The sequence below is a fragment of the Camelus ferus genome, chromosome 8 (assembly GCF_009834535.1).
Source record: "Camelus ferus isolate YT-003-E chromosome 8, BCGSAC_Cfer_1.0, whole genome shotgun sequence".
NCBI classification, from domain to species: domain Eukaryota; kingdom Metazoa; phylum Chordata; class Mammalia; order Artiodactyla; family Camelidae; genus Camelus; species Camelus ferus.
This window is the reverse complement of record NC_045703.1, coordinates 61,106,111-61,212,001: the sequence shown is the minus strand read 5'-3', so window position 1 is coordinate 61,212,001 and position 105,891 is coordinate 61,106,111. Positions and strand designations below refer to the sequence as shown.

The window sequence follows — 105,891 nt, the reverse complement described above, 5'->3', positions numbered from 1 at the left end:
GGAAGAGGAAATTTGGACACAGACACTCAGGGAAGATGATACAAGACTCAGGGAAGCCAAGGAGAGAGGCCTCAGTGGAGATTAAATTTGTTGACGAAGTGGTCTGGAACTACTAGCCTCCAAAATTGTGAGAAAAATTAATTTCTGTTGTTTAAGCCACCCAGTCTGTGATATTAGTCACAGCAGCCCTAGTAAACTAGAATATAAGACCCAAGTATATTGAATAATTTAGTATATGGTGAAGATGGTATTTCAACTCAGTGGGGAAAAGGTCAATTCAATAAATTATTTTGGAATGATATATTTGGAAAAATGAATTATTTTGAGTTAATCACTTGTATCTAACTATAAAGTTTAAACCAAAAAAACCCAGGTTGGTCTTAATTTTTAATGAAAAAAATTATTCTAGCAATAGAAGAAAAATAAGTATAACCTTGAAGGATGGGAGAGCTCTTCTAAGCAGAATCCATGTAAGAAAATATTGATAAGTTTGATCTATCATACCACCTCTCTCATATACCAAACTCCAGTTCACGTATGGGTCTGTTTATTGGTTTTCTAATTTGTTAAATTCTAGATAGCAAAGATACAGTAAGTACCCTAAACATAAAAGTATAAATGAAGGAAAATAATCACTACATATATAGTAGACAAAGAGTTTTTTAAATACAAAAATTTCTTGCTAATCAACGAGAAACAAATATCACAGTCAAAAAATTAATCATCAATTGACAAAAGAAGAAATAAAAGTGGCCAAAGGAAGTGAAAAAAAGATTCAATTTCACAGTACTAACAAAACTACAACTTAATGAATGAGATATAATTTGTACTCATCAAACTAGCAAAGACTTTTTAAAAATAACGAGAATCTTTCCTTTTCTATTTAGCACTTAAAAAAAAAAAAAGATATTGTCCCCTACCCAAAGTTCAATATACAGTCACCAAATTTTCTGCAAAAAAAATTAAAGTTTGATTTTGACATTTAAGTCCTTGCGATATCTGGCGTTGAATTTTGTATATGGTATGATGCAGGAATCTAGTTTGCAATTTCATCTTTCCCCATTATATTTTACCATTTTTATCCAGTAAAATAATCCCTCCTTGCCCCAATAATCTAGCATGTCACTTTGATTATTTGCCAAACTTCAGCTTATAGGCTCTCAAACACATTCTGCTGGTCAATTTGTTTATTTCTATGTCAAGACCACACTGCCTTTTTATGATAGGTTCAAAATAAGTCCTAATGTCTGATAGAGCAGGACCCTCTCTTTACTTTTCTTCTTTAAAACATTCTAGCCACTCTTAGCTCTTAACTTTTCCACAAAAAATTTAGTAATTAATTTATTAAGTATCATGAAAAAACGTGTTTGGATTCTTATTGGACTTTCATTGAAATAATAGGTCAATTTGAGAATTGACATCCTCAAAATACTGGCTTCTAATGGTTGAATACGATATAACTCTACTTCCTTAAATCTTCTTTAATATCTCTTGATAATGTTTTATGATTCTTCCTCCAAGAAGCCTTTCAACATTTTATACTAGTCTCAGGTTCTCGATATCTCTAACGTTAGAACCGTTTTTTCTGTAATTTTTGCTAGCACATAGAAGTGATACTGACTTTTGTATATAATTTTATATCTAGCCATCTTGCTGACCTCTCCTATTATTTTTAATAATTTTTCTGAAGGTTAAGATTTTCTATGTAAATAAGAATATAATTTGAAAATGATAGATTTATTTCTTTTTTCCAATCCTTATGCCTGAATTTAGTTCTCACAATGTTTGCTTCATGTATTTCTAGGCAGTTTAATTGGGTGTACACATATTTAGAATTTACTGTATTGTCTTGGTGAGTTCTAATTTTATGTATTCTTTCTCTATTACTGATAATGATTTACCTAAAAGCAAGTTTTATCTGATGTTAATACAGCTATAGCAGCTTTCCTTTGGTTAATATTTGACTTACTCCATCCTTTTATTTTCTGGTTTTTGTGTCTTTATGCTTCAGGTATGGTCATAGGAAAAACTAAGTCTGGATATTTATAATCTAACTTGATAGCTCCTTTGAGTGGCAAATTTAATCCATTTGTAGTTATTGCAACTAGTGATAAATTTGTATACCTATCATATTATTTTACTTTCAGTCTGATTCTGCTTTCTGTTTCTTTTAAATTCTTTCTTATTCCCCCCCCCCAACAATTTAAGAATTGAGCATAATCTCACATCCCTTATCTTTCTCCTACATCCTCAACAACTCCCTTAAGCCTGGATAATTATGAATAAAGTTTCCCTTTTTGTATTCTTTGGTATTGGTTATATCTTTAAGTCAACCAACCTTACCAAGGTGTTTGATAGTCTTTATCTCACACATCTCTTGTCTGTGTGAAGGTGAAGATTCTTGGGTACCAGAAAATAACAATCATTTCTTGCCCCACCAAACACCCCCTCATGTCAGTGTTTTATCCTCAGCCCCCTACAGACAGGCAGCAATAAGACAAGGCACTCCTTAGATTACAGCCCACCACCTCCTCTTTCCCTTGACTGCTCCCTCACAGCCTGGACTTTACTTCTGAGGATATACACCCCAGGAGGCTGAGCCACAGCCGTGGAGCAGGCACTGAATGTTCCAGACAAAAGCAGAACTCTGAAATCTCATCTTTTATTTTCTCATCCCACAGCCACACCTGTCTCAGCCACCTCCTCTAACAAACACACACATGCACACACACCAGTTCAAATCAATCCTCACAGTTTTTTTTCCTGAATCCTAATGTTTTCCTTTTATAATTTCTCCAGATGCAAAAGATGAGAACCAGTGGTCTCTGCTAATTCAGCATCTTATACGAATTCAAATTTTAGAAAATTTTATGTGCAGAAATGTCCACCACAGGATCTTTATAACATTGAAACAGGTTTTTTTTAATCCATAGTAAAGTTTTAAATAAATAGATTTGATGTATCCATAAGGTAGAACACAATGTAGCCATTAAATTATTTTGTAGAAAAAACATCATGTGGGAAAACAATCTTAATAGCTGATAAATGAAAAAAATTCATTTATAAAACAAGCTTGCAATGTGATTTGATGTCTCTTTTTACAAACACACACACACACACATATTCACATACAAATAGATATTGTAGAGTGCATGTAAATACTGGCAAACCAGAAAAGATCTGTAGTTCAGTTGATAGGATTTTACCAATGTCAATTTCCTTATTTTAATAATGGTTATATGAGATGTTATCGTTGGGGAAAACTAGGTGAAGTTTACATGAGGACGCTCTGTATTTCTGTAACTTCTAGTGAGTCTAAACTTATTTTAAAATTGAAAGTTTTTTAAAGCATGCACGGTAACAGACCGGGGGTTGGGAGGGGGAGCAGGGTTCCTGCTTAGCAGCCATTTCTCCTTCCTGAGAGCACTTGATTTTCCTTTAGAAAATAAAAGTGTAAATATTCCCCCACTGTGCACAGTCTTGATGGAGTTTAATCCAAGAGGCTTTCAAATTGCCAAGCCAAATGCCTCCCCAGGATCCATCACAGATGACTTCAGCAAGAAAATTCCTCTCGTAGCCAAGGCCTAGAGACACAGTCTGAGCTGGTCTGATCAGACTCTCACTCCAGAGATTTTTCATCTTGACCAGAGTGATGCAACAGAGGAAAGTGTTTGGAGGTTCTTCGTTCCCAAGTGCCCAAATAGCTCTTGCTGCCCTGGTCTTCCAAGGGCTTGTTGCTCTCTGATCTACGTGGCACCCATCCAATATAATCTCTTTTTGTTTGAGTTTACTGAAGCCAGTAAACAAAGAGCTATAACTAAGTAAATGGTGTCTTATCTATGCCCATTTTAAATAGAGTTAAGTGAACTTGTCCTCCTGTGAACTCCCTTCAAATTAGGGACAATTGGTCACAGATTCTCATTTCTTCAAATAAAAGCTCTAATTAAAATCTTTCCCAGCTTTGCCAAAATTTAATAGCAGATCCTCCCCGTTTGTGTCTCTCAGGTCTCCAGATTGATATTTTCACTGAGCACTTTTGTCTACCAGATCAATTTTTTGGCCAGACAGTCTTAAGATCATTGGCTTCACCTCAGGAAAATTCTATGTTGAAACTAAAAGACTTGTGCTCACAATCCTCTGGAATATTGTTTAGAGAAGGGAAATCAATAAATTCATCACAGGTAAGACTAGAGACTTTGGAATCAAATCAAGCTGACTGAAAGGAAGCTTGCCTTCCCTGTGTGCTGGTGTTCTCGGCTTGTACAGCCCACATGACCTCTTTGAACTTCTATTTTTCTCCTTTGAAATTGAAAGATAATATCATTATTCTGCGGATTATTCGGAGTATTAAGTAAGAGTTTCTGAAATGTGCCCAAAAGTGTATCAGACTGGAAGCAGACACTCATTAAACTTTTGGCTGCTCATCAAACAACTCAAGAAAGAAGAAGAAAAAGAACAAGAGAAAAAGGAAAAGGAAGAATGAAAAGGGGAGGAAATGGTGCTCCTTCCTCGTCCATGAAGACAAAAGACTTTAGAATGCTTGACTTAAGTTTTCATATGACTTTATACATCTTCTCTTTGTATCTTCACAACAGACTCATGAAGAAGACTCAGCAGACGACTTTCCTGCTGAGGAAGAAATACAACGGAGCAAGACAACCTTGGCCTTTTAGAAATTCGTTTTTTACAGTATCTGCCAAGGAGAAAGAGGCATTGTGCTGAGTTAAGGGCAGAGCCAGGCCCACAACCAATGTTCTGACCCAGCCTCTATGATTTCCTCTGCTTGGTCCACATTTCCTAGAACATTTACAGGTGACGCCTACAACTCTCTTGTTCAGAAATATTTCGCTCCCATGCCAAAAATCAAGATATGACTATCACTGGTATTATAACCTGAACCATGTCTTTGGCTACGTGCGCAAAAGGAAAAGTTTTATATGTGCCTAAAAGTAATAGATCTGACATTTTTCCCTAGACGAATCATAATATTAAGACAGCTCTCTGCAAAACAGCTCAGATTGTGTTACTTAATGGACCGCAGTGTTGTTCAACAGACACTTGATTGTGGGACAGTGTCGGGCCAGGACAAAACAGTGTGCATACTGTGTGATGTATCCTCACGCGCTGCACCAGCGACCGAATCAACACAGGCTTTTAACAGTACGGCAGTATCGGATCAGGACCAAAATCTGACTTCTTAGTTCCCTGTTAGAAAAGAGATGGCCTCATAAAAGCTTCTCTCTCCGTGTTTTGTATTTTGTGATTTCAATAATATCCCACTTAGAAAAAAAAAATAATAATAATATCCCACTTAGGGCAGAGAAAGCAAAAACTTCTGGCAAATGCATCATCGCAATAAATTATAACAGTGAAAGGAGAGGTTTACATTCTACCATGGAATAAAAGCTGGCTCTCATCGCAATTTCAATCATACAATTAAGAGCCTGCAGTGAACTTATCAAAATGCTTAATTTGTAGATGGAAGTACAGTTCAAGGTAGATCCATAAAATGTTGGGCTTGAAAAAAACGTTAGAAATTATTACCTCAACCACCAGCCTCTTCCTCCATTTTTAGATCATGAATCTGAAGATCAGAGAGGTTAAGTAACTTTCCACACTACCAAAGACACACCAAGTAAGACGGTGGAAAGATGTCAAGATTTGGAATCTGGAATATGAATTGTGTGTCTCCACATCAGGCCACTTCTAACACCTTCCTTGTGTCATTCAATAATCTATATATAAGCTGGAATCATTAATATTTTGGTACTTTGGGGGAAAACAGTCCAACTGTTTTCTCATAGTAAAGTGATATAATGATAAAAATAACAAAAATAATACCTATATCTTAGGTTGTAATAAGAATTAGCCAAAATGCCATTTGTATTAAAAAGCATTTTGTGAACAGTGCAAATGGAATGAAGGTAAGCATACCAGTGACCACAGAATACATTAGAAAAGTTAGTCAAAGTCTTTCTCCCATGAAAAGCACTGGATCCAAATTTTTTACAGGCAAATTTTATAAAACTCTCAAGGAACAGATCTATAAATATAAACAGGCATCTCCTAGACCAGAAGTCAGGATACTACAGCACAGTTTTCTCTGTCACCTGCTTTTGTAAATAAAGTTTTATTAAAACAGACACCCAATCATTAGCACATAGGCGCTGGTTGCTTTACAGCTGCAAAGGCAGAGTTGTGGAGTTGTGAGAGGTCTGAAATACTTACTCTGTGACCCTTTACAAGAAAATTTTCCTACAGGAAGGAAATCCAAACAGCCAATGAGCATATGTGGTGGCCATAAAAATGCACCCCTCAGATCTTCTGGGGAGCATAACTGACAGGCTTCCTGGCTGCTGTGTTCACACCAAGGCCGTGATCCCCACAGGCTGCCACAAGGCAGGGACCAAGCAGGGCAGGGCTGCTTGGCACAGGACTCCTGCAAGGCACAGGCAGAGGACTCCTGTGACAGGTGACTTTGGCTCAAGGGCTCCACAGAGGCCAGGGGGAGGCGTCCTTAGAACCACACTGTGGTCTGAGTCTGCCTCCCCGGCCCTTCTCCTCCCCTGCTCTCCTCTGGACCTGCATGGTGCTCTGACAGCTTCCACCACCCTCTCTGCTCTCTACCCTTTTCCCTTCACAGGCATCTTCCCTCATAAACCTCTTGCACATCTAATCTAGTCTTGGTTTCTGCCTCTCAGAGGACAGAAACTGGCCTAATGTAAAAACTGCTACCTTCCTTCTTATGGGTGAGTTGTATTTTATTACATACAAATGCTGCATCTCTTTATCCATTCATCTATTGATGTGCACTTACGATGCTTCCATATCTTGGCGATTGTAAGTAATATTGCTGATAATAGCGGGGTGTGTGTGTATCTTTTTTAATTAATTCTTATTTTGTGGTTGGTTTTATTCCTTTGATAACTATGTAAGTTTAAAAAGCTAAAGCTCTAAACATTCTTAGAAACAATGAACAGTACATATACGTGAAGTTTAAAAATATGTGCAGTATATTGTGTATATGTATTTACATGCAACACATTGATATGTGCAGTCAAACTGTAACAATTCTACCTAATAAAACTGAAAAATGAAAAAAAAATTTAGAAATTGCTACCTTGCCTATTCTTGCATTAGGGATATGCAAAATAAAATGACCACATATCATTTTCACTCAATCAGTTTCTAAATTTGACACTATCAGTTGTTGGTGACTAAGGAGAAACTGATTTTCTCATAATCTACTGAAAGTAAACTGGTTCAGCCATGTACAAAGGCAATTTGGGAAGAAAGTGCACATTTTAACCCAGCAATACTGCATCCTCCATAATCATCCTAGAGAAATATGTGAAATATGTCCAATGACACGTCTATAGGTGTTTCATTGCAACACTGTTCATAATTGTGAAAAACTGAGACTCTCCAACAGTACGATTAAATTAAGTTATGGAGTATCTATGTTCTGAAATCTCATGCAGGATATCATGGGTGAGAGATAGATCCGTATGTATTGAAAGATCTCTAACACATCCTGTTAGTGCTAAAAGCAAGATATAAAGTAATAGATACCATGTAACACCATTTATATTTAAAACACATCCCCAAACCTCTCTCTCCATCTCTCTCTCCCCATCCCCCATTCACATACATATATTTATAAATTGAGCATCTGTGATTGGGTAGAGGAATGAAATTAGGAGTGGCGAAGGAAATTTTAGCTTCACCTGATTTTTTGTTAATATTCACAAGGAGAACCTAATCATATATTATTTTCATAGGAAAAATATATACATATTTTAAACTCAAGTCATAACAATTCTTCTTCTTTTCTTTCTCCCTATAGGCTGCCAGACAAAATCTGAGGCCCTTTAAATTCCGCACATAACAGCATGTATTACATAGGTAGGATCTAGAAACTTCTCCAAAGGTCAAGGTTGCAAAGAAATCACATTATCTGAGGGTTCTGTTTCAACAGAAAAGCACTGCATGGTTATCAGGGAAGAATCCACAAAACACTACTTCCAGTGAACTTTCTAATAGATAAGAGAGAACTCACAATAGATGGATAGATTGATAGGTAGACGGATGGACAGACAAGAAGAAAGACACACACACACTCAATAATTATCTAGATGTATCAAAATACACATCATACTATTGCTTGTAATTTGCAGCCAATGTGACCCAGACTAAGCACCAGAAAGAAAAAGCTGCTGCGTTTTCGGAGCTGGTTTTACAAAGGGAGCTGACAGGTCACAAAGAGCCGTAAGATCCAAGCTGTCTTCCATGAATGTGGTAAATACTTCTCTCCTCGAGACTCCTAACTAGATAAAGCATTCTGCGAAGACCAAGCCTGGACCCAGAGAACCTCACCCAGGCCAAATGCCAGTTCTTTTTCCACTCAAACAGCCTGACTTTCATAGGACTCATTTACCGAAAATGAGATAATTTATTTATCTGCCCATTGTTATCCATCTGCTCTTAACATCTCTCCAGTGAAACCTTTTAATGCTCCATGAGCTGGACATCAACTCCTAATCGCAGCCAGAGAGCCAGAGCGCAGCTTTTGGCTTCCTCTTTGAAAACAACAATAACTCTTAATAGCTAAGTTCTTGTCACCCTTCTTCCATATTAGACCATGGAGAAAACGGTGGAGCGGGCTTTAGTAATCATGTAAACAACAGTGTTTTCTTAGCACTTAGGGTCTTATGGCTGTCGATAGCAAACTAAGAGACCACTGGTTGTTATAACTGATTCCAGGAGTTGGGGACTTGGGGTTCTGTAGGAGCCTTGTGGAGGGTCTCTAAGGACCAGCGGGTTACTGGCCATCTAGAAGTGAAGCTGGCCCACCGTCTTGTCCCTTTACCCACTCCTGCCCTGTCTACAGTCAGAAAATGGCTGCATGGATCCTTAAGTGTAAGTGTCCTTGGCCTAAGGCCAATCACAATATAGAGAAAGAACACCAGCAGGAAGACATTATAGCCCAGGCCTGGCACCTCATACCAAAGCAAGGCTCACACCTGCCTCCAGCACCATAGGCTTAATCTAACTGTGCCTCTGGATTCCAGGGGTTCACCTGTCTCTACCAGCAGGACTTGGCATCCCTCCCTTTGCTGTGCAGACACAATCTTCTTTGCGCATCACTTTGTTTATTTAACATAATAATGACTAACATCTCCTGAGTCCCTATTCTATGCCAGGCTCTTTCCACCCCTGTTCTTATTTAATCCTCACAATCACCCCATGAGACAGGCATTACTTTTTGTCCCGTTTTACTGCTGAGGACAAGAGTGATACCTTGCCCAAGGTCATACCGCTTAGCAGTGGTGAATCAGGACTCAGGGCCGGATCTCTCTGGTTGCAAAGCCCAAGCTCTCGGTCACTAAGTAGTGAGGTCCCCAATGTCTTAGTGCCACAAGCTGGTCATCAAATGACATTTAAGACTGTTTTTAACAAGCCCAATTACACGGAAACCTAAGCATATTTTTAAGTCAGTTTATGTTCGTTCATACATTTATTCATCCAAGAAACATTTACTAAAGTTCTGCTATGTCTCATCTCAGCTGCAACAAAGATTCAAGTATCAGGAAGATACTGTATCTCAGGAGCTCGTAGTCTAGCAGAGGAGACAAACAAACAAATAACCAAAATACAGAGAGATAGAAGCAAAACAATGGAAAAACACCAACAATTCCCCTCTTCCCTACAAAATTTCCCGATTTCTCACCCTTAATTAGATTACCTATTCTTTGATAATTTTCAGAACTACATATTTGCAGCACACAAAGAATTTTTAATTATAATATCTCCTTCACATAAAATTATCAGATTTGTTAAAGAACCAACAACTTACCAATTCTTTGCCCAAAATGTGATTCTGATAGCTAATGTGTTTCTATTTGTTCTTAATTTTTTATAATTTTTGTTTACACAATACTAGTATGAATTTAGATCTCCCAAAGAGTATTATTACCTTCAAAAATTGTTACAGAAAAAATATTTGCAAAAGACATATCTGATAAAGTACTGTTATACAAAGAACTCTTAAAAAATCAATAATAAGACAACAAAGAAACCAATTAAAAATGGGCAAAAGGTCTGAACAAACACCTCACCAAAGAAGGTATACAGATGGCCAATAAGCATATAAAAAGATGCTCAACATCATATGTCATTAGGAGATTGTAAATTCAGACAACAGCGAGACACCACTACATACTTATTAGAATGGCCAAAATCTGGAACACTGATACCACCAAATGCTGACAAGGATTTGGAGCAACAAGAAATCTCATTCATTGCTGATGGGAATGCAAAATGATACGACCCCTTTGGAAGACAGTTTGGCAGTTTCTTACAAAACTGAACATAATTTCACCGTATGATCTGACAATCATGCTTCTTGGTATTTAGCCAGATGAGTTGAAAACATATGTCCACACAAAAACTTAGACATGGATGTTGACAGTATAACTGCCAAAACTTGGAAGCCACTAAGATGTCCTACAAGTAGGCGAATCGATAAATAAACTGTGGTACATCCAGACAATGGCATCCAGAACTAAAAAGAAATGAGCTGTCAAGCCACCAAAAGACATGGAAGAAACTTAAATGCATATTACTAAGTGAAAGAAGCCAATCTGAAAAGGCTGCATACTGTATGGTTCCCACCATATGACATTCTGGAAAAAGCAAAACTATGGAGACAGTAAAAATTATCAGTGGTTTTCAGATGTTGAGGAGAGGAAGGGGAGGGATAAATAAGCTGACATAGAGGATTTTTAGGGCAGTGAAACTACCCTGTATGATCCTATAATGATGGATTAATGTTATTACACATTTGTCAAAACCCGTAAGATGGACAACGCCAAGAGTTGTAAAGCTATGGACTCTGGGTGGTGCGTAAATGCTGGTTCATCAGTTGTAACAAATGTACCTCTCTGGTGTAGGATTTTGATAGCAGTGAGCCATGGATGTGGCGAGGAGAGGGTACGTGGGAAATCTCTGTTACCTTTCACTTAGGTTTGCTATAAACCTAAAACTGCTCTTAAAAATAAATTATTTTTTTTAATGTTCATTCAAAATTGATTTTATTTTATTTATTCCATTCCTAGTCATGGATTAAATATATCTTCCCCGAAGATTTATAATCCTCTCCAATGTCCAGATCACTCAAATCATTTCCTCTAAATGCAATGCATAAAAAGGGGGTCGGGAAGGGAAACTGAGTCACTGAGACACAGCAGGGTTCAGGACACGTACCGAAAGTGGCCATGTAGAAAGAGTAAGTCACACGTCACATCTACTCGGCAGCCACAGTGCAGACAGGCTCTCACCCATTCAAACACAATAACAGTCAATACTGTTAGTCAACTTCTTAGAGGTCTCTTAAAATAACCCGAGTCCTTCCTCTACTCTTCTTACTAACCACATGTTTTGGAAAAACACCATTAGGGTGCAACTGGCACTGACATTTTCCAAATAAAACATTTATTTCTGAAAATATAAATTGTCTTATTTTTCTGTTGTAAACATTGGTTTTGTTGGCAAATGGAAATGTGAGTAGCAATTATTGTGGTGAGGCAGTTGGAGTGCCTGTGGGGCTTTTTTCGTATTTTCAGAGGCCCAAGGCCACAGTGATGGCTTTCCCATCAGGCCGGAGTCCTGGCAACTCCCTGGGTGCCTTCTGATGGACTTCTTGGCAACAGGACATGAGCCCATGATGCAGATGTGCTGCTTTGAGCTCTCTGAAAACTCTTCTCCTTCCCTACAACTGTCCATTTGCCACTGGGATTATAAAATCAGTGCCATGTATTTATAACGACAGGTTTCTTATAAGGTTATGTTTCACAGTATTATGCAGACATTACAGGGGATGTTTCAATCATCTATTGCTGCAGAGCAAACCACCTCCCAAAAATATTACAACAGTGGCTTAAGTGGCTTAAAACCATACTAATTTATTATTTCTCATGATCCTGTGGGTTCTGTTCACAACTGGAGTCCCCCAGTTGGTCGCATTTGGCTGAAAAACTGGCTCAGGGTTAAGTTTAACCAAAACACTTGGTTGGCTGGGCCTCTCCATGTGGTCTTAGGATCTTCCTCCAAGACTAGCTGGGTCTGGTCTTTCTTGCAGGGAATCTGGGTTCCAAGAGGGCAAGCCCCAATATGCAAGTGCTTATCGAACCTCTGCTTACATCACACCTGCTAACGTCTCATTGTTCAAAGCAAGTCACACAGCCAAGCCCAGAGGCATTGTGGACTGTGGAATGATTGCTCAGGGCATCAATACTAGGAGGCGTGATTCATTGGAGGCCATCCATGTACCAGTCTGCCCAGAGGGAGGGAAAAACATCAGTCTTTGATTATAGTGATTTAATCTAGGAGCAAAGGCATTAAATATGAAAATTGGGCATAGTAAAGGTTTAATATTAATAATAATATAACTAATATGTATGTTGACAGTTATGATAAATTAGGCATTGGACTAAGCATTTCATGTCTACTACTTAATTTTACCCTCCTAGCAACTGTAGAAGATTGGCACCATTGTGAATCCTAATTTTATAGAGGAGAGAACCAATGCCCAGGTGTGGAAGCCAAGAGTGAAAGGCAGGGTTCAGATGAGAGTCCAGTGAGTAACAACTCCAAAGTCCATGCTCTTAATCCCTATGCTATCAGACGTCTAAACAAACGGTATAGAGGTCCCCACTACAGCAACAGTAGCATGGCTTTAAAAATTAACCTTTAACATTAAATCGAAGTCAACCATCTTAATTTTCCTAACCAGTGAGTCGGAGTGAGCTCCTGCCGACACAAAGATCTCTGCTGAGCAGACATCTTTCTTCCTTGTCCACTCACCTAGACTTCAAGTCACTGGCTAATTCGTAAGGGCAGATAAAATTGCCACTCTCACTTAGGACAGGGTACAGTCTGGCCAGGCACCCACCTTCAGGGCCTGGCAATGGGTTCGTCCGTGGAGGAGACAGAAAAGTACCAGAGGAACCGCACTGGTCAGACCACCCAGTGCCTGTTGGCGTGATCTGACTCTAATCACGTAACCTCCCTTAGCTTGTTTCTTCAGCTTTAAAGTGAAGCTAATATCGGTGCCTGCCTCAGATAGTTTAGGGGAAGATTGAATTAGATAAAGCTTACAAAGAGTTTAACTGCGGTCTCTGGTACATAAATAAAAGGTAACTGTTATTAGTAAGATTAAGTGTGTTTCAGAACTTCTTTGGAAGCTGCTCTTTCCTTGCAACACATCACATATTCTGAGAGAGACATCCGAGGGGCTTTATTATCTCTGGGAAGGACCTTCTATGGACTATCAGCAGCACCATGCAGATTATACGTTAGCTTGCTTATAAGAAATTATCAAAGAAAAGTTTTAAATAAGCTACTTGACTAAGCTGGGAGAAAAAAAAAGCAACGTGATTCTCAATAGTATGTGAATCATGTCCCCCGAAGTCATATGTTACATAGCCTGCTGGTTTAGATGTCAGCTCAACCTCTGTCCTGAGAGTAATAAAAATCACATTGCATGGGTGAAGAATCACATTGAAATATGCTCTTTTTAATCTAATATTTTACTTAATTTTATGAATTTTTTGCTAAAAGAGGAAAAATTCAAAAACAAATACTGGATTAAAGAGTTAAATGTTTAAAGAGGCATAAACACTTTTTTCACGTTTCAGAAGCTTAGCATCCCTCACACTGATACAACCACAGACAACCCAAGTCCCATATATGTGACCAGCTGTTGTGTTAAGTTTACAAAATGGAGGTGCCTAGGGAAGTCTTTTATGTTACATAGCATCGCTTCCACTTAGTTCCTTTAAACAGTGCCACAAGCAAAAGGAAACCAGGAACGCTACAGATATGACATTACAATAATGCCTTGCAAATAATCTTCACAATTCCCAATTGCTTGCAGATATCAACACCCTGTAAAGAGCAAAGTGTGTCCCAGAAAGCCTTCGGATGAAATGGGCAGTTTAAGTGCCCATTAGAACGTCTCTTTCTAAAAGATGAAAATTTCAGCCTTCCAAATAACGTCTGTTTTGAGTACTTTTTCACTTAGACTCACCTTGAACAAATGAAAGCAACAGAGACATTCTGGCACAGTAAGAGAAGCAAGAGCTATAAGTTGGCCAGAACTGAATGCAAATTCCCCATTCGTCCACTGGCTGCTTTAAGGACCTTTAAGGGCGAACCCCTCTGAATCACTTTAACCCTTTCTCCCTCATCTGTAAAAAAAAGAGAATCATATTCCTCCTTCAAGGATTGTTGTGAGGATTATAAGAATTACTGTAGATGAAAATGCTTGCCACACTATTTGGCACAGAAAAGGCGTTTATTAAGTGTTTATTTGTTCTGTCTTCTCAATAGGCTTTTTTTTTTAACCAGTGACCTTCAAACCTACACTGCATTAGAAAAAAAGTCCTTATTGAAAGCCTCAGTCATTGGCAAATGTAAGCTTTTACCTAAAAGCTCTACATTAAGGGATTAAATTCTTTACAAATCTTAACAGTGAAATTAGCAATCACCTTCCAAACATGGGGCAGGTGCACTAATCATACACTTCACCTTCAATACATATCATAATGCTCTCAGAATGAATCATTAGGTTCTACACCTACGTGCATAACCAGGAACTTAATTAAAACCAACTACTATTTTTTAGGAGTACAACAGTTGATCCACAAGTGCATTTGCCATCAAGACTGCCTTGTGAGATTAATCCATCCTCCACCAAAAATTACAATCACTCTCTTTCTCCTTTTTTTTCAGGTAAGTGTCGACTGGGTCATTAGTACACAGAGCTATCGCAATACACTCATTTACAAAAGGAAAATTGTTGCCTAAGGACTAGAACCCGCTCCCCTGAATCTCTATCCACTGGACACTGTGTCGTATTAGTAAGTCCCTCCTGTGAGCAGCCTTAAATCCTTTTTGTGACTTCAGGAACACGGGTGAGAAAGGTATAGAGTAGATATTGTGGATTGGCACATGACACCCATTTTCCCCTTCCCGTAGTGTGGTTTTTTTTTTAAACTGTCAGTTGCCATCCATTAGTTGGTCATGAAATCAACTTAGTGGGTCAAGACCAGCATCTCTTAGTAGAGTAGAATAGCTTAGACTAGCTTAGAATTGCACAGCCTAGAATAGACGCCTTCAGGGGTCACCATGCTGCCACGTGAATCTTTCATTTCACTTAGACAGGAGTCTGACAGCGTGTATGTGTGAGTCAAATGAATTTTATCATAGATTATGTCCAAAAGTTTGTAAAACACTGTTCTGGTATGCCTTTCTATTCCTCTGACATTGGGAAGCTCAGTACTCTGTTTTCTGGAATCTCTCCAGAAAAGATTCCAGGTATGATTTGGGTTTGGCTAGTCAGATGCCCCAGTGCAAGATTTGGAAGATGGCAGTGGTCACACCTCTACTGCCACAGCTATTTCTGCTAGCAAGCATGTCACGGACACTTTGGGTCTCCTGTGGCATCATTAGCAGCGACCCCAGCATGCAGTCACATCACCTAAGGCTCAAGGCATCCACTTCCTGGCCCAAATGGCAGCAGCGGACATGAGGTTCTGAGTTAGCAGCAGCAGCGGAGGCACCCTGAAAGGGTGGCTTCCAGAGCTTGGTCGTATCGAAGAGATTCTGAAACCACTGGCTTTCGGGCTGTAGCAGTAGCAGCAGCCTTCTTGGTGGCTTAGTTCTGTGATGGGCCTTTGGGAATTGCCACGGAAATTTCAACCTCAAGTCTATTATTTCTTCAGCCTTCGCATGATTCTGTAAGCCACTCACTACCTTACAACAAATCCCTTCTTGCTTCAGCTACTTGGAATCACATCTCTTCTGTACCCTGTTGAAACTGACAGGAAATGGAAAAAATTAATATATTTTTTTTTAATATTCAACATTATAGTGGAATCTAGTTGTGAATCCCCATAGAGGATCCTGGAAAGAAGGAGAAAATCAAGGGTCCTCTATTACCAAGTGATCAATACACCAAGAGTGAGTGATTGATAAAAATCACGATAGAAATACCAAAACGGCTTGGTATCTTTGTAACTAATTGCAAAGAGAATGAATACATCTGTCTTAGGTCAGGTTTGCTAGAAAGACCCTGAGATGGGAATTGGGAATTGCACATTTAGAACAAAACCTGTAAGAAAGGAAGAAAGCAGGACTGGGCAGAGGAAGCAGTCGCTTTATGACACAGTTGCAACAAAGACCTTAGCTGATCTTGCTGGGAGGGCAGGGGGTAGTTCAAATCTGTGATGACCCTACATAACAGTCCTGCCTGAGGGAAGAAGACGAGTGCAGTCCCACACTGACCAGTCACTGGATTCAAGCTGCCCTTGGAAAGGGTCTGTGACCCAGGATGGAGTAGCTCCCTTCAGCCAAGGGCAAGTCCTGGCAAGGGACTCAGTTGTAGGTTGTCAGGAGCCAATAGTTCTGGGCAACTGGAGAATGCCTGCTTCAGTCCTGAAGATGGGACCTGGGTGGTGAACCCCAGCATCTGCTCAGAACCCAGGAAATTTTAGCATGTCCTGCAGTTTCCCAAATGTCTTGTGAAGACATTCAGCCCAGTCCATACAGAAAAACAGGAAAGGTGGGTTCTCGGTATATAAATGACTTTCAGCATGACTGTAACAATAAAAATCTATTTTTCTCTTAGCAATACATCCAGCTAAGCATGTTTTACAAATAGAACTTTGTGAGCCAGAGAGCACGAGTGTAAGCTTTGTCCCCTACCTTCTGTTTCCAGAACCAATGGTGGATACCATTGCTCCACTTTTATTTATAGGCCATGCCACCTTGAGTAGTAGCATTTTTAATGCCATCCTCTACCCTGCTTTCTGCTAGGTCAAGAAGTAACCACAAGGCAGTTTTATGAAAAGGAAAACTCATGGGACCAGGACTCGGGAAACGTAAGGCCTAGTCCCATCGCTCTCTCCCTCCCATTTCCATAAGTTTGCTTTCTATGTCCATGAGTCTATAAGCTCTTAACATTATTAGTCATCTGCCTGCTTTAAAATTACTCATACAAATCATCATGCATTGGGAACCCATCCAATCTGCATACAGTTTATGTTTGGGTGCATAAAGAGAGGAAGAGCCAGCCCACTTCAATATTCAAACTCTATTCCATTAGCTGATTCACTCAGACGTTTAACGAATGTTCACTGAGCATCAGCTATGGGCCAAACACCAGGCACACAACAAACAAGCCTGCAGGAGGCCGCACGGCTGAAAGTGAATACAGTGGACTTGGAAGTAAGAACAGCCTCGCTTCCAATTCCAGCTTAGGTGGCTGTAACCTTCATTTCGTTGAGTCTTGTGTTTCTTTGTCCATAAAAGGAGATATAACCACAAGGGATTGTAATAAATAAGTGCTGGTAGAGTTACGCACAAGACACCAGGGAAACCCATAGGTGGGTGGCCAACCCAGCCTCCGGATATCGGGGAGAACTCTCTGGTGGGGGTAACATCCAAACATCTCGAGACCCTAAGAATAAGCAGGAATCAGTCAAGCAAGGGAAGAAAAGACAGTCCAAAAAGTCAGCAGTTGCAAAGCCCTGGAGGAGAGAGAGAACTGGAGAAACTGCAAACATTGTTTTCTAGACAGTCTGGTGTTCATAGAGACAAAGGGGAGGAAGAGAGCCTGTGTGCCACGCCAGCAAGGCTGGCCTCTAGCCACAGAGCAGTGGGAAGCATTGACGGCCCAAGGCACAGAGTCATGGGATCGTATTTGTATTTTTAAGGGATCACTTTGACTACAATGGAGAAGGGAGGGGTCAATCTCTAGTACCAGGAACACTAAAGCAGAGACTGAGGGAGTTAGAGATAATGGGGTGTAAATGACTGCGGGGATAATGAGGAAGGAGAGACTGGGAGAGGTGAGGGAGGAGGTGGGGGGTGGAACAGACAGGACATAACCGCATTCACTGAGCTCTTATGACACCCGTATTCCAAGCTATGCCCCTTATACACGTCAGCTCATTGAATCGTTGCAAGGACTCTATGAGGAAAATACTCTTGTTATTCCTATTACAGTCTTGAAGCACTTTAGGGTTCCAAGAAGTTAATCAAGCAGCCCAAGCCACTCAGGAGAGCCTGTATTTGAAGCCCAGCCTATTCTGTTCAAATCCTATGTGTGTCCACACCACACCCTACTGCATACATTGGTGTGGAGATCAGGACAAAGTTCCTATGTAGAGAGATGAAAGCTGGCATCATCATCACACAGAAGACACCTAAAGCCATGAGACTAGGTGGAACTGGTTAGCGATATTTACAAAAATGATATTAACTAACATGCATTGAGTATCCCCTCTGTCCCAGGATATTTTCTAACACCTTTCCATTGTTTAATCCTTACAGCAATTTTCAGGCAGTGTTACTAGTTCCCTAGGGCTGCACTAACAAAGTTCCACAAACTGAGTGGCTGAAACAAGAGAAATTCACCGTCTCACAGTTCTGGAGGCCAGAAGTGTGAAATCAAGGTGTTGGCAGGGTTGGTTCCTTCTGAGGGTTGGGAGGAAGAACCTGTTCCATGCCTCCCTCCTAGCTTCTGGTGTTTTGCTGGCAATCTTTGGCATTCCTCAGCTTGCAGCTACATCACCCAATCTTTGCCTTCATCTTCACATGGTGTTCTCCTTGTATGTGTCTTTCTCTGTGTCCAGATTTACCCATTTTATAAGCACACCAGTCCTGTTGGAATAAGGCCCACCCTGATAACTTCCTCATAACTTGATCCACTGCAAAGACTCTATTTCCAGATGAGATCACATTCACAGCTACTGAGAGTTAGGACTTTAACATCTTTGGTGGGGGGAGAGGGGGCACAAGTCAACCCATAACAGGTAGATATTTTACAGATGAGGAAACTGAGGCACAGAGAGATAAGTAACTTGTCTAAGGTCAAAGGCTAATGCACTGGAGAGTGGATAAAGTGTGGGAAAAGGAGACTAGGGCAGACCCCAATGGAACACTTACAGCCAAGAGACAGACACGAGACCTCACTTCTATGACCCCAGCAGACGACCAGAAAAGGGAGCCTGATCCAAGGGAAGCCAATGCGCAGGCTTGTCACTGGCCTACAGTGTGCAAAAGTGCTGCCCCAAGGGGCACCTCGCACTGAAGACCGACTGACTGAATCAATCAAGTTCTCCCTCCGCAAGGGAAACACAGAGCGAGAGCAGTTCATGGTGGGAGCAGAAATGAAGAGATGTACAGAAAACACAGACAAAGGGAAGCCCAGAATAAGCAGAAGTAGCTGCTAAAGGTGGAGAGAAGAGTGGAGGAATGATGACCGTCTTGGCAGAAGCAGAAACAGAGGCAGGGAGCTGAGTCATCATGCCGTCAAAGGACACCAGCATCCGTGAGACAGGCAGGAGGACCCAGCCATGACAGCCACGTGGTGCTCTGAAGTTGGCACTCCAGTTCTTGGACTCTCAACTTGTTCCAATTTATGGGATATGTGGCTGTTCTTCATTGAGTTCCAACTGTGAGGTCAAGACTCCCACCCACACTTATCCTAACATAATCTTTTCGTTTCAATTTTCTTTCTTATAACCTTAAAACAATCTAACTCAACCACCCAGAGAGGCAGGAGAAAAAGGAGTAGAATGTCACAGGATGGGAGTTAATGCAAGAGGACATTTCGAGAAGGAAGTGGTCAATTGTATTAAATGTTACAGAAAGATCAAGTAAGACAAGGACTTTAAAAGGAACAGAGATTTGCTAACAAAGATATGAGAGCTGGGTGAGTGGAGACAGAAGCCATGTTGCCATGGATGATGGCATGGATGGGACATAAGACCAGAAAGACAGCAATGTAAGCCACACTTTCTAGTGGTTCAACTGTGACAAAAGAGAGAGAAATAAGGCTGTAAGTTGTGGAGCAGAAGGAGTGATATTTTTTAAGATGAAAGAGATTTGGACATATTTAAATGTTGATGGAAATAAGCCATGAATGAAGGTGAAGTTGAAAACATATGAGAGAGGAAAACAACTAATAGGACTAAGTTGCTGTGGATGCCAGTGGCAAGGCAGAGGGAATAACCTGAGACAGGAGGAGGGAAGGAGGGAAGGAAGGGTGTGCACACACATCGGGCTATGTCAGGATCTGATATTAAAGGTGTTTCCTGTAATGGCTTCTATTTTCTGGGTGAAATAGGAGACGAGATTATCTGCTGACAGTGAAGAAGGAAGAGACGAGGCAAAAGCCTTGAGGGAAAGAATAATATCTGCAACCATCATTTCAGAAAATGGCAACGAGCTCTAACCAGGAAGATGGCATGGGATTACCAGTTAGTAAAAGAGCTCAAGTGAGATCAAAGGCCATGGATTTGGCGTACCACTTAGCTGTGCTTTTATGTGATTTCCTCCAGTCTCATTCAGTGGGGCAGGAAAAACAGCAAAAACACTGGTAGTTGAGATAAATTCCAAGTCGAGGACAGAAGGGCAAGGGAACAAGGAGTTCAAGGTATTTGGAAAAGAATGATTGAGGAAATGCACCATAATATCTAGGCTGGCTCCACATAGAGTGAAGACTGGCAAGTCTAGGAGGGAGGAAATATGAGGACCAAGGGATCTCAAAGAACAGCTATTTGGGAGCAAGAGATAGAGTTCTGGGATGGTAAGAGGGTATGGAGAATTTAAGATTTCAGAGATGGAGAAGTTCTAGGTGATTCTGGTCCTGCGTTTGACCATATGTAATAGATGTATGTTGTGTCTGTCCAACTTCTCTTTCTTTGGGGAACTTTTCCTCTGTTGTTACATGTGGTTCTGGTTGAACAGATTATCCTGGAGCTTCACCCTACTCCATCCTCACTGCAGGGGTTGGCATGGGATGCAAGCCACTGAATTCGTCCTTCTGGCTACAGCGATTGGCCCAGGGTGGGTATATGACCAAGAAGAGATGATCAGATTCTTCTCTGAGATTTCTTCCATGGATGTCAGAGGCAGAGAATCTCTCTTTTTCTCATCTCAGTCTCTCAGCTGTGAAGACCTTGTATCTGCGTGTGACTGTCTTTCTTGGCAGCACAGAAAAACCCTCCTCCAAAAGCAGAAAGTGAGTCCAACAGACAAAGACAGCAAATCAAGCAGAGACAAAAGCTAGGTAAAAGCGAACAGAATCCAGATGACAATGCTGACTCCCTGCATCCAGCCATGCTGTGAAGTTAAGTCTCCCCCTGAATCGTTCAACTGAGCTGCCCCAAATCTCTTTGCTTAAGGCAGTCTATACTGGATTACTGGAAATTTCAATCTAGGGTGTGAGTGGCCAAAACAAAGAGAGGTAAAGGTATGAGAGCTGAAAAGGCCAAGAAACTAAAGATAAAATGTTGCACGGGTTTGCTTTACGGGCATTAAAGTCATGTAAGATAAAGGCAGTACTTGATGGGAGTGGAGAAGACATCTTTGAGCCATTTCAACAGTCTTAAGTAGGAAGAATAGACAGGATGTTAGCAGGTAACTGCAATGAGGACCAGAAGAAAGTTATGTATCAGTTAGCAGGAGCCTCAAAAGAACGATGGCTTTTACACAAAGGCGAAGCAACAACAGTATGGAGGCTGCAGAGGGGAAAGAGAAGCACACAGACCCCACTTGATGAGAAGACGCTAAGTGGGGTGCGCAATAATACAGATAAGACCGCTCCTGCATAAACTGGGCAGAGCCTTCCCCATCAAAGGTTTTGTGACCATGCAGTGCTTCCCCAGTGAAAATGACAACTTCAGCCCACGACACTTGACCTTGAATCACTCACTGTTCATCTGTAAGACAGACTATAATGTAAGATAGACTATAAGGTAAGACAGACTATAAGGTAAAACTGGAAATTTAGATGGATCAGGTTTCGATTTGTTTTCCTAACTGAGACACTTTAGGCATACATTTAAGTATCTCGGACAATGACCAGAATAATAACCTCAGTAGCAATGATCACTCAAGTGATTTGGTAGAAGAGTTTATGTTAAATATTTTAGAACTCTATCTAGAAAAATCACATTAAGTGAATGCATTTTATTGGTCAACATAAAATATACATGGATACAATAGAACAAAATCTCACACAAAAATGTGAAGCTGGCCTGCCAACTCTGGAAGGAAGGCCACAGAAGGGAAACTGACAGCCAACCGGCACTTCAACAAGGAGGGAAATGGCTTTATGAAGGGATTTTCAATTTGTCCAAATGACTAATGGTTAATGAGCACAGGGACACATACACATAGACAGAATTTATTTTTCATATCCCAATCTTTCCACCAGAAACTCCTAAAGATTATATTCAAACATTTTAAATATTTCAACATGTATTAAAGATGGTTGTATACATGCTTGAGTCATAGATTAGAAACATTATATAAATATATATTTGGATAAGTGGAATGTAATTTTGTATAATAAAGAGAAAGTACAGGACTAATCACTATGGACCATTTTAATCTCTTACATGAGTCTGGAAATATTCATGATAAGTCAAAATGGAAAAATAATATGACAGTTTATGTTTTTAAAGTGATGCTGTCATTAAGTACCTTTGAAGAGTGTCGAAAATAAATTCACAGAGAAAATTAAGTGAAATTCATCAAAGATTGTATTTGGAAAATGAAAACAGAGAGTGTATCCAAAATCAATCTGCCCCACCCCTGGGCCCGCCCTCCCATCAATGACTGCTTTCTGTGGCCTGGGGGGAGCAGTCACTCAGCAACTCTATCCCCCAGAGACCCAAACAATGATGTCGCCTCCCTCACTCCAGGTGAACATAGGTCCAGAGCAGCAGCCACTGCATCTTTGGAGCACGTGGAGGGATCTCCAGAGACCACCGACCTTCCCTTGGGAGAACACACGGCTGCCTCCCCTGCCTGTTGCAGATCCAGTTCACGTCTTCAGTCAGGCCTGTGCAGTAGCAAAATGTTCCTTCGCATCAACCCTGCGCGTGATGGAGAAAGCCAGGCAGAGATGACCACCCCCAGCAGAGAGGCTTGGTCACATTTCTTCCGTGTTGTCTGCCATTCAAACTGTAAATGTCAAACTCACTTCCATTCTTCTAGAGTTTTCTTTTTCTCTTAATGTAATCTATTTTTCCTTCTCCTTTAATCAGACACTGCTGCTTTTTTAAGGGGCTATAAGAAATTTTCATATGGTAGAAATAAGACAATCACCCAAAAGAGAAACATGTTTTTCTTGGGAATTTAAGAATATGGTTTCCTGAAAAATATTTGTGAAATAGAAATTTAAAAGGAAGGAAGAAAATGATAGAAATTCATTATAAAATCACGATCCTGAAAAGATATCCCTGCTGTCAGTACATTTGACATATTGGTGAAAAAACGGTAGGATTTCTTCATCTTATGGGCATTTCACATGAAAGTTACATTTTTAAAGTACTGAGCTCAGCTCTGTGCACACATTGAAGATCACCACCAAATACGATCTGGTAACAACATTTAAAACGGGTACTTTTTTTTTCAACAGGACCTCAGACCTATGTATGTTTCATCCAGATAATTAGGTGTATTGCTTTCTAACGTCATGCAGGTCACGCTCATGAATCTCAGTCACTTTTGACTTCAGTTCTTGCTTGTACAGATGTTTTCCTTCCTTTGTGATGCAGGCAATTTCCACCAGAATCACTGGACTTCAGGAGAGAAGGGAGGTCTGTGAAGGAGCAGAGAAGGCCTAGCCTTTGATACAGAGCCAACGTGCTGTTCACTCTGGTTCTGTCACTAACTGACTGCAATTGTAGGCAGGGAACCAAGACCACCTCTCTGAGCCCCAGGGAGACTGCAAGATGAAACCATTCAAGTTTCTCCACACTGTTATTGTGAGAATTAAACTGGGTAGTCGAGCCCCTGACTCATAATGGATACCCCACAATGTTAATTCCCTACCATCATTTCCCATTCTGGGTATGCAATCTGGTGGAATTCACCTGGGTCCCAAAGTGCTAGCAAATAAAATAATTGGTGTTTTTAATGCCAAACATTTACCTAAGTTTGGCATCTCTGAGATCCTTACTCTGTCATCAAAGTATACAATATTCACACACTGATGAGATTTCAAAGGTTTGGGGAATTTATGAAATTGAGGATTGTGTCCTATCTCATAGCTCCATCTCCCTCAAGAGACACGGTGTTCAATGAAGAAGTTGTAAGTGGCCTTGTGGGTGCCTGTCTTGCCTTGAAGTCACATCTTTGAGGCAGGCACAGGAGACAAAGTGATGCTGATGTGAGTGGATCAGTCTTTCAAGACATTTGATGACTTCATAGTCAGGAAGAGCGAGACCCGTCATGTTCAAGCCCAGCATCTGAGAAACCACCTCCCTGAAGTCCATCAGCTGCAAGATCAAACAGAACCACAGTAACTGAGACAACAAATGTTCCAGTGCCGCTAGACCAGACACAACCTCAAAGCCTGTGGAAAACAGGTTTGCCTGAACTAGGCAAGTTACTTACTTTCATTACTCTCGGATTAATTCCCTCATTTATTTAAAAAAAAAAAAGACGGCTATAAAAGAGAATGAAATAATGCCATTTGCAGCAACAGGAATGAACCTAGAGATTATCATACTAAGTGAAGTAAGCCAGAAAGAGAAAGACAAACACCATATGATATCACTTATATGTGGAATCCAAAAAAAAGACACAAAAGAACTTATTTATAAAACAAACAAACTCAGACATGGAAAACAAACTTACAGTTACCAAAGGGGAAAGGGGTCGGGAGAGGGATAAATTTAGGAGTTTGGGATTAAAGATACAAACCACTATATACAAAATAGATAAACCACAACATCCTACTGTATAGTACAGGCAACTATATTAAATAGGTTGTTATCACCTATAATGAAAAAGAATATATATACATACATATATATATAAAACTGAATCACTATGCTGTATACCAGAAACTAATACAACACTAAATCTTCAATAAAAAATAAAATAAATAACATGTATTTGAAAATAAAAAAAGGTTAGCCTACTAAATTACCTCTAAAATCCTTGCAGACACCAACCGTCATTAATTCCATAACCACTTTTCTGATAAGCCAGTTAATGTGGTATCAGCTACGGAGTCAAGAAGCCCAGTTAAGCAACTATGAATGAGACTCCGACCTTGGTAAGACTCCATTTTCTCACTTCCAGGGTGAATAACTGACCACATACCTACCTCCCAGGGCTGTTCTGAAATTTGGATCAAATGAAACGGTGACCATGTGTGTTCCGCATACTAGGAAATGCTTTACAAACCGTGTGGTTGTGTCTGTTGGGCGACAGTGCTTACGCGCTGGAATGTTAACTGGTCAATTAACCTCTCAAACTAAAGGAAGAACAGATGGCAGAAAAGTATGAGCCAATGAAAACGGAGGACTTCTAAATGATCAAATCACATCACACAGACTGCCACCTCACAACCCGTAACACTGGACGCTCTGGGACAATTATTTGTCCATAACAAAGGGGAAAGTGGGAATTCTGGGGCTCAAGAAAATGGTTGAAATGTGCCTTGCTCCCCTTCAGATTCTTCTAGAGTTGCTGTGATTCTAAACAAAAGCAGAAGCTGATCAATGAGAGACAGCTGGGCAACCCCTGCTAGAGGTACCTTCCATTTTAGAAAAGGTGTGATCCAATCCGAAGACAGAGGTTTCATCCATTCCAAACATTCCCACCATGTGCTGATTCACTCCCTGACCTCCTTCCTAGGCTGAGTCCAATTCAGGAAACACAACACTCTCTGAAGCCCAGCCTCCCTGATGAAAAAGCTTTCCTCAAACTTTTCCACCCTTTTGAATGTGGGCAAAGCTCTTAACTGCTGAGAGGTTCCCTCTGAGACCACTCACTCTGAGAGCTTGGCCTTCCTCAGCTCTGCCTGACACATGAGCCAAAGCAGAGGCAGCCAAAGAGAAAAAAATATCCTAGGATCAGAGTCCACTCTATGCCCTCGTGAGCTTCAGAAAGAGAAGGAGATGAAAGCCAAAAGCAGAGGTCAGGCTGCCCAGCACATGTTTCTTTCTGCCTGACCTCCTGATGGGCTCACCAGATAAAACTCCTCCTTGCAACCAGCGGGCGCATGAGGACTGTTTTATGGTTTACATCTGGGCTTGGTTGGCCATCAGGTCTGGGTGCCACTGTTTAGGCTCTGGGACTGTTTCCTGCAACTGATCTCTGCTAGAGATAAAATCTACCCCCTGAGGCTGAAGCCCTGGACAATGTTAGAAGATCTGGGATAACACAAACTTCAGAGGCCATCGGCGAACGTAATAAAAAACCTCTCCACAACCAGAACCTGGCTTCTCACAGACTTTCTGTGGCTTTGACAAGAAAGTGTTTTTCTTTGCTATAGTTGGTGCCATGAAAATGTGAATTTTTTTCTTAGTAGAGTAAATCATAACGGTTCTTTTAATGCCAAAAAGATGCTAGAGGGCAGAGACATGCTGAATTGATACGGAAAGCTTTATAAAATACTTATGAAGAAATGTATGGATAATTCTCAAGTTTTGAATCATCCTCTTTTCTAAATAGAAAGGTTTCACCACCAGATTTCTACCCACCTGCTTTTCTCTCTTTTCTGCTTCTTCCAGAGACTTTTTTAGTGTCTTCATTTCACTGGTTACCACTTCCAGCATGTTCCTGGACCTCTCGTTACTCTCCTTAGCCTCATGCTCTGTCGTATCCAATTCCGATTGGACAGTTAGAAGCTTCTTCTCAGCTTTCTCCTTCATCTTTTCCAGTTTGTCTCTGGACTTACTTAGGTCTTCAATGGCTTTGGTCTGTTCCAAAGTTTTAATCTAACAAGTCAAAGAGAAGGCTGATAATTTCTTCTGCACGTGTTGAGGAAAGTTGTATAAACAAGACAAATCAGAAGTCAGTGAGATTCATTTAACAACTTTTCTATGAATAAAGAATGGAGTCCAACCCAGTTATACAGACTCTGCAAAGGATATATGCTGGATGAACCTGTCTGAAGACAGTTATAGTTTATAAACGACATATGAGAGTACCATTGTTTGGAAAATCAATGAGATGAAACGGTAGATAGCGTGATTCAGGGGTAAAATATTAAAATAAAGTCCCCTGCTACTCACACACAGACTCTTAATGAGTGCCATAGGTCAAGCAATTTGTACTTTTTACCCCTGCCAAGGGGTCATTCCTGGTACTAGAAACATTAGAAAGAGCAAAACATCTCCCCTTTTGGTGATTTACCACAGGGAAGCCCCACCTAAAATCTCCTCAGCAAGTCATCACTGCTGTGCGAGAAATCAGCAACTTTTCAGAAGAAACATCTTCTGCCTTTAACACTGAGTATGGGAGGTGGGAGGTGGCCACAGCATTCACTGCAGACAAGAGAGAAGGGTGGTAGCTATATCTAAGAAGCTGCCCCAGGATCTTAAGGCCAAAACAGCATCCTGAAGTATGAGGCACATTTTTTTTGTTAGCTTAATATTTTAAATTGCACCAGATCCACTTACAAAAAGCATTTGAGTAAAAGGAATGAAATTTTGATACTATAACACAGATGCACCTTGACGACATCATAAGTGAATAGGCCAGACAAGAGGACAAATATTGTATAATTCCATTTATGTGAGGTATCTATTGGCTAATTCACAGAGAGAGAATACAGAGCAGAGGGTACCAGGCACTGAGGGGTGGGGAGTTCTTGTTTAATGGGCACAGAGTCTCAGTTTAGGATGATGAAAAAGTTCTGGAAATGGATAGTGATAATGGTTGCACACCACTGTGAATGTACTCAATGCTGCTGAATTGCACACTTAAAAGTGGCTAAAATGGTAAAAATTTTATGTTGTCTATATTAGCCACAATTAAAAACAAAGAATTTGAGGTCATTTTGCATAATTAGACACAAAATTTTTAAACTGACCATTAAAAGTAAACGTGAATGAGCTACCACTTAACCACTGGGATGTCTAGAACCAAAAAGACAGGTGATAACAAGTCTTGGTGAGGATGTGGAGAAATTGGACCCCTCAAATACTGCTGGTGAGAATGAAAAATGGAGTAACTGCTGTGAAAAACAATTTTCCGGTTTTCAAATTGTTTAACACAGAGTTAACATACGATCCAGCAATTCCACTCCTAGGCACATACAGCCAAGAAGACTAAAAACTTACGCCCACACAAAACCTACACACACATGTACACAGCAGAACTATTCATAATCATCAAAAGGTGAAAACAACCTATGTATCCATCAACTGATGAGGAGATAAACTAAATGTGGTACATCCATTCAATGGAGTATTATTCAGCAACAAAAAGGAATGAAGTACTGATACATGTTACAACATGGATGCACCTTGAAAACATTATGCTAAGGAAAAGAGGTCAGTCACAAAAGATCACTTATTGCCTAATTCCATTTATAAGAAAGGTCCAGAAAAGGCCACAGGCTGATGGGACCAAAGAGTGGGAAGTAACTGCTAAGGGGTACAGGGTTTCTTTTTCAGGTGATGAAAATGTTCTGGAATTAGATAGTGGTAATGTTCATACAACTCTGTGAATATACTATAAAACCACTGAACTGTACATTTTTAAAAGGGTGAGTTTTATGGGGTGTGAATTTTATCTTGCTAAAGCTGTTCTTGGAAAGTACATTTACAAAGAAGACTTTAAAATGCATCCAAAGAAATTACTTTGAAATAAATAAAGAAGTACACATGGGATGTACAAAGAACAAAGACCAGAAGAGTTCTGAATTTAGTTCTGAGCGTCCTAACGGTTCAGACAAGCCCACAGGCATATTCTCAAAGAGAAAGCATAATTCTGTGTTTTAATTTTGTTGAAAATCACTTAAAGGTCACATATGAAAGTAATAAAAATAAAAGATGCCAAATAATAATGAGTGTTTGCTATCTTCTCCCTTCCCCTTTCATCACATCCCCTCTTTCCTAAGAAGGAAGGATTCTTTCTTGCTGCATCTACTCCCATCCTGTGGTCCCCAGGACAGAATCTGGGTGATGGGGAGAGTGTTGGGAAGAAGCCTGATAGACTAAATTGACCTACAGGATACAGAGCTGAGAGAGAAGTGGGAAGAAAGAATGTAGGTTAACTAGGCTGCAGGAAATACTTTTCCAAGAAACTTGGGATGGTGAAAGAAGGACTAGTGAGGAGATATAGGTTTCCTGTAGTAAGGAAATAAGAGAGAAAGAGAAATGGAAAAAGATGTCTTAAAATATTGCCACTCCTGATGAATGAAATCCTCCTTTTTTTTTTCCTTCTTTCTTTCTTTCTTTCTTTCTTGAGTAACAATAATAAACCAACAATTATCATTTAGTTGCTAGGCTGCTGATTATTTATTGATGAAGGATTTTGAGATTGTTGTGATTTACCTAGACTACATTTGGAGGCTACCGTCAGAGATTAAAATCTTGACCGCATCTCAGGGTTAGAGTGCATCTTCACAGAGCCAGACTTCCAGAATTATGGTGCAAGGAGCACAAGCTGACCTGACCTAAACTCTAAAGGACCCTCCAACACTGCCGGAAAGTCAGAGGAATGCTAGGAACTATTCTAAGACTGGAATTATGACATGACGTGGAGGAAAAGGGGACTGCTGGGGATATGGACGTCCAGCTGGAAAATCAGATTTATGCTGTCTGTGTGACTTCACTCAACCGGGGAAGCTTGAGTCAAGTACTACCAAAACTAGAAACATGTTTTTACCTACTATCACCCACACAGCTTCTTAACAAACGAAATTCCTGTCCAGGCAGAGAGGAAGTTGATGGCAGACACACTGGGACAAGTTCAAAACTTCTGAACTGGTTCCACTCAGGAGAGAGGAAATCCCTTGGGGAACTGACAGCTGCTGTGGGACATGCAATCGAGAAGATGTAAGAACAACTGCTGTAACTTAGGAAACGGGCAGGAAGTAAAACGCCAGCAACAGCTGGGGGAAGGGGCTCTTAGTCAGCTTTTCAGTCAATGAACTGAACATCTACTGCACTAGCAGAACACTAGAGACAAGGAAGTGGGACCCACGAAGAACAGGTCTGCCGGGGCTGACCTTGGAGATCATTCACGGATTCCAAGTTATCATAACCCATATTTGAATATGGACTGTATACTACACACCAGTATGTTAGAGTATTCTCTCAACGTTGGTTCCTGAGTGTAACAACTGTACTGTGGTCACACAGAATTCTCTTGTTCTTAAGAGATAACTGGTAAGTGTTTAGGGGTGGAGTGTCATGATATGTGCAACTTACTCTCAAACAGTTCCTCCCTCTGTCTCTCTTCTCTCTCTCATTAGGCAAAATATAGCAGTCAGTAAAATGTTCACAATCTACATGAAAAATAAAAGGATGCCTGTTACACTATTCTTGCAACTGTCCTATAGATTTGAAATTTTTCAACATAAGAAGTTGGGAAGGGGGCTTTCCCATGCATGATCAATATATGTATAATGTATCCTATCAGTAAAAAAAAATGTGGACTATATATGTACATCCATTTGTAAATTATATGGACAACAGCTCCAAACAATATATTCTGTAGATTATCAAACATTCTACAAATAGGGGACATTAAATGGGCAAAATCAGTATCAACTTTAAAACAAAGTTGCCTCCCTTTAAAACATAAAGATCCACATGCCAACCACCTCAGTGCTGCAGAGAAAATATGGGGCAAAGTGAGAAGCTTCTGGGATTGCTATGTTGAATTAAAAACCTCATTAACAGAAGAGAAGATACAACCAGACTTTCTGCTCAGATTGGAAAAACACTTACAGTGGGCCATCTACCAAAGGAGATGGAACACAGCTTGGAGAGTTAGAAGCACATAAATCAAGTTCTAATGAGAGGAATTTACAGCCAAGAATTTCTGAAAAATATGAGACTTTATCACAATCCTGAGGGCTGCCCGAATTCTTGCTGTCAGGGAAGAAGTGATCGACTCCAAGCCAAGCCACCAGAAGAGAACTGGGAGCCAGCAGTGGGAAGAAGGGCTCAGCCTCTAAGTCAAACACAGAAAGCAAGATGATTGGGGCAGGCGGTGGGGAGAAGGGGGGTGGGTAGGACTAATCTGTTTGTTCATCCAACTAAGGGAGCTTCTCAAATCAAGCCCAGAGTTCACCAGAGAACTATGCCCCTGATTTTTTTCCAGTGGGACAGAGATGGTCATAAACAAGACCAATGTGCCGCCCAGACCCCAGTAAGGACACATAAGGTTCCGCGTGTACTTTATTTCTGGTGAACACCGTATCTAGCGTCCTTGAGGGAAAGAATTTCAAATCTTGTGAACAGTTCTCTCTCTGGTTATAAAGACCAAAGGCCCTGAAAGAGAAGATAATTAAATTTAAAATCTGATGTGTTGAATCCACCAGAGGATCGAAACTCTCCAGCTGGAGGGTTTTCAGGAGACTGCATTGAAAATACGACCCTGCAGGAGCCAGGCACTGGCTCTCAAAAGTGGGTGGGACAGCAGAGAGGGAGAGTGACCCAATGGCCCGCAAAGATGCTACACCCCTCCTCAAGGAGCCACAAAGATTGAACCAGAGGAAACCGCAGCAGAAATCAAAGGAAGATGTTCAGCTCTGCAGTCTGAGCACACCTCCGCCACTCCACACCCCAGGAGCTTCTTTCCTACAGGTTCTGCTTGATGCTTACATTCAGCGTAGGGAGACTTCAGGGCAATTCAAGGTCAATGGATCTACATAGTCAGAGCTGAGTTCAAGATGGTAGATTGGGAGAAAAAATATAAAGAAGGGCTGCACTGGCTGGATTGGAGAAAGTTCTGGAGTGTGGGAGGAGCACGGGCAGCAGCTATCTTGTGTGGGAGATCAAGAGAATTAGAAAGCAAAAGAGATCTTTGCTGCTGGCTAAAGAATGCTACCTCCTTTTGGTGTTTCCTTGAGAGACTACAATGAAGATAACCATGGCTTCCTACTAGTTTTTGGTGGTCTGGCTACTGATTTTTGACCACAGCTCCCTACTTAGATTGGGCCATGTGGTGCAGGATGAAAGCTCTCCACCAAATATCTATTATTCCTTTCTTTATCATGTCCCAGAATAAAGACCTATTTCTCAGGCTGACTTCATCTAAGTGAGATCCAGGGACTAAGTTCCGGCCAACGGAGACATAAGAAGTGTTGTATTGTTCCTGGAAAGTGACATACAGGGTGTCCTTCCACCTTGCCTCCTGCCTGGCGGCTGGAATGAATCCAGAGCCCCAGCAGCTAGCGTGCACCAAGAGGCGGCTCTGAGGAGGAAAGTTAGTGCTAGGACGGGAAAGCAGAAGGACAGAACGAGCCAGGATCGGTGATGACCTGGAGCCATCCTGCTAAACACGGAACATCTACTTCCATGCTTCTTTACAGTGAGAAAGAAAGAAACATCTCTCCTGACCAAGCCACTGTTATCACGGTGTGTTTCAATCCATTTAGCAGCAACTCATCATAACCAATGCTGGCTATGAAGCAACACAAAGAACTGGAATTCTGCCACCATGATTTCAGTGCCTGCATTTGCATTTGTGCATAAGGCTATGGTTGTGCCAATTAGTAGTATGATTTTAATGATCTTAGGTTAATGAGGAAAGAGCAAAGGTAGAGTTAATACATAATGTGTTCATGCCAAGTGGAGGCCAAATTATGTCACGGTGTACGTACTAAGTATCTGGAATAGCAAAATAAAGCGCATGGTAGAATAATTGCTCTGTCCTTGGACAACATAAACTGTAGGCATGCCAAACTCAAAAGGACATGTACCATGAGGGATCAGTACTGCACATTCTTATTAATGGTGGTTTTAGTAAAATAGCAAAATCTTGCATATTGAATTAATATTGCTAATTTTTTAATTCTATTTTTATACTTTGTTTTGAGTTCTAAATTGGTATGGATTTTATAATGGTAAAGATATAGTGAGATCAAGAAATTTCTATACAGTGTTAAGTTTGTACATATATATAAGCAATATTATAATAAAATAATTTTGACTCAACAGAGGGAAGGGAAATCTATGAAAGAATATTTTTCTTTCAGAAAGAAAAATGCCATATGACATCATTTATATGAAGAACCTAAAAGATAATAACAATAAGGACACAAATGAACTAATTGTTATTTTGATTTCTTGAATATGTGTAAGCACATTTGACTGTTCTTTATGATTGGATTACCACATTCTGCTGATTCTTATTTTGTAGTTGACTTTATTCCTTTGATAACTATGTAAGTTTAAAAGTTAAAGATCTAATCTGTTCTTAGAAACAATAATCAGTACACATATGAGTATACTGTGTATATGTATTTACATGCCATATAATGTGTATGTGCAGTCAAACTACAATTCTACATAATAAAACTGGAAAAACAAAAAACAAAAAAGAAAGGAATGGAGTTATCGTCATCTTAAAAACCATTTTAAGATGCATTCTTCCCATTATGCCATGGATAAGAGGTAATCAATAAACATTTATAAAGGGAAAAAAAAGAATATTTTTCTTTCAAAAAGGGATTTCCACAGTACTTATGTTTGCCTGCCAAATTAAAATTTAATAGTTCATCTGGATCTATTTTTCCCTGGTTTAGAATTCAGGGGAAATTTACTACATGGATCTTAAAGAGGAAGACGTGTATAACCTGGTAGTCCAGTTCTTCAGCCACATTTTGCAACAAACATAAAAATGCACACAAAAACTCACACACAAATGTTCATAACAGCCTTATTCACCATAGACAAAAAAGCATAAACAATCCAAATGCCCATTAAATATTGAATAGATAAATGAAATGTGGTATATCCATACAATGAAATATTATTCAACCATTAAAAAAGAACTGTGTTGGTTTACTTTATGTGTCAACTTGGCTGGGCCACAGTGCCCAGATATTTGGTCAAACATGATTATGAATTTTCTGCAAGGGCATTGGCAAGAGATTAACATTTAAATTAGTGGATTTTGAGTAAAGCAGACTGCCCTTCTATCATGTGGGTGGGCTTAAGCCAATCAGTTGAAGACTTGAATAGAACAAAAGAATGACATCCCCTGAGCTGGAGAGAACTCTGCCGGCAGACAGCCTCTGGACCTGAATGGCAACATTGGCTCTTTCTGGGTCTCCAGCCTGCTGATCCATCCTGCAGGTTTTGAACTTGCCAGCTTCCATAATTATGTGGGTCAAGTCCTTAAAAGTGTGTATGTGTGTATTCACATCCAATTAGTTCTGTTTCTCTGGAGGACTCTAACTAATATAGGAATGAAGTACTGATCACAAAATGAGTGGATCTTGAAAACACAGTAACTGAAAAGAAGCCAGAGGCAAAAGACCACATATGGTATGATTCCATTTATATGAAATGTCCAAAATGGGCAAATCCATCAAGACAGGAAGTAGGTGAGTGGTTTACAGAGGTTGGGGAAAGAATTAATATGGAAAATTTGGGGGGGAGGGTGGGTAGAAATAATGGACATGTTCTAGAATTCAGGAATGGGGATAGCCATCCAACCTTGTCAATATACTAAAAACTATTGAGCTGTGTATTTTAAAATTATTTTATGGCATGTGAATTGTTAATTTTTTAATTAAATTTTTTAATTAAAAAACATAGAAATGTAGTCCAGATTATTATTTTGTATTGACCCTCTATAAATGGTGAAATTAATTCTTAACTTAGTAGACGAAGGAGGTTGAACTATGCCCCTGCCCTTAAAAAATATGCCCACCCAGAACCTCAGAATGTGATCTTATTTGGAGTAAGAGCCTTTGCAGGTATAATTAAGGTAAGAATCTTAAGATGTGATCAACATGGATTAGGGTGGACCCTAGATCCAATGATGGGCATTTGGATAAGACACAGAAAAAGAGAGATATACAGAAGGGGAAGTCCCATCAAAATGGATACAGAGATCAGAATTATGCAGCTGCAAACCAAGGAGTGCAGGCAGAAACCGAAGCCAGGAAGAAGCATGGAATGGTTCTCCCTCAGATACTCCAGAAAGAACCAGCCCTATCAACACCTTGATTTCAGACTTCCAGCTTCCAGAATTGTGAGAGAATAGATTTCTGCTGTAGTAAGCCACTTCATTTGTGGTAATTAGTTACAGCAGCCCTAGGAAACTAATACAAGAAGGCCATTTCTGCTAATGTTCAGAAATGTTGCTTTATGAATAGCAAAATTAATTCAGGGACAAGCATAGGTAGTGTACAAAGATGGAGAGCTGATACCATCAGTCTGCCTCGTACATTAATATCCTATACCTCAAATAAAGCAAGACAAAGATATTTTGGAGGTAAAATCTTAATAAATCCATGAAGTGAGCATTTACTGTATTAGTAAGTTAGAGAGCTCTCTATTCCCTACCAGAAGGCAGACTTCGCATTCTATTTAAATGTTTAGAGGCCTGGGGGGGAGGGTATAGCTCAGTGGCAGAGCACTGTGCTTAGCATGCACAAGGTCCTGGGTCCAATTCCTGGTACCTCCTTTAAGAAATAAATAAGTAAACCTAATTACCTCCTCTCACCCCACCCAAAAAAAAAACTTTTTTTAGTATATTTAGCACCCTGTATAATCCCTGATTCGTCAAATCCAGTCTCTTCTATACCTTGGCTGTGAAGTGTGTGGATCTCTTTATGCAAAATAAAACAACAAAGTAAACACACAAGCTAACATCATTCACTTTCCTGTCTCCCCTCTCCTTTCCGTCTAGCCATCCCAGAGGAGCAGGACACCAGCTTTGTTTCCACTTCTCGTTCACTCCTCAGCCTACGGAAACTTGGCTTTCTCTCCGAGCCCTCACTCACTACCACCATGATCTGTGCATGCTTGAGCCCAGATGTCCCAAAGCCAAACGCAGCCATAGTCCTTCGGTCTCTGTCTCACTGCTGTCCTTGATACTGCCGCTCAGAGCCTCATTCTTTTCAGTCTCTCTCCTGACAATGTCACTTATCTTTTTGAAATTCTCTAGTGGCTCCCCAGGACCCAGAGGATAAGTCCAAGCATCTCAGCACGCCCCACGAGGCCCTGCGTGATCTGGCCCCGTCCTCTGCCCAGCTCCCTCTCCCACGGCTGACTCCCAGAAATCATCACAGGGTCAGCAGCAGCCACCCAGAGCTTCCATTCACCTGCTTGTTGCATTTAGTCACCACTCACGCTCCTTCTGCTCTCCGCCTCGTCTGTATTTCAGCAATTCCTGTTCCACCTCCACAATGTTTACATATCCAGATATCACCTACATGAACCACTTCCTTCTTTAACTCAACCAGCTTTTTAACATAAAGAAATTTCATTAATTTAAAGGGCACTTTACAGGATTTCAATAGAATGTGACATGAAGGGGAAATAACAATAAAACAAACACCGTGTAATGAAAACAAAACAGCACTAGCGGGTACTATCGCTGGTACCCGGCAATGAGCTCAAGACTTACTCTTTGTTTAAAACGTAGACCAGCAAGTGTCCTAGAGGTCTAAGGACGTAATGACCTCCAATTCAGATTTTCTCCTCAATGGTGAAAGAATTCAAAGAAAAATTAAAGGCAACCCACTTTTCACTTTAGGACTGAACATTATATATAATACCTTGTCGCACACCGCCTAGAAACATCGTGTGTACACCAGGGGCACGTGTCCCACACTTGAAAACGCTGCTCCACACCACTGATGCTGGAATCGGAGACTCGTAAGCCAGCCTCTAGGACTAGAACCACGCGTTGCATAATCACATCACCCAAAGAGCAAAACTTGACTATGAGAATCAGGCTTGCTTGTGAAAAGGTAAAATGGAAAGACCACTTGTAAATAATTAAAACTAAAATTAATTTGGGCAAAAAATGACGCAGACCTAAGTCATGGAGACCAAACGGGAACAGACACCACAGACACAGGACGTGACTTCCACCAGCTGCGGCCCGGCCTCTGCTTTCTGCTGCGGGTCCCTCTCACCCCAGCACCGCTTCTGGCCCACAGGGTTGCCTACGGCTGCTGTCATTACACTTAGCCTGGGTCCCGGCTTAGGTGATCTGCCCCACAGCCTCTGATGGAGGGTCACTGTGTCCCTCACTTGAGGGGGCCACCCCCACCTGCTCCCACGACATCTCCAGCACGCATCTTTAGCTACTTTCTGTATCCCCCGTGGGCACCAGTGGAACTTCAGGCCTCAGGGAGTGAGATGGAGGCCTCAGCACCTTCTACAGCTCCTCCCAGTCGGGATGGGAGCTGTGGGCTAATGGCAGGGACTCCCCACCACCACTGCCCACCACACGCACACCCCAAAAGTCAGTCTCAAGGCGTGAGGGGGTGTCAAGGATACCTATCTAGGATATTTTCTCCCCAGCCACAGCACCCCATCAAATGCTTTCCTTAGCTTCCCCTTTGCCTTGTATTCAAATATGCCCTCTCCCCGCGGCCACGTCTGCCCTCCCCTTCTCTTAGGGAAATAAGCATCAATTTAGTGGCCTCGTCCTGATGCCAGAAGGGCTTCGGGGGCAAAAGAACCAATGACCAGGAAGGGAAAATCAAGTGGGAAATGTGCCCAGAATATTGTCCTGCTGCACAGATTCAAGTGCTGGTGGCTTCGTTCCAGATTCCTTTTCCCAACTTGTCTGTTTCCAGATGTGGAGACATTCCAGAAGTCCACCTCAGAGCGCAAAGACATCACTGCCCTCAGGGTTCATGACGTGCGGGTCTGCCAGGGATGACATGTGCCTGTGAAGTTACATGCTGCTGCCAGTGGCATTTAAATATTTTTATTACATCCCCAGTTTTAATGTCATTGTTTTTTGCATTCACTAGAGAATCACCTAGAATCCAGGACCACATCGCCCCAGCCTGCCTGCTCTCTTCGCTACTTCGTGTAACACACCCCACAGCCCAACACACACCCTGTCGCCACCTGACTTCTCAGCGAACCCTTGTTCATTTTCTCTAAGCAAATTCCCACGTGACAATCCCTACCTGATCCCTAATATCACGGTCACCCACACTTTGAAGAAATGTTTTTATTTTCTGTACGTCACATCACCCTGTTTGGCTGACTTCTCACCCAGCAATTACGGCTTCACTTCACATATTGAAGAGACACGAAATGGATCTACTCTGCCAATTTGGGTAATCTTTGCATTTTTCTCACAACTCTAGAAAACCAGAGGAAGTTTTCAGCTTTTTTTTTTTTTCATAAGGCTGTCATTCTTTTGCATAAACTTTTCCAGAAACTCGCAAACCACAACAAGGAAATAGAGCTGAGCGCTTGCCTTAAGCTCATTGGTGTCGGCCAGTTTGGCTTTGAGCTCAGTATTCAATCCTCGACACACACTCAGCTCCTGCTGCATCCTCTCCACCTTCTTCTGCAACTTCCTGATGGTGAGATTGGCCTCGTCCCTCTCCACGGCCAAGGCCGAACGCCCCTGCTTCTCCTCCTCCAGCTGGGCTATTTTCTGCCGGAGGAGGTTCATGTGCAGCTCTTTGCTCTCCAGTCTTTCTTTCTGAGTCTTTAGCTGGTTTGATACAAACAGGGATTTTTTTTTAATAGTAATAATAATTGAACAGTTAGTAAATATAAATGAATTGCGCAGATAATGTTGATCTTTATCTCCACTTCAATCTCTAAACCATCAAATGAGGTTACTGGGTTCCTTTTCCTGATTGCATTTTTTCATCCCTCTTTTTCCAAGAATTAACTTGGTAGCTGCAAAGTATGAGACAAAAGAGCCACAGAAAATGTGCAAAGGCTTTCAACATCTGATTTCTTCCAACATTATGTTCATCAGAGTAAGAATGCAAAATTACTTTTAAAACTATTAAATGGGCTTATCGAGAGCAGAACATAATCCTCTTCAACAGCCCATGACAACTATACTTGCACTGGTCTTTTCAGAGAGAAGATAAAGTGCAAATTAGTAGTGAAAACCCAGACTAATTTCAATCCCTTAAAACCGGGCTGAGGAGCACCAAACATGGGAGTTGATAGAGTTTTAAAGTAAGTTATACCAATGAGATTTTTACGATGCTTTGCTTATATACTGAAAACCTTAGAAGCAGAAGGGCCATCAAGAAGGTGTTAGTTCATTGGTGACTTTATTACACGCTGGACCTACACCAGCCACAAACCAGCCGGAACAGGGGCTGCAAACAACACTTACCATCGTCAGTCCAACTTGAGGAAGGAAATAATAATGGTTTTGAGAAAACCATTATGGGCCCTACGAGGAGAAAAAAAATCCCCCTGGGCTTCACATGTCACAATGAACGAGTGGAATATTAAGTACAGGAACGTCTTTCATCTGTTACAAACACTGGGAACCGGAATCATATAGAATTATGGAGTGTTCGAGCTGAAGACCGGCACATTTTCCCTAATTACATACTCGGCGTTTGTAAAGTGTTCCAAGGTGTGAAGGACTTACTGAGATGTGGGCTTAAGCATCTTGACTAACGGTGACAGCAGTGCCCACCCCCTGCATCCTCTTTTAACAAGTCCCTTTTAGTATTTCCCTGCCTAAACTCCCTCCCCTGAGCTTCCTCATGTCAAACTCCACTCTGTTGCAAATTTACCCTGGTAAGTCCCGCACACTGGTCATTTTCATAATGACACAGTACTTAAGAAGGAATGGTGTTGTATGCTGTACATCAGAAACTGACACATTATAACTGACTATACTTCAGTTAAAAAAACAAAGAAGGAATGGTGTTGGACACTGAGAAAAAAACATCAATTTTCTGAAGAAAAGTTTAGAAAAAATTGTCGCTCAATTTGATGTCTTGGATGGTAACAGAGGTTGTCTGCTTTCTTTTATAAAATATTCCTGAAGATACAGTAAATGGAGAAGAGGTCAAATGGGAATAAAGCATCTTCTATGAACCAAGAGTTCAAAACAGTTCTTTATTAAAAATTAACAACCTCCTGAGGTAGGTATCACTCCCCCCTTAAATATGAGCAAACAAAGACAGAGACGTCTATCATTTGCCCAGTGTCACACAGCTTGGTGGAGCTAAACTGAGAACCCAGATGTGACTCATTACATAGCCTATGCACTATAATTCTACCATTGAATTTTCTCCTAAGAACTATTATAAGAAAACATCTGTGTTTTCCTTTTTCTTTCCCCAATGCCAATAATTATATAACTAATAATTATGTTTTTATCCTTTTCATCCATTCATTCATTTATTTAGTCTAAACTGTTTCTAACTCTTCCTTTGAGGGGAAAGTAAGCCCTTCTCCTCTCTCTCCTTTCTAGTGCAGGAGAGCTTATACAAAGGCAAGACTGCTAGATGCTCCCCAGCTCTCCTCTTGTCCAACAGTAACAGACACAGTGACTTTTGGCCAGGCAAACGCTACCCAGAGTAAGAAAGACGGGAGTTGCAAGCCTCCCTTGCAGCTAGGTGTAGCCATCAGAACATATTCTGGCCATGAGATAGAAGCACAAGTTCACACAGAAAATTCTGGGAGCTTCTGTTAAAAGACAGCTTATGCATGCTCTTTTTGCCTCCCTCTTCTTCATCCTTCCTTCTTTAAGCTTCTGCCTGGAACACAGCTTCTAGGCTCCAAGGTGAGCCATGAAGATAAGGACCACCCCAGGGATAGGAAATTAGTGAGCTGAAATGAGCCTTGTTCCTTAAGAACTTTACAGAGCAGAGCCACACTCACCCTAAGCTGCTTACCTCCAGAAATTTATGTGAGGAAAACAATACCCTAAAAACCGCACTTCTACACGTTTAAGCCACTGTTACTTTAGGTCTCTATTACTCAGAGTCAAACACAACCTTAGACGATACACTTACTTTCCTCTCAGACTTGAAATAGAGGCTCAGATTTGACATATATATTTGTAATTACATGTTTCCTAGCCTCATTGGTAAATATAGTGGGGGTAAATTATTTTCCAATATTTCAGTTTCTCAGAAATTCCTTCTGTCAACACTAGCAATATCCCCTACCTTTCTCTGTAAGTTGTGGGCCATAGTCTTGTTTTCAATGACTGCATTGCTCTCGAGGCGGACCAGCTGCTCTGTACGAGCTAAAACTACATCCAGACGCATGTCGAAGCCAAGTTCAGCAGCCATCTGGTCCAACTTCATCTTCTCTGAAAGTTGATCCAGAAATTTAAGATACTAAACCCAAGAACAAAAATGAAAATGGGACACAAAAGTAAAGTTAGGAGGTGATCTCACAGAATTCTTCTCTTTCTCCCAAGCTTACAGGTGGCTGTCATTAAACCCAGTACAGAGCCCAGCCCCTGACTCCAATGTTTGGTGATGAATTCCTGAATAACCCGGAAGATCCACGTCTTGCTCCTTATCCAATTCTCTTGACTCTCCTGGTCAGTGACCTTGACATTCAGTCTAATATTAAACAGTTTTCTGACAAATGTGGCATGTTCCTGCCTGTCTGCATCTCCCTGCTTTGGCTAAATGCTACTGCCACCATACCCCTCCCAGCCCCTGGGATCCATACATCCACATACCTTCCATGGCAATTTTTCCCACCAAAGTGGGCCCTGGACTCCAAGGTGGAAACTGGCAATTTTATCAATTGCCACCTTACTCTTCCGGGTTCTACAAATCATTCCAAAATCAGAGCTCTCCATACAAACAAGCTTGGACAATAGTTTTCCCTTTTTAACTTAAAGTGCTTTAGAAAATGTCTTTAAAAGTTTTTAATGTATCAAAGTTAAAGGAACAACCTTCTAAAATAGGGCTGTTATCAGGGAAGTCAAGGTTCATATTTTAAAAGGTTAAAGTTACAAAACTATGCCAGGATTCTCCTCCACCTGATTTCTGTGGCTTATCTGGCCAAGCCATTCTTAGAGTCATGCTTACTAAGTGACTGATGGATGAATAAATCAAGCAATGAGCTTTCTATATCATAATTTCATGAACTGGGTTCTATCTTTGAAATTTTCTTCTCATTGCAATAACTCCTCATCCATCAGGCATTTTCAGGCAATTATATGTTTAGTTAAGTATTTCCTGATGACTGAAGCATGCCAGCTTAAAGCCCAGAACTCTATACTTCAGTCTTCAAGATGGAATGACTTGCAAGTGTGTATTTTCCAATTTTGTTGAACAGCATACATACAGCTTGATCTCTTCTGTGTAAGTCACAGCCATTACCGAGGTCACTACTGTGCTGTGGGACCGCAGGCTGCTTTTGTCCCTACATCATCCGTTTGTCACCCCTTAACGCTGGATCAGCCCTCCTCGTGGAAAATTTCATTTCTAATCTATGTGAATGAAAGTGAAATAACTGCTACTGTTTGTATTTGAAACTAAAACAGAGTTGGTACCTTTTATGTGAAGGTATAAACGGCATTTTTTCTATTTCTACATGTGACCCTTCCACTTAGCAGGCAAAGGATTAAGACAGGACCAAGCCAAGACCCCACAGAGGAAGGGCCTTTCAAGGATCTCAGCTAAGCCTCAGAGAGTGAAGGCTGCTGGAAGGATTACTGTGCATCATTTGAAGCATAGTTTAGTGTGAATATACTCTGTTCTATATTGTGTAAACCTCAATCCCCTGTATTTAAATTTAAGCTCTGTACAACTTTGCTTTTCATTCTTACATGCCTGCTACCTTCCTAGGCGGTAAGGATACCACTGCTGTTTCATGGGCGGTTCCCTATGGAAGATTCACCAGGGACTGGATCAGTTTACATCATTTGCTTTCATAACTGAGAGCTGTTTTGGCGTAACTTCAATTAAAATTAATGACTCATCATAATGAAAGAGGGAAGAGATCCCAGTCTACCTAAAAGTCTTGTCTTTGACACATTCCTTCTATCATTTAAATAATATTTATTGATTTCTGCTGTAAACTCTGGAGAAACCCAGAAAAAAAAAAAAAAAAAAGACTTCCCCTGGCCTTGAGAAGTTTGGAGTTGACTGGAAAAGATGAGTTAAAACATGGATACGATAAGGGTGGTTATTGCCAGACAGAGCCAGGAACATGTCACATTAAGGATGAGGCCTCCGAGGAAAGACTTCCAGAGCAAGAGATGCTGGAGCTGAGCCATGAAGGGAGAGCTATTCCCGGGTGAAGAAGGTGAGGACATTTTCTCAGACAGAACGGCCATGTGCAACATGGGTTGCCAAGGGGGCCTCCTTTCTTTGGCCAGGAGACTGCTTTTTTACAGATTTGAGCATGGATGTCTTTGGACTCAGTGACCGCACACCCGACTTGCGCCCAGCTGGTCCCAGGAGGCTTCCGACTTTGCCACCATTGACTGGTTGCAGGGACTGCGGGTGAGGGGGAGCCTGGAGCTGGGGACTGGCCAGGTCACTCGGCCTGCTCGGCCACGGAAAGGAATCAGGACCTGATCCTGATACCGGGCCCTTAACCTTACTCCCCAAACCTTCAGAGTCTTATACATAATAGATATTCAATAAATACCTGTTGAATTTAATTGAATTAATTTGAATCAGAGAAGCTCCAAACAATAGGAAGAAATCACCAAACAATATCCATTGTTCCTTGAAATTTACTCCTGACTCAGAACTTAACCAGTCTACCGAAGTACTGTAAAATTCAGAATATTTGCTGGTAAAATATACAGCAACAGATGTTTCCACCCATGGACATGCCCTCGGGTTATTACTTTTTGCTTCTCAAAATTCAAGCTGTCTCGCAAAACATCTCCCGAAACCAGCTCTCCCTCCAGGTGTGTCAGCTGACCCTGAAGAGTCTCCAACTTGTTTTCTGCTTTCTGGGCTCTCTGTAGAGCTTTCTGGTGAAACCCAGACTCATCTCCCAACTGTTCAACAAGCTCAGATATTTGGGCTTCAAGCTGGGAGACCATCTGGAAACAAAGAAACAGAACAAGGATAAGCCTGGTTTTAGATGCAACAAAGTGTTAAAATCCAGTGCTTAGCCCAAGCAACGGAACTATTAATAACACTAACTTCTAGATTCTTTGTAAAAATTAAACAACAACAACAAAAAAAAAACAAACAGGTATTTGATAGCTGTATTTGCCTCTGCTTGAAATAAATCTACATTCATTGTCTAATAAAATATTTTTGATTGGTATTTTTAATTTTTATATAATTCCTTAAACAGATTACTCAAGAACTGTTTATGGATAACATTTACTTATCCTGAATACTACTATTAATTTAGGAGCTTCAAAGCTTAGCTGGAAAAAACAAGTTTATACAGCACAGCACAGGGAACTATATTCAATATTTTATAGTAACTTATGGTGAAAAAGAATATGAAAACAAATATATGTATAATGAATGCATGTATGACTGAAGCATTATGCTATACACCAGAAATTGAGACAACATTGTAAACCGACTATACTTCAATAAAAATATTTTTTAGAAAAAAAGGTTATTGGAAAAAGAATTCAGACAAAAAGTACTCTGAAAACCTATAAAAGTGTCATTTTCCAGAGACACTGTTCCACCACGTGGAGCAGATTAAGATTATACAGTGAATTAATCTTGCTGAGTAACTGTGAGACATTATTGGGAAGTCAAGTGCAGAAAGGTATTTTTTCAAGCTTTTTAGAAGCTGTCTATTGACTACTGGTTACTTATGCGCTAAACTTCAGTGGTTCTGCATCTGTCCTGCAGAGTCATGGAGTAAGGTCATCACTGTAGCATTTGAAAGGTCAAAATTCCTTTAATATGGTGACTCTAAATCGGGTCAGTAGTGGAGTACAAGAAGGCAGGGGAATCTGATTACCACCTCCTCGTCTAGAGCATAAAACCACTGCTTCTCCATTAAAGGCCCCAAGACTTCACGCCCCCTACCTTGCCCTGGACTTCCATCCTTTCCAGGCGTTTCTCTTTGTCCTGACCTTCCCTTAAACCAAGAACATAAATCTACTGAAAACCTCAGGCACACTTGGAGAATATTCATACTAAGTCTATTAAATCCACTTTTCAGAAAATGTTGAATTCAATAAAAACACCAAATCTGAGGTGATCAATTTGTTTGGTTTTGATTGTTTTGGAAGAAGAAAGGGGGACAGTAGTAGATGTTTACATGATACTCAGTACCATTCTCACAGAAAGTGAAATATCCTGACAGTTCCAGACTTACAGTCTTAAATTGAAAAAAATTTCTGTTTGCCTATCTACAAACAACCAAGCTTAAAGGCAAGAAGACATTCAAGCTGCCTTCAAACATTTTGAAAGGCTATTACATGGAAGAATATGGATTTGTTCTGAGCTGCCCTCAGAGCTCAAATTGAGGACCAACAGGTATAAATCAAAGAATCATATTTTGATGTAACAAACAATTTCCCCCAGCCCCCATAATTTCAAAGTAAAGCAAACTCACTGTAAAAGGTTCATTAAGGACAAAACAAATGTAAATAAGAGAAAATTAATCCCCATGATCGCACCATCCAAAGGCAACAACTACAAATATTTAAAAACAATTTATTTTTATGCATTGCTAAAATATGATAATAGTAAAAATGCAATTCTGTACTTTTGTTTTTACCTCGTATTTTAAGCATCTTCTCACATCAGGTAGTGGATGCCCAGTTGCTAGAAGTGGCTAGAAGTTAGCCAACCACTTGTCAAGAATGTTACGGGGTAGACTGAAGTGCTACAGTCAGGAAGGGGAAACTCCTTGATCTCTGAAACTCTCCAATTTCATGCTTCAAGGTCCCAGGGCTATAATTCAATTAGTTCTATACTTCTGAGGGTGCTTAAAATCAGATATTTGATGGCAAGCTGCTCAGTATCATATCTAAGGAATTACATTTCCTAAGGAAATTGCAAATTTCATTATAGACTATGAGACCCTAAGAACTCTCACTTCGTATTTCCTACTGTAGTACTAATACTAGATCTGACCTTAATGATGCATTAAGGACAACATACAAAGAAACCTACGAAACAGGAGCTATCAGACAACAGCCTTGAGATACTGTCTCCTGGGGGCTGTCTCATGATACCATGTTACACAAGGGAATGACACACGTTTCTGTGCAACTGGAAACGTGGTTTTACATTGGACTCCAAGTGGAAAGTAAGTCTTTCTACCTGAAGATTCTTGAACACTTTCCCTATCTCACGGTCGATCTGGCTAAAAGAATGACACCAAAGAGAAAACAGACGCAGAAAATCTCAACTGGAGAAATGGAAAACTGTGTGATCACTGAGCCACAGTCGGAATGCTGCAGATCTTACCAGAGGAGAGCAAGGTCTTCCATGGAAACCAATCAGTCAAGACCTTGGGCAATTGCAGCAAGCTAGACTAAGCGAGTGACAATGACCCTGAAGGACGAAGCAGGCATCTGATGTAGACCAGACTGTGGGACGGGGACTGATTTCAAGTCCTCACGCTACCACTTCCCAACGTGTTAACTGAAGCAAGGAATTAACCTCTCTGAAACTCAGACTTTGCTATGACGATTAGCTGAGCTAAAATTAGATAATTTGAGTAGCACAGTATTTCATGCCCAACCGAAGCTCAACACATTGCATCTACTTTTATCATCAGTATTGTTCCTCCAGGATGTGGGTTCAGGCAATCCTACGCTTTTGCCATGAAGCGTTAAAGGAGCCCTTCAGGAATCGTCCTATATCATGTTTCTAAACTCTTTCCAGCCAATACAGTGTGTTTTTCAACTAGAAGTCTTTCTGGGAAGGACAAACAAGGAACAAGTGTATAGAATCAGAGGCGAGAGGATCCCTCCTGCATCCTCATCCTGTGTGGACCCGAGAGGGTTTCATGGAACTTGCAGAATCAGTAGAGTATAACTTGTAAAAACACCAGCATGGCTGAACTGTACAGAATCTACCCAGCTGCCCTGCTAAGATTCTGGCATCCAGAGAGGAGCAAACAGGGGTGAACTTTCCCACATGCTATGCACCACAGAACTTAGCTTCATAAGCTTATCTAGGTCTCTGTGCATATGATGCCACCAAGATATTTCAGAGCTAAATTTACATAAATTTACTCAAATAAATTAACAGTCCAGACTGACTCAGTTCTTAGGAACATCAAATACCAGAGCCTGGGTGAATATATGTGTCCTGCCAAAATGTAAAAATTGTGTTGTGTGTTTTTCATGCCAAGAAATCTAAAGAATCAGTAGGATTTTCTTTCCTTTTTTTCCCTCCGTTTTCTTAGTATCATCTGTAAACATATCCCTGATGTTCTGCGGGAGAAAATGTGCCGGGAATTTCAACCCTAGAGATGCACGGGGCAGGGGGCTGGGGAGGGGGGAGACTGTCATGAACAATACATACCTCATTTTAAAACAACAGCAACAAAAAAAGGCACTGAAATAACCTATATTTCAAAAACAAGCAGCTTGGATTTTGGCAGTGAAGTCATAATGCCCTAAAAAAATTAACTGACTTCCCAAGGACAAGTAGCTGTTGATTTTACCAGAGAGGCACATTTGCCCTAAGATTAAACCCAGTGGAAACCCAAGAGCTCTAAACTGAAGAAAGAAGCACTTGGGTCACTTAAGGGTCAGTGCCGTTTGGACATAAATAGCTCTTTCCTGATTATTCAAGCTAGAGTTTTCATAAGTGAAAACTTATGTATCCTGATGATACATAAAATCAATCATCAGGAACCAATCAAATTATCCTTCCTTCTTGTCAATACGCACGGCCAACACTACAGACTGGCTCACTCTACACCCCACCCCCCCACCACTGTGTATGTCAACTTTTGTTGTGGTTTGAACTGGGTCCCCCAGTGCCTCAGAATGTGACCTTATTGGGAAACAGAATCTTTACAGAGATAGTCAGGTGAGGTCATGAGGATGGGCCCTAATCCAGTATGACCGGTGTCCTTATTAAAAGGGGAATTATGGACAGAAAGACACACGCAAATGGGAGGAAGATGATGTGAAGACACAGAGAGTGTGACCCATAAGCAAGGAATGCCTGAGGCAACCAGAAGCCAGGTGAGAGGCCTGAGACAGATTCTGCCTCCCAGCACTCAGAAGACACCAGTCCTGCTAACACCTTGACTTTGGACTTAGAACGTCCAGGATCGTGAGACACGTCTCTGTTGTCTAAGCCACCCAGGTAGTAGTACCTTGTCACGGCCATCCTAGGAAACTACAGAGGCTGGGAGAGCTCGAATCTCCATCTGCGCATGTCCCCCGATGCCCTTGTAGCCAGGGCTGATGGTGCAACATAACGGCGGACAATTAAATGTCAGTGGAAGTCAACTTGAAGCCTCTGGGTAAATGTCTGGCTTACGATTTTGGAGGATTAAGAGCAGAGTAGGAGGATGAGATCAGAAGAGGGAGTAAGGGAGTTGTGGAAACCTCTCAGGTCCTTTATGGCATCAGGTTGGGTCCCCACAGCTCCTACACGGAATTAAAACAAAACTCCAGTGGAGGAAAGATAGCCCTGTGTGTGCTCTAAAGCAGAAGGGAAGATAAATGTTTGTGAGCTTGCACTAATTTGTCTATAATGAAGAGGATGACATGGAAATCACTCATGGTCCTGTCCTCTCTGCACAAATCAATTCTCATCAGTGATCGGGCAATCAGGAAACATCTAAAAGTAAGAAAAAAAATTTACCTCAAAATTCTAAACTAAAATGTGAAAATGTCACAGCTTTCTGTCATCAGAAATCATTATTTCAAAAATACCTGTAACAAGTGTCCTGAAATTTTAAGGCTACATAATATCAAAATACTCACTTAGATAATTCCTAGGAATCCAACAGTAGAACATTCCTCTAAGAGAGTGGTTTTCCACTAGGGGTGATTTCACGCCCCCCCCCCACCCAGAGACATCTGGAAATGTCCAGAGACATCCTTGGTTGTCATAAATCGGGGGGAGGAGGAGGCACTGTTTGTATCTAGTGGGTAGAAGCCGGAGATGCTGTTACATCTGACAATGCACAGAACAGCCTTCACAACCACGGACTGCCCAGCCCAAAATGTCAACAGCCAAGAAACCCTGCCCTAAGATATAGTAAGGCCTTTTAAGAAGAAAATTAGATTTTGCTGTCATCAGAAAAAGCAAGGAACAAGTAGAAATGACTTACTGAAAAAGTGTGGGTGGTGTCCTGAGTTCTACCAAGAATTGCAAATACAGGAGAGTGACAACGAACAGCAAAGAGGTAAACAAGGAAAGCAAAACGTTCAGGAGGTAGGAATCACCACGCAGTGGAGAATTTGCCAGGCCCAGGGCACGTGGGTATTGCTCAACTGTTGTGTGTTTATCCATGGCAGCTGGCAGGAGGATGCAGCCTTCTCAACAAACAGATTCATCAATTTGTAAAGCTCCCATTCTTCAGAAACATTTCTAAGACAATATATGAAATCCATTTTCTCCTGATTTTACTTGAAGATGAGTCACACAAAACGCCAGCTATACGCTTGATTTCAAGCTTTTAAATAGTGAGAGCAGCTATTGAAAAAAATTACAGGGTAGGAGAGGCAGACAAAGGCACTAAAAAGACTGAATCATTCTCATTTTTATGGGGAGAGGGGGGAGGCATATCCAGCTTAACCAATTTACATCATTTTCCTTTAGAAAATAAACATATACATCATGCTGACAATTTTATGCCATGTTTCACATGCTGGAATTAAAATAGTCTTAGGAAAACATTTGGAAAAATAGAAGAGGGAAGCAATAAAATGAAATGGCAAAGCTCCATTAGCTATTGAAGTATGTCTATCACTGTTCAAGGTAAATCACTTAGTGAAGTTTTTCTCAGTCTTGTAAATAATTTCCTTCCCCAATTCAGTACCTATACATGTACTGAATCACAAGATAAACTGAGTCCGTCTCAGACCCACACATGTTACAGGGGGGAACATTTTATACCCACAAAGAGAATCCTACACTTGGACAAAGGAGTCACCAGGGCTGCTCCTGGAGCACCTGTGAAATTTGCAGTTTCTAAAAGGAATTAAACACGTGTTATCATTAGAGGAAATTTACAACTGCAATCGTGAACTGTGAGTTAGTGATCACTGAGTTTTTTAGGAACATTAAAAGATGGAAAAGTGCCTTTTTTTCTCCTTTTGAGCAGAAAATGAACTCAAGAGAAAAAATAATTCCTAATGGAATGATACACAGAATCATTTTATTTACTTTAAAACCCCAATAATTAGGACTTCAGTAATCTGGATTTGATGATAGTTTAAATAGAGTCTGGGCTGAAGTTGAATCAGCTAAGCAAAGCTTTATAAAAAAATGAGAATTACTAATAACACAGGATAAAATTAAGCTTCAATCATATGTGCAATTTAAACCATTTTCCTCCACTGGTTAAATAGGTCCCCTAAAAGAATGTTCCAGGTACCAACACATTAGGAAAAGGAGAAAAGAAAGGAGGAGGAGAGAGGAGGAGGAGCCAGGGCAGCAACAGTTAATATTTATTGTTGCTATCTGTCAGTGTATTAAGGACTTCATAACAATTCTTTTTCATTTAATGATCACGACAAACAATAACCTTAAGCGGCAGATCCTGTTACAGGTCCAGGAACTCTTATCTGCAATTCCAAAATCCAAATGAATCTGAAAGCTGACGGTTTTTTTCCAAAACTCATTTGCTGGCAAAGCTTGACCGGACCAGATTTGGCAGCAAACCCTGACCTGAAGTGACCAGGGCTATTCATAGTCTTGATAGATCCCACGCAGTGGAGTTGCTCACAGCTTTTGCTGCAGAAGATGAATGTGATTAATTATGGGGTGCTGCGCTGGACCCCACTGATGAGGAATGTGTAAGAGTGCTTTCTGTTAGCTCTCTGGGTACTATTTTACCTTCCTAAACCCTGAAAAATTCTTAATTCAAAGCCACAGCAGGCCCCAAGGGTTTCAGATAAGGGGTGTGGACCCTGGGCTGTCCCTGTCCAGCGGGCAAGGAAACAAAATCTCAGAGGCCGTCATCTCGGGAAGCTGCCCAAGGTCACATCTGGAGCGAGTGCGTGTGCGGCGGGGACAGGACTCAGCACCGGCAGCTCTGACTCCAGGGCCCGCAAAGCAGTGAGCTGTAGGGCTTAGGAAGTACAACATAAAACTGAAAGTAGTAAAGCTATATTTAATGCTACTTGTAACCAAAAGAACTCACTCACTCAGTATGCAACATGAAGGCACGGGCTGTCCTTAAGAGGCTGCGAAGCAGCCAGCGCCCACTCACCCGTTTCCCGCTCTCTTCCCGGCTGCCCATCTCTCGAATCCTCTCCAAAAGGACGTCCTCCGTGGGCCTCACTGTGCCCCAGCTGCCCCCCAGGAGGGCTGCAATCTTCTCCTTAAATGAGGCGTACTGGCTCTGCGAGGCTGCTGCTGCTTCCAAACTGGCCTTCAAACTCTTCTCCATCTGGAAAGAGCTTGTCTTCAAGAGACTCAGCTCCTGCTTTGAGGCATTCCAGACCCGCTGGCCAGCAAGCAGCCGTTCTTGGAAGATCTTAACTTCCCTCTCAAGGGCTTCTTTTGCCTCCACAGCACTGAGCAAGTCCTGAAACAATTAACGGAAAGTGAAGACAATCACATTAGCAGCCAATGAGGGGCAGCTGCATCCGCTTCTCATTTACCTGGCTTGCTAACGATTTCAAGGAGTTAGGGTTAAATGCTCATTCCATGTTTAATTCGAGGTGCCCTATCCTCTCTTCATAAAGTTATTCCATTGTAAAGCTATGTTAGGTGAATTTAGGTGTCTGAGAAAGAGAAGGGATACAAAACCAGGGCTAGGAAAAAAAGGGGGGGAACTCATATATAAGCCTTTTCTATGTGGACCTCTGGGAAGTGTTCATAAAAACAAATTGTTGGCTCACACACTAACAGATTCGATCCACATACAGAGTATGTTTGCAGAGCTATGCGTTCTCAAGTTAGGTATACATGGAAATTGATTTTCAGTAAACACTAAACCCTCAGAGTCCTAATTAGTCGCTGAAAGTTATTTGAATAAAGATGCCTCCCCTTAAAACCATTTTAAATAACAGAGTAGGATGATCATAAAACACCATTGCATAAAGGAGAGCAAGATCTTCTTTTCAATATTCATTGACTGTGTATCCCCTTGACTCATAAAGACAAAACTAATGCTGATAGAATCTGAAGAAAGGAAACAGAAAGGAGTAGTCATTTGGTGAGTGGTAGGATTAAAAGCAGAGGGACGTAAAGTATCATACTGAGAAGAATAATTTTAAAGAATATGATAGGTATGATTAGGTTTGTAAAAATAATAAAGGCATAGAGAAAGTTACTGGTGGACCTACTTCTATTTATCATATCCAGAATGGTCCAAAGAGGACTAAAAAGGATATCTTTAAAATTCATTTTAACGAAAAAAAAAACACTTGTTGACAAGTTCCAAAATAAATGAATTCACATCAAATATGATTAAGCAGTTGGTTAACCAACACTACTATAGTATTGCAGTCTCATTAAATAGCAAACACATTTTTGGTTTATATTTAAAATAGTATATTAGGGGCAAAAATAATGAAAAAGAAACACAGTATCTTCGAATAACAGATTCCACATCTAAACTGACCAGTGACATTTCAGGCTGCTGGTTAAAATGCAATCATCCCTTAAGCATTAGACCTGGACTTTAAAAGCAATTTGTCTCCACCAACAGTTTGAAGGCAGGAAGAATGTTATTTGAAATGTCACTTCCTACTTTTTATTTTAAAAGAAGAGAAAAAAAGAGAAAGAGCATCTTACTGTTTAAATTTCTGGTGATTTTTCAGAATCATGGAAGTCTTGGGCATCAATTTGAGTGAAAAGTCACCGAGCGGATACAGGCAGTCAGAGAAGCTGCCCCTTTCAGAGATGTTAATAACTGAACTAATGACAGAACCTATTTTGTGAAATGCTTTGCTTTTCCGGGTCCTGGCAAACAGCTCCGCTTCCCACTCCCTTTCCAAATCAGTCCTCTTTGCCGAGAATCCCCACTACTATTGCTAATTAAATTATATAGAGAGTCGAGGACAGTATCACAAATACAATATTTTAACACTGCAGATTTCTTTTCAGATAGCAATACTATAGCTACTCAATTAGAGTAATGAGCATCAGCGCTGCTGATAATAAATTGGGCACATATTTCACGTAGAAACGACAATCTAAGGTGTGGCTGGAAAACTGCAGTCCTAAATTCAATGACGCAGGCATGAAAATTAATCCTAACCCCCTTAGAGTTCTAAAACCCTATATGAAATTATATATTAACTTTTATATTGAAAGAAAGCCCCTAATGCAAAAGAGGGGAGTTTCCATGAACAAGGGAGAGAGATTTTCAATCAAGAATTTACAAAAGGTCCTAAAAATACACACATAAAAATATATATCAGACACTTGAGCCCTATGGACTTACTGTCAGTTTGGAATAAACTAATTGGTTGGCAGCTTACACCAGGAAACCAATAAACACAATTAAAATATTTTAGCTATGAGGAATTTTTTCCACCCCAATATTAGACTGCTGTCTCACTGCCTTAGAGACAAGGGCCAAAACCGTCCTCTTTAACAAATCCAAAGCACCAGCGCTTATGTCTCATAAAAATCAGAAAATTCTTCTGTAGTCATAGAATATAGTGGCGGCAGGCCAGATTTTTTTTTTCCTGAACACATTTCAGCCTAGTAAACTATATGCTGTTTCTCGTATGAAATGAAGGACTCAGGAGCCAGTGACAAGGCCTTGGGGACCTGCTTCCCCACTGTTCTGATTAAGTGCTTCAGGATTCAGGGGCACAGGGCTGATCTTCTAGAAACAGATGTCCTCAGATTGCAAATACAATTACCCGTAGAGCTATCAGGAGACGGCGGCCAGAGCGGAGTCTGGTTGCATGGCTACTTCAAGGATACACTGCAGATCTGTGACATTGGTGTCACTGGCCAGGACCTGGGGACTGCTGTCAGACCACGCTGACACCCAGAACAAGAAACCAGTAGCCCCCTCAGAGCGAAATCAGGGCTAACCTCCACAGAGGAATCCCATTTGCAAACGAGGACAGACCCTATAGGGACAGTAACAGGGATCACTTTTAAAAGATTTCTTTAAATTAACAAATCTTTAGATTCAGTCCTACTAATGCAACAAATGTATCACAGCCCCTACACAACTACTTTCAACAAGAACATCTGTAAATAATATGATCAAGGCATTTGATTTATTGTCCCAATTCCATGCATTAAGTAATGAAACTATTCAAAGGTTTGTGTTTTTAAAACCCAATTAATTCCTATTATGATGCTGCTAACCATCCTATGGATTTGGTTTTGCGTGAGATCAAACTGCCCCTCAAAACTAAAATGACTAATTATCGTCAGGGTGGAAAACCTCCGGCTTGAACTTCATACATCCAACCCTAGACAAATTTTGTAAAATTAAAAATTAGTTGGTTACTTCTACCTACTGCAGTTAACATAAACAAATAAACTCAGAAATTCCCCCAACCGTGCCCTCTCATACATTGCTGGTATAACTTTGATATAAATATCTTTAAAAATGTAATATGTACTATATCCTTTGGCCCTGAAATTCCATGATCTATTGGAGTGGAAGCTGCAGAGTAACATTTTACTTCAAAATGAGGAAGACCTTTCCTAAATTCGAGCTGTTGCAATGGCATCATCAACTTTGGAAAATAATAAGAATTCAGCTTAAGTTTGAAATTCTCATTATTGACAAACTCAATACAAGTTAACAATGAATTTAGCTGTCCATGAGGCCAGTGTGTTCCTGGGCTTCACTTCAGTACTGCAAAACACTCTGCCCTGAATTGGTCAGACTGTGCCTGGAGGACCATGGACAGTTCCCAGCTGAAATTTTAAGAGGGACATTGTTAAAATGGAATGGGTTCCGCATCACATTCTAGGACAAGACCCATAATAAAAAATATTTATGTAATCATGTTATTTTTAATTCTGTTTTAATTTATTTCAAATGTGTTGAATGAACCTAAAGACAAAGCATTGAAGACTTAATTATAATTACAGAAATATTACAAACCTTGACAATGTAAATACAATAATATAATAAAAACTAGAAAGTGGAAAGAAGGAAGTAGAAAGTAGGAGGCATTAAATTCATCATATTTTATGGCAGAACATCTAAAACTACTATCTCAGGTTGTTGAATGAAGAATAGAAATGTATTGCTTTAAATTCTAAATGGTAATTATCAGAAGTTAAAACAAGAATGTAAAGTGAGGCTAGAAGTGGGAAGAGAGAGAGTTTAAAATTTCACTTTGGAGTCATTAATATTTTTAGTTTTTTTAAAATATGAGCAGGTATTATTTTAGTGTTTATTTTCATTTTAATTCCTAACCATTTTAGAATCCTCTTTCTAGCTTATTAGCACCAACATATTGCCCACCAGCCTCTCAGCACCTGTACTGGGATGCCTCAGGCCAGACAGCTAGATGGGCAGGAACACAGCACTACCCACTAATTGGCTGGCTTCCCCAGGGCCCAATGATCCTCTTGCTCACCTGCCAGACAGCCCAGAACCAGGTCCCACCTACCAGTGCACCTGCACTAGCCCTGGCACCCTCCAGGGCCTGTAGCCAGCTGACAGGACTTGGCTGCAGCCACCAGCAGCCACCTCAGCCAGCCACCCAAGGAACCAGCCCCATCAGCCAGCAGGCAGACACCAGACTCAGGACCATTGTGACCCAGTCCACATACCAAGGAGCTAACACCAGCTCTGGGATACTTTGGCCCACTTAGCCAGCCCAAATTCCTAGAAATATATGATCTTTCAATACTGAATCAGGAAGAAATGGAAAATACGAATAGACTGATCATTAGTAATAAAATTAAATCAGTAATTTTAAAACTTCTGACAAACATAAGTCTAGGACCAAACAGCTTCATAGGTGAATTCTACCAAACATTAACAGAAGAGTTAACACCTACCCTTCTCAAATTATTCCAAAAACTTACAAAGGAAGAAACATTTCCAAACTCATTCTATGAGGTCAGCATTATCCTGATATCAAAACCAGACACAGATTATCACAAAAGAAGAAAATTACAGGCCAGTATCTCTGATAAACATAGATGCAAAAATCCTCAACAGAATATTAGCAAACCGATTTCAATAATACTTTAAAAGAATATACACCATAACCGGGTGGGAATTATCCCAGAGATGCAACTATGGTTCAATATCTGCAAATCAATCAATGCGATACATTCCATTAATATATTGAAGAATAAAAATCATATGATCATCTCAATAGATGTAGAAAATGATTTTGACAAAATTCAACATCTATTTAAGATTTAACAAAAAACTCTCCAAAAAGTGGGTATACAGTGGAACATACCTCAACATAATAAAGGCCACATATGACAAGCCCATAGCTAATGTCATAGTCAATGGTGAAAAGCTAAAAGCATTTTTTCGTCTAAGATCAGGAACATGATAAGGATGCCCACTCTGCCAGTTGTACTCAACATAGTATTGGAAGGTTTAGCCACAGCAATCAAACAAGAAAAATAAATTAAAATAATCAAATTGGAAAGGAAGGAGCAAGACTGTCACTGCAAATGACATATTACTATATATAGAAAATCCTAAAGATGCCACCACTAGAACTCATAGATGAATCTGGTAAAGTTGCAGGATACAAAATTAATACACAGAAATCTGTTGCATTTCTATACACAAACAGCAAACTATCAGGAAGAGAAATCAAGAAAATTATCCCATTTACAACCACATAAAAATAATTAAATAACTAGGAATAAATCTAAGAAGGTAAAAGAAAATCTAAGAAGGTAAAAGAAAAAAAAAGTCTTCTGTATTCAGAAGACTATAAGACACTGATGAAAGAAATTGAAGATGACTCACAGATGGAAAGATATACCATGCTCATGGATTGAAAGAATTAATATTGTTAAAATGAACATACTGCCCAAGGCAATCTACAAATTCAATGCAATGATACGTTTCATAGAACTAGAACAAATAATTCTAAAATTTGTACAGAAACACAAAAGAGCCCAAATAGCCAAAACATTCTTGAGAAAGAAGAACAAAGCTGGAGGTATCACACTCCCTGATCTCAAACTATTACTACAAAGCTATAGTAGTCAAAACAGTATAGCACTGGCACAAAAACAGACACATAGATCAGTGGACTAGAATAGAGAGCCCAGAAATAAAGCCACAAGGAAGCAAGAATATACAATGGGGAAAATACAGGCTCTTCAATAAATGGTGTTGGGGAAACTGGACAGCTACATGCAAAAGAATTAGACTGGGCTACCTTCTCATACCATGTACAAGAATAAATTCAAAATGGACTAAAGATAAATAAAAAATGAAACATAAAATTTTTAGGGAAAAAAACATAGGCAGTATTCTCTTTGACATCAGTCTTAGTAATATTTTTGGACCTATCTCCTCAGGCAAGGGAAACAAAATAAAAACTAAAAAATTGGGGGGAAGTAGTTTTAGCTCAGTGGTAAAACACATGCTTAGCATACACAAGGTCCTGGTTCAATCCCCAGTACCACCATTAAAAAAAATTTTTTTTAAGATAAACAAATGGGACTACATCAAACTAAAAAGCTGTTGCACAGCAAAGGAAACTATCAACAAAGTGAAAAGGTAGCCTATTAAATGGAAGGAGATATTAGCAAACAATAAATCTGATTAAGGGTTAATATCCAAAATATACAAAGAACTCATGTAACTCAACATCCAAAAAAATAAACAAAGAGATTAAAAAATGGGCAGAGGACCTGAAAAGACATTCTTCCAACAAGGACCAATGGCCAACAGACACATGAAAAGATGTTCAACATCACTAATCATCAGGTAAATGCAAATCAAAACCACAATGAGATATTACCTCACACCTGTCAGTATGGTTGTTATCAGTAAGACAACAAATAGCAGGAAACCTTGGTTCCTGGTTGATGGAATATAAATTGGTGCAGCCACTGTGGAAAACAGTAGAGAGGGAGATTCCTCAAAAAATTAAAAATTGAACAACCATGTGATCCAGCAATTTCACTCCTGGATATTTATCCAGAGAAAATGAAAACACTAATTAGAAAAGATATGTGTCCCTTTATGTTGATTGCAGCATTATACACAATAGCCAAGACAGGGAAGCAACCTAAATGCCCATCTATAGATGAATATAAAGAAGAAATGATATAGATACACATATATAATGGAATATTACTCAGCCATAAAGAAGAATGAAATCTTGCCATTAGGGACAACATGGTTGGACCTATAGGGTACTACACTAAGTGAAATGTCAGACAGAGAAAGACAAATACTGTATGATTTCACTTATATGTGCAATCTAAAACACAAAACAGATTAACAAATAAAACAGAAAGAGTCATAGATACAGAGAGCAAACAGTGGTTGCCAGGGTGTAGGGGGATGAGGGAAGAGAAATAGGTGAAGGAGATTAAGAGGTACAAACTTCCAGACAAAATAAATGAGGGGGGGAGGATATAGCTCAGTGGTAGAGTACATGCTTAATTAGCATGCAGAAGGTCCTGAGTCCAATCCCCAGTACCTCCATTAAAATTAATTAATTAACTAATTAAATAATTAAATCCTAATTACCTTGCCCTCAAAAAAATAAAATAAAATAAAGCAAAACAAAATAAATGAGTCACAGATACGAAATGGACAGTGTGGGGAATATACTCAATAATTGTGTATTATATTTTTATCATGACAGATGTAATTAGATTTTATCCTGATGATCATTTTCAAATGTACAGAAATATCAAATCACTATGTTGCATTACAGGAACTAACACTGTGTTGTAGGACAAATATACTTTAAAGCAAACAGACAAACTCATAGAAAAAGAGATCAGATTTGTGGTAACTAGGGATGTGAGAGAGGGGGAGGGGGAATTAGATGAGAGCAATCAAAAGATACAAACTCCCACTTAAAAGACAAATAACTACTAGGAATGTAATAGATAACATACATATAATTAACACTACTGTATGTTATATATGAAAGTTGTTAAGAGAGTAAATCCTGAGTTCTCATCACAAGGAAAATGATTTCTATTTAATTTTGTATTTACATGAGATGACGGATGTTCACTAAACTTATTGTGATAATCATTTCATGATATATGTAAGTCAAACCATTATGCTATGTACATCTTAAATTTATACAGTGCTGTATGGCATTTATATCTCAAAAAAACTGGAAGTAAAAAGAACCAGGATGAGGACATGAATTATAGGCATTCTGACTCTGACTTGCTACAATGAAGAAGTGTCAAACAATTAGAACTGCACAGAGGACGTGGCCCTCCTTGTACAGCAGTGAGTTCCCTGCCTCTGGAGGGGCTCAAGGGAAGGCTGGACACCAGCAAGACAGGGACATTTTAAAGGTGATTCTTAGAATCTGAAAATGAATATATGTATGTATATGCACGACTGGGACATTGTGCTGAACCCTAGAAACTGATACATTAGAATTGACTGTACTTCAATAAAAAAAAATAATAATAAAGATGATTCTTACTGCACATCGAGTTATATGATCTAGATTCTAGAAGACTCTCAGGTCCCTTCCAATATTGTGACTCTATGATTGTAAAGAAATCTTTAATCTTTCTTTAGTAATTTATCCTGTCTAACAATTTCTCACTTCCAGGAACTCTTCCCATATGCCTGTACTCTTAAAATAACCATAAGTTTATTTTAATCCCTAGGTAAAAGTAAATAACTAGAAAAGGGAAATTAAAACACTGAGCATCAATTATGCCCTGGGCTGTCTTGAGTGCTTTACGTATATTACAGCATTTGATTCTAAAAATAATTTTAAGTGGTAAAGCCTTAAATTATGTTCCCATTTTATACACAAGAAACTGAAGTTCAGAGAGGTAAAGTCATATGGCTCAGATCACACAGCCAAATGATTCTGGAGCCTAGATAAAAACCCAAGAGCCTCACCTCTTAGCCACTCTGCTTGTTGTGTCTCTTTTATACTCGACCCTCTTTAACACACACTGCTGCAGGACAACAAACCAAGAAAGCTGAAAGGGCATCCTTCCAAACCAGGCCTACTGACTCCAGAACCAATATTCTTTCCTAGCTTCAATTCTGGCCACTAGAATTAAAGAAAATGTGAGCCATGTGAAGGAAAAGAAGCTGTCTGAAATCCATTATGTAAGTTTAATTTCTGTTTCACTGATTGAAACTTCTAGTCTATAGGAAATATGTGTGGGGCTAATGTAGATAAAGTGACTATTATTCGGATTATTTCGAGACAACAAAAAGAAAAGGTGCCAATCCTTGATAGTTGTTTTAACACATACTGCAACATTAACTATTACATTTTTTCAATTAATATATTTTCCATTTGAATAATGAATCACCTGGATTTTTATTTGGGAAATTTTCATAACTTAATTTAAATAAAATTATGAAGAAAATAAGAAAAACTAAGTTTGGTAGAAACAGCACCCCAGCCCTGCAGATACTTCTACCTCTGCAATCAGTCATTCTGGACTTTACTAAGACGGTAAGTTTCCTATCTCAAAAACAGAGTTTTAGAAAGCATTATAAAGACTCTTCCTGAGACCATTAATGTGTCAGTAAAACCACTTGACAGTGTTTTTCAGTCGTAAATCTTTGGAATCATAATCCCATGAATGAGTACCTTGTTAAAGACCTCAAGTTTTATATTGCCCATATTTTTTAAATAATTTTTATTACTTTGGCAGGAACTTGATCCCAATGTGAACGTGTTTCGCAAGTCTGAACAACATTGCATCATCGGTCATTTGAAAGTAAAGACACTTACATAAGAAGAGGAATAAGTTCTGTATCTTTAATGTGCTCTTACGATACATTTTCATCTCCAATTGCCTATCTCCAGAAATGCATCTTTATAGACAAACATTAAGTTCTTCATAGTTTTCAAGGCTTGATGATTCAACAACTACTATTTGTAATCAAATTAAAGTCATTCATTCACTGAGGAAATTTGCATAGGTACTTATTTTTATTGTTCCACTGACAAATAATTTTTGGCAGCAGACACATACGTAGGAAGTATCTATGAATATACATGTAAAGGGGTTTATTGATAAAAGCACAATAACATAATGACCAGGGTTCAAATCACTTTGCCACTTAATAGCTGTGCAAACGTGAGCAAAGTACATAAACTCTGAGCACTTGACTATGCTAATGGTAAGTGACTGATAAATGGTGACTATTATACTATGATTGCTGACAGTACTAATGTAAAAAGCCTGAGAGCCTTAAACTTCACTAAGAAGGTTTATTGGTAGGTAAAATATTGAAAGTGTAATTTTGAAATAATTTTTTATATATTGTAAAACAAAGCAAATGAGTAAATATTGTTAGGATTCAAAAGATACTAATAAAAATAAAAAGATATTAAGAAAACTCTAGAATATTACTTTTAATTAAAAATATCAGTATAATTTATTACTAAAAAAGTATTTCTAGCTCTGTCCACTGAAAGCAATGACACCTCAAAGCAAGGAGCACACCAAAAGCCTGAATCTTGGTTTCTAAGCACCATTCCCCCAGGAAAAGGAATCGAAGCTCCATAGAAAATAGGCTGATTTTAGTTCTATGGTCTGAAAATTCTAAGTGAGCCTAAGATACCATCTTCCATCAGAAAGGAAAAAAAGCACTGAAAGACTAAAGGAGTCAGGTTATGAAGTCACAGAGATCATGTCACAGGGACTCCGACTGGCCAAACGCAGTGGATCTGGAGCACCAAAAGAAGAAGAATTGATCGTAACACAGGTAAGTAAATAAAAATTCATGTGTCCATAGAATTGAAAATAAAAGGAAAGTAAACCCCCCCAAAAAAGCTTTCCTTTACAGAAGAATGCCACCTAATGAGTAGAAGGAATAATAAAATTAGACTATTACCACTTTGCCACCTCTGATGTAAGTTAATCCAGGCAAGGATCAATGGATGACAACACCATTAGGTAAACTCACTGGGGAACAGAAATAACCTGCCACTTATCACCCTACAGATACCTTACTTGACTGCAAAAGAAAAAAAATGTACCTTTTCACTAAAGAGATGAGGAATCAAACTTACTTCCAGCAACAATGGAAAAATCTAACATTATTTGTCTCTAACGCAATGCAATAAGAAGTATCTAATTTTACCTTCGAAATAACCTTGCCGAAAAGATTTGACCTGAACCCAATGTAGTCTCTAGACACAACTTTAAGTGTACAGGGTGCAGAGAAAGAAGTGACATAACACCTTGAAGGAACAACCAGACCACTGCTCTGGACTCTCCAAGAAGTCAACACTGTTTTTTTTAAACCTATAAAAGGCTAAAAATAACCCAAAAATGCAATGAATGAACCTAGACTGGAACCCAATTTGGAAAAGAAAACAACTATAAAAGACATTCTTGTAGCAAATGATGAAATTTGAATATGAATATGAATATGAGATGGTTATTGATTATTGCTATATAACAAATTACCCCCAAATTTAGTGGCTTAATACAACAAACATCATTATTTCTTCTCTTCTATGGGTCAGAAATCTAGGCCTGACTTAGCTGTGTGTTTCTGATTCAAAGTCTCTCGTAAGGTTATAGTCAAGCTGTTGATCAGGACTACCCTCATCTCAGGATCCAACTGAAGGAGGATTCACTTCCAAGCTCACTCACATGGTAGCTGATAGACCTTGGTTCCTGGGCTCACAGACTTTGCAACTGGCTGAGTGCCCCCACCACATGACAGCTGGCTTCCCTCAAAAGAAGAAGTTCAAAAGAGAGAGCTCAAGAGAGTTGTCTAAGAGGAAAGCCAAAGTGTTTTCATAACATAATCTCAAAAGTGACATCCCATCACTTCTGACATATTCTGCCGCTTTGTCCAGCCCACAAGGGGAGGGGAATTAAACTTCACCTCTCAAGGGGCACAAAGAACCTGTGGGCTTGAAAACCTCCACAGATGATACTGTAGCATTATTGTTGACTTTTAGATAATGGTATTGTGGTTAGATAGGATAATGTCCTTCTTCTTAAGATACATATGCTGCAGTAGTCAGAAACAACACACATGAAGTCCACGACATATTTTCAAGTGATTCTGCAAATCCATGTGTGTGTGTGTAAAGTAATGAAGCAAATATAGCAAAATGTTAATAAATGCTGCACTGGATGGGAAATAAGTGGGTGTTCACTGTATTCCTTCATCCTTTCTATATGTTCAAAGTTTCTCCTAGGAAATGGTTGGAGAAAAATAATTGAGGATCGCTATGGAGTGAATTGTGTCCCCTCAAAATTCGTATGTTAAAGCCCTAACATCCAATGTGATGGTGGTGTCTGGAGATGAGGCCTTTGAGAGGTAATTAGGTTTGGATGAGATCTTGAGGGTGGGGCCCTCATGTTGGGATCTGCGCCCTTGTAAAAGACACCAGAGATCTTGCTCACTCTCCCTGCCATGTGAAGACACGGCAAGAGGGTGGTCATCTGCAAGCCTGGAAGAGGACTCTCACCAGGAAACCTTCATCTTGGACTTCCCAGCCCCCAGAACTCTGAGAAATAACTGTGTGTTGTTTAAGCCACCAATGTATGGCATTCTGTTACAGCAGCCGGAGCAGACTAAGACAAAGGTTTTAAAATGATTGAACTGACTTGATAACAGAGATAAAATCTTTGCTCCTTTCACAAAGTTAATGTGTCAGAAGAAGAAATCCAGTGGTAAGAAGGGTTTTTTGATACAGGGAATTGGGGGGAAATAAAAATTATTATGATTATTACTGTGAATCATGTTCACGTGTCAACTTCCCATCTCACCTCACTTGGCAGTGACATCACTGTAAATTGGAAAGCCAAAGAGGAGTTCCCACAAAGACGGTCCTTTCCACTGCATCCCGGTGATTCCAGAACCCCCTTCACAGCCTGTGGGACGCCACCAAACCTTCACCCCTCACAGAGCCTCTCTTTTTCAGCATTAGTCATTTCCTAATTTCAAACTCCTATGTATTTTATTAACCGATTGCACCAGCTCACTTCTGCTTTTGGAAATCAATCATTGTTATTTCTCCCATAATTAGTTTCTTTGATACAAAAATTTTTAAACATAATTAAAGGGTTATGTAGTATTCTTAAAAATACAGTATTAATTCTCATGCTCAAACAGGTTCTAGCTAATTTTAAAACATCAAGCAATTCATTGTATAAATAAAAGTTCAGAATTGAGTCACTCCCCCTTGGCAATATCTCTCAAAGTTACAATACCCATATCTTTGACCCAGCAAGCCTACTTCTAGGATTTTCTCTTGGTGATATATTCTCACATATGAGAAATGATATAAGATTATTCATAGCATCTTTGTGTATAATAGTATGCAGTATCTTAACATTTTTGAAAGTAAATAAAAAGAGGAACATAGAGTGTGCAGAGCATGTTGCCATTTGTGTTAAAAGTGAATAAAAAGAATAAATATATGCCTTTATGTATATAGACTATTTCTAGAATGGTATATAAGAAATTGTTAACAGAAGTTGTCTCTGAGGAGAACAAGCTGGGTGGCTGGGAGGAAGGCCAGGCGGAGACTTTTCATTATATTCCCCTGTGTCCATTTAGAATTTTGTATCTAAATGGATGCATGACTGCTTTGTTCCCAAAGAAATAATTTAAAATTTTTTTAATTTACAGTTTAACCAAATAAGACATTATCTACAAACTTTTTACTTTTAAGTGTCTTGTATTTTTCTTTTTTCTAATCAGAAAAAAAACTGTATACAGTGGCCTGGTTAGATCACTGAGTCCCAGGCTGCCCCCTAGCACTCCTGCTGAAAGGAGCCTTTTGAAACTGTGGTCAATAACACCAGTGTGCTCATCCACACCTGGTTTTCCATTTCTGCTTCATAAACATGATCAGAGATGCGCACACACACTCACGCACCGTACCTGGTTCAGCTTGTCTTTCTCTTCCAGGCAGGAGGCAGCCTTTTTCTGTCCTCTGTTTACTTCTGAAGCCAGCCTCATGATTGTTTCTCTGCTAGCTTTTGCTTCCATCTCATGGACATTTACAGTCTCTTCAAGAGCTACAATTTGTCCTTTCATGAATGCATTTTCCTTGCCCAGCTCTCCAAGCTGAAGAGAAAGCAATGACAGCTGTCCCATAAAAATTAATAATTTCAGACCACTTTTTCTAAGCAACACCGATCTGTGTGCCCGATGGTTCTATTCTCACATGGAAACAATGGAAGTGCTATCCCTCCGTCCACTGAAAAGGTAACATTTTCAAAGGCAGCCTCTAAACTCTGTTGTGATGTGCAGAGCAGACCGGGTGGTCAAATCAAAATCCATCAAAAGGTAGCTACACGGCAAACGGTGAGAGTTCAGCCAAAAGCTTCCAGACAGAATAAGCATCAGCAAGCCCCTGGCTGCTAAATACTTAACAGAGCTACAGCAGACCCGGAAGGAAGGGAGTCCCAGTCAGCCCCCGTCCACGGGCACCGCAAGGCGTTACCTGGCACGGGGTGGGGGTGGAGGGGGGAATACAGCAAAGAAGGCAGAACTCTCTTTTTTAAAAAGAAAATCCTTCTAATTAAGGTAAGCATAGGAAAATCCTGAATAACATGCTCAAACAATGGTTCTCACTGGGACCAGCAGGGCTTTTCACTCTTCGTATTGTGCATTTGCATGGTTCGCTGGAGAATTCATAAAAATGTGCAAGATTTATAAGGAGGAAAAATAAAGCCAACCAGGCTGCTCGGCCCAAAGGAACCAGGCATGCAGACAGCTCACTCTCTAAGGCCACAAGGATGCCTGTGGGAGGACCTGAAACTCCACATGGCAGGGTCAGTGTTTGTGTTAGGACCGTCTGGGCAAGTGGCACACCTTTCAGTCTCAGCAATCTGCCAACACGGTGCCCTGCTCCTGACTCAGGGCTGTCCCCTCTCCCTTGAACGCTTTTCTTCATATCTGCACGCTCAGTCTCCAGCTCAGTCTCCAGCATCCTCTAAAAGCCCTCGTCTCAGAGGGGCTCTCCTCGGCCAGTCCACCCAAACTAGCATCCCATGCCTCCAACCTGCTTCACTCTCTTTCCCCACATCTGATTGGTTTTCCCTCATTGCACCTTTTACTACACGGGATAACACTGGATAGTTATTTGTTTATTTCCTCATCATCTCTATCCACAATAATGAAAGCTCTAGGAGGGCACAGATTTAGGCTTGTCTCATTCACTGCTGCATCCCCAGTGCCTAGAACAGTGTCCAGCGCATAGTCATCACTCACTAAATATTTGGGGAATGGATGGAGGAATGTCAAATAAGTTCTTAGGAAGCCCCTCTTTTCCACCATGTTTCCTTAGAGTGTGTGTGTACATCAGGGCGGTAAAAGTGAGGGAATGGCTGTGAAACTGGAGTGGTTTTTTTTCCCCTTCTCAGCGTATTGCTCAAGATAACAGCCTTTTTGCTCTTGACCAAGGTTTGTTTTTTTTTAAAAGATGGGGACCTAACTCGGGTGACTGGGTTGCTAAAGCTTTAGGGTCCTACCATCTGTTTAAAAATATAGTTTATATTATTATTCAGGTATAGTGAGGTCAACAGATCAGGAGAACTGAAAAGACAGTTTGTTACTCACAGTTCCCAAGAGGGGGCACACCATGCCATGCAGGGCCACGCAGGGAGCACCAGGGCCGGTCAGGAGACAGAGGGAGCTAGGGGGAAACATGTTCTCCACAGGAAGGAGTGGGTGAGGCAGGGTAAGCAGGCTTACGACCGGCTAGTTTGAACAACTTCAGTGGGGTCTGGAGGGTAGGAGCTGTCTCCAGTCGCCTGGCACCTGGCCCTGGGGCGATGGCCCAGAGTGTAAGGGCCTGATAGAAGTGGTTGGGGCGTGGGCTCTGAACTGTTCATCTGCATTTGAAAGCTGTGCACCCAGGAGAGTCATTTGCTAGGAACTGGCTCACCCTGGGACCCAGTCTCTCCTGGGCCGGCAAGGCCCCAAGTACCAAAGCACTAGAATTAGGGAAAATAAGGAGGCATGGTTAACACAGCATCAGCAGCCAGGTTAGCACCTGGAGACTGTCTCTCATGTGGGAAAGGGTCTCTGGAAGAAAGAGCTCTTAATTTCGCTTTCTTTTCCCCACCATTTGGCTTTAAAGATAATCCCCCGAACCACAGTGCAAGGTGGACTTCAACAGCCAGGCTCCTGGTCACGTGTTAGCAACAGGGAGGACCAGGAGCTGCGTCCAGTGCCTCTAGGGCATCAGGCAGACCCCAGGAGGTCTGGGCAGCCAAAACCTATCAGTGAGCTAACATGGGGTCATTCTGCAGCTTTCGCAGGAGGCTTACTAACGAACCACTGAGGGGCGGCCTCTAAGAATGGCTGCATGGGCCAGATACTCTAAAACTCCTAGAGGGAAACATGGGCAGAACACTCTGACATAAATCTCAGTAATATTTTTTTCAATCCATCTCCTAGAGTAATGGAAATAAGAGCAAAAATAAGCAAAGAGGACCTAATTAAACTTAAAAGCTTTTGCATAGCAAAGGAAACCACCAACAAAATGAAAAGACAACCTACAAAATGGGAGAAAATATTTGTAAACCATGCAATCGACAAGGGCTTAATTTCCAAAATATACTAACAGCTCATACAACTTAATATCAAACAAACAACCCAGTCAAAAAATGGGCAGAAGACCTAAATAGACATTTCTCCAAAGACATACAGATGGCCAACAGGCACATGAAAAGATGCTCAACATTGCTAATTATTAGAGAAATGCAAATCAAAACTGCAATGAGGTATCACCTCATGCCGGTAAGAATGTCCATCATTAAAAAGTCTACAAATAATAAATGCTGGAGAGGGTGTAGAGAAAAGGGAACCCTCCTACACTGTTGGTGGGAATGTAAATTGGTGCGGCCACTGAGGAGGACAGCATGGAAGTATCTTAAAAAACTAAAAATATATAAAACGTATGTATAACTGAATCACTTTGCTGTACATCTGAAACTAACACAACATTGTAAATCAACTGTATTTCAATTTTAAAAAACAGTAAGACGTTAAAAAAAAAAAAAAAGAATGGCTGCATGGAAATCTGTGGGCAAGCAAGGATACGAAAGGTTTATAAACGAGCAAAGATGCCGTTTCCATCCAAATACCTCCAGGTGCCCTAATGAACCACCACAGGCCAAGTGAATTATTCAATTGATACAATTAATTTCCACCTTAATTTTTTTTATGTCTGAAGATATTCATATATTGTTGCAGTGTTGTTTTTTTTTATAATAGTGAAAAAGTGAAAGATGAAGAGGAAACTGTTTCAGCCAGAGAGGAAGGATGATTGTCTATGGTACATCCACCTTTAAGGAACTTTACAATCACAAAAGAAAAAAAAAAAAAAGTTCTGAAGAAGAGATAATAAATTGAAAGTTATTTATAATACGTTAAAGTTCTTTTTAATTCCCCTCCCACTGAAAATGAGGGTAGGGGAATGAAAAAGCCAGTAATGTTACATTAAAGCTGGATTTCAATTTTTTGGCTTTAGCATAAAGTTAAAAAATACTTTCGAACTAAATCTTAACCTTAGATTCAATGAGCATCCCAAAAATGACACACAGCTGGTTTTGTTCTTTTGGTGTGTGTGTTTCTGTCTTACAACTAAAACAAAACAAAATCTTCCTAAAACACATCATTAAAATGAATAATTAATTGTATTTGACTAGCTAAATATATTTTAGACAAAGCAATCAATCCCTTCTGGAGAATAATTAATCTCAAATAATGAGAGAGAGAACCTTGGACTTGAGGCTCAGAGAGGTGATATGGTTTTTCCCAGGTCACACAGACAATTAATGCTATACTAGGGCTCGGCTCCTGTCCTGTTCTGCTACCCCCAGACTCAACCACAGCTCTTCCTTCATGGCACACGTCATAATGACCACTAAATTTATAGTCTTTTTAATCTGCATGTAAACACCTTTAGAATTAAATCTTCATCTGATGCCTTTTCATTCTTCTTCTCTGGATCTAAGTAGTCACGAAGTTGAGCCAGAAATTCCTCGTGTCTCCTGCAATTCTCCAAGGCTTGATTCTTATTCTCTGCGTTTTCCTTCAAACATTGTCTATCAGGCAAATAACAGATAAGTCAAGTTTTAACACCAAAGAAGATGCCATTCATCCAAGTTCAGAACTCAAGCTCTCTGCTGAGAAATAACCAATCATCGTGTTCAACACAACACAGTTTCCCCAGACACACAGCACATTATTGTCTGCAAGCCCTGTTAAGCAGAGAGAGAAGTGGAAGCAACTCTGGGGCACCTACACCTTGCAGAAGCAAAGGAAGATCTCCATGGCATCTGAGCAAGGGAGACAGATTATCTGCCTCCTCTTAGGATCTGCAGAAGTGCAGGTAGTCCTCTAGACCACACTAGACCCACACAGTCATGAGTCTCTGCTGGAACTTCGTGGGGAAGAAAGAGAGTGATGCGACGTTGGTTCTAGAAACCAGGCTTTGTTTTATTTTCAAGCACTCTACAATGTTCTATCAGGGTTACTTGGGGCGTTCTCTGGTTCATGGCCAAGCATAACTATAATAAAAAATGTATCAGAAGCAGGGGATGTTCCCCTCAACAGAAAAGAGAGGTGTTCAATTATCAGCCAAGATCACTATTAGTTTTCCCACATCTAGAATTTTTAAAGGGTATTGGAATGGGCCAATCAAGGAAAATCAGTCAATTTGTGCTTAACTATGCCACTTTATTTCAAATCTCACATAGGTTTGCTGAAATAGCAGGGTCTATTTCTAATGCTTTAAATGTTAGAGACTAAGAGATCACCAAAAAATAGACATGTTATAAAGGCAAATTAGAATCATTTCAATAATTTGGCATCATTTTTAGTACCCTAGATAATAAACATGATTATTGCTTTCCCTTTTTACCATGGTGAGTGTTTACTGCAAATTCTTTCACACTATTCAGAGATTAACAAAGCATGTAATTGCATATACTCAAAAGCATATCATATTTCTATTTAGAAAAATGTATAACAATAAAAGACCAACATCAATATATCTCTAAATTCTTATTTTCAGCATGTGAAAGGTAATGTTTATTCAGTCTCCCTGACTCATGAAAGACACAGTTAATGCTATGGCTCTGATTGACTTATGTATATGACTCTATACATTTACTCCAAGATTTCAATCTACTCCTCTATTCCAGGAATTTCTAAACTATTTCCACTCCTATTTGCATTTCCCTTTGATCCAACCCAGTTCCAGGCATCTATCATAAGGACATAATCACATAAATGTGAAAATATGAATGTGCATGGATATTCATTGCACCTTGGTTTATAATAATATTTTGAGTGGAGCTAAACTAAGTGCCTAAAGGAAATTGCAAAAAGAACTGGTTAAGTAAGTTATGATATTTCAGGCAATGGAATATCACTGGCCATTAAAAATGATATAATGAAAGACTTTTTAAAATATCTACAACATATGATTCAAGAAAAATGGTTCATTACATGATGTCATTTATGTGCAATTGTCTAAAAATCTGTTGAACAAAATGTTAACTATAGCTTTCCTGGAATCATAAGGTTTTTAGTAATTTTAATTTCTCTTTGGCACTTTACTATACTTACTATATTTTTGAAAGCTTTCTTACAATGAGTGTATATCACTTCATTACTCATTTGCTTAATAAATATTTATTGAGCACTTACGATGCATCAGGCTCTATTAAAGGTGCTAAAGATACAGTAGTAAACAAAACAGATAAACACCCTTGCCCGCATGGGGCTTATGTTCTAGTTGGGAAAATGGACAATAATCAAAATATGAATGTGTATAAATATATATTATATTATAAAAGGACTGGAGAGGAAAATATTAAGCAGGAAAGGGAGTAAGAAATATCTGGGGGGGAGCAGGGTAAAATTTTAAATATAATCACTCATGTAAGCCCTCACTGAGAAGGTGACTTCTGAGTGAAGACCAAAAGGAAGCAGAGAGGCAGCCATATGCTATCTGGGCAAGAGCATTCCAGGCAAAGGGATGAGCAAGTGCAAAAGTCCTGAGGTAGAATCACACCTGGTATGTTTCATTCGAGAGACAACAAAGAAGCCAGAGGGCTGGAACAGAAAGAATACGGGAGAGACTGGAGGCAAACCTGGTCAGGATGAGCCTTTTAGGTCATAAGAAATACTTTGTCTTTACCCTGAGTGAGGAGAGAAGTTATTGGAGGACTCTGAGCAGAGGACTCATGATCTACCATTTGTGTTTTTACAGAATCACTCTGGCTGCAGGGGGCATGGGCAGAGCAAGGAAGCACTTAGGAGGCTACTGCAATAATCCAGGTGAGAGATGATAGTTGGCTAAGACCAGGTTAGTGGCAACGAGGGTGGCAACAGGAAGTGGTCAAAACTTAGATTTATTTTGACAGTAGAGACAAATGATGGGTTTACTGAAGTATCAGAGAAAGAGAAGTAAGGATGATCTAAGTTCAACTAGAAGAATGGAATTGCCATTAAGTGAGATGAGGGAAAGTGCAGGAGGATTTTATGGAAATATCAGAAGCTTTTTTGGACACGTTAAGTTTGAGATGCCTGTTGGACATCAACATGGAGATGTTCAGTAAGTTATAAGACATGTGGGTCTTGAGTTCTGGGGAGTGATCCAGGCTAAATCTAGAAATGTGGGAGTCACAAGCATTTAGATCATACTTTAAGCCCTGAGACAGGATGAGGGCACTGAGAGAGTGAATTTAGACGGACGAGAGAAGAGAGAAGAGAGTTAAGGACTGAGCCCTGGGGTGCTCCAACATCTGGAAGTCAAGGAGATTGGGAGGATAAAGCAAGAGACAATGAAAGAGCAGCTAGAAAGGTAGGATCAAAAGCAGGCATGTGCAGTGCTCTGAAAGCTAAAAGAAGAAAGTGGTTCAGGGAGACAGACCAACTCTGACTGATGGACTGGAAGGTCAAGTAAGATAAGACTGATCATTTAATTTGCAATGTGCGGTCACTAGTCACTAATGAGTGTCTTCAGTGGAGGAGATCTGAAAGAGGAGAGAAACTGGAGACAGGGAGTATATACAAACATTTTTAAGGACTTTTGTTGTAAACGGAAGGTGAGACAGAGGACAAGAGCTGGAAGTATTGGGTTTTTGAATTTATTTTTTTTAAGATGAAGTTAGTAAAATAAAGATCAAGTATTTTATTAATAAAGTGACTGAAGTTATTATACATAGAATTTTAAAGTGTATTTTAAGAACAGCTAGCTCCCAATTTTATCTTAATAATCACCTTTTGCCAGAAGTAAGTATAGAAACCTAGATTTCATGAGTTCTCACATAAACTGGTGATATAACCTCATTAGAGTGTTCAGGGTGGTCTGGGGTGGTCTGGACTTCTGGGGTATTTTCAGAACTACCTTCTGAATAAACTCCTCCCTCTGTGCACCAACCACTCCACACCTCCAGTTAAACCTCTGCTTAGGAGAAATCTCCCAAATTTTACATGTAAGAATTTGCAGCCCTAATCAATAGGGCATAAACATGCTTAGGACAACGCCATGTTTGTTAAGACTCTTTGTGACATTTAGAAATAAATTTGAGAAAAATTTTCAAGACTCCAAAGATACATAAGGTCAATGATTTTTTTTCCAAGTTGAGTTTCAGGACCCCCATATTGCAAAATGCCAGTGCCTCCAGTGGCATATCCTGCTATCAGAAGCTAGTGTTTTAACACTGACTCAATTAGAAATACATTGAAATATCCTTACTGTAATTTCTCGTCTAGTGCTACAACTTTCTTCTTTAACTCCTGGTTCTCCTTGATGGCAGAGTGAGCGGTAATTTCTGTTCTAATTTTAGCAGTGGAGAGCGCCGCTGATTCCTCTTCCAGCTCCTGAACTCTGTCTCTCAAAGAGGTGAGGAGAGATGATTTTCTGGCATTGTTTTCCTTGTAGTTCTCCATTTCAGCTTTCAACTCTTGACAGGAAACTTCTTTAGAAAGCATTTTGGATCGCAGGTCCCGAAGCTAACGTGGAAAAGAAGTAAAATGAGGGAAAGGACTTCAATGTGTAAGTTTGAATTATCTTTGGAAAAAACCCAAAACCATAATTTAAAATTTCAATCTTTTATTCATGACTTAATCCAACTTTCCTTTCTTTTTTTTTTTTTTTTCATATTTGTTTCCGTGTTACCAGATGGGAAATTATATGCCTCAATAGTGGACTTCACATTCTGTCTTCAGAAAATAATTGAGCAATGTCTTGGGGTGATTTAAGCTCACTCAGGAGACATGTGTGGTGTATTTTGCAAAAAGCAATAAAATATTTTGTGATGGGAACTCATTTTCTAACTCTGTATTGCTGCTGACAATGAAACGTGGAACCTACCAGCTACGCTATTTGTAACTTCACGGCCACAGCCGTTTCCCAAGTAAACATAGACTATTCAATATATCACTGTATTTCTCCCTCTTGCCTTCTAGATCCTTATTATGGGTGAGAAAGGGGAATAATATTTGTATTTCTAGAAAAAATATAGGAGAAAAGGAAAATCATTACAGGATTTACACAAAAGAAACATTTTAACGTCTATGAACTCTTTGGCATCAAAATGCTGAACACAGTATGAGCCTTATTAAGGTATCAGGTCCACCCCATTAGAAAACTTTATGAATGCATGTACTCCTTTGGAACTGTGAGTATTCGTGTATGCAGTTATTCACACACACACATGATCAACTCATTTCAGCAGGATCCTGGTAGCCCAGTAGGACTGCTAGTTACCTCCCAGGCAAGTCTAGGACTCCTTGGAGCCACAAGGTTATGATCACAATGAGTCTCAGAGAGAACCTCCCAGAAACTCCACAGTAGACCTGATCCAACTCAGAGGGTAGATGGATCTTAGTTGTCTTCCTAGAATGTTCCCAAACAGAACCACCACAAGAAAGGGAGTCAGAATTCCATCCCCAGAGCTGCAGACTGCAAGCAATCCACGTTAAAGATACTCCCAGAGATGCTAAAAGTCCTCCAAAGCCCACGCAACCCAAACCCAAAGTCCCCAGGTGTCCTCAGGGCTCTTGAAGATGTGGAGCTCCTCTGAGATCCAGAACCCACCCATGTCACCTTGCTCAGCAGCATGGCAAATGCACAGCCTTCCAGCAATTCTCCATAACTAGGGGGTAGGTGCACACTAAGAGAAGAAGCATAAACTTTGCCAAAAAGTTTGAGTCTGTGTCCCTTGGTCCTATTTCTACTCCCGTCTTTCCCCTGCTTCACACTGTAAGACGCTAACAAGGCCCATTTGTGAGTATGAAGATGCACACTCTTACCTGAGACTGAGCAGCTTCGAATTTGACCAACGTTGCTGCAAGCTCACTTCGTGCAGTCTCGGCCACATTCCGATAGTGGTTTAATTGCTCCCGAGTGGCCGGGACTTCCAAGAGATGATCATAAGTTTCCTGACAGGGTTCCCGAAAGACAAAACAGAAAGAGGAGAGTTAAACAATCTTTTCCATGCAGCTGTGCAAAGCAAGATTAAGAACAGAAGCATTCTTTCCAGTCCAGATATGTCTTAAATGCTGCCCAGAGAAGGATTTGGTTCAGATCATTTCATTCTCATTCTCAAAATTCTAAGGGAGACAGGGGGCAGCCAGGGAATGAATGACAGCTTCCCCCAGGATGGTGGTAGGGTTTGGCATTTACTAGTTGGCCTTTGCTATCTTGGACAGTTTCCTTCTGCCCAACTCCAGTGCTATGTGACCTCTGACCAGAACAGATAGAGTCAACAAAGAACCAGCAGAAGAAGGTTAACCAGGAGGCAGTTCATCATTCTGTTTCCAGACTACAAAGATTATCAACTCATCTCTGGTCCGTAGAGTAAAGGGTATCATGTGTTTATCAGAGAGATCATGTGATTTAAATGTGAAGGGCTGTCTCCCTCATAATTATTCACTATGCCATGTACTCTCAGTCTCATAGCCTATCATGGGGTCTTGATAGTGACTTAGATGGATGCTTGAGACCAGAGACAGTGGTGGTACCTGAAGAGCCCTTGCTCCATCCACAAGGGAACAGCTCTCAGCGCCACTGATGGCTACCAGTGCAGAAATACGAATCAGAGCATGGCCTCATTACTCCGATTTTTCAAGACAGGTCATATATCCAGACTTTTCGAAGTAAAAATTCCTAGTTTTTGCAGCTAGGCAACCAATTTAAATGTTTTAAAAAAACACCCTGTGATCCAAATAAACACAACCTTAGCGCAGACTCATGGGTTTGGGCTGTGGGTTGCAGTCTGCAATTTCTGGTTCTGTTTCTGTCCTGCTCTTGCCGTAACACCTGCTTCCTTCAAGAATTATTCCTGAGTTTGGACAGATACCCACCTCTATTGGAGTTTCCAGGGCCAGTGGTCTCTGTGAAGAACATACGAGAAAGTCATTCATTTCTGAAGGAATATGAAAGAGGTCACTTAAATGAGCGTTTCCCTGAGATATCTAGTGGCCTCGGGGGACACACCAGTAAAACCTGTTTATGACTGCCCGGTTACCGAACCGCCAGAGACTACCGTTTGGAAATACTCATGGATGCAAAAGTCATCTTAAAGCGCGGGACGTTACAATGAGCGTTGTCATGACTAGTGTGTCTCAATCCACAGAATGCCAAACAAAACCTTCAGTGCTCTTAGTAACAGCCAGTGTCTGCCAATAACAACATATCCAAGAAGAGGGCAGGGATGTACTGCTGGGGAGAAAGCATAAACCGTTTCACTGCATCTAATAAGAGAACCACATCCTGTTCAGCCTCTCTCAGTATTCAGAAGGAACTTCTCCACCCTAACCACCACAGCAGTATTTTCCAGCGTAAGGCCATGTGAGGACCTAGGTCACTTACAAGAGGTTTGAACTATAATACGTATGGCCCACCGTTTTATAAAATTCCTTAGGGAAATAAGTTTCTCCAATGGATGTGATTATTTCTTTCAATGACTAACATGATTTTTTTTTTGGAAGGGACATGGTCACACCATACTTTTATATCTCCTTATGAAAACATATAGTGTCCATTGGACATAATATTAAGAGCCTCTGAGGCAGTTCAGAAATGGGCCTTCCTTTGAGGAGGTTAAAACATAAAGCAGAACACTACCACAGGCATTAGGATCTTCAAATGGTGATGGACAAAAGAAACGACACATTAAGATAATATTAGCTCTGACCCTGAAGCAGGGCCTATGTGAGGAAGACTCTTGATTACTGAGTTTAGAAGACACTTGCGAGGGTCTAAATCACCCCTCAAAGTCCAGCCAACTCAAGATTATTCATCAGCAAGTGTTTACTGAAAGCCTATCCTGGCTCAGGCACTGAGCTTACAGTCTAGTAAGAAAAAGGACATTTGGGGAGGAGGGTATAGCTCAGATGTAGTGCACACGCTTAGCACGCATGAGGTCCTGAGGTCAAGCCCCAGGACCTCCATTAAAAAGAAAGAAAGAAGAAAGAAGATTAAAGACTATTTATCAAAGAACTGCACTGATGACTGCGTCATGACAGACTGAAATAAGTGCAAAGTAAGAAAGAAGCGGACAACAAATGAAACTGACTTAAAATTAGGGTAACAGGAAGGAAAGATTTCCCTAAAGAAGTGATGATTAAATAGAAATTAAATAAGCAAGAGGTATTGAAAGAGGAGCAGCCCACATCTTTCAAATATCCAAAAGTCCAAGCAAGGGTCCTGCGGCAGGAGGATGCCCTGTGTGATCCAGGATCTGAGAGGAGGCAGTGAGGATGGGGGATCAGAGCAGGCAGAGAACAGAGGCAGCAGGGCTGCAAAGGCAGTCCCGAGCTCACTGATACACTGTCGTACCGAATAGGGCTTCTTTTTCAGACTATTTCTCCTTGGGTATTCTTATTCATTCATTGTACCATATGAAATTTAGAATCAGCTGATCAAATTCCAAAAAAAAAATCTTGTTGGTATTTTCATTGAGAGCATGTTAAATTTATAAATAAACTTAAAGAGAATTAACATCTTTTAAATGACGAGTTTTCCAAATAAAATCCTATTTTACCATTTGCTCAGGAATTCTCCTATGTCTTCTATGTAGCTATGATGGTTAATTTTATCTGTCAACTTGACTGGGTCACAGGGTGTCCAGGTATTTGGTTTGAACATGATTCTGGGTGCATCTGTGAGGATTTTCTGGATGAGATTAACATTTGAATCCGCAGATGCCCTCCCCAATGTGGATGGGTGTCATCCAATCCACTGAAGGCCTGTATAGAACAAAAAGGCTGAGTAAGGGAGAATTTGTTCTCTCTGCCTGTCTTTGAGCTGGGACATCAATCTCCCCCTGCCTTTGTATTCAGACTCTGACTGGGAACTTACACCATTAGCTCTCCTGGGACTCCAGCTTGCTGACTGCAGATCTCAGCCTCCACTGTCACTCAAGCCAATTTCTTATCATAAATCAATTTCTCTCTATATATTTTTTAATATATTTATTTATTTATCCTATTGGTCCTTTTTCTCTGGAGGACCCCAACTGAGCCCCAGAGACACCTCTGTGCTGCAAGGTGCTCTGGAAGATACCATGGAAATCCCACTCCTTCAAGACACGCTGAGGTAGCTTGAAATGAGAAGAAATGAGACACAATAGCATGAGAGGATTACAAGCAAAAGGAAAAACATGAAAGCTGTTAGAAGAACACATGAAAAAAAGGAAGAAAAATTAGAACTATACTACATTTTATAAACCAAAAATAAAATCGGTCAAAAGCACACCAAAAGTTGCTCGACCTCCCTAATAATCAGGGAAGTAAGAATTCAAACAAAGACACACCATTTTTGGCACATCAGCTTGGAAAAAATAAAAGGTTGCTCTTATCAAGTGTTAGGAAGTTTTTTCATACGTAGCTTGCAAGAGTACACAATGGTTAAGCCCTTGAATGCCCTTCCAATTAGGTTATCTCTGTTAAAAATTTAAATGTAAATCCATCTGACCCAGCAGCGCTATCTATCTCTTCCTGGAAAATACTCACACACGTGCATGACGATATGTCTAAAGATAGTCATTATACCATTATTGGTAATAGCAGAAAAGAGAGGGATGAAACAATATAAATTCCCATCAACAAGGCAATTATTCAAAAAGGCACCCCCATATTGTGAATACCATGCAACAAGTAGCAGGAAATTGTGCTGAATGTTTCGGCATAAGAGTATCTCCAAGATATACCACTGAACAAAAGCAAGAAAGCATAGATCCATAGTCTGATACCGTTTTTCATAAAAGCACATGGTAGGGAGGGTGTAGCTCAGTAGCAGAGCACATGCTTAGCATGCATGAGTTCTTGGGTTCCATCCTCAGTACCGCCTCTAAATATAAATAAATAAATAAATAAATAAATAAATAAATAAATAAGCTTAATACCTTCCCTTCAAAAAACAACAACAACAACAACAACAACAACAACAAAAACATGGAGGGAAAATACTATGTCTTTCCTATAAATATATTTTGTGAAGAAAAAGAGAAAACGGTCTGAAAGAACACACATCACCTTCATTAACAGTCCTCACCTCTGGGGCTGACAACAGTTCTGGAGCTGGGGAGGGAAATGGTTTTGTTTTTATCAAGAATGATATATTTATGCATTATTTGTATAATTAAATATAATTTAAAGAAAACTACTGGAAAGGAATGTCAACTGTGGTTACCTTTTAGTTATGGGACCACATTTCATTTTCTTCTTTGCTATATGTTTTTATATTTTCCAAGTCCTTTACAGGGATGATACGTTAATTTCATAATCAGAGTAAATATCTCCCCCAACTACTTAAATGCAAAAAAAGGAATAAGGATGAGAACAGACAAAAATCAAAAATCTTGCCGTGCGGTATCTTTATGGAAAACACAAGGACAAAGAAATGGCCCTAGTAGCATAGGGATTTGAGTATGTTTAAGAGAAGACACTTCAGGATTTTGCTCTTTTAATTAAGCCCCCCTGAAGTTAGCAAAATTTTTGGAAAAATCTTTAACTTTTTCTATAAATATTAAACAATCTTCACTTAAAAAAAACTAATTTTCTCCTATTCAAAATGGCAAGATTAAAAACTCATCCATTTGTCCCCACATGCGGACACTTTTAAGTTATTAGGTCTCTCTCAGCCAACCTATGAAGCAATTTTACATTAATTTTAGAAAGCCAACTACGTATGATTTGATTCTGCTACTGATATTATGATAATGATTGAAATTGCCTCATAGGGTGGCTCATAGGCTTTTCAGAATAAAGGATGGTTTCAAAGCTCAAAGGCATAAAGAAGAGATAAGCTTAGTCATAATTTAGTACACAATGTGCCCAATTACCTGACCTGGGGACAATGTCTTGGGCCAGTCTTGCTTCTATGGTACTTCGTTGTCTTAATTTCCCATGGACAAAAAAAGAGAGAGAGAAGAAAATCACTGCCTACCTCTGACAAAAGCGCATAAATCCACTCCTATCTCTCTGCCCCATAACCAGTCCCCTTTCTTTGTTCCAGCATTATTCCACACTGCAGCGCACAACTGTGTCACCGAGGCCCCAGATGGAATGTTTCCTTTAGTCCCTCTCCCCTTCCCTCTCTCTCTCCCTCTCTTCAAGCCTCCAGTGCTGCCCCAGTGAACGATCTCTCCTAAGAATCTCTCCCCTACTCTCCAACTTCTTCCCACCAAGTCCAGTTGCTTCCCTAATTTACACTGCATAGTAAGTTAAGTCTTGCAAATTGTATTTCTCCGACCAATGCTCCACTCAATTTAGACCACTCATCAGTTCTCCTCCGGATTTTGAAGCACTTTCTTGGCCCTCCTGCTTTTCTTTCTTATATCTGCATTTGGTTTCCGGGGCTCACTAGCGCCCTCGGGGGACAGTGTGATGGGCGTGGAATTCAGGAAATAAATCTGAGTGTCTACATCTTAGCGGTTGTGGGAAGAATTTTGAAAGAAGACATTTCTGCATTAAATCAAGTTTTGTAAAAAAAACTGTCTATTACTTTTACATTGTTCTCACTCCTTTTTCCCTTGGGTGTCACTTAAAAACCCTTCTAAGACAATATCCCTATTGAGAAGAATACAGCATCCCAAAATGTTCTTCATACTATGGTTCTGCTAAAAGAAACTGGGTCGGGGGGAGGTATAGCTCAATGGTAGAGCACATGCTTAGCATGCACAAGGTCCTGGGTTCAATTCCCAGTACCTCCATCACAGATTAAAAAATTTATTAAAGAAATAAAAGGACTGCAGTCCTTCACCTTCATGGATGAAAGTTAGTTTGGCATCTAAGTTTTTTAGAAAAAACTTAGATGCCAAACCTTTTGAGGGTTTGCTTTAAGTACTAATCCTGATGTAACGCTAATATTTATTAGATATGTATCTTCTATACACACACACACACACACACACACACACATATATGATCAAAACTAACAGTCACTGAATCAGGAACTATTCCCATTCAGTCTTCACAACAGCCCTGCGAGTAGGGACTGTTCTTAACCCCTTACCTGAAAATGAAGCAATTAAGCTCTAAAAAGGAAATTCTTTTGCCAAATAGCAAACAACTGGTAGTAGATCTGGAAGCAATGATGGCTTTTCTGTGCTATATAATTTAAAAGTTAAGATTAAAGTATGTTTAATGGGAGATTCCTCAAAAGACTAAAAATAGACTTACAATACGATCCAGCAATCCCACTCTTGGGCATATATCTGGAGGGAACTCTAATTCAGAATGATACATGCACCCCAGTGTTCATAGCATCACTATTTACAATAGCTAAGACATGGAAACCACCTGAATGTACATCAACAGATGACTGGATAAACAAGTTATGGTATATTTATATAATGGAATACCACTCAGCCATAAAAAAAAAAGAATAAAATAATGCCATTTGCAGCAACATGGACGGACCTCGAGAATGTCATTCTAAGTGAAGTAAGCCAGAAAGAGAAAGAAAAATATCATATGATATCACTTATATGTGGAATCTGAAAAAAAAGACAAACGAACTTATTTACAAAACAGAAACAGACTCACAGGCATGGAAAACAAACTTATGGTTATCAGCGGGGGAAGGGACTGGGAAGGGATAAGCTGGAGTTCAAGATTTGCAGATACTAACTACTATATATAAAATAGATAAACAATAAGTTCATCCTGTATACCACAGGGAACTATATTCAATATCTTGTAGTAACTTACGGTGAAAAAGAATATGAAAACAAATATATGCATGTTCATGTATGACTGAAGCATTATTCGGTACACCAGAAATTGACACAACATTGTAAACTGACTATACTTCAATAAATATATATATACACAAATAAAAAATTAAAAAACAAAGTATGTTTAATGAATGGGCATATAAAATGTCCCTGACACTGCGGGAGGCAATTGGACACCTAACCCATGACCCACAATTCTACTCCTAAAAGTCTATGTGAATGTTCATGGTTCATAGTGTCCATCAATACAGGAACTGGTCAACAATAATACACCCGTAATATGGGAGCCCAGAAAAGAGTTAACTGAACCTAATCTATTTAGAGCAGCACGGATAGACCTCAAAAATATACTGTTTTTCAAATAAAGTAAGTTAGAGAACAACACTAGTAGGATGATACCATTTACGTTTTAAAAATACATGTTAAACAAGGTGACATATTTTCTTTAGGTATAAGTATGAATACAAAATATTTTTTAGCTGTCTGGAGGATACTTGCTAAACTTATTTAATAATTACCTCTGGAAATGGGGGAAGGGGAGCAGGACTAGGGGTGATTGACAAAGGGAACTATAGCGTCATTTGCAACGTTCTAATTTTTAAAGGAAAAGTGACTCTAGTTGTAACAATAAAATCAATTTCTTAATTAATTAATAAAAGACAACTGAAAACATGTTTCAGGAGTCCAATGTTCTAGAATTTTCAACATCCTAATCTTCAGACTTAAGAAAATGAATACTAAGTGAATTCCTTTCTGGCTGAGACCCTGAACTTGAACCTCAGTGTGTGCAAGGCAGCAGAAGTAGAAAGAATCACTGAGCTTCCAGCAATACTTGGAATGCTTTTGTTGTGCAACAGCAAGGTTTTGACTACATTTGGGAAAGGAAGTTCACCGCAAAACTGAATGGAACAACACAACAGAACAGCCAAAAGAATATCTTCGAGGATTAAAACAAGAGTTCAATGATTTTTAAGCTTTTTGTTAACTGTAAAAAGATCTCCAAATAACAAAAGACAAGCCAGACAGAGAAAAGAACCTAAATACCACCTATGTTGCACTAAATCCCTTCTTTCTCCTCCAAGGTGACCCTTAGCTCTGCCCAAAGAAAACTCAATAAAAATGATGCTCCTTTATCATTTCTAGTAGCCTGTCTTCTGTTAGAAGGAACCCATGACGTCCAGCTTACACACTCCTGGCAAAGCCTCCCCAGAGGACCATTTTGTAAAAAATGAGAAGACGGTGGGAAATGTTAGCAATATGTAATCTCTCCAGGTTTCATTTTGGAAAGAAATCAAATAATTTTTAACCTTCCAATAAGAATCCTGGCAAGGCAACAAAGCAAAATCCCCAATTAAGTTTTTAGAATTAATTTTTCTCTCCCTTGTGTCCAGAATAAATTAGGTTAAAGGTGGATTTCAAATTCTAAACTGCAGTGCTTAGCAACTCTCATTACTCATTAAGAGGTAGGATGTCCTCAGCACACTCTAGAGGACAGACTGAAGTGGGCAGACTCCTGTTTGGGAAGCCCTTCCTTTCTAAAGATAGAACCCATAATCTCACCCTCTTTTCTCCCCAAGACCTGCATTACATCATTCCTAATTAAGAGCTCAGGAGGAAGCAGCTGGGGAAGATCAAAAGAGGGGTCAGAGGTCAACAAGAAAATCAGCTAACAGACAGTGTATTCATCTTAAATAGTAATCCTCTCACTCATCTCATATTCACTTCCAAAGATCTAAATAGATATTTCTCCAAAGAAGACATACAGATGGCCAACAGACTCATGAAAAGATGCTCAACATCACTAATTATCAGGGAAATGCAAATCAAAACTACAATGAGGTATCACCTCACACCAGTCAGAATGGCCAGACTTAAAAAGTCCACAAACGATCAATGCTGGAGAGGGCAGGAGAAAAGGGAACCCTCCTATACTGTTGGTGGGAATGTAAATTGGTGCAGCCATTATGGAAAACAGTATGGAGATTCCTTAGAAAACTAAAAATAGACTTCCTATATGATCCACCAATCTCACTCCTGGGCACATATCCAAAGGGATCTCTAATTTGAAAAAGATACATACACCCCAATGTTCATAGCAGCACTATTTACAATAGCCAAGACATGGAAGCAACCTAAATGTCCATCGACAGATAACTGGATAAAGAAGTTTGTGGTGTATACACAATGGAATACTACTCAGCCATAAAAAAGAATGAAAGAATGTAATTTGCAGCAACATGGATGGACCTGAAGATCGTCATACTAAGTGAAATAAGTCAGACAGAGAAAGACAAATATGTGATATCAGTTATATGTAGAATCTAAAAAAAAAAAAAGAATGACACAAATGAACTTATTTACAAAACAGAAAGAAACTCACAGGCATACAAAACAAACTTATGGTTACCAAAGGGGAAACGGGGGGAGGGGAGGGGTAATTTAGGAGTTTGGGATCAGCAGATACAAACTACTATATACAAAACAGATAAACAGCAAGTTCCTACTGTATAGCACAGGGGACTACATTCAACATCTTGCAATAACCTACGATGAAAAAGAATATATATACATATAACTGAACCTCTAAGCTTTACACCAGAAACTAACACAACATTGTAAATCAACTCTGCTTTAATGAACAAAATAAAAAGGTCTTCCCAATCCATTTTTCCCTCTGCCTAATTTTCTGAAGGATATGACCAATCAAAATTCCCACCTGACCACACCTCTATCTCTCCACTATCCTCTCATAGAAACCTGTGCCTCTCCTCCACAGCACTTACACAAGGGTAAGGAATGCATGACATGTGTAATTACGTGTTTACTGTCTCCCTCCCTCAAAAGACTATGATGTCCACTGAGTCCTACTTAGCATCTACTCAGAACCTCACAATGTAAACGCTCAATAATTATCTGCAGAATAAGTGAATGGATGGGTGGGTGGATGCTCCCTTGATTAATTAATCCTAGCCCTCCCATCTGTTTCATTCCACAGTCTCAACCTGCTCTCATCTGCTATACCAAGTACCATCTGGAGCTGGCTGACTACTACTGCGCCCCGCTCCCCCACCGGCCCCGGCCCCAGCAATGATGTTTAGGAAACATACAGATTCTCCCCCTAAGACCCACTGCAGCCTGTCCATCCCCAGAGCATTAGCAAACTGGAAATCATGGATGGGTCACATAACCATAAGCTCTGACAGGAGGAAAACTGTCTTGCCTTTGACTCTGTGCATGTTCTGGAACATACTTCCCAGTCACCGAATAGCTTCTTCTATACCACGGCAGGATCTTAAAAGCTCGTTTCTACCCCACTGATGTTTCCTGTAATCGTTACAGTTTACCAAAGGTCTAGATCTTACAGGATGACTTTAACTTCTATGCAAAGTTTCAAGTTTATTTCTCATCCAACGTCAAAACAGGAAAAACCAAAAAGGAAGTAAACAAATGGCAGCAAAGATGGAAACAGGGAACGAATAAGAGGAAGCGCGCGTCCTGTACGAGCCGCTGATGCCGCGCACTTGTTAGGCGCGGACCAGTTTGACTTGGCTTTCACACAGATCAACGTGAGTCACACTATCTACTGGGACCACAAGGTAAAGCTAACGAGTTGCTCAGTAACAGCACACCTGTTCACTACAGGAAATCACGACAAATTTTAAAACTCACAGAACAATCCAACGGCATAACGCCAAGCCTTTGCTCAGTAAAAGTACTTCTACAGCAGAGTTCATACAATGGATTCTAAATAGGCGCCTCTCTTCGGTTTCTGACTTTTCAGGGATAATTTGAAGTAGAGCATAGAATGAATGAACGTAACTTCTTCAGCCAATCCTCTAAATGTCATTTGACAGCATTAATTTAGTTAATATCAGAAACACATTCCTGAGACCTCTTGTATTAAGACTGCATTCCTCATCATCTGTATCCAGCTTGCCTCTGAGACCAGTGAAATATGTCCTGTTAGGTGAGTGTTGAGGCCTCAGAGATCTAACTCCAACTTACCAAGCTCTCAAATGTCATATAGTCTAAGCTGATGTAATCATGTTAAGGCATGTCAACATTAGGAGTGAAAACAGCTCGGCCAAAGCTCCATCCAGAAATAAATGCAGACTGACTGCAACTGCCTCCTCTCTCTCCTCCCTTCCTTTCCTCTCCCGATCTGACCTTCTCACTGCCAGAGTAGACGTGATGAAATGTACACCTGAGCAGGTCCCTCCCTACCTCCAAAAGCTGCCCACCTTAAACACGATAAGGGATAATCTCTTGAAAGTATGCAAATCACCTCTCAGTCAGCCAAATGCCCATCACCAGTGTTTCTACCCCAGCGCTCAATATCTAGCCTAACCTTCAGTCACACGGGAAAATTTATATTTGTCTAAATATGCCATGTACCTTTCATAACAGTTCCATGCCTGGGTCCTTCCACCTTCTTCCCAGTCTCTTTCTCCACTTGACAAAAGCCTGGGCCCAATTCAAGAGTTCGAATTGGCTTCCCTGTGAAGCCTTCCTCGGATGCCCAGGCAGAATTTTTTACCCCAAATACCACTCCTGCCCTCATCCTCATCTTGTTCTATCTGTTTTGGTTAATAATTCGCTGATCACTCAATCAGTGAAAAAAGATGAATCTCACCCACATTCTTACCAAATGGAAACAATACTGAGAAATTTCCACGCATTTCTTTATCGTAGTTTTCCTATACATATATTGTGCACTTTTAAACAAACATAATTGGAGTCACACTATAACTGTAATTTTGTATCCTATTCACTAAATATTAACATTTCCCCAAGCATTCTTTATGAGACTGACATGCTGCCCACTATGCTAAGAAGGTGTTCCAAGACTTCTTTTAAAAAGTTAAGAGATGTACAATATTCCATCATAAAGCTGTAATTTAACTTTAGTTCTTTTTCCTATCTGTCACTACTATAAATCTGTTAGAATTTCTCATTGTGTCCTTAGGATAAATTCCTGGAAGGGAATCAACTGGGTCAAAGTGAATAAAAATTTCAAGGATTTTGATATATACTGCACAAGAAGTTAGCAGTAATTTACATTCCCACCAATACTTTATTATGAGTTATGATACTAAGGGTCACTACTTAATCAGTCCCTTCTCAATATTTCTCTATCACTTTAAAGACGCCTGCATTTGTAGGGGAGAGGGTGCAGCTCAGTAGTAGAGTATGTGTTTAGCATGCACAAGGTCCTGGGTTCAATCGCCAGTACCTCCATTAAAAAAATAATCATTAATAATAAATAATAAATAAATAAACCTTATTACTCCCCCAAAAGATACCTGCATTTTAATATTTATTACATCAATAATAACACAGTGACAATAGTTATCTTTTTTTAAGGATCTGATATACATAAACACTGCACTAACACGATTACACTCAATCCTTACAGCAATTCTTACTCCTTCTCGCTCAGCCATACTCAACTGATAGCAAGTGATAGAACCTTACTTCAAACCCACAACCTCAACCTGTCATTCTAAGTGAAGTAAGCCAGAAAGAGAAAGAAAAATACCATATGAGATCGCTCATATGTGGAATCTAAAAAACAAAAACAAAAACAAACAAACAAAAACAAAGCGTAAATAAAGGACAGAAATAGACTCACAGACAGAGAATACAGACTTGTGGTTACCAGGGGGGTGGAGGGTGGGAAGGGATAGACTGGGATTTCAAAATTGTAGAATAGACTACACTGTACAGCACAGGGAAATATACACAAAATGTTATGATAACTCACAGAGAAAAAAATGTGACAATGAGTGTGTATACGTCCATGAATAACTGAAAAATTGTGCTGAACACTGGAATTTGACACAACATTGTAAAATGATTATAAATCAATAAAAAATGTTAAAAAAAAAAAAACCCACAACCTACCTGCTCCTAAATCCACACTTCTACCAGGAGGTCTATGAATGTTTTTGCTTATGCAACCTATCAGTATGAACTTATGGAATAAGATTGAATATTAATCTATGTATAAATGATATACAACTATACATATTAGGCATATTACACCAAATGTACACAAAAATGTACATTCAGGTGAAATTAAAATCATAATGCAAATATTTTCTTTCTGAAACTCTCATAAATCATTTTGCACACCTCCTGCAACCACAAGCCCACTCTGGGGAGCAGAGCCCTCACCTTCTACACTAATTTTGGGTCTGCAACTAGAATGTAAGCCCCATGAGGGCCGGCCCTATGTCTGTTTCTCAGCAATGTATCTCCAGTGTCTACACTGCCTGGTGCACTCATGAAATGCATGCTGAATATTAACGGGTGAGTAAGTGATGCAGCTACAAGGCTGTGGGTTTGAGAGCAGAACCTAGAAATCAACTATATTTGTATCCCGAGCACCAAGCACATGTTCTAGCATATGATGGACACCTCCGTAAATGTCTGTTGAGTGGATATATACATTCACTGTTTGTTGAATAAATGATGAATGGATGGAAGATGGATGGATGACAGACGGACAGATGGATGAGTAGATGGACAAACAGAATGGAGAGGCTTCTTCCCCTGTGTTCACATCACTAGGATTAGCATAGCAAAGATCAAAATACCTAGCTGAACCTATTTATTGAATTTCAATACTTTCCTATTGCTAAACAAGGGTCCCGTTGGAGCAGGTAGAGGTGGAATTTTACTCACCTCTTGTAAAAACAGAAAATAACACGCTTTATATTTTTTAAATCAGCCCTGGCTAAAGATCAACCTAGAACAGAGAGATGAGCATCAGAAGAAGCTGGGAGGGAGAGGAGAGAGTTGACCACGGTGCGCTGGGGAGGAAAGGCTATGAATTATTCATCTACATCTTGTTAAATAAGGATAAAAGTTTAAAACACCTAAAAAATACTTACCTTGAAGGAACCAAAATTACAACTCTTAATCTTTGTCCCTTCCTATCTAATTTGTAATTTTTCTGTATCTTGTTATGAAAATATCTTGGCTAATAAGTTTGCAATTGTTTCTTTAACTCATCCTGTCTTTAGAAGCTTATTGTCACTCCCTGTGTAACAGCTGATCTTAATCTCAAAGTTTTACATGCTAGATGTACGTTATGGGAAATTACATTAATCCACACTCTTTAATGTCAGTATCTTTATTCTGTAACCTCGCTGATACATGTCACTCACATTTGCTTGTTAATCAGAAAACATTAAGATGTTTAGTCTCGTCTTTTCCTTTAGTTGTGACTGTAATGTAAAAAAATCATTTCGAAAATTAGCATAAATGTGGGATTCTTCTCTGAAGCGCTTTAAACAGCTATTAGCGTCTCTCTGCTTATTTCCATTCCTGACGTGGATATTATTACCTCACCAGAATGCAAACTCCATGATGGCATTATTACTATTTATAGCCACCAGGCAGTAAATATGTATTATGCTAGGTCTGTATTAAGCACAGATTCAAATACAATGTCAATTAATCAAGAGTGCAGCCATGTGAAGCTGTTACTACTGTCCATATTGTAAAAAAAGGAAATTTAGGTTCAAAGATGATAAGGTATTTGATCCAAATCTCACTTCTGAGGTTTCTGGCTCTTCTCTTCCCCTCCCATTTTCTCCTCTTCCCTCTCTTCCCCAACCCTCCCCTCCTCCCCTCTCCTCCCTCAACTCCATCCTCTCACTCTGGCTCACTCTACCAGCCACTGTGACCTGTTTTCAGTCCTTAAGTCAATGTTCCCTGAGCCTAAATCTAAACACTCTCATTCATGTCACACAATGCCTATCCTTCATGTTATCATCAAATCAACTATTATTTATTTATATGATTATTTACTTAATATCTATGCCCCCCCCCACTAGACTCTGAGGTCCACAGAGGCAGGAAAATGCCTGTTTTGTTCACCACTGTATCCCCACTGACTTGGTATCAGTAAAGATCATAGAATGAATGAAGGAGTGAATGAAGTGGAATGGCCAGAATTCAAACCAAAGTCTATCTGACTCCAAAGCCCCTATTGTTGGTTACTATGTTATTGTCATACACACACACACACGTAATCATTTCTCCCTAAATTGTACTCTTTTCTGACTTTCATTCAATATTGCTGTCTGCGAGGCAAGTCTGGCTGTTGTAATAAAGAGTTGCATTTCCATAGCTAATACTAAGTTCACAAAGTTTAACTTTAATAAATTCATAAACCTCTTTCCAACCACATTTTGGAAGATCCCTTCTACAACTTCATAAATGTTGTACAGGTCAGGTCTAGTCAATTTGGAAGCTTATATTTTCATTTAATACAAAACTCTTTTTTTTTAATCTGTTCACATTACCAAGATAACTTCGTAGTTGAGAAATTCACAGGCAAGTTAATTAATTTCAGGTCCTATTGTAAGTGACTAGCAATTTTTCAGCACTTTATTGGATCTAGCTCTGTGGGAGGTATTGGGTGTATCTGTCAAGGCTCATAATGAATGCAGATTTGGGAACGTTGTCACATATGGAATAGCTTCCGTGAGTGAACAGTGGAAACAAAAATCTGTTGACAACTAGATGGGACGTTTTCTTCATTGGTATCATGAATATACATGTATATATTCACATATGAATGATTCTAAAACTCTTCCCAAATGGGATTTTTTCCACTCCGTCTATTGTAAAACACTTGATAAATTATTTTAAAGTGAAAATATTTCCTAAATGCAATAAGTTAGTGCCTACGCTGAATGGTGTGTTTCAAACGTCACTAAGTTGTCCATTCAATTGGTTCCTCAGGAATATTTCTCTTAGAATGGAACTGAAATATAGTTTAACCCATCTTCCAAAAGAACAATTCTCTAACGCCATAAAATTGTCATAGGGAGACTTAAGTCTTGTTGGACTTCATTTCAATACTCATCATTTTAGGTCAACCCACAGGAGAAGGAGCAAGCAATTTTAAGATAAATTTTTCTGCAGCGTTATTTAAAACAGCCAAGACATGGAAACAACCTAAATGTCCATCAATGGATGAATGGATAAGGATGAAAATGTGACATATTTATATCTGTCTATATCTATACAATGGAATACTACCCAGCCATTTAAAAAAAAGAAGAAAATCCTGCCATTTGCAGCAACACAAATGGACCTTGAGTCATTATGATAAGTGAAATAAGTCAGACAGAGAAAGACAAATACCATATGATCTCATATGTGGAAACCAAAACGAACAAAAACTCATAGAAAAAGAGATTAGCTTTACAGTTACCAGAGGAGGGTGGGGGGTGTGAGGGGTAGGACAGTTGAGTGAAGATAGCCAAAAAGCACAAACTTCCAGTTATAAGATATATAAGTCCTGGGGATGTCATGTACACCACAAGGACTACAGTTAAAGCTGCTTGCTATATGATATATTTGAAACTCCTAGAAGTTCTCATCACAAAGAAAAAACTTTTCTTTTCTTTCTTTTTTTTTTTTTTGTATCTACAAGAGATGATGGATGTTAATTTAACTACAATTATTGTGGTAATTACTTCACAATATATTTATCTCAAGTCATTATGCTGTACCCCTTATACGTACACAGTGCTGTAGGTCAATCATATCCCAATATAACTGGAGACAAAAATTTCTCTTACTTACCTCTTAGTAACATATCTTCTGTTGCTTATCAATGCTTTCTATACAATGTTTCTACACACAGTTTCATCTCCCTACTAGGCCACATTATAACTTTTGTGGGTCACATGTACTTTTACCTTCATGGTCTCTTTCCTCCATAAAGCTATTAAAATTATATTTTATAACTGATTGGTATAAAGAGGAACATATCAAAATATTATGTATTAAAATATTTTTTTCAACTTAAAAGCTTTTTTTCCCTCTCTCTCTTGATTTTAGAAGAAATTAAAACATTCTCATGGGTCCCTTAAAATATGGTGGTCCCCAGTGGCACTGATGGATCGATCAGCCGTGCCTCTCTAGCAAATCAGGCAGTAAATACAACACACTCTCCCCAGTTTTCTGCTGTTCATTATTAACCTTTGTGCTGTGTGTGAAGCACCCACAGGCCTGGCTGCACTGTCCTTTGTGGTGGACCACAAACCCATTTGTTCTAACAAACTCCTCTAGCATGGAAGGATGCAATGAAGTTATCCTGTGTATTAGTCAGGGTTCCCCAGAGAAACAGAGCCAATAGAATGTGTACATATACAGAGAGAGAGAGAGAGAGATTTATTTTAAGGAATTGGCTCACATGATTGCGGGCACTGACAAGTCTGAAATCTGCACCATAAGCTGCCAGGCTGGAGATCCAGGGAAGAGCTGATGTTGTTGCTTGAGTCCAAAGACAGTTTGGAAGCAGAATTCCCTCTTTCTTGTGGTCTTTTTTTCTCAGGCCTTCAACTGACTGGGCAAGGCCCGCCCACATTATGGAGGGTAATCTGTCTTACTCAAATCTACTGATCTAATTTTAATCTCACCTAAAGAATACCTTCAACAGTGAAATAGAGATTGGTATTTGGCCATATATCTTAGCTTTTATATGTATATTCATGTATGACTAAAGCATTGTGCTGTATACCAGAAACTGACACAACATTATAAACTGACTACACCTCAATAAAAATAAAATACCTTAGCCTAGCCAAAATAACACATAAAAGTAACCATAACACTCTGTATTTTCAAAAAAGTATGATTTTGAGGTTGATACCAGGCTATTACACAAGGTTACAAAAAGAGAGAGAGACTCACAGACACAGAAAATAAACATGGCTACTGGGGGGGAGAGGGTGGGGAGGGATAAACTGGATAAAACTGTAGATACTAACTACTATATATTAAATAGATAAATAAGGCCCTATTTATAACACAGGGAACTATATTCAATACCTTGTAATAGCCTATAATGAAAAACAATATGAAAAGGACTATATATATGTATAACTGAATCACTATGCTGTACACCAGAAACTAGCACAACATTGTAAATCGACTATACTTCAAAAAAATTTTTAAAAAAACTCATGCAAATATCGTTGCCAGACTAGAGAAGAAATAAATTGTCTTGAGGGCATGACGATGTAAAACAAAGCTGCATCACCTGAATCTTGAACAAATCTAGCTTTGTAAACTTGAATAAATCTAAATATTTTAATTTTGCTTATAAGTAAATGCCAGCCTGCCCATTTGCCTTTAGGAACAGAAATGTAAACATGCTTCTTCACCCAAGTGGCATGGTTTTAAAATCACAGATTAGAAATGGCCTTAAAATATGTATTAATTACTATCAGAAAGAAACATTTAACAATCAACATGGCCAAAACCATAATCACTGGTTTTGGCAGCTATTCCCTAAAATTCTAACTGTTGATTCTAAATAAATCCAGAGAAAAGTGTGGCTCAAATACATGGGAAAAGAAGAATTGGAGAAAGACATGACCAGGGCTTAGATGTTGCCAGCCCTCTTAGGACATAACACCTGCAATGAGTGATGGGGGATAGAAGGAAGAATGAAAACGCCAGCTAATGCCCTTGCTCCCAGGATGTGGTCCTGGAGGGGAAGCCTCTCATAGCAGCCCCAAAGACAGTGCAGCTCCTGGGCACAGAACCAGTGGCGATGACTGAGTGTTGTACCAATTAGGCTTGAGGGTAGCCCCACCTCCAGCATCCACTTCTCAGGCATATCCTGGTGTCCCGTCTTCCCAAGTAAGGCAAAAAGGTAGGTGCAAATAAGACAACGAACTTAGAGGGACCTGGGATGGGAATAAAGAGCGGAGAGCATGGGTGGACCTTCAGGAACAGGGCAAAGCCAAGGACCTCAGCAGAGATGGCTGCCAGAGTCCATGAGGGAAGTTGGGACCAAACAGACAGAGGATGGTGTTCAGCCCAGTGCTCCCCGCCCACCACCGCTCCCCAAGATACTCATAACCAACTCCACCTGCAAAAACTTAGTTTACCTAAGGGGAAAGGGAGTGAGGGAAACTATTGTAATAAATTTCCTTGAATTGACAAAATGGTATTTTTCTTCTAAGGAGAGGAAATAATGTCTTCTGAGCTAAGTTGAGCTTGTTATAAAATGTTACAAAATTTTTACCCACCTAAGTTGTATCGTTTCTAAGCCTTATACTCACTATATATGTATTCGTACTTCAGTCACTCACCAGAGAGCTCTCCATCGTAGCTCAAAACCTGAAGACAATCAAAACATCAGCGAAAAGCAACAGAAGCAAGTCAGCTAAGCACAGCTTCAGAGTCTGTAAATTAGAGTGGCAGAAAGAGTATTTCTCTAGGTAAGTATCTTCCCTGAGGGACAGCTTAAGACACTTCAGCCTTTAAGGATATATGTCATGAGAAACTTTCATATGAAGAAAGTTTGTGAGATTAAAGACAATGTCCATTATGTTCCACCGTAATAGCACTTCATATTTGTTTGTAAGGCCTCTGCCCTAAATGGGCAGTGCTGGGTGTGAGTTTTGAGCGCATGAGTGGTTCTGCTAACTTAGCACAGGCTGACTATTAGTCAGCTCAGCCTGCTATGGCAAAGTCCCCCAGACGAGTGGCTTCGACAACAGACAGCTTCCTCACAGTTCTGGAGGCTGGGAAGTCCAAAATCAGGGTGCCAGCCTAGTCAGTTCCTGGTGGGAACGCTCTTCCTGGCTTGCAGATGGCCACCTTCTCGCTGTGTCCTCACATGGCAGGCAGAGTTCTAGTCTTTCCTCATCTAATATGGACACTAATCCCATCATGGGGGGGCCCACCTCTGTGACCTCATCTAAACCTAAGTGCCTCCCAAAGGCCCCACTTCCTGCTACATTGAGGGGTCAGGACTTCAACATATGAATTTGGGGAGGACACAAACATCCCACCCACCACAGACTGCAGGCTGAAAAGCAGGAAGTAGGAGCAGGTGGGTCCAAAGCTCAGGCAGCGGAGGGGCGCCGAGGACGAAGGCAGCCAGTCCACGTTCTGTTCATCAATTAATCAGCCTGATTTCTTCCCACTTCCTAATCCATATCCACATCTGCCAATTCCAAGCATGGAACCTTCCCGAGGTCTCTGAGAAATACGTTCTACCTCCACTGCTACCTTCTCCTGTGCCATTTATTTACCACCACGATGCCACTGCCTTTGTATTTTCCAGGATGGTTAAAAAAAATTTTTTTTTAATCTGGTGTTATTCCCAGCAGCATTAGAGAATGATTCTGTTTTCTATTTTTTTCTTCTCTTTGAATCGGGTTTAGAGAAGCAGAGGACACGTATGTACGCAGGTACTCAGTCCACTATCTTGATCAAAAAGCCATAATCAGCAGTAATATTCCCATTTTCACAAAGAGGGCACTGAGGCCTAGAAGGATTAATTAAGTCATGTTCACAAGGTCTCACGTTTAGCACATGGTAGGGCTGGCTTATACCACACCTTCTAACTTACTGTTTTATATATAATTCTGTTCTAAGCCTCCTCAAATTATTTTGGAAGTTATGATTTATTTATTAATATTTCCTAGAAGATGTAGGGTGGAAATTAACCTTACAACATACAGAAACCAGACAGAGAGGGTGAAGAATGAGCTCAAGACAACAAAATCAGCTCATTTCAGTCAATAAGAGCCAGGTCAGCAGGGAGGGTACAGCTCAGTGGTAGAGCGCATTCCTAGTATACATGAGGTCCTGGGTTCAATCCCCAGTACCTCCATTAAAATAAATATTTAAATAAACCTAATTATCACACACACACACACACACACACACACAGAGTTAAAAAAAAAAAAAAAAGAGCCAAGTCTCTTGACTCCCTGGTTAATATTCTTTTTAGGCCAACAAATGTTTGCTCAATAAATGAATAAATCGATGAGCAAATGATTTTCTTATGAGGTGCCTATACTAGGAAGAAATAGATGAGTTCCCTCCATAGCCTCTCAGTTCCCTTGGTCTGCTTCCCCTCAACCATTACATGGTAAACTTCAATGTTAATTTAAAAATTCCTTCTTACACCCTCCCTGGAAAGCCTCTTATTTCTCTGGACTTCCTTTATTCATAATTTCATGAACCATCTAGATGGTGACATGCCCCAAATATAAGACGATCCCCAGCCAAAACCTGTCTTTTGGGCTCAGGATCTCCTTAGCTAACTGTTTCCTGGATGTGACATGGATACTGGACAGGCCCTCACACCCAACATGCATAAAACTGAACTCATGCTATTTTGCACCAACCTGTCCTTTCTCGTCTCAGTGAAATGGCACCAAATATCCACCTGGTTCCTCAAACCACAAACCTTTGCAATCTCTCCCTCCTCACAGTTTCAATGCAACTCTCTTGTTGATTCTCACACCTAAATAACTATTCACTCTCAGGCCTCTTGTCCACCATCCAAGTCGAGGTTACCATAATGGCCTGCCCAGTCTCCTCAACGTCAAATTTACTGCCTCATCCCCCGCCACCCAGCCTCTAATCCGTTTATAGGCAGAGTGATCTTTTCAAAATGTAGAACTGTCCATTATATCCCAAGACTTGAAATTCTCCAGGGATTCCCCCTTGCCCTCGGGACAAAATCCAAACTCCTATAAAGTCCTACAGAATCAGCCCCTGCCTACCCTACCAACTCCAATCCCCACTGACGTCCTCGCCTCACCGTCTCCTCCAGCCACCCCAGCCACACTGGCTTCTCCAGTTGCCTGAACGGACTTCACTTCTTCCCATCCCACCGCCTTCACCCATGCTTGGTGCCGTGGAGGAAACTCATCCAACACTCCCAGCACCTACCCTTTGCCTGGCGAACACCTACTCACCTTCCAAAGCTCAGCTGAAACTTTACTTCCTGGGGGATGATGGCCCCAACCACCAAGTCCAGGGGACACTTTTACTCCTTATCGGCCATGACCTCCCTTTGGCATTTGCCACAAAAAGCACACCCTCCCTGAACTCTCCTGACTCACCCCTGATACCACCACTCTCCTAAGCACCTCTCCTTTCTCTGACTTATCTGACCTTCCCTTCTCAGTCCCTCCAGCAGCTCCTCCTCCTCCACCCACTCCTTAGCCTGGTATTCTCTGAGGTTCTCTCTCCATCATTCGAGACACCCTCAGTGGTCTACTTGATGCCCTCCAGAGATTTCAACCACTTGTAGTAACTGATGGCTCTGCAACCTGCATCTCTAGCTAAAGATTCACATTTCCATCTGTCACTGAACATCACCCACATCCTGCTGGCACTTCAAAGTCAACATCGTCCCCCTACCACCACCCTAGTAACTTCAGCGAAGCCTCCCCTACCCGCACCTCTCCCCATCCCTCCCCTTGTCTAGTAGAGCACCCTGTGTAACGAACGGCTTGTTTGTCTTCCTTTCTAGACCCTATTCTGAGACCATAACTTTATTCCAGCCACAATGCCTCCTTCCTTTTTCGAATTTTTATTTATTACTTAATTTACTATTTAATAACTATACCGTAAGCTCAATACTTAGAAACAGCATCTTCTACTTAGTAACCCGATTTGCAGCAGGCACAGAATTTTTTTAAGTTTTATTTCAATCTTATAGAAAAGTTGCAAGAATAATCAAGGATCTGCTTCACTTAGATTCACCAATGGTGAGAACAGTTTGTCACATTTGATTTATTCCTTTCTCTCTGCACATTACAGTCATGATTGCTGGATCATCTGAGTGATTTGCAGACATCACAGCCTTTCACCCCTGAACACATCAGCATGTATCTCCTAAAAATAAGGACATTCCATTGCATACAACTGTCAAATTCAAGAAATTTTAAAAAGATACCACATTATTCACCGATTATCTCACTAACGTTCCTTAGAGCGACTATAAGTGTGTTGCTTGTATTGTCAGGTATTTTTAGTCAGTTTAATTTGCTTCTCAGCCTTTCTTTGCCTTTCATAACATCGATAATAAGATGAACTGACATGAGGCTCCTGACATGATGCACTGAGAAGAACAGAGCATCTCTCATATAGAATCACTATAAATGCCAAAAGTGACTTGAATCTAAGGATGAGGAAACATGAGACATACCCAAACGAAGGCACATGCTACAAACTGGACTCTTTTTAAACACACTGCCCTCATTCCCCCTAAGGGAGTTGCCCTTGTTATATCTGAAAACACTGCATCGCAGCATCACCGTCCACTCAGCGTAGTTGTCATCTCGGGGGAGAGTCCATCAGACCACTCTACCCAAAGCAGACCCACCTCCACCACAGGCAGTCTTGATGCTGCTACCCTGCTTTATTATTTTTCAAAGCATTTAGCACACTTTGAAATTACCTTGTTTATCCATTTGTTTCCTTTTACTATCTATTCCCCCACTAAAATATATAACGTTTAGGAGAGTGGGACCTCAACTAAAACAGAGCCTGCTTTAGAATAAACCCTTACTTTTTTAACTGCTGAAGGAAAGAATTTCCATATCTTTGGTGCCTAAGACTCGACAAGCCTTTGCTGAATGGGTGACTCACCCAACATATGACTCACTAAGCAAATTTTTTATTTTTTCGCTTACTCCAGACACTCACAAAATTTCACCATCAAGGCTTCCTTTTTGGATACTCCACTCTCCCCGTTTCATTTACCCTCAAGTAGAAAAGACTTAGGGAAATGTGCTAATTATAGTCAGGTCTTGACATCATTCCCCTTATTACTGACATTGAGATTAGATGACGATGACCTAAAAATGCTGAAAAATACATTTCTGTACAAAGCTAACAGGGAAGACTGAGGAGGGAGAGCATAAGGGTAAATCGAGTCAACCAAAAGGGAGTTATTTCAATTACTCAGAGAGAGAATTCATACATTTCCTTTGATTAGCAATACTTAAAATATTTTATTCAAGTACTATCTAAACATGTAGAGATAGAAGCCATAATCAATAGTTGGTGCTGATATGAGTAAGAGAAAGAGTGCAGTGTTACTGGTCCACTTCAGCAATGCCTTTGAACTTCTCTGCCTGAGATCAAAGCACCAATTTCAAAGGAAAAAAAAATTTGGAAGCAAAACAAAGCGAAAAGAAACCTTGGGTAAGAAACCTAGCATAAACAATTCCTAGTACAGCAAATGTTACTCCTTTTTTCAATTAAATGTTTTTAATTGTCCTTGAACACAGAAAAATGTCTTTATAATTAGTCCACTTAATTCAAGTTCAAACCAAGGAGCACTCACTATTGTTCCGAATGCACTACCCATTACATTTGGTAACACTGAGTAAATAAACACACAACTTTTTTAAACTATGAAAGGAAAAATTTGCTCTTTGTTTGGTGTTCAAAAAGTTCTTTTTCCTACCTGTTCTTTGAATGCTTTCTCTCATGCTGCATTCTAAAGCCAGGTGGTAAACAAAAGAATCATTAGATACCAAGAGAAACCAAGTGTTGTAGTTAAAACAGACAAAGTTGGATAGATAAATGAATTAACTGGTTCTCATTAGCTTTTTAAATTTTTTATTCTGAAATAATTTTAGACTTAGAGAAATGTTGCAAAATTAGAACAGAGAGATTCTGTATACCCTTTACCCAGCTTCCCCTAATGTTAATTACTTATATAACTGAGGTATACTAAAGCCAGGGAATTAACATTAGTACAATGATATTCACCAGACTACAGATCTTATTCAAATTTCACCAGTTTTCTAGTAATGTCCTTTTCCTGGTCCCAGAGCCAATCCAGACTCCCACATTGCGTCTAACTGTCACATCTCCTTAGTCTCTGTCAATCACAGCCTTGACACTTTTGAAGAGTACTGGCCAGATACTGTGTAGAAAATCCTTCAAGGTGGGTTTGTCTAATGTTTTCTCAGGATCAAATTATCATTTTTTTTTGATAGTATAAAGCTCTTTTTTGTTAAACAAAGGAAAACATTTAATTATTTACCTAGTTCAATCCCTAGCAATAGAGTAAACTTTGTAGGATTTTGTCCAATTGATTGCTTCATAGTCTAAAGAAAGGTATTTGTTTCCTTGGACAAAGGGAAAAACTCACCCTATTAACTTTCACAGCCATATCCCAAATAATTCATATACTTTTCTTCTTCATAATGACTTAAGCAAGTTTGTAATTTTAGCTTTTTAAATGGTTCCCTTGCTAAATTTTTGTTTGGTGGATCTCTCGGACACTATGTTAAAAATGTTCTACTATTGTCATTGATTTGTCTAGTTCTCCTTATAGATTTTTGCTTCTGTTAATTTTTGTTTTATATATTTTGAAGCCATTATTAGATGCATAGAACACTTAGAACTGTTACTACTTCCTGATGAATAAAATTTTTCATCGCTATGTGATACTGATACAATTTTTTTATCATTATAATGAACTCTAGTAATTTTTTTTTTTTGCCTTAAAAGTATTTTGTATAATATATCTAACAAGCTTTCTTTGGCTTATTATTTGCCTAGTAAATCTTTTCATACACTTTGCTTTCAACTTTTCCATATATTTTTCCCCATATACTTTTGTTTACACAGTCTTTCATAAAAGCATACACCTGAATATTTTTTAAAAATTCAATTTGACATTTTTGTCAGTTAATGAAGCATTTAATCCATTTATATTTATTATAATTACTAATATATTTGTATTTCTTTTCATCATCATTTTGTCTTTTTTCTTAGCTTTCTCTATTTCTTTTCCTCTCAGTTCTTACCTTTTGGGAAAGCTTTAGGTTTTTTTCTTTATACCTAGACTAGGGAAGCCTCTGACGTAAATTCATATGAAGATATGTGATTAGACTCAGATCTTTTCTTAAATTTGAGTTTGATTAAGAGGAGGAAAAATAACAACAACCAAAGAAAGAGCAAACCAGAAGAGAGAGGAAATTGTTCTTTAAAAAGCGGAAATGGATACCACCTCACACTAGGATGGCTACAAGAAAGAAAGGAAAAGAGAAATGAAAAGAAAAGAAAGGACAGGATGTGGAGAAACTGGAACATTTGTGCATTGCTAATGAGAATGTAAAATGGGGCAGCCACAATGGAAAATAGTACAGCAGTTTCTCAAAAAATTAAAAATTGAATTACCGTATAATCCAGCAATTGCAATTCTTATATCCCAAAGAATTGAAAGCAAGATCCTAAAGAGACATTTGTGCACTCATGATCATAGTAGCATTATTCACAATAAAACAACACAAGTGTCTGTGGACTGATGAATGGGAAAACAAAAACATGGTATATACATACAATGGAATATCATCCAGCCTTAAAAAGGGAGGAAGTTCTAACATGTGCTACAACATGTATGAATCTTAGAGGACATTATGCTAAATGAAACAAGTCAGTCACAGAAGAACAAATACTGTATGATTCCACTTACATGCGGTAACCAGAGTAGTCAAATTTAGATACAGAAAACAGAATGGTGGTTGCCAGGAGCTGAGGAGAGGAGGGAATGCAAAGTTACTGCTTAGTGGGTACGGAGTTTCAGTTTTGCAACATCAAGAGTTCTAGAAAGAGATGGTGGTGATGGCTGCACTATAATGTGACTGTACTTAATGCCACCGAACTGTACACTTAAATATGGTTAAGGTGGTAAAATTTCATGTGATGTGTATTTTACCACAATTTTTAAAAGGTTGAAATGGTGGGGAAATAAAAAAAAACTGACGTGACTTTCCCCATAATTATACAGGACCAGCTGTAAGTCCTGCGCTTTAAGGAACAGTAGCTGTTGATAGACTGTGTTGCTATTTACATTTGCTTCTCATTAACAACCCCGTCCAACAGCTATTCTCATTAACCCATGCTTTACAGAGAGGAAAGAATCTTGCTCAATTCCTTAACAGTGGTATATACGGGAGCCATAACTTTAGTTTATGTCTCCCAAAAATGTGAAAACACGGACATAGCAAAGTAGCTCCACAGGCTTGTGGCCTCGGAGTCCAAATCCAAGTACTTTTTACCAAATGACTGCTGGAGATTTTTGCTGACTGGTGATACTACTTTACATCATTTGGTAACATTTTTCAGCTTCCATATCTGATTTCAAACGCAAGGCAAAGTTACACTGTTCTGCTCAAAGTGACATTTGCAAATTTCCCCCAAGCATGTTTCCGTCCTCTGTGCTTGAGCGGTTACACTTCGGTTCACATAATATTGCTCTTAGGATTCATCACATTTTCTGGCTTAGTAAAGCTCTGCTGATGATTTAATTAGGGGTAAACTCAACTTGAGAAAAATGCAACATTAAATTTGGTGCATGGAGAATACCAATGAATCAGTCATGTTATGTGTTACTGTAGACTCCTTGATTCTTCACTGAGAGCAGGGACTGCGTCAAATTCATTTTTGTATTCTTAGTCCCTCACACAGACCCTCAATAACTGACTGTTAAAGTGGTGGAGGAGGTATTGATGGAGGTGTCAGGGATGGTCACAGCACTGTGTGGTAGTGGTATTGCTGATGCAAGGCACATTCCAAAAGTTATGAAGAATAAAAACAGCTAACATTAAGAAGTATTTATTCTGTCACTCTATTAAGTGCTTTACATATATTAACTGTGAAATACCCAAACTACAGTGATAAGTAGTATGATCCCATGTTTCAGATGAAGAAACTAAAGTTCTGAGATGTCTTGCCCAGATAATAAGTGGTTTAGTCAGGACTGCTTGGACCCCAAAGCTAATACCTTCAGTCCCGCAGTATTAGACTTCATCACACAACTGCATACTATCCCTGCATTTTATTTTCATCTGTTTTTCAATGCATAATGGTGTGGCAGGAAAAGTACTGAACTCTCAAAAGAAAGATTCTTAAATTCCTGCTCCATTATTTGCTACTTGAGCAAGCTATTTCATCATCTATATAATGGGAAATTCCAGCCTTGCCTGAGTTATAAGATCGTCTCAGATGAAGTATTTTGGAAACTCAAAAATTGTAATAAATGCTGGCCTTTTGCTTCTACTTTTGTTCTCAATAAAATTTAGGTCTTTCGGGTCAATTAAAAGCTTGAGCTTGGTGGGTTTTTTTCTATTTTATTGGTGGTAAAATTTAGCCTAAAAATCTCAATATGAATCAGTAAGATTACTTAACACAATCAGGTATTATCAAAACTTATTTATTTTTCCACCTTTATAGTAGAAAACTGGCAGATGCCACCAGTTAGGAACATCAACACTAGTGGGGCAAGCTGACACTGTGCACCTTCTGCTGTGACGCACTGAGACTCATCAGTTATACTGTATTCCTGCCAAAAGTCTTCTCGTGAAAAGCAATCAGATAAACCTATTCTACAGGACAAATGACGTAGATTCTGTAAAGATATCATATCATTGAAGACCAAGAAAGGCCGAGGAACTGTTCCGAGGTTTACACAGACTAAAGACACACCACTAAATAAAACGTGTGATCCTGAAATGAAAAAAAAATTGCAGCAAATGGGGATTATTAGGACAATTGGCAAAATTTTAGCAGATAGTGTGCATTAGATAATACTATCACAACACTGTTAAACACCCTGAATTTGATCACTGTGTTCTGGTCAGAGAATGCCCTCGTTTTCAGGACATACACACGAGAGTATTTAGGGATGAAGGGCGAGGAGGTCTGTAATTTATTTTCGATTTGTTTCCCAACCAAACATAAATAATATAAAAATTCTACATACTTAAGCATAGACTAATATTCTTAACTCACACAGGACACCAGATAGGGATAATATTTGCAAACGTCAAACGGAAGAAAAATTAATTGCATTTGTACAAGACGGTACTAATTTTACACATAAATACGAGGATTGAGAAAAATCTAAATATAGGGCAGATATAAGGCACTCTTGGGTCAGATGTAAGGAAATCATCAAAGCTGCTGAATATTAGAATAATTCCCATAGCCTGCTGGAGAATCCACCCCTTGTTTTGAATCGAAGAGCGTGCCCCGGGGATTTCTGTGGTCGGCATGGCTGGGCTAAGGACACCTCTTAGGTTAGCAGTTCCGCTGAACAGAATTCCTCCGTCTCTGGCAACCACCCCGACATACTCTATGCCTGGTGGTGCCAGGTCCAGAAGCGAATACTCGACTCAAGCTGAGCCTGAGAGTCCCCAGTGCCTGAGTGCCTCCTGGGAGTAAGAGTAAATGCACGCAACCACAGCTTAATTGTTGTTTCTGGAGTGATTAGCAACGAAAAGGCCAGCGACGTTGCTCAACACTGGTTAGTCCTACTACCTCAGAGTTTGACAAAAAAACTGCTCTGAAACACGTCTTAGTAGCTAAATAGTGTTAAGCTCAACGTTAAGCAAGATTTGCTCCGGGGGCTGGGAGTTCAGAAGGCGCTACAGAAGCCAGACATGCTGTCTTTAAATTTTAACCCGTTTAAATGGCCAAGAGAAGCAAACTGGTACAATCTCAAATCCGGCCGCACTTCACAAATTCACGACTTGCCCCCTCAACTTCCTAAAGCTAAGCGGCCGCCGGCAATTCCAGTCCCCTTCTAAGGCGGGGACATTCCGCCTACGACCTACCCACGCGACCGAGAGGAAAATTTGCCCATCGGGAGCGCCTCGCGCCACGCGGGCCGAGCATCCCCAGTGCGCTCGCGCGGCGCAGAGGGGCCGTGGCGCCAGCCCCGCGCGCGACCCGCGGGCTGGGACCTGGGACCGTACCTCGGGCGCGGGCGACGAGGCGCCCAAGGCGGCGGGGCTGGGCGGCTGCAGGTGCCGGGGGCCGGAAGAGCTCATGGCGGCCGGAGCCCCGCGGCGCGCTCGGACCCGCGGGCGGCGGGGAGCGAGGCGGGCGCGGGAGCCGGCGGGTGCGCGCCGCGCGTCTCCTCGGGCAACCGGCAAACACCGCGGCGAGGCGGCGGGGCCCGGACGCTGGCGGCCCCCGCGGGGCCGGGAGGCCGGGCGGGGCTGCGAGCCATCGGGGCCTCCGAGACGAGACCGGGGCCGCCGGGCAGACCCGGATCTTCCCGAGGGCGTTCCCGCCAGGCCGAGGCCCGGCTGAGCGGCAGACACCGGCCACAGGGACTGGGGACAGCGGGGTTGGTGGTTGGGCTTCACCGAGGGACTCCACCGGGAGCGCAATTCTGGGTCTCGTCCTCAGGTCAGGACAAGTGACAACGAGGGGGTCAGTGCTAACGGTGCTGGCGGCGCGCGCTGTCGGAGCGTGCTTACCCAGAGGTGAACGAGCATTTATTTAGCGCCGACTGTGTGCCAGCGCTTCTGCTTCTTCCAGCGCCGGTGGCCGGCTTGCTGGGGGTGCAGTTCGTGCAGTTGTACAGGCCCTGCGCTCAGACGGGCCCCGCGCTGGTTTAATGCCCTGTTGTCTCCGTCTTGAAATTCTTAATGATTTTTGAGCAAAGGGCCCTACATTTTTATTTTGTACTGGGATCCGCAAATCATGTGGCCTGCCCTGCTGAGCGTTCTTTCATTTAACCTTATCAGCAACCCTGCACGGAAATATAAATAATAGTAATACTAGTGTTAGTAACAACTATAGCTTCGAGTTATAAAACACTCCCATGTGTTCCTTCAAGAGCTGTCCTAAGTACTCTCCAACTATGATCTCATTACTTAAAACGAGATGATGAAGTGCATGCATATTAGAATAATCCATTTTTAAGATGAGGAAACAATCCCAGGGAAATGAAATAAATTGTCCAGTAGCGTGCAGCTGGTCAGTAGCAGTCTGAGGATCAGACCCCAGACCGTAAGACAGGAAGGTGAGTAACCTAAGGCCCCAATTGTTGTAGCAGAACCTAAAAATGGGACCTGCATTCTCCTCACTTGAAAGTCCTTGGTAGACCTACCCGTGTGCTCTTCTACAATTAAATAAAATCAGACATATGGCAGCTTTTCTTAGATTCCATCCAGCCATCCTTCCTGCATCCGTTATTGTCTCTGAGGACTTCTTGGCCTTGACAATGGCTTTTGATTTTACGGTAATATTGCTATACATCCAATCCAGAATCACCTCAGTGCTTTCATTTGAAGCAACCTTAATGGAAACTGAAACTTTCAGGAATCTCCTATTAATAGTATAGTTTGTAGTAAACATGTGTTCAAGTCGCAGTTTTTCCTTGCAGTAGAATCACTACACGCTTGTCAAATTTTCGGTGAAATGACACTGCCCAAGGAAACACAAAAGCTGGTGAAACCTTGAAGCACCTGGAAGAGAACCAACCTGAGAAAGTCCCTTCTCTTTTAGCTTTACATCAGTTGTTTCAGAATTCAATTTTATAAAGTCTAATTCTGGTCTCTCTGGTTAAGCCTGTAACTTCTTCATGACAACAAAAGATATGAATTCGAATAGTCTTTAAAAAGCAGTGTTGGTGATGGATGTGTTAATCAACCAGATAAGAGGAATCCTTTCACAATGTAGACCTGTATCAAATCACCACTATGCCCACTTTAAATATCTTACAATTTTATGTGTCAATTATACCTCAGTAAAGCTGGAAAAAAATACAATAAAAAAAATTTTTTAAGCAGCGTTAAACAGATTTTTCTCTATGTAAAAACCATGTACTTTTGTGGTAAGTGGGAGCAGAAAAAGTACCTGGCCTGACCCCTCCCCAGATGCCTTCGAACAATATGGAAATGCAATGTCAAGACACGAGCCAAGTGACTCTTCAAGGCAGCATCTGATGATGTGTCTTTTGAAAGAGGAGAGGAGGACCCTGAGTCTGGATATAAGTCTGAGTTGGACCCTGGAAGGGACTGTAATTTGAGACTCCAAGCTGGCACTATGGTGACAGAATATGTAGGCTGGCAGTTGGGGTAACTCTGGGTGTGATGGTAGTTGAAGCAGGTGGGGCGAGGAGG

The 105,891-nt window shown here is 40.1% G+C and overlaps 1 protein-coding gene across 4 annotated transcripts; it reads right to left on the bottom strand.

The window, feature by feature from the left end:
- Positions 1–22,598: 22,598 nt before the first annotated feature.
- On the bottom strand, positions 22,599–104,311 carry CCDC170 (coiled-coil domain containing 170). 4 transcript variants are annotated; one of them, XM_032485176.1, is made up of 13 exons: positions 103,732–104,123; positions 79,276–79,323; positions 75,288–75,317; positions 74,235–74,363; positions 72,676–72,932; positions 68,866–69,010; positions 64,833–65,018; positions 51,081–51,398; positions 43,585–43,785; positions 40,928–41,101; positions 38,242–38,484; positions 26,577–26,813; positions 22,599–24,359 (listed from the first exon to the last, which is right to left on the bottom strand). In XM_032485176.1, the coding sequence occupies exons 1-13, from the start codon at positions 103,804–103,806 to the stop codon at positions 24,159–24,161; spliced, it is 2,244 nt and encodes a 747-aa protein (XP_032341067.1). In that variant the 5' UTR covers positions 103,807–104,123; the 3' UTR covers positions 22,599–24,158. The 4 variants fall into 4 exon arrangements, with proteins under 4 accessions (XP_032341067.1, XP_032341070.1, XP_032341068.1 ...); XM_032485179.1 differs by lacking the exons at positions 79,276–79,323; positions 103,732–104,123 and adding an exon at positions 104,242–104,311 and having other exon boundaries at positions 24,159–24,359; XM_032485177.1 differs by lacking the exon at positions 79,276–79,323 and having other exon boundaries at positions 24,159–24,359.
- Between the last annotated feature and the right edge of the window lie 1,580 nt (positions 104,312–105,891).

What these genes read in the sequence shown, in the direction of transcription:
- CCDC170 (XM_032485176.1), bottom strand. Translation starts at nt 103,806, where the DNA reads ATGAGCTCTTCCGGCCCCCGGCACCTGCAGCCGCCCAGCCCCGCCGCC. An exon ending in ATGAAGATTTAATTCTAAAG is followed by an intron (nt 65,019 to 68,865) that starts GTGTTTACATGC and finishes CTTTCTCTTCAG; the next exon opens with CTTGGAGAGCTGGGCAAGGA. An exon ending in GGGAAGAGAGCGGGAAACGG is followed by an intron (nt 43,786 to 51,080) that starts GTGAGTGGGCGC and finishes CTTTGTTTCCAG; the next exon opens with ATGGTCTCCCAGCTTGAAGC.